Genomic DNA, 144179 nt, shown 5'->3' with positions numbered 1-144179 from the left:
TGTGATGTGAGATCCTCACAGAATGACTCAGCAGAGATAAGAGAATCAGTCGGGTGAAACTTCACTGGTAAGTTTTTGCTGTCGTGTGGGTTGCCACTCGTCAGTCGAGAGACTTTTGCCTTTGACAGTCTATGCATTCATTGCCACTTTTGCTGCTGCTGCGGCTACAACGGCAGAACAAACCCCTGTAAAGAAAAAACAAGTACCACACTGTTTTACAGCAACATTGCAAAACCCCTCCTAGCTTCCAGTACCAACCCTGCAGGGGTTGGCTAGAGTGCGGTAGGGGCTCGCTGTGTTTGGGATACGTGCTAGGAGACGCTCTAGTATTATTCTTTTTTTAAAAACAGAGAAAAAAACATAGCCCAAAACATGTCCAAAGAAGAGCAGAGAAGATGGAAAAAACAGCAGCTGGGGAAATCAGCTCAGAGAGGAAAACAAGTGCTACAGTGCCCACAATGTACCAGCACGATGTTTCCACTCTGAGTGGTTTACAGTAACCCAGCTGAAATTTCTGTTGGAGAAGGGCTCTTGCTGCCCCTTCCAGCCTGGTGTTACGCAAAGGCAAGCGGCTAAGCCAGCCTAGCACAAACAAAGGCCCCAATCCTGCCATCCGCTCTATGCAGGCAGCCTCTCACACCTGTGCAGCGCTCCAGGGAAGTCAATGAGACTCGATGTGGCCATAAGATTCTCCCAGCATGGGTGGAGCGGCACGATCCGAGCCGGACAATGAACAGAAGCGGCCAGAGAAGATCCCCTCTGATCCTGCACGGATGTCTTCATTCTGCACCGCTGTTGCACACTGCATGCCTGTGACTCACACACCAGCAGCAAATGCGCAGGTTGTAGAGGTCTCGGGCCCCAATGACTCACTCACTTTGCCTGACATTGCACTCTTGAGTCTTACTTCTGATTGGGAAAGAAAGCTACTAATCTGATTTCAGACTGGGTCTGAACAGTTCTCTCGTTACAAGAAGTAATTGTCACTGTTCACACATTCTCACCTTCTAATCAACGGTTGTGCATAGGCCTCATCTGCTCTAACTGAACTGACTTTGTTAGCACTTGCCCTCCCCATTGTTATGATTCTTACCCTGGGATGTATATATATATACATCTCCTCTCTGTGGTGTCCACTTCATGCATCTCACAAGGTGGGTTGTAGCACACAAAAGCTTATGCCCGCAGAAATTTGTTAGTCTTTAAGGTGCTACAGGACTCTCATTGTTTTTGCTGTATACAGACTAACACGGCTACTACCCCTCGGGAACTAATCTGATTTGGGGCAAAAGAGGACCATGTTAGGGGACTCTGGTCCTGACCCTCATAACAAGCAGATGTGAATGGGCACAACCAGCCAGCTATGGCGGCCCTCAAGGAGTGGAGGTCAGGCATAGAGCTGTGGGAAATACTTTGGCTGAAATGTTTTTTGTGTATGTAAAAAACACAAATTTGGGTTGATGGCAACATTGAGTGAATTTGCATCCAAGTCACCGAGTTGTTTCGGTCACCAAAAGACCCTGAGGAAATCTGAACTGTTAGTTTCAACATTTTTGCCACAAAACGTTTTGTTTTTTTCAATTGGACATGGCTTGTCATTTGGAAATTTCCTTCACTTTTGTTTAAAAAAAAATGTAACAACATTTTTAAAAAGCTCAAAATTGAAGCAAACTGTTTTATTTCAGGGCAAACTAAATGTTCCTTTTGATGCTACACTAATGTTTGGGTTTTTTTGAACTGCTAGAGAACCAAAAACCGGTTGTTCACACAGCACTAGTCAGGTGGTGGTGCCATTAAATGGCCATCTGCTGGAGTCTATTTAAGGTACAGACTGCTGCCTACTGTGGTTCTGTGACACAGTTGAGCCTCGTAGCTCTCAGCAGAGCTAACAACACGTTGTTCCTGTTCACTCCATCTTTTTGTATTTATTTATTTTTTTGCAAAAAAGGAAGTAATTGCTTTCAAAAAATGAAAATGCAATTGGCATGACACTCTCCTTCTCCCCATCAGAAATGCAAACAGCTGGCTGCTCATTTGTACTGCATAGATAGAGCAAGGCAACCGAACATGAATGCCTTCGTGGGCACTGAAAGGGCTCATCTTTGGCAGTAACACAGCGGGAGATGGGCTATAGCAGAAAGTGTGAACAGAACCATTAGAGCCACAAAACTTTGCCGGGCAAGAAGGGAGCTAGCTTCAGGACCCTTGTGTGGCAGGTTCCGATTGTTGGCACGTGCTCGGAGGAAGCAGCACAGAAAGATTGGCCGTTTCTATTCTGCCACTGGCTTTAGACTAGAACTCCTTTGAACATCCACCTCTAGTTGCAGAGTAGAATTGTATTGACAGGCTCTCTTACCAGCTTTGCCTATTATTTCAGTGGTGTGTGCTCACGCAGTATGACATTGACTCCACTACAGAAGAAGCAAAGCTATTGTTAGCTCTCAGCCACACTTATTTATAACCTATGGTACTCAGCAGTGTTTCCTCCACCACCAGAAGAAAATGCATCTCTCAAAGACTGTGAAATTGGGGGAGAGACACTCTTCATTTCGGGCCTCGGGGCTGGTCTCCAGAACGCCACACACACTACCACTGAAATAGGTGAATTGCTTTTCATTCACAGTCTTGGTTGCTATGTATCATGTGTGGACGCTCATATCTATAGTTAGCCTCTTAAACGTATATGTAAGATCCCAGGTAAGCCTCCAGGTTTTCAGAAGTGCTCAGCCCCCCTTCCTCTCAGAATATATTTCCATAGTGCCAGTCTCCTCAACTTTTCCCTGCCCTTGAAAACTTGGGCCTAGGTAAGTGATTAATGCAGGGAGTTGGGAACTGGGAAGAGGTGTCTACTTTCCAGCCAAGCCTAGCAAAAGTGTCACTACACTGCTGCGAACCCCACGGCACCCTTAAAGCTAATCTGCAAGCTGTACACCAGGAGGGCAAAATGCCACCTCATCATCTCAGGGAGACCCGCTGGGAGGGGATATCTTTTATTGGACCACCTTCTCTTGGTGAGAAAGACACGCTTCCGAGCTGACAGAGAGCTCTTCTTAAAAGGTATCACCTCACCCACCTCGTCTCTCTGCTATCCGTTGAGCGACTCGGCTACAACAACACTGCATTCTTTGTGATCTGAGTAGGTGATCTAGAAATGTGGAATTTTAAAAATACCTTTTATCTTCCTCAGGCAGACACCCGTTCAGTAAAGCACTTCACATATATTTTAAAAAGGATGGGCCAGGAAACCATAGACTCATTAGCCTGATGCCAGCCCCAGGGAAAAATAATAGAATGATTAATCCAGGACTTTGTCAACAAAGAATTAGAGGTTAATTATAATTAATGCCAATCAGCATGGTTTCACTGAAAGTATGTCTTGTCAAGCCTCTTAGTCTTTTTATTGACAGGATTACAGGTTTGGTTAATAAAGGCAATCGTGTGGATACAGTATTCTTGGATCTCTCCAAAGTATTTGACTGACCCTCACATGACATTTTGATTACAAATCTGGCATTATATGGACCCCACACAGCACTGATTAGACGGACTGCACACTAGCTCACCGGCAGATCTCACAATACCGTTCTTAATGTGGAAATATGAATGAGCAGGGCTGTTTTGAGCAGGGTCCCCCAAGGCTTGGTTGTTTGTTTCCAATGCTCTTTAATACTTTTATCAATGATCTAGACAAGGATATGAAATCTGTGCTGGTAAAGTTTGCAGATGAAGATTGGTGGAGTCGTAAATAATGAGGTCGGGTTACTGTCACAGAATGATCTGAACTGCCTAGTAAAATGGTAACAATCCAACAAAATTCACTTTAATATGGTCAAATGCAAGGTAATACCCCGGGGAATCTAGAACGCAGGTGATACCTACAGGAGGGGACACGGTCTTGGGAAGCAGAGGCTCAGGGAAGGATTTACGGGCTCATTTGTAGACAAACGTCTCAACATCAGCTCTCTGTACAATGCTATGGCAAGAAGGGCTGATACAATCTTGGATGCATACAAAGGGGAACACCAAGCAGTAGAAGTAGGGAAGTGATCTTGCCTCGGCACACAGCATTGCTAAGACTGCTACTAGAATAGTGTGTCCATTTCTGGACGGGCGTCTGTGCTTCGTGAAGGATGTGCAGATGCTGAAGAGAATTCTAAAGAAGGCCACAGAAACGATCCCAGGGCCAGAAGACAAGCCTTAAGGAGCTCAGTCTATACAGTTCATTGAAGAAGAGGTTGAGAGTGACTTGATCACTGTGTCTAGTTATTAGCACATGGAAAAGAGAGCTGCTAAGAGGCAGCTTTTCAGCTTTGCTGACAGAGACATAAGATCCAGTGGCTGAAGTTGGATAAATTCAACCTTAAAACGTGACACAATTTCCTAGCTGTGCGGGTAATAAAACCATGGAACGGTTGACCAGGAGAAGTGGTGAACTCACCATGGCTCAGAGTCTTTTAAGAAGAGATTCGATCTCTCTCTCTAAAAGATACGCATTAGTCCAGTTTATGAAGAAAAGTCTATGGTGTGTGCAGGGGTGGGGGCTTGGATGGATCAGACTGGATGACATGGTGGTCCCTTCTGGCATGGGAATACATGACGGCCCCTGTTCATTTCCCCTCCCCATCCTCCCCTCATGGGCTAGGAGGAAAACCAGATGCTCTGTCTTGACTTCCGCATGCTTTTTATACCTGCTGCTCTGCATTAAGACAATGACAATAATAAAATCTTCCTGTCCCCTAAAGCATGCGGATATTTCCCCCCCAGTGTGCAGCTGGCCTGTGTGACAGGGTGTACGTACCCAGCAGTGGTCCAAAAAGCGTTAATTCCAAACTATGGGCAGAGTCCCACCCTGCTGGGCATACTCCAACTGCTGCTTCAGTATAAAAGGGAGCAGCCCGGCTCCTTCTAGGCTGGATACTGAGGAGGAAGGATGTGTGGTGGTGGATCTGGCTGGAGATGCTGAGAATGGGGCAGGAACCCTGGCACCCACGGCCGCCCGAGGGGAGTCGGAGCCCCAGGGAACCACCCTTGCGGAGGAACCCAGAGACCCTGATGACACACAGGCCAACACTTCAGGAGACAGGGTAGGAAGTGGCCCGGAGGGCTAGCAGAGGGCACAAGAGACGTCAGCATGTTGCAGCAGGATCTCTGTCAACTCAGTGGCATTCACTGGTCACTGACTGGGCCCTGAGTCAGAGCTTGGTGGAGCAGAGAGGGTCCAGGCCCCCCTACCCTGGCTGTCACCTTCCCCCAGGAGGTGGCCATATTGACTCCGGCCAATAGGCCACACAGCCCTACAGACATTGATTCTGGCCTTTAGGGTGTGCTGCCCTGAAGGCAGGGGCTGATGTATTGACTCTGGCCACTAGACCATCCCATCCCAAGGACTGGGACAGTCCTACAAACTCGACAGAGAGCCCTGCCCCCACCCCAAGGGGTCTCGGGGTATACGTAGCCTGCAATAGCCCAATATATTTGGCGGGTAGTTTTTGCCTTCCTCTGAAGCATCTGAGATTCTCTGCAGGTGGAGATGGCACCTTGGGTTTGGTGGGACAGAGGATCCTCTTTTTTAGATAGCTGGTGGGTGAGTTTTGCTCACACGCTCCGGGACGAACTACTCACCAGATTAGGAGTGAGGAAGGAATATTCTTCCAGGTCCCATGGGCAGGGAGTGGGACCTTGCAGGGGGGGTGGGTGAGATTTGCCTTCCTCATGCTGCATTGATCAGTTATGGGGATCATTTGGCCGTAGCTCACCTGATTTGTTCCCTGCCATTGCAGAGGTCTGGGGCAGTGGTGGCTCCTTGATCTCTCCTGTTCTCTTCCTGTGGCATGCAACCGTTTCTTCTCTTGAGAACTGACATGCTTTTGTCTAGCCCATGCTGCTGGCCTCAATGAGGGGTAACTGAACGGCGTCTAGTAGACAGGAGATCAGACGAGATGATTTAAGGGTCACTTCTGGCTTTAAATGCTATGAAAAAACATCCCGATTCAGCAAAACACAAGCCCGTGCCTTGGTCCTCATGGCATCAATAAGATCCAAGCACATGCTTAAATGTTGCTAAATTGGGACTTAAAAGCCTTCCGAACTGGTGTGAAATCACTCTCTGGGGAGCTCTCGAAAGGCACAAAAAAGACAGCAGAACTCCCAACTCCCCCAGAAAGTCAGTGGCCAGGGTCATCTGCATCCACTTTGCCCTTGGAAATATTTCCCTGCCTTCAAGTTCAAAGCTTGTCTGATCTGCAGGTTGCCCATCACTCTGCGGCCACAAGGCCTCCTGGACGTTCTGGGACTTGTGACCTGACCCTGTCGGCGTGACCATGCAGCGTGCACCAGCTCACGCTGCACAGGGGACACCGATTTGAAGAGCACCCTGTGCTGGTCACACCACGGGGAAGACACCGTTCTGAAGGGCAGGGGGGTGAGGACAACCCAGCACGGGTGCACTTCAAAACGATACTGGACAAACCTGTCCCGTTTTGTCTCTGTACCAGACTAGGGACAAACCCTTTAAAAGCAGGACTGTCCAGCTTAAAAACAGAAGAATGGCCTGTCTAATTACTAACCTTGTGTATTACATCTGCCTGGGCTTGGTTGGGGAAATGGACTGGAGAAAACAAGCAGCTTTGTAAGAAAGCTGAGAACAGAGCATCTGTGACATCATTTAGAGTATGCTTGTGAGACTTGCAATTTTTCCTGCTCACATGAATTAAAGGCGTGAAAGGGTTGGTATAATGTGTGGTTATTGAGAAACTAAAGCCAGACCTTTTTAAACAAAACTCCCAGGCTCAGGAGTACCCATAGACTGTAAAAGCAACATCTAAAATAATCCATACACCAGAGCAGACCCTTCCAGGGGAATGAAACCACTTCCACACCCCATCATACACAGGGTCAGTCTGTACTGGGTTGTTCCCTTGTACAATCTGTTAGAGGGTGATTAATGTCATTCTGCTCAAGTGTTGCCAGCTCTCACTGTTGTCATGAGTCTCGCAGTCTTTGGTGGTTTTTTTCCTCAAAGCCCCAGCTCCTGGAGTCCTCTGATTACTTGAGAATATCAGGTTTCATTTTAAAAAAAATGTCTCAGCCTACTGGTTGACAATAAGAATCCTGAAAGCTTAGGAAAATCCAGAAGGCCAACAGAAAGAAGTACAGCTCTCCAGCCGGAAAAGGGAGTTGATGATACTGATGGTTTAAATGTGGAACCTGTCCTCTTGGAGTCAGTCACCCCAGTGCCAGGGCTTTGGATTCTTCTGTTTGAGAGCAAACAATCTTGTGCAGCTCTTCTGGAGGGGGTTGTTTTCACCCTGGGAGGAGAGTGGCTCAATAGCGGAGAGCAGTATTTTCTCATGCAGCGTTATTGTAATGAATAACTGAATCCCCAAATGCTGGGGATTGACCCTATTCAAAGCAGCCTAAACCCAGCAGCAGTTTTAATAACTGCTGGTGGTTTCCCAGGCCTGGAAAAAGAAATAGTGTTCCAAAGTTTGTCCCCCACTCCTCTGGCTGGCTAGCTCTCTGGGGTTCCTCTGTTTATCATTCTGGATATGAATTCAGTCTCTGCAGCCAGTCGTCAGAAGGTCAATGAAATCAGACTCTGCTTAGGAAAGAAAACCCTACGTTCTGAAATGAATTCAGTTTATCTGACCTTAAAAGAAGGTTATAAAATACCAAAATTTGCACATTCTCAAGTGACTCACTCCAATTATATACCAGGGAAGGAAGAAATTATATTACATGGGCCTGGCTGGAAGGAGGCAGAGTAGATGATCCAATCTGAGGCACGGATCCTGGACTGAACTGTGCAGGGGTACTGCCTCTGTACCATTCATTGCAAGATGAGGGCCTTGCTTTTTGACCAGGTTTGCTCAAGAAAGAACAATACAGAAATTAAACCTGGGCTGGCAGGGAACAGTGTCTAAATCCCTGAGCCAGGAGCAGCCAAAGTCTGGCTTGTCTTGTCCCGGTGTTGCCTTTCTGACAACAAACTAAGTTCTGAGACAAGTGCTGCCTTTCTGTTTATATGACATCTATAAAGCATTTAGCACAACCCAATTGCTAAGCATTTCCCTGCGGGAGGTGATAAGTGGCACGCACAGGCTGCTCTGCAAACAGTGTCATGACTTGTTCTCCCTTTCTGGAAACGGGGTGAGTGTTTGTGCAGATGGGGCGGGGCTGTGGCCTTGGGACCATGTGATGCCTGAGCATCTGTGGCAAATCTTGGCCCTAACCCTACAGAACTTGGGACACCGTCCACACAGGGTGCCCGAGCTCCAGATATCGTCCCATGCTTTCTCGCTCCCCAGCGCCCAACTCTCGAGGCAGCCCTGTCAGAGGGCTGAGCTATTCAGCCCCTTCTAAAGAGGTGTGAGGCTGCCCAGAGTGGCAAGCAGTTCTGGGGAATTCCCAGGTGACCGTGTCTGTTTGACATCGCCCTCGCTCCGCAGGAATCCCCCGTGCACAGACAGTGGTTGGCTTGGATTATAGCGCTGGCTGCTCACCTCCCTACTCACTCTGCCCCATCCATTGAGCTGGGCTTTAGTTAGCGCATTCCTCTGTGCTTTTATCGCGGGGCGTCACAAGGCCCAAGTAGGGAAAAAGGGACAGTGAACCCTGCACCAGGCTGCAGCTGGGGGAGACTGAGCTGATGAATCCCTGCTGAGTGGGGAGCTGGGCTAGACTTCTAAGGAGAGAAAGCTTGTTGGGAAGAAGGGGCTGCAGGGAAGAGCTCTGCAGTCACCCTCTAGAGAGGAGGGGTGTGGGTCAGAGACAAGGAGGAGTCCTGAGGAGGAGGCATAGGCCTGGGAATACAAAACTCCGACAAGAACCCAAGAGAGGGTGAGGTAGACAAAGGGAGTGGAGGAAGCTCCAATGGTAACCCAGGCACTGTTACCAAACCTTGTGATAGCTAGGGCTTTTTCTTAAGGCTCCTGGAGTCATGTGATTATGGGAGACAGCTTCCATCTTTTTTTAAGAAAGGTAAATTTCTGGCCCTGCTGATAGCAGAGAAGAGCTTGAATCGTGACTCCTGGAGCTCAGAAACCAGGATGCAAATATAAGAATACAATTTTAGTCATTTAAAAAAAAATCTCATTATTTTAAAGCCACTTTCATAAACTGAGGGCCTGACCTGTTTTTTTTTTTTGTTTTAAACACTGGGGGTTGACCCTGTGCCTTTGCACTGGCTCTAGCCAGACTCCCCCAGCTCCACTGGAGACTGCCCCTCACCACAGCAGCTGCTAGGAGTGTCAGGATGGGTATGAGTGGGAGTGGAGTAGTGATGAGGGCTCCATGAAAACAGCTGTGGCATGGAATATCATTTCTGACTAAGTGCCTCAGGACCACTGGGGACTGGCATCAGACAACCACTTGACCTGGCCAGGCTTTATCCCCTGCCCAAGCCTGTTCCCCCTGAGGTCTGGAGGATCGTACCCTAGATCTCAGGGAGGAGGGGATGAGCAGACATTTCATCTCTGTAGGGCAGCTTTATCTTTGCATCTCCCACAATTAACCTGGTGCTTTAGGACGGGGTGTGGGTTGCATCTGCTGGAGTATTCTAACGGGGAAGTTGCTAAGGACTCTTTTCTAGTGTTCTGTTTGTCTTATCACCCCCTTGGAGGGCTATGTCCCTTCAGATTCTGAAATATTGGCCCCAATAGTAAATCATATTAAAATATCATGTAATTGGAAAAATTAAATCACTCTGGCAGTATCAGTATAGGGGGATTAGACTGAAATAGCCGAGGGTGCAGTGCTTTTTAAGTGTATGGATCAGAATGCAGCAGGGGGCTTTACTGCCTGCAGCTGGAGAGAGGCATATTATTTGGAGTCAAAAATACCACCCAGACCTTTAATGTTACCATTGTCTTCATGAGTGTATTTGCTGATGAGCTGAAAGGAAAACAAAATTGTAGCCATATTTAGAGCTGTGTAAAACCAATAGATAAATATATACACTTGCCTGTTTGCAAAGAGAAACTAAACTAAGAGACAGCAGTCCATTTGGTATAAAGCTAGTCATTTATTTCAGCTAAAATTAATTAGGGACAGAAGCACATAAAATAAATGAGATACCAACATTTGATTTTAATGTCTTTCCACCTTGCTGCAGGCTAAAATTCAATTTGAATTCAGATTTGTTATGTTAAAGTGCAATCTTTCCCCCCATCTCCCAGAGACTCTGCATAATAAAGAGAAAACAGCATCCACAACACCTGCCTAGAATTCCAAAAGTCAGCAACCCTGGGCAGTGTGGGAGAAGCAGTACTGCAGCAAGAGTAATTTATCTTTTCAGTCCTCCTTGCCAATAATATGGGACATCAGTGAAACATTTTTGCAGAGTCAGAAATCTGTGTCTTTTAAACCCTAGACTTCTTGATGAAAAAAACATTGGAAATGCCTAAAAGAAGAAGTGATTATTTTAAAAGTGAGTCGTGAACCAGCAAGTGCACTGGGTAGAAATGGGTGACCTTTTGCATTCATAGAACACAGAAAGGTGTGAAAGTTACCACAGAAACAGATCACGTAAGTGTTTGACAAGCTGCAGCCAAATCTAACGATCCTGCTGGCAACAGAATCGTTAGTCACATGGTGTAAAAATCAACACCCGAAAACACTGCTTCCTTTCCCCATGGATTTTACTAGTTTAATTTATGCAGGTATTGTTACAGCAATCTCATCTGAATTTAGGAATACACGGCATTACCCAGCCCAGGCATCCAAAAGTCATGTCTGACTTGCCCCCTCCCCACAAATCAGGAGATTGGCTTGAATATCTTGACATTAAAAAAAAAGTGGGTCTTTTTATTTGCTTTGGTGTATTTGAGTTTTTAGGTTTCATGTTTTCAAGCTTTTCTTTGCTATCTGAAAGGCTAATAATTGATTTGTTTAATGGATGCAGAGATTCACAGTTACATGACTCCAGGAGCTGGGACTTTAAGAAAAACACCAAATATGACACTTGTGATAAAATGCCACCAGCTGAAAGCATTTTATCACACTATGGCAAGTGATTCCTGACAATGGTAGCTTTGGTACTCCAACTACGGGTTCGCCACAGCAATCCAGTGTGTTTTAAAGTACTTGTGACATTGGCCTCTAGGAGACTCATGAGGAGATTGTAGTTTTACCCTAATTAAGATAAGAATGGGACAGGAAATTTCTAATCTGGTGGGATTATATTCACCAAACCAGCAACAAACTGCTTCTAATTTTCTTACTGGTTTCCAGAAACCAAGAATACAGTTCCATTTAAAAACCATCCAGCCCTCTGGCTTCCACCCACCCAGCCAAATCAAATAGGATGGGGACTAATGAAAATCTTGTCCCTCATAGAAAAAGTTCTACCAATCCCAAGGGACTGGACACATTACACACCAGGTCAATGAATAGTTCAGATTTTACCCAAATACACACAGCCAATTCTTAGTAACTAAACTAACATTTTATTTAAAAAAGAGAGAGTAATGGTTAAAAGTTCATTATACTTACAGATGAGAATAAAGTCCTTAGGTCAGGTTCATAGCAGAGATGGTAGATTGCTTTTGTCAAAGTTCTTTTGGAATCAGTTTCACAGGTTATAGTTCAGCTGATAGTCCATTTGTAGAGTGTTTCAGTTCTCCCAGGAGAATTAGCAGGACAATTCATCTGAAGCCAAAGATCTTAGCCTTATGACTCAAACCTTTCCTGTCATAGCTTAAGCAGGCCTAAGATAAACAGGATCAGGGCCAAAGCTTTATTTATAGTCCTCTAGCAGGCTATGATAGCCACTTGACAGCAAACATCACAGCAGGCATTTCTTGGATCAAGAATAGGTAATCACTTGTGGCTTTGAAGTAACCTCTCTATTTCCTAGGCACACACCGCTAATTAGTGGCTTTGATTAGCATAAGATAATTGCCCTTTCAGAGGTAGCTTACTATAAGCTTTAAAGAGACATAAAAACAATAAAATTATTACATTAAAGTTCCATCTAAATGTTAATATCTTCTTTTGATTTCCAAATTAATGGACAGGAAAAGTAGTTTATCTATCAAGATGTATGTAAACACAGCCAAATAGAGACCTAACAATATAAGTTTACATTTCAAAGCTCTAGCATAGCTGACATGGCTTAGTTAGCAATTTACCAGGAATGGCCCTTATTACCATTTGTATCTTCTTCCAAATGTCTTCAAAGGGTTTGAGTTATTCAGCCTGTTAGTAGGCTTAAGCCTTCCTGGCTCAGTCACACCCTCAAGCCGAAACTGGTGTAGGACGGAGAGCTCCTGAATACACCTCCAGGGCCTCCAAATCTTGCCATGGCATCAGCTACAAGATTCTCGATATCCTTGATATGAGTTATGTTCATATCAAATTCCTGTAAGATCAAACTCCAATGGAGTAGCCTAGAATTGGTACCTTTTGCTTTGTGTAACCACACCACTGGAGCATGATTGCTGAACACTGTAAACTACTTGTTACCAGAAAAGGGTTTAAGTTGCTTTACAGCCCAGACAATTGCATAGCATTCTTTCTCTATAGTAGCATAAATGATTTTCAGCAGGTGTTAGTTTCTTGCTTCAATACGCGAGGGGTGCCTTTTACCCCCTTCCCCGTCTTGCATGAGCACAGCTCCTAAACCAGTATTAGAAGTGTCCTTGCATAGCAAGAATGTTTTTTCAAAATCAAGGCTGACTAATACAGGCTGTTTAGATAAGGCTTCTTTTATTTTTGGAAGCCTTGTTCACAGGCCTCAGTCCACGTCACCTCATCTGGTTTTTCCGTTTTGGTAAGGTCTGTTCTGGGGGCCACAGGTCACTAAACCTGCGATAATAATTGGCCAGCCCAATAAAGGATTGGACCTGCTTCTTTGTGCTAGGGGCAGGCCAGGCTTTCATGGCTTCTACTTTTAAAGGATTAGGGCGTACCACTCCACTGCCCACCCTGTGTCCCAGGTATGATACCTCTGCAGCTCCTAACATGCACTTGGAGACTTTGACAGTTAGGTTGGCTTCTCTTAGCCTTTGTACCACAACTCCCATGTGGTAGAAATGATCTTTCCAGGAATTGCTGAAAATAGCCAAGTCATCTACATAGCAGTGCTCGACAAACTCCGGGCACCATGCTGCCTAGGAATTTAATTTTGGCGCCTAGTATTTCTCCCAGGGAAGGACTGGGTCCCGGGGGGAGCAGCCGCCATGTTCCGGCCAGGGCGCCACTGTGTCCATATGGCAGGCTGGGAGGGGGGAGTGCTGCCGCTGCCGTGCTCCAGCCAGGGCACCTGCCACTGGGCCCACATTGTGGGAGAGGAGCAGGCGGGAAGGGGCGGGGCTGGGAGGGGAAAGCAGCTGCTGCACTCCAGACAGGGTGCCCCGCCGCTGGGCCCACGTTGTCTGGCTCCTGAACTTTTGGGCTGGCTCCTAGCTACAAAGCAAATTTGTCGAGCCTTGCTATATAGGCTCTGGAAGAGGTTTGTAACCCGTGTACAACCTCATTAATTAGTCTCAGAAAGGTGGTGCATTAATTCTTTAATCCAAATCGTAGAACCTTGAATCCATGCCGACCAGAATCCACTATAAAACAGATTTTTCTTGGGCACCAACATCTAAGGAGATCTGCCATACTCTCAAGTTAAATCCAGTTGCTTCTGAGCTTTACACCCCCATTGGTCCAATAAATCCTTTATTTGGGGCATGGGGTATGGCTCAGGCTGCTTTCAGCTTCCTGTAATCCACACAAAACCTCATGGTTTTAGCCTTTTGGGGCACCATTACAATGGGAGAAGCCCAGGTACTGTTTGATTTAGTAATTATCCCCATTTCCAACATACTTTCAACCTTCTCCTGGATCTGCTTTTGCATTTCCCCCTTGGCCCGATATGCTCTGCTAGGTGCTGGGTGGGTCCCCAGGCTTCAGGACAAACTGCTAAGAAATGGGGCAGAGCCACCCCAAACTGGAGGTGGGTCTGCCCCTTTTCTCAGCAATTTGTCCTGCATCTGGTATCATCAACCAAGGCACGGTGACATTTCTCAGTATATATTTAATTCAAATTTTAATATAAAGAGCTATAGAAATGACTGGAAAAAATAAGTTTAGTCACCTTAACATCAGATCAATAATATCGAGCCAAAAACATAGAGTGTGGTTTGTGTTGGGGAAGCCACAATTATTACCATGGTGAATTTCTTTCTTTCTTTTTATTTTCTTATAAACAGGTCTGCACTAATGAGAAGAAAAAATCCCCAAGTTCAGATGTCAGCATGTAGAAGTCTGTTCTGAAAACCTGTCTCCTAGCATTTCCCCTCACAAGTCACAGCTTCCAGCGCATGTGTTATAATGAGAGGGTGCATTCCATCCAGCCCTCTGTGTGCATGCGGAAAGTGAACACTCCTGAGAACACCTCTCCTGGGACTAGCTTGGGCAGGAAGTGGACAGGGTTCAGGTCCCCTCTGCAGGCTAGAGGAGATTTAAAGGTCACCTAACTTGTACCATGTTGCAGTAGTGACAGGATGGTTGGGGCCTAAGACAGCCCTGGCCACACCTTCCTCCTCTGCCTTCCCTGGCCTAGCACTTCCCCTCTGGGCTCCTGTGGAGGTGGCAAAGAGAGCATAGCTGCAGGAGGGTTTCATGTACAGTTACTTGGCCAAGCAATGCTGCGCTGAGCCCAATGTCTTAGCTCCTGCTAGAGCAGTGCATGTGACTGGTTAATTTAAGTCCCTGGCAGGAAGCAGGGGAAGGGGCAATGGGTGGGAGGAGGTTCTAAGCAGATGGTGAGCCATGAAGCAGTGAGAGAAGACCAGCTTTATGGATAGAACTGATTCTCTTTCTCTAACAAAGTTCTCCATTTGTGTTAGCAGAAAATTGCTCTTTGTCATGTGACAATTGTACAACATCACAGCCCAGGGACATGGGTCTCTAGCTACCTTCAAAGGCACTAGGGCTGGGCAAAAAAAGGGGAGGAATTTCCCTCCAAATTGATTCCTGTTTTTTCCATTGAAATTCAAAAATCTGATGACAAACTTCATCAGCAAAATTTTTTGACCGGCTCTGCAAGGCACAAATGAACCATTAATGTCCCAGAACTCCACGAACACTACACCAGGAGGGCCCCAATTGTCCCACAGGATTCACGTCTGTAAGTGATGGGATCAGTGGGTCTCCTTCTCGCTCCTACTATAGTGGAATGCAACCCCATTTTTACACCAGCTGTGCCCCTCTCCCTCACCCCAAAGTATTGTGTAACGAGCAAGAGAGGGGGACATGAACAGAAGGAAGATGTTTATTACAAAGCTGAAATTATGTAAGGTGTTTAGGTATGTCAAAATGTATGCCTACCTTGGAACTTAGCCAAGAAATTTAGAATAATATCCCTGCTCATTTGTAAAGTGGCACCGTTAATTTGCATAGAGTAGACAGGGCCCTCCTTAAATCCAATTGGTAGTACTGCCAGTAGTCCATGAATGTCAAAATACATACTACTGAACAAAAATATTACCTACAGCTTCTCTTTTTCTTTCTTTGTCCTACCACTGAGATTAGATTTATTTCTAAGGGTATATCTACACTATGAGCTAGGGGTGTGATTCCCCTGCTCGTGTACATGTACTTGTGCCAGCTCTCACGAGCTAGCGCTCGTATAAATAGCAGTACAGTCATAGTCGCATGGCTAGTGGCAGTGGAGACACAGCTGAGCTGCGCCAAGTACATTCCCACTACACAGAACTGCCTTTGCTAATTCTTGTAATTGTGAAGTCTGCTCAGTTCTGCCATAAAACTGACACAGCTGCAGCACCGCTAGTTGGGATTTCTCAGCTCTCATTTCCATTCGTTCTCAAAGAGATTTTAGAAATACTTGCTCTGTATTTGAAAACTGCAGTGGATCAGACAAAAGTGAAATGCAGTCTAATGAGCTCTACTTGCAAATCTCATACACAGTATCAACAGGATTTCACTGTGACACACAGCTCATTATTTAAAAAGCAATACTAAAAAACCCCACTCTGCAGCTGCAATCAGTGCTAAGTCATGAGCTTCTGAAGTGATTGACCAGGTCCACCTCAATGTTTAATGTGTTGCATATCACTTATAATTGCTGTGCCTCTAGCGATGGCCAAAGCTGTACAACCCTCACCCCATGCTAATTCATTCAGTATCTTTGATAGGAGCATCACAGATAGCTGGGAATTTCAGCCAAAACTCACAGCATCATGAATCTTAAAATTCAAGATGTCAATTCCAGTCTTGTCTCCTAAAACTTCAATATAGAAGCACTCCTGCTAGGTAAGGTATTCAGTGATGGTGTGATAGACTTATCATTTTAGAGAATCTCCCACTTCAAAATTCATCTCCACTACTGTAGATCCATGTACAGGGCCAGATTGGGATGTCCTTACTTATGCTGAGCAGCATCTTTCCTGATTTCATTGCGAGTACTTGTGGGGAAAGGTGCTCTTCAACATAGCACGGCCTAGCCCATAGAAATGATACATTAGAACATGTTGTAATGCAATTTGACATGTCTTACTGATTTGTGTTACTATCTTTGTTACAATACATAAACATCTGATGCATTGCTTGAATGACCCACCATCCCTAACTAAAATATTCATGGACTGAGGGATGAGGAAGTAGCATTTTCCTTGCATTGGCCACTACAACAGATGACTTGATCACTGTACAGTTTTAAAAATTCGGTGACATGAGAAAACCAGCATGTAGGGTGTCGTGGGACAGATCATTCAACAAGACACTTGTTTAGAGGGGTGCATCTTTTTTGTGAGTCTTTTATGGTTGCTTCAGTGCACATCATGTTGAGTCTAAGGATTTTAATTATCTTAGGCTTGGTCTACACTATAGACTTTTGTTGACCTGTCAGTTTTGCACCAAAACGATGGTGTACACACTGCACACACTGCTTCGTCCCACATGGAGAACTCACATCTCATCTTCCCAGCTGATCATGGCAGCTCCACACACCAAACATTCTCCCGCTTGGAGCTCACCGGAGTTTCTAGATCTGATCGGCATTTGGGGAGAGAAGGCTGTGCAGTCCCAGCTCCGCTCCAGCTGAAGGAGCTATGATGCTATGAATTTCTTATTTAACGCTGGAGAAGGGCTATGAACGGGACACCTGCAATGCTGTGTGAAAATCAAGGAGCTGCGGCAGGGATACCAAAAGGCTAGTGAGTCAAACCATTGCTCTGGTGCAGAGCCACAGACCTGCCACTTCTAAAGGAACCAGAGAACATCCACAGCAGCGAACCCTCATCCACTGCCAAGAGATCTGTGGATTACTCTGTGGGACCAGGGGGCAGTAGACACCAGACTCCACCTGTGTGTTCTCCTTTGTGGATTAGAACAGGGAATCATCACTGAATGGGTGTGTTTGCAATGGGGCCCTGCAGGAATCGGTTCTTGGCCCATTCCATTTAACATTTTTATTAGCGACCTGGGCAAAAACATAAAATCATCACTGATAAAGTTTGCAGAGGACACCAAAAAATGGGGGCGTGACACACAATGAAGAGGACAGGTCACTGATACAGAGCAATCTGGATCACTTGCTAAGCTGGGTTCAAGCAAACGATATGCACTTGAATATTGCTAAATGTAAATGTATACATAGGAACAAAGAATGTAGGCTATACTTACAGAATGAGGGACTCTATCCTGGGAAGTAGTGACTCTGAACAAGTTTTGGGGGTTCTAGTGGATAATCAGCTGAACATGAGATCCTGATATGACATTGTGGGGAAAAGGTTAATGCAATTTTTGGATGCATAAACAGGGCAATCATGAGTAGGAATAGAGAGATTATTTTACCTTTATACTTGGCACTGGGGTAACCGCTAGGGGGAATGCTGTGTTTAGTTCTCGTGTTCGAGAGTCAAGAAAGAGGTTGATAAATTGTGGGAGGTTCAGAGAAGAGCCACAGAAAAGATCAAAGCAGTGTTTCTCAAACTTTTTGTGCTGGCAATCCCATTTGGACTTTAAAAAATTGTGACCTTCCCCACCCCACTAGAAAAAGTTACAACTCCTTACCTTCAGGTTGGTGCAGGACACGAGACTTCAGCCCTGGCAACCCCGTCAAAATGGAGTCATGACCAACTAGGTGTCACAACCCACAGCTTGAGAACCGCTGGATTCAAGAATTGGAAAACATGGTTTGCAATGATAGACACAAGGAGCTCAATCTATTTAGTTGAACAAAAATGTTAAAAGGCAACTTTATCACAGTCTGTAAGTACCTATGTGGGGAACAAAAATTTGATAATGGGCTCTTCAATCTAGCAGACAAAGCAATAACAAGATCTAATGGCTCGTAGTTGAAGCTAGGCAAATTCAGACTGAAAACAAGATGTACATTTTTAATTGAGAATAATTAACCATTGGAACTGCTTGTCAAGGGTTGGGGTGGATTCTCAATCACTGACAATTTTTAAATCAAGAATGGATGCTTTTCTAAAAGATCTACTCTAGGGATTATTTTGGGGAGCTCTGTGGCCTGTAGTATACAGGTCAGATGAGATGATCACAATGGTTCTTTCTGGCCTTGGAATCTATGTATCTATAATGTATTTATAGTCTTATAACTTGGGATTTGTATCCATACAGATTCATTATAGTCTTTTGATGTAATGTATATACTTCAGTAGCTTGGTGATTACTAAAGCAGGTTTTAGGATCACTTATTTATCTCACAACAAGAAATAACTTACCAAATAAACACTATACTGATGCTACTGCAATCTAGCCTGACTGTATTCACTGTCTCTTTCACTGTAACTTGTTCCTGTCTCTGACTGTGAGAGTCAGTGAACTTAATATCTGGACGAATATTAGGATGAACATGATGAGGCACTGCTTGGTGTCCTGCAGGATGTGTGGAACTTCATACCTCCTGCTAAGGCTTTGCCCTCAGAGCACACATAAGGAATATTCTCTTATTGTCCTCATGATCAGGCTTATGAGCGGTATGGGGCATATTAAGCTCCTTTACTATTGGATCAGTCAGAACTGATGGATGGAAAATTCCCAAAGCATTGACATTTACTATATTTGGTTCACTTGGAACCACCGATCTGTTCTTGTTTGGAGCTGGATTTGGTGGTATATTTCCTGGCAGTAATCAATAATTATTTTATATTCAGTATGATATTTAACTGTAAGTAAACCAAAAGACAGATTGCTTGGATATGAGAACTATTGATTGCAGGAGAAGGCACACTCACGAAATAACATTCTGAAGAACAGGATATGATGCTACTTTTCTATATTGCTCTTATGACACTGGGAAAGTGACAAATCACTCTTCTACTCAAGCATGAATAGATAGTATTGAATCAAACTTGCCACATCTTGGGTCAAATTCTACTTGCCTCATTCTCATGAGGAGGGATGTTGAAATCAATGTGAATGCTTGCATAAGACAAGGGGTCTGGTTCTTAATATGTGCTTTATGATTTTAAAAGTCTGGTAGCAATATTTTTTATCTTGCTTAGACATTATGGTGATAGGTATTTATTAATACCTATAAGTATTTGCAGAGTTTCCAGTTTGCTACTCTTAGTGCACAAGGAAAATCAAGAGATCATGCATCACTTCCTTCTGTATGGAAATAAATGTCCACAAAGAGCTAGATTGTGGCTTTGCCACAAGCTCTGAGTAAATGGCAGAGCAGTACCAGATTTTGGCTCACTGAGAATCTCTGGTTTCCCCCTTACTCCAAGGAGAAATTATCTGCAACAGCCCTATACTTGGCACAGATTACTGCCCCCTCCACGCTGGCTTAGCTGAATTGGCTGGTGCACTGAGGGAGAGGCTCTGCCCTCTGCTTGCCCATCTCCACCAACCTGCACAGGAAGGGCAACAGCAGACCTCTGGAAGGTTCTCCTCTACCCTACACTGCTACTGGCATTATGGGTAGCACATGCCGAGGAATAAGGATGCACCTTGTACCCCCTGCTCCCCTGAGCAAGTGTCTAGCCAGGGTCATGCCAGTTTCGTGATTCAATAGGAAAAAGACTTTTCAGGTATTTGAGCAACAGACTTTTAAAAAAGTTATAGTCCACATTCTCAAAGCTGACCTACAGTGACATATGGAGAAGGAATATCATTTGTCACAAGGGAACAAAGGCATATAAGTGTGCAATGAGGCACTGTCTAGCCAAATGAACATAGAGTCTGGTGAGATGAAAATTATTTTCTACCAGGGAAAATAATTTTTTACAGAAGGTATTGTAGCTATTGCCCAGCTAGAGGAACAGTAAGGTCTTCCTCCAAAGACAGCAATTAACCTATTATTTTAGCTGACCATTTGACCTTGTACATTGTAAATGAGAATGTAATTAGTTAATGAGTCACAAAACAGCCAAAACTTTCATTGCCAGCAAACCAAAGCTCTGTTCATTCTGAATCTTGCTGTATGGACATTTTAGTAAAAGAGCCATTGAGGGAACTGATTTAAAAGAGCTATTGTAGTAATATACATATCTGAAACTGAGCTCAGTACAGTTAGCCTTTTGCATTAACATTTGTTGGAAGCATTGTCATGCCGTTTGCCTTTTTCGCTATTTGAACAACAAAAAAAAATTTTTTTTAATATTTTTTTGCCAGGGAGAAAAAAAGAGAGAAAGGGAGAATGAAGAAGCAAAGTTGGCTTAAACTATCACATAAAAATAAGTTTTCCCATCTTCATAAAATCTGCTTTTGTGAAAGTTTAAGTCTAGATATAAATTGATGCGCTATTAGTCAGCAACATTGCTAATACAGTGCATGTACGTATGGATGCAAGTGAGCCGTAACTGAAATGTGTTCTGTGGGGTTGGGGTGGGGGAGGAGAAAGTGTTTCTACAATCAGAAATACTTAAAATTAGTGACCTTTTATCAGAAAATATTTTTTGAGTTTTTATCTGTTGACAAATAAGCACCTGGTCTCTTCTTTTAGAAATGTCTTCCTTTAGTTCAGTTTTTATTTTGCCACGAACGTGCACATCTATTCAGCACAGAACTTCAGAACAGAGCGCATTAAGTCTCTGATCTTGTAGGCACTTGTCCATATGGGTAACTTTAAACATGTGAGTACTCCCACTGACTTTAGCACGAGTAAGTGCTTGTAAGATCAGCAATTTAAACTGTAATGTTCTTAATGAACCCTAAACATAATTATAGGTAAATGAGCTTTAATAAAGTTTAGCGTCTCATTTAACAAAGCTTCCTGTTGAGCTTTATAACAAGTAATATTTTAATTTAAGACTTAAATCTGTTAAATTAAACTGGCTTCAGTTTGCGTCATATATTGCTTGGGGCCTAGGGTGGTAGTTATGCTTTAATTTTGTTTTCTTGACTAAGTAGTTAAATAATAAATACTGTTAAATTGGGAACATCATTAAAAGGAGCTGGTTCTCTCTCCCGCCTTAGCATAGTCAATCCCAGTTAGTTTTATATTGTAGCTATTATGATGGCTGAAATGGTGGAAAATATTAGTATTAAACTAGATAAGGGACATACAGCCTATCTCAGCTCTTATCTTTCCAGATTCAGAAGCAGGTGTACTGGCAATTAAAAGGGGTATCTCAGAAAGCAGGCGTGATCTAATAAACAAAATATTGTTTTTGACAACAGAGTTAGTATGTTAGGGCGTGAATATAGTACTAGAATGGATTCCAGCACATGGTGGGATACCTGACAAAGTGCTGGATAAGGAAACAAAAAATGCTTTAAAAATGGGAAAAAATTGATATAAAGTTTCCTTTGAGTGAGCAGGAATTTAAAAATTTAGTTAAAAAAGTTTTTAAAAAAAGAATTGTGGAATTGTGGACTAAGGAGAAAGGAGGAAGAAGATTCTATGAAGTATGCCACAAAATATGTATGACTCCAAAGTTATGTAAGGATCAGTGAAATGCTCACATTTAGACTGTTAACTGGTCTCTGTGGTTTGAATAATAATTTATATTTACTGAATAGACACAAACAGGGGTTATGTAACACATGTAAGGTTAAAGAAGCAGTTGCTCACTTGATATGATGCAGGACTGTTCCCAGGAAAGAAAGGCTCTTTATGAAGAATGTATATAAGAATGGTCAGACCGGGTCAGACCAATAGTCCATCTAGCCCAGTAGCCTATGCCAGGTGCTTCAGAGGGAATGAATAGCACTAGTAATCAGCAACTGATCAATCCCGTTGGCATTTCCCAACCTCTGGCACATAGTAATCCCTGCCTATCCTGGCTAATATCCATTGATGGAAATGGATCTATTCTCCATGAACTTATCTAGTTCTTTTTGAACCCCATTATAGTTTTGGCCTTCATAACAAGGAGTTCCACATATTGACTGTGCATTGTGTGAAGAAATACTTCCTTGCATTCATTTTAAACCTGCTGCCTATTAATTTCATTTGGTGACACTTAGTTCTTGTGTTATGCGAAGGAGTAAATAACATTTTCTTTTTTACTTTCTCCACACAAGTCATGATTTTATAGACCTCTATCATCTCCTGTCTTAATCATCTCTTTTCCAAGCTGAAAAGTCCCAGTCCTATTAATCTCTCCTCATATGGAAGCTTTTCCATTCCCCTAATCATTTTAGTAGCCCTTTTCCAATTCTAATACAGATCTTTTTGAGATGGATGACCAGATCTGTAGATGCTTTAAGGTGACAGCACGTGCTATGAGGGATTAAATGAGGGTATCGGGAAGGTGAGGTAACATTAAAAAAGCTCTACTACACAAGAGTATACAGCAGAGTAAGACAGTGTAATGCCATAAATGTATAAGGAATATTGTATGTGGTGATTATAGACTCAGTAGATGAGTCTGCTTTGCCATAAAGCATAAGAAGAATCATGTCCAATATATTTATGAAAGAAACAAGGTGGGTGAAGTTTGAGGTAATATCTTTTATTGGGCCAATTTCTGCTGGCAGAAAGGACAAGCTCTTCAGCTTCATAGAGCTCTTCTTCAGGTCTGGAAAAGGAAACAAGACTGTCCAAGCTAAATCTAAGGTGAGACAGATTGTTGAGCATAAGGGTTTCACACATGTTGTTGGACAACCCTTAAAATGAAGTGAGCAATTAACATCTCTTCAGTCATTGGATAATGGAAGGTTAATATTCCGCAGAGTGTATTACAAATTGTTGTAATGGGCCATAAAACCAGTTTCTGGATTACATCCAATGTTTTTTGGTGTCTAGCAGAGTTATGAATTTAAGTTCCCAGGCTCATCTTTTGAAGGGCCGATGTAGGTACAGAAGCTGGTCCAATAAAAGATATTCTCATCCACTTTATTTCTCTCATCTTGGGACCAACACAGCTACAACATTGCAAATAATATATTTATATTTATCAAGTATCAGATTATTTTTGGATAAATACTTATAATTGTTTTTTAAATAAGTTTTATATATGCACTTTAATAGTAAAAGTTTATAACTAGTTTATGGTAAAATTATGTTATGAGAGCTGTTAAAGAGGTTATGAGAGCATTAAAGGCTGTTTTTGTGTGTTTAATTTGTACACTGAATTTTCTGTTTGAAATGAGTCTTGTAATTTTGAAATTACTGGTTAAAGTCTGTATTTATTTTGGGACAGAATGAAGGTCATTTTGTTATAATGAAATAAGATATTATATAGTGCTTTTCACTTGGAGATCTCAAGGCAATGTAAAAAGGTGGGTAAGCATTATTAGTCCAACTTTGCAATTGACATAAAGATTTTAAGTAACTTGACTGGGAGAAATGGTGGTGGAGAGCAGTATTGAGTGCCAGGTCTGTAGATCGTTTATAACCACAATCCACTTAAAAGGCCGATTGATTCCCTTTGAAATTCCCTTCCTCCCCCTGCTCAAAAAAACAAATCCCACTTGCTTTCAAGCATTTAGAGTTACAGCTTATGATGACTAAAGTTTTGCAGAACATTCCCAGTAAGCACCTTCTGAGATCACAAGACTTTAGAATAGACACTTTCCAAACATTTCAAAATGGAGCCAGTGTGTTTGTGTCTTATCTTCCCAAATAAATTGAATTACACCACAACATTTGAAGATAACTAGATTTTTGACACTGAAAATTAGCTCTTGCAAGAGCCAAAGACAGGAATAGGGGGGAAAAAAATAGCATCACTCTGCAAACCAGACTCTATTTCCCATCAGCTCAGGTGTTGCAATCAACTGGATCTCAGAGTTGCTTCTGCTGATGTCAATGATACCATGGGAACAGAACTGAACCTTAAACTATCCGTAACAAAAATTATTAGCTTTGCTTAATTATACATCAGTTTTCTTCATATGTAGCTGATGCGTTAGTCTCTGACGAGCTTTAACAAGCCAATTTTGAGTTACAGGGCGAAAAAATGTTAGAGAAAGGTCAGGTTCAAAAGATTTTTTTTTTTTTTAAATGACCTCTAACTCAGTGGTTTGACAAACTTTCTTTAACCTTTGTAGAAATCTTTCCTTTACCTGGAGAGTAAAGTAGGAAACTGAAGAGGGCCTCATTAACTCTCCTGAACAAGGTGCATATTGCCTTTTCCTCACTGCTGCTCTGATGACCTCTCCAGCACTCCTCCTTTACAGCAGGCACTCCCATAGCAAATACCCTTCTCTTTGTCCATCTCTTGTTTCTCTCACTATTGTTTTATCCTCTTTCCTCTGGATGCATATCTGGAGAAAAAAAAAACCCAATCATTTTCCAGGAATAGTTGAAGAGCATCTAGAAGCCCCTAGGAAAAGCTGAAAATATCGTATCTTACAAACCAGAAAATTATATATCACAGAAGAGCCCAAGGTCCCTGTTGAGGATCATGGCCTTACCATACTGGGTGCCGTATAGACACATGCTTTCATATAAAACATCACAGGTATGTATGGCACTTCACAGGACAGTAAAATACAAATGCCTGCACTGACTAGCCGGCACTGTAAAGCCTGCCCTGTGGCCACAAGGAACTCCCTGCAGGAATGAGGACTTCTCCTCAGAAGTAAGGCGAGTGACAGGAGGTAGGCAGTGAGAGGCCAGACCAGGGTGTCCCACAGGTTCAGGCTGTGAGACTCCTTGTAGCAGGTGCATGGTATCAGGCCCTTTCACGTCATGGAGCCATTTCATTTCTCTACTCCGGGCACTGCAGGTGACTCGGCCTGCGGTCTGGGATCGTACTTGGACACGAAATGGGACCCAGGGAGATTCCCTCAACATGGCGAGGCCAGCACCGATGTCCCTAGTCTACCAAGGCCTCCCTCCGTGAGTCACCCCCCGGGGGGCTCTGGCTGAAGCGGGGGCCAGCGGCCCCCACTCTCCTGGTAGCGGGTGCCTGCCCCGAGCCCCCAGCCCTGGAGTCCCCGAGGTGAGGGGACGAGCCAGGCCCCTGCAGCCCAGCCGGGCCGCGCTCTGCCCACCTGCGGGGAGGCGGTCCCCGGTCCCAGCAGGGAGGGAGGAAGGCCCGGCCAGACTCATGATTTCTGGATATTGAGGGTTGACAAACGGGGGGGGGGGGGGGACACACTCGTGCGCCGCCCCACACGCTGAGTCCCGGCCCGCGCCTCAGGCTCGCCCCGCCTACAGGGCGCGAGCCCAGGGCCCGGCTCGCCTCGCCTCAGGCGCCCTCGCTCCCCGGCCGGCGCAGGCGCAGCAGAGGCGCGCGCGCGCGGCCGCCATCTTGGCGGCGTGCCGTCGGCGGGGGGGGGGCGGGGCGAGGCGAGCGGGTCCGGGAGGGGGGGGGGCTCCGTCCTCCCGGCTCCTACTCGGGACTTTTGAACAAGCTTCGGTCGGGAGCGGGGGCCGCCGGCTCCGGGGCCGAGCCGCCACCCGAGGCCGGGACTGAGCCGAACGGCGCCTTCCTCCGTCCCTCCCTGGAGCGGGGCAGCTCGGCGCCCAGCAGGTGAGGCGAGAGTGGGGGGCGGTTTGGGGTCCGGGGGTCCTGAGGGCGGCCGGGGATGGGGCACTGCGTACCTTGCCGCCGGTGACGGGAGGAGTCCGGGGGGGGTCACCGTGCATGGGGGGGCCGCGTGAGGGGGGGTCGCTGTGTGCGCGCGGCGGGGGGGCCGACTTTGGGGGGGGTCGCTGTGCGCGCGCGGTGGGGGGCGGGGGCCGAGTTGGGGGGGGGGGGGTTGCTGTGCGCGCGCGGCGGCGGGGGGAGCGGGGCAGTTGTGTCTGTGTCTCGCTGGGTCCAGGAGCAGGGCTTGTGTCTCCGCTTCCCCAGCTGGAAGAAGTGCCGTGCTGCTTGGTTCCCCTTCCCAAACACAGACTTCATGGGCATAGGAACAACGTCCCGTCCCGTCCCGTCCCGGCTATCATCCCTCCTGACTCTTCCTGCTGCCTTTCGGTTCCAGTTCCGCGTTCTGTGGTCTGGGGTGGGCTGGCTGCTGGGAGAGTGTCAGGGATCCGTTGCCGGAGGTGCAGAGAAAGTGGAGGGAAATAGACGTGTCTCTGACAGTCCTTGGCTTTGCTGGTCTCCCTCCTCGCTCTGCAGTTAGGCCCCACTCTGTTCGTCCCCCTGGCCGCTCTTCAGGGTTGTTCATCTCTTCGTGAACATGTACAATGCCAACTTGTGAAACTCTCTGAGCTCTTAGCACAGTTCCTTTGCATCCTTTCAGAGAGGCACACAATTCACCTTTTTTGGTTTTCCATGGTAGAGGGGTTTTTTTTTTAGAGTAAGCATTCTGAGTGCTAACAAGATATTGATAACGGCTTTCTGAACTGCAGCAGTCAGCATCAAAAGTATTGTGCTTCAAATAATCTAATGGTGTGAGTTTACATCTGAGCCTCAGTAATTGTCATTTTGCTACTCTGCAAATTTGGTAATCCTCATCAAAAACTTTGATGACTCTCCCCAGTTCTCAAGAGAGATTTCATAGCAAAGCCAGTTCTGTAATCCTGTTTAATATTACTAAAGGTACCACAGTATATTTTAACACGTGAAATTTGGGCCATAATTAAAACTAATGCACACACTTTAAAATAAACATGCCTTTTTTAAAAAAAAGTTTGATCTTTTATTCCCTGATATGCAAAGTTCAGTGAACTGCAGAGGATCTCCAGCACACATGCCGCTGTGCATCCAAAGCAAGAATACTTATAGGGATGCTATCAGGTTGAAATCACTTTCCAACAATAAGCTAACTGTAGTTTTTCCCTGAGTTCCAGACAATTTTGTTTTTACATTTTCTTTTTTAAAAGAAGTTTCTCCTATAGGTCTGTTTAAAAAACAAAACAAAACAAAAAACCCATGTAATCAAAAGGAAAAATACTAAATAGTAGTGACTAAGGCCTAGTTGTGCAGAAAGATCCATGATGTTGTTGAAATCCTGTATTCTCCGAAAATTCTCATGGAACACCAAGTGGGTGCAAAGGGCAGCCACTTGAGATCCCCTCTGTAGGAATGGGTGACTACACTGTGTCAGCAATGATAACTGGCTATACAGGGAGTGCTGTGGCATGTACAAAGTAAAATTATTTTTTCCATAATCTCTTTAAATAGTAGTAATCAGAGATGTGCATATTTTTTTTACCTGTTATTGTAACAAGTAACAAGTTTAAGTTGATGGTATCCCATTAGCAAAATCTCAGGTTCTCTGCTTTATCTTTCTAAATGTAACACAACACCCCTTGGAGGTATTTGGCAGTGGAAATCACATCCAGGACCTTTGGTTCTAAAAGCATGAGGCTATACTAGCTGAGCTAAAAGTCCCTGTTCTGTTGCATCAAAGGTTGTATAGATCTGAACCTCTGTGTGGGACAGCCATATTGATCACGGGCTATATAAACAAATTGGAGAACTAGAAGTTTTTGTTTTAAGAACTGGCTAAATAAAAGAATTGATGGTATTAAGTTTTAAGTATCAGCGCATCTCAGTAGTAGTAATACTTAGTTTTCTCATGGCTCTTCAATAGCATATGGGAATTGACTCGGTTGGGCTCCCTCATTCTAAATTCCAGTGGATAGGTGTCCACATTCATCACGACATCTGACATCCTCATGAGACTCAGCAGAGGTACCAAAGATTGAATAGATGTGGTAAATGAGCTCCCCGCTACCGCAAGGCTGTCTCCCCGCTGAGAATTTTTAGAAAGTATTTCATTATGCTGCACTGGTGGAGGACTGGTTGTAGATGTCTTTACCACTGTTTGAAGTTTTTTAATCTAGTGTTTGTGACGGATTATTATACCTGAAAGATGGAGTATGGACAAATCTCAAAAGATTTGATTGTCTGTGCTAATTAGGCTTCCTCTGTCTCCTTTCTAGGGCAATGTCTTCACTGTAAAAAATGTGTTTACATATTGATAGTTACTTTGATGTAACATGTTAGTGGACAGAAGTCCCTAGCAGCTTTTACCTAAATGTAGTTATTCGAGGTACACCGGTGGTGGTGTGTGTAGATTTGACGATGACTAGCTACAGCCAGATAAAAGCTACTTGTGCCTTGTCTACACTAGGACATTACATTCAGGTAAAAACACACCTATTTCTTGCAGTGAAGACATAGCCTAAAATACCTTCCTTAGGTTGGACTTGTAGCTGAATTCATATTTCATGTACTCTGAGACTGTCTACTCCCGTGTGTGAGACTTGATACAGGCAGTGACAGAGGGTGGGCAAAGGGGCTCCACTGATCTTCAAAGAGCTTTTCATAGGTGGGCTTATTAGAGAACCAAAGAGAGGAAGCAACTGCCTTGTTGCTAAGTGGGAGTGTGTATGGGGGTTGTATTTGAATTTAAGGAAAAAAAGTTGGACCAAAAGTTATATCTGTGCGATGGTCCAAATCGATTTGCCTATTTCTGCTGAAAACAAGGTGGAATGGCATCTCAAAAAGACTTTTCATGCCCATTTCAAGGTGTTGAAATAGCATATCCTAAGGTTGGTTATTATTTGTATTCTCCTAGTTCCTAGGAGTCCTACCCATGGACACGGGCCCCTTTGTGTTAGTGCTCTGTGAACAGAACAGAGGCAGTTCTACCCCCAAAGAATTTACAATCTAAGTATAAAACACAAGACCACAGATGAATACAGATTGGGGAAGTACAAGAAAACCATGAGACAGTATTGATCAGCATGATAGGCTCTGGTCTCAGCACATCTGCTGCCTTCCCTGCCCATTTAAAAAAGCAGATCATGTATATGAAGTCTCTGGAGGGAGTGTAGCAATTGAATTATTGCTTAGAGTTCTTAGAGCTTAGGCTTTTTTTGCTATAAGATCTGCTGTAGTTTAGTATAAACTCAGCTGTAGGAAACAGCATTTTATTTCCTTTCACAGTGACAGCAGTGCTTTGTTGTAACTACTAATGACACAGTACAGTCATATGATTTCTTGTGGCTTTTGTATTAAGTTCTTTGTGAATTTTGCAACAATCATTGGTGTATGTTGTAGTTGTGAAATCTCTGATGAAAAGTAGAGACTTGTAGGGGACACTGGACTGGAGTTACAGAAGCTGAAACTGTTCAATTTTGGGCTTTATGGGGAAAGTCTGAATTTTAAAGACCCATTTTTTCAAAGGACTAATGAGTGAAGGGCCTTGATCAAAATTAACAGAGTATTTTGTTCTTTCAGTGTTCTTGATGTGAAAAATGAACTGCTACTAAAACCAGTTTAACTAGTGCATACCATTTAAAGATTGCATCCCAAGGCTAGGACTTGATCTGCAAAAAAAAGGGGGGGGGGGGGGAGGAAAAGTGAGAGTTTGGTGAATGCTTCTGCATTTGACCAGCTGCAAATTGGCTTTAGAAGAACTGGGAGAAGTGGTGGAATTTTCTGAATGGGCAGGGGGAGAAAAGTAAGGTATGATTTTCACAGACCAGCAAGGCAAGGTACAATAACCTAAATGTTTGGGCAGAGCTGCTCAGATCCCAGTAAAGCTAGAGTATGCATGTGGACTTAAGTCTTCAAAGTAGCCTCTGCGCTGTGAAACTGAGATAATCCTTGAGCGTTTCACTGCTGCCCATAGGATTGAAAGTAGAAGCTGATAAAGTGACTAGGATCTCCATAGTTGCTCTGTTTATGAAAGCTGACTTCTACCTTAGTCTACTGTGAGACTTAGTCCTGAAACCTGGCATTGTAACTCTTTTGTATTATACTAAGCCAGTTTTGATTTGGGTATCTTTTGGCAACCAACCCAGTTTGATTCCTGTTGAAATGGTTAGTTTACCGAAAGTGTCCTTCATTTAGTCCTACAAATACAAACTTATTTTGGTATAACTAGGTTGCTCGGGTGTGTGCAAAATCCACACTCCTGAGCAGCACAGTTCTATTGACTGAACTCTTGGTGTAGATAGCGCTACATTGACAGGGGGTGCGTCTCGCATTGACATAGGTACTGCCTCTTGGGAGGTGGAATACCTATACTGACTGCAGAAGCTCTCCCATTGGCTTAGGTAGCGTCTTCGCTAAGCACTACAGCAGTGCAGCTGCACTGCTGTAAGTGTATACAAGCCCTTGATGTAGTGACACAAGGGACCTTTTTCTATGCAAATGAAAACTATGGTTTTGCTTCAAGTCCTGCATACATTTAATAGGTTAAATAAAGTAGCTTTGAATAAGAAATGGCATGTCTGCTGTCCCTTCAGAGATATGGGAGAGGAGGAGAATATTTAAGTAGCAGCAACTGAAGCAAGAATTAGAGAAAATCAGGGCTCATCCAATACAAATTCAGTGACTTAATTTTGTGTCCGTTTTCAGTTTAATGAGACACTTTGTATCTGCAGCCTAGATATTAGGGAAAGGTGTGCTGTAGAAATGAAGGTTTTGAAATAGTGGGACAAGACAGTCTTGCTCTTGTGCTGAGTAAACTGACTTTCCCTCAGTGCAAAGAGGGAGGTTCCACTTTTCCACTCAGAGTGGAGATCAGGCTTAAATAATTGCAGGAGTCAGTAGCTGACTCTGTTGGAAATGCTGTACCCATGAGGTCTTTAAATAACATCTACAGTGAATAATAGCTTACAAGCCTAGGTGGTGGTATTTTCTTTCCTTCATCCATGAGTTTTGTTCTTTGTCAAAATTAACCTGGACTTTTGGGAATGATGAAAAAGAGCTCTGTATCCCAGAGATAGCCCTAACAATGAGAGTCCTGTAGCCCTGGATGCTGGCATAAGCACAGCAAGAAAGGTGTGAAGTTACAGATATATATATATTTATTTTAAAAGAAAGTGATGAAGACACAGTGAAATTATTGAGGCTGCATTCTTATCAACTCAGTTGGTTGGCCAGTGACACTAATACAGGTGTACTGTTTATATAGCACTGAGGGGTGACATTGAAAGTTAAAAATTCCAAACATGCTTGTTAGGATTGTGTATGTTAGTAATAGTCAAATATCTGCTGCGTTGTGCAAGAGTTACTTTGTTGGTTGTTAAAACAATTTTTGGAATCCTTCACAGTTCTCATAAGAAATTTGCATGAAAGAGCCTAATGGGCATTTTTGGATGAGGAAATGAAAAATGTGCTTATTCAGGTGTTTAGCATGAGCATGCTGATCTTATCTCTTCTGACATTGACATCTTCTCTTATTGACATTTTATAGATGAAAATTCCTTCATGATTTATCGATTCCAGTAAAATGAGTACTTTTGAAGGCATATTGTATTCTTGGCAGACTTATGGAACTAAAGGTGGCAAAATTTTATAAAGGGGCTTTGAATATTTTGTTTTATTGCTGTCAGTGCTGCGATATTCTCAAATTTAGGGCTTTACAGTATGTAAATTATGTAAGAAAATATTTCTCAATGAATAGGTATTTCTACAACAGGTATGTGCACTGCATGCTTTGTACACACTTTTCCTATGCATATAGATGTGGCAATCGGATCCCTCTGCTTTGGTAATTGACCTCCAATCCCTTAATTTACATTTAAATTAACAGCTCCATTTTAGTTTCACTGGCACTGGGAGCAGGTATCATTTAAATGACGATGAATGATTTTTCTTCTTGTGATGTATGAGACATTGCACATGGACCTAGTGATGTACTGAATGTGGAAAAAATACGAATTGAGTTTGGGGTGGTTGACACTAAATGTTAACATTCATGGGGATAGAAGTTAGAATATCTTTTTGTATTCTAGGAAATAGTCAGGTTGAAAACAACAGGTATTGGAAATTTGCTCTGTACACAGGTGTTGGAATGAGATGATAAACACTTTCTGCAATGTTACAAAACTGATTCATGGTGTTTAAATCCTTTCTCCTTCAGGGATTAAATGCTGTTCCTAAAAGAGGACCTTCCCTTTTATCCCATTACAGGTTACTTTGCTTGCTTATCCTTAGTTTGTTGCAAAATCTACTTACTACTTTTTTGTTCTGAAGTCATGCTGTTAATTGGGAAACATTACTTATAGGTTGGGTTCTTCTGGATTCTTAAATACTTGAGATGAGTTAAAACGTGATACTATTTCTGACTTTTTTCAGAAAGTGCTGAGCACCTGCTTTCTGAAAATTAGATTCTTTAAGGTGTCTTAAGTTGGCTAGACAAAAGTGGAAGCACCCAAAATCACTAACCGTGGTCAATGTGTGCCAGTTGTAATGAAAACTAGTCACTTTAGATACTATAATAATATAGTATCAAAGTGGAAAATGCTAATTCATGCATCAAACGGTTGTCTGTGATTAGTGGTGGGTTGATCCACTGTTGGAGTAAGAGGGCGGAGAAATAGTTCTAGCAATGTACTTTTTCCATAACGTGTGCTTGCATACATATGTGGTGGAGGTATTAAAAATGTCTAAACCACATGCGTGTGCGCGCACACACAGATTTAGTGTGATTCACTGAAAAGCTTATATCTCAGAACTGAAGTAATTTAGTAAAATTTAAATTTACTTTCATAAGGTACAGTAAAGCTATGCAACCTTTAATCCATTTAACAGAGCCTTCAGTTTCTACTTCAAGGCATGTGGTATAATACTTTGTAAAATAACGTAATTTCTAGCCAACTATTTTATTAAGTTTGCTCTTGCAAGGAGTAGGCCAGTTGAAATGTTTACTTAAGCAGCCTTATTCCTTTATTTAAGAAAGGTAACTCTATTACTGTTTCCAGAAGCTCCACCTAACCACTTCAGTTATCCATTTCAGTGCTGGTTAATATACTTGAGATGTTGGACAAACCAACCTTTACCTCTGCCTTGTGCCTAAAGTGTAGGGTTGCAACAGAACGTTGCGATGACGTTCCACCCCTGCAATCTGGACTGCTGTATAGCTGTGTCACCCCAATTGCTCACTCCTGGGTCCGACTTACCCTGCTTTGCGATGTGAACCATCCACTCCTGGGTTGGCCCATGCTCGGCCTCCTGTGTGTAATCAGTCCCTCACCTAGCGAAGGAGCGCTCCAGCCATCCACTTATTGGATAGACCCCCAGCAAACACCCCCAGTTCCAGAAGCAACGCCGGGAACTGCCATCTTGCAGGATTCAGTGCTGCACACTGCACGCTCATTTACACCTGTCTATCAGTTTATCAAATAAATTGATATGCCCCAGCTCTGTCACTTCAAGTGAGATCTCTGCACACACTCAATCCACATGCACTATTTTAGATAAAACAAATAAGTTTATTGACTACAGCAAGATTTTAAGTGAATCTAAGTCAGATTATTAATAAATCAAGCAGTTAATCACAATTAACTAAAAGATAACTTGCATTTTAGCCTCAGATTAATATGTCAGTCTGTATGCAGCTTATTACACAGACTGATTGCCATGCCTCTTGCAACCAGGCCTTCCTCCCTGTGGGTAAATTCTCAGTCTTTGGTATTGCTTAGAAGATGGATTCCAGGGGAGAGCCAAGTGACAGACACCTCAGCTTTTAACAGGTTTCCTGAACACGCCGTGGAGTCAGGTGATCGGCCCTGACCAGCAATGGGCATGATTTCTTCCACTTGATCCAAAGTGCTCACAGGTACTTAAGTCAGTCCATTGTTCCTGTATGCGTGCTTCTGCGGGGCCGTGGAAACACCGCGTTGTGTTAGTCTGTATCTGTTCAAACCATGTGAGACACACACTTGGGAGTATGACACAGCAGAGTTTCATATCTGTACATATGTATGAAATTGCAGGAAACATGCTACCATAATAATAATGTTCAGTATGCCCTAAGCATTCCAAAAACACTTGACATGGCATACTTTGCATCGGACAATACACAGTTACACTATAAGGGTGAACATGAATGATACACAAATCACACTATAAGGGTGTACATGGGGTACAGCATTTCACAGTTAATGTTGCAGGAACATCTTCAGTCTTCTCTTCAGTGAATGTTAATTTTCACTGCTATGGTAAATGTGGCAATGAAAAAGCTCTGAATGGGTTAATTTTGATAGGGTGTTGACCCAAAAATTGTATAGTAGTCTTAGGTAACTTTCATGTGAGGAAAACATGGGCTGCGCTATTTCTATGTTTAGGCAAAAAGCATTTAGATTGTCTTGTTGTGTCACACAGGTCCAGTACTTTATGCTGAAATATATTTTTGAATAGGACTGATATAAATCTGTTTTTCATCTGTTTACAAATATATGGGGAATGTAACCATAGATTTAAGGCGAAATATAAATTAGCGTTCAAACGGCTGTTTGTGGTTTCTCTGTGCTTCTGAAAACTGGATCTGTGGTCCTTGAACCTGGATTAATCAAAGCTAGTGACTTGTTCAATTGTGCTGCCTGGAGGAAAGTATTAATGCAGTTTAAATGAGTGGCTGAACTCTGGAATCTGGGGTATTTACACTTTCCTGCTTTTTATAATCTTCCACTCAAGTGAGCATATCCTACCTGATCAATTTTTCTTCAGGTGGACTTGCATTGATAAACTCTGGCCAGTCTCATAATTTAAGCTTGTGTATCTAGTGAAACTTGTTTTTGATTACCATTGGATTCCCTTTCTTGACATTTACAATAGGTCTTTGATGACTGTTAGCAAAATCACCTTTCAGAGACAAGTCCTGTCCTTTCATGTGTAGCAGTGAACAAAAATACATTTTTAGGGCATAATACTTAGCTGTTCCTTGTCCTGAGACGTTGGGTAAGTCCCCAGTTAAAACGCATATAGCAAGTGCAGCTATAATGCTTCAGCATAGACACTACTTCTGTCGACAGGTGGGGTTCTCCCGATGACATAGGAAATCCACCTCCCTGAGAGTTGGTAGCTAGGTTGAGGGAAGAATACTTTTGTTGACCTAGCGCTGTCTGCACAGAGGTTCAGTTGGTATAGTTACATCTCACAGGGGTGTGGATTTTTCATACCGATTAGAGACTTTGCCATACAGGTATACGTTCCTACCGCAGACCAGCCCTAAGTGAAATGGCTGAATTGAAGTGCAAGTTAGAAAACCCCTCATGGTCCTGAGGGGCTGTCTGCCAATCAGGGATCAATGGAGTCCATTGTGCTTCAGCCCCCTTACGTTCTCTGTGTGCCCCATGAAGTTTTAACATGGGGAAGAGGAAACATTATGGGGAGTTAATTTCTTAATTATTGAAACAGATGGCCTTAATTGCTAGTTTTGCTGTAGTGTTTAAAAAAATCATTCCTATTTCTGTTCAAATGGGTGGGGGAAGGCTCCCAGTATTTCTTTGAAACCAGGTTTCTGCATGTTCCATGTTCTGATTTTTTTTCTTAATATTATTGTAAGTTTGTGCACGTTGGCTATTGACAACTTTTTTTAAAGACTGTAAACTCTCAAAACATTGAGGTGTGGATTAGTTTACTAGGAGATTTCATTATCCGGTCTCTACATTGGTTAATCTTTGTGTTTCAGTCTGGCAGTAAACTGTTTTTCCCCTTAGATGATCCTTCTGGTGTAAGCTCTTGCAGGATTTACTTGATGTCTGTAAACCTACAGCATATGTCATTGTGGTTCTGCTGATTTGTCAGGGTCTCATTCTCCTAGATTATTCCTACTTAGTTTAACAAAATAACATAACCTTTCATTTTATGCTGATGTATAATTCATGCTTCCATTAGTTCTAGCATTCAGTTTAAGAGCTTGTGTATTGTTGGATTGGCTGATTTAACATCAGACTGTCCAAAATACAATAACTTAGTTGACCAACATGAGCTGATGTGAGCCTTTTAATGAGTACAGGGAAACCCAAAGACTGTCTCTCCCCACACAGGGTTAAACCTTTTTAAAAAACAAACAAACAATATTTGGGCATTTGCACCCTCCTATTTATTTATTAGTAGTTGTAACAGTCATACAATTCACCTGTTCATCTATGAATAACTTTTTACAAGTTTGTTAAAATTGGCAGCAACTTATTTATTCTAAGTGCAGTTTATAAAGGTCTTCCTCCTAAGAGAACTTGCTATAGATGTCTACACTAATTACTGATTGATAAATTATTTAACGAGAAGGAAACTTGTCCTTTTTCGGCATACATTCTTTCATAGAGTTCTTTATTGCTTTAGTTTCTGATTTGATGGTGCTGTGTTTTCTAAATAGTCTTCCAAATAACTGGGTCACTTGCTTGTATTACAAGCTCAGCAGGAATTTGTCAGAGAACAAGTGGCCCATGAAGAATAGTGTGCTGAGGTCCATCTTTAAAGATTGTGGCTTTCCATCTGTTAACCTATTTGCAAAAAAAGACAACAAGAAGTGCCGCAAATTTTGCTCTTGAGCAGGTCACAGTCCAGTTTCTCTGACTGATGCCTTCCAACTGAACAGGGGGATTGATCAGTGCTAATAAATGCCTTCCCTTCCCCATTCCACTCATCCCTCAGATCATTTTCATGAAGAAAGATAATGCTAAACTGATACTCATTGCATCAGCCTAGATGAGACTGTGTTAATTTTCCAGTATTCAGAGCCCATCAATCCAACTTCCTACACCTTTCCTCTTCCTTCCAAACCTTCTGTCACAACATCACAGTCAGTTGTGGCATCCAGGTCTTGGCAACATGTGCCTCATGACATAGATGCTGTATGGTTAGATCAGGTGGAAAAGAACTGTTCAGAGGCAGTCCAGCAGGTTCTACTTAGTAGTAGGAATCAATCCATGAAATTAACCTATTATGCTTTTCTGTTTGGTCATGGGCTCGGAATTCAGCTGGTACTAGTTCTGAATCAGGACATTTTAGATTACCTGTTAGATCCTAAATCGTTGGGCTTGTGCCTCAACTAATTGAGGGTCCACTCAGCAGCTATCACAGCGTTTCATCCCCTGATCCAAGGGAAGTTGGTATTTTCTAATTCCATAGTTCAAGGGTGGCCAAACTTACTGACGTCCTGAGACTCACCTCGCTGCTGGGCAGAATTCTCTAGCTCCACCACCCTATCGTAGGGCAGAAACTCTGAGCTCCCCACACCAGTTTGGTTGGTGGGGAGGAGCATAGGGGGCTCTGTGAGCTGCATTTTAACTGTAAAAGATCTGCATGTGGCTCATGAGCCATGGTTTGGCCACCCCTGCCATAGTTTTTAATGTTCTGAAAGATGTCGTCTGCCTCATCTCACCTGTAAAAGAAGCAGTTCCCCCGTGGGACCGAAACACTATACTTGTTGCCCTCATTGGCCCTCTATTTGGGCCGCTATCTGCCTGTTCTTTCCCTCCTTTGTCAAGGGATAGCCTTTCTTCTTGTGACCATTAACCTTTCTTGCTGACATTAACTGCAGGCCCTAGTGGCAGGACTTCTATATACTCAGTTATTCAAAGGCAAAGCAGCCTTAGGGCTGCATCCAAAATTTTTGATTGAAGCAATTCCACCATTTCTCCTTTAACTAAACTATATACTTGCCTGTACTTTTTCCTAAACCACACCTGAATGCAGATGAACAGCACCTTCCTATGCTGGATGTAAGACTAAACTTGGCATTCTATCTGGACAAGACTGAACCATTTTGATTATTACCCCAGTTTTTTGTCTCCTATGCTGACTGGATGAGAGGTCAAGTAATTTCAGCACAGACAATTTCCAGATGGATTACTCTTGCATTATGACTGCATATGGCACACCAAATGCTATGCCATCACAAAGACTCTTGGTTCATTCAGCACGGTTCCAGTGGCATTTCGCAGGGATGTTCTCATGCTAGACTACTATTGGTCCTCCAGGCATACCTTTACCAAACACTATGCTATCATGACTGCTTTTAGGTCTGATGCAAACTTTGGAAGAACAGTTCTGCAGTTGCTGTTCAAATAGACTCTGAGCTGCACTTCCTGCAGGTACTGCTTGTGAGTCACCTGAGTACATTACATGTCTGCAACTACTCAAAGAAGAAAGAATGGTTACTTACAATAATATAGCTAAGTGCTCATCTTTGAGATATGGGTTGCAGGCTTGTATTCCATGACCTGCTTTCCGTCCCCTCTTCATCAGTCTTTGGACATGGATTCCAGTGCAAAGGACGAGCGGGGTCGAGGTGTAGATCGCATGTTCCACACCCATGTGTACTGCTTCATAAAGTTCTCCAGGTTTGGTGCTCTGGGCGTGTACACACCTGAATAGAATCCATGTCTGCGTCCACATCTCGAAGAACAACAGTTACAATATAGGTAAACTGTTCCCTCCCTTCCCCACCAATAAAATCTTTTTCAAAGTGACTGCTTCCCAGGATAGTACCTCATCCTGTACTGTGGCCTGCATTCTTTGTTCTTAAATGTATTAATTTACATTTAGTTATATTAAATGCATATTGTTTGCTTGCACCCATCTTACCAAGCAATACAGATTACTGTGCATCAGTGATGTGTTCTCTTCAATCATTCTATGATTACCACTCTCAATTTTTGTCATCTGCAAATTTTATCAGTGATTATTTTATTTTCTTGCAGCTCATTGATTAAAAATGCCAAGTAGCATAGGAGTGATCCCTGTAGGACTCTACTATAAACACTGTTTGATTCCTATTTACAATTAAATTTTGAGACCTATCAGTTAGCTTTTAATCCATATGATGTATGCCATGTTGATTTTTATATCATTCTAATTTTGAATCAAAATGTTGGGTGGTACCAAGTCAAGTGCCTTACAGAAGTCTTTAGTATATTACATCAACACTATTACCTTTTATCAGCCAAACTTCTAATTTAATCAAAAACAGATACCAAGTTAGTTTGGTAGGATCGATTCTCTCCCCCTCCCTTCCCCTCCCCCCCAATAAACCCATGTTGATTGGCACTAATTACATTACACTCCTTTAATTCTTTATTAATTGAGCCCCATATCAGTTGCTTCATTATTTTGCCTGTGATTGAAGTCAGAGTGACAGCCCTATAATTACAACCGTCATCCTAATTTTCCTTTTAAAATATTTGCACTAGATTAGTTTCCTCTTCAGTTAGTTTTAGTTTACTCCAGTCTAATTAGTCATTAGTTTCCTCCAGTCTTCTAGAATTTCCTCTGAGTTCCAAGACTTACCAAAATTAGCATTAATACTGCAGTGAACTCCTCAGACCAGCTCTTATAAAACTCTAGAATGCAAGTTATCCAGACGTGCTGATCTGAAAATGTTTGAGTTTAGTAACTGCTGTTTAACATCCTCCTGAGATACTAATGGAATGGAAAGAATGTTATCATATGGTTAGACTACATAATCTGTTTTTCCCCAAACATAGAACAGAAATATTTATTAATCATTTCTGCCTCTTAGGCTTTATTGATAATTCTACTATTTCCATCTAGTAATGGACCAGTACCATTGTTAAGATTCCTTTTGTTCCTAATATGTTTTAAAACTTCACTTTTTCTTCTTAACTCTCCTGGCTTTAGATTTCTCCTTATGTCCCTCTGCTTCCCTTATCAGTGTTGTGCAATTCTTAGCTTCTGATTTATGTTCATTACTATCAACTCCCCCTTTCTTTCATTGGTTATAGCTGCTCAAGTTTTTTTTAACCAGTATGGCATTCGTCATGGATTGTGGGATTGTGTTGTTTTGGACATCTAGCCTTAATTTGCAATGATCATTTATGTTCTTCAGTTTAAGTTCTTCCTCCCATCTTATTTGACTCATAACTTTTTTCAGCTTTGTTAAATTGGCCCTTTCAAAGCACTGTGTGTATGTGTATCACTGGTCTGGAATCTATTCTGTTTGCACATTATAAATGTGATCAAGTCATGATCACTTGTACGTAAACGGCCATTAGTTTTTAGTTCTGTGATCAGTTCCTTTCTATCAGTGGAAACAAGATCCAATATAGAATCATAGAAGTGTAGGACTCGAAGGGAACTTGAGAGGTCATCTAGTCCAGTCTCCTGCACTCAAGGCAGGACTAAGCATTATCTAGATCATAGTTTCTCAAGCTGTGGTATGCATACCCCTGGGGGTACATGAGACACAGGCAGGGGTACCTGGGGAAAAAGCAGCAGAGTCACAGCTGAAGGGGATGCAGCTGGGCAGCTCCCAGCTGAGAAGCGAGTCCCCCTGCTTCCCGTCCACAGCTCCCAGCTCCCAGGTGGGAGGCGGGCAGCAGCCCTGGTGGTGGGAGCAGTCTCCTGTGTCTCGCAAGCTGTCTTCGCAGCTGGGTGGCAGCCACCTGCGCCCCAGCTCCAAGCTGAGGGACATCCTCCAGCGCCTCGGCTTGAAGACGGGCAGTAGCCACCTGCCCACATCCCTGGGTCCCAGCCGGTGTGGAAGCCTCCTCTGCCCCAGCTCGAATTGGGTGGCAGTCGCCCACCTCCTGGGTTGGCAGCCAGGTGGCAGCCGCCTACAACTTGTCCAGGTGACAGCTCCTCTCCCTGGCTCAAAGCCCAGCGCCCAGAAAACTTGTCAATTTCACTGCTCTAGCTGAGCAGTGAAATTGACAACTGACAGCTCCAGATTTTACCAGTTACCCTCCTTTCCTGTTTCTCTGTCTCTCTCTCACGCCTTCCTCCTCTCAAATCTAAGGCATAAAATGGCGTGGCGCTTTACATTCCCCAGCATCGGCATGCAGCTCAAAGCCTCCTAGCTTTGGCCAACATCACCTCTAGCCCAGGTACATACTTGAGTTGCGCACCCCTGGTGTAAAGGTGGTAACCCTACCCACACTAGATCTGACATTTGTCATATCATGGCCTTATATACTCAGCCCTTCCTCCAACACATGGCTCACATTAGTCTGTAAATATAAAATCCCGTGGAAAATTTGAGTGTTGGGTACTTATTAAAATTTTCAGAAGTTAAGGGGTACTTGCTACTTAAAAGGTTGAGGAACACTGCTCTAGATAATACCTGACAGGTATTTATCTAACCTGCTCTTAAAAATCTCCAGTAACAGAGATTCCACAACCTTTCTAAGTAATTTTTTTTCAGGAAATTTTTCCTAATGTCCAATCTAATCTGCCCTTCGTGCAATTTAAGCCCTTTGCTGCTTGTCCTATCCTCGGAGGTTAACAAGAACAATTTTTCTCCCTCCTCCTTGTAACAACCTTTTATGTATTGGAAAACTGTTTTGTCCCCCTTCAGTCTTCTCTTCTCCAGACTAAACAAACCCAATTTTTTTCAACCTTTCCTCATAGGTCATGTTTTCTAGACCTTCAGTGATCTTTGTTGCTCTTCTCTGGACTTTCTCTAATTTGTGCACATCTTCCCTGAAATGTCGCATCCAGAACAGGACACTACTCCAGTTGAGGCCTACTCAGTGTGGAGTACAGCAGAAGAATGACTTCTTGTGTCTTGCTTACAACACTCCTGCTAATACAGAATGTTTGCATTTTTGCAACCGTGTGACACTTTTGACTCCTATTTAGCTTGTCATCCACTATGACCCCCAGATCCCTTTCCGCAGAACTCCTTCCTAGGCAGTCATTTCCCATTTTTGTATGTGTGCTACTGATTGTTCCTTCCTAAATGTGGAGTACTTTGCATTTGTCCTTATTGAATTTCATCCTATTTACTTCAGACCATTTCTCCAGTTTGTCTGGATCATTTTGAATTTTAATCCTATCTTCCAAAACATTTGCAACTCTTTCCAGCTTGGTATCATCTGCAAACTTTATAATGTACTCTCTATGCCATTATCTAAATCACTGATGAAGTATTGAACAGAACTGGACCCAGACTGATCCCTGTGGGACCCCACTCGATATGCCCTTCCAGCTTGACTGTGGATCTGTGATAACTACTTTCTGGGAATGGTTTTCCAATCCGTTCTACACCCACCTTATACTAGCTCCATCTAGGTTGTATTTTCCTAGGTTGAATTCTCCCATGTTGAATGCAGTACTGCTTGGGTTAGGAAATTGTCTTCTGTAATATTTAGAAGTTCTATGGATGTTTTAGTATTGGCAGCATGAGATCTCCAGCATATGTCACTCAATTTGAAGTTTGACATTTGAATTTAATGACCATGCAGCTTTTTTTCCTACACATCATAGATTTGTAAGGAGCCAGTCATGCTGTTTCCTAGTATGATTTATTTGGTGTCTGCTACAGATTGCCAGACCCCATCGTGTACTTTATCTGTTGAAATAGATCCATAAGTATTCAAGATAATTTTCTTTTGAGTTATCAATGACTTGGAAACAGGTAATGCCACAGTGCCGTTCCCTTATCTGTTTTGCCTATTCAGTCCTTTCCAAATAGCTTATAACCATTGATTTTTAGCATTCCAGTCATAGGAATCTCCACTTCTACCTTGATCCAAAACCAAGCCAACTTCCTCTCCATAATGCCTTGTCAGGCAGCTACTCTTGGGAAGCCTTAGGTGTTACAGGTTTAGGAGGGTTCCCTGCCTCATTCAACCACGGATTACACAGTTGAGTCAAGGGTTTTTGCTCTGCCAGATGTATTTGGAAACAGCTCTGTATAGGCGCAGAAATGCTATTGGAACAACTAGGTGAATGTATTGGAACGAATAAAGCTATCAAGCAACAAACTCCATTCTGTTTAGATTAGCCCTTCTTGTCCATCATAGAGACGTGAACAAACCTTCACATCCAGGTTTGTTTTATAATTGTGGGAATGTCATTCTGATGAATGTCTTGCTTTTGGAGAATGAATTAATGACTTTGTTATGGTGGTGAGGAGAAAAAGAATGTGTTTTTTAGCCGCAACATTTTGTTTATTTTATTCAGTGGACTTCTTCTTTTTGACATAGGAAAACCTGAAGTTCTGTTGAACCAATAGCATGTCCTGATGTACAGCAGCAACAGAAGAAGCAGAGAACAACTTTGTTCTACTAGCAGCGGCAACAAAACTGAGAGCAGGCAAGTTAGACAGACATTATTAAAGTATTTCTTTTTAAATGATGCCATGTTTGGTAATGCCATGTTCTAGGTGTTTTTTAGAACACGAATTAAAAAGTGATGCTCTCACTTTCTTTGTGTGAATCACTTTTAATTAATGTGTCTGATTTGACAGTTCCCATTTAGGCAAGATTCTAGATTATCATTTCTCATGACTCCAACTCCTGAAGAGAAGGGTCCCTTAAAGTTTTTCATGTTTTTTTTTTTTTTCAGTTGGTATAGGCTTTTACTTACATGGTGGTATTGATGTAAAGAGTGTTATTTGTTAACTGTGGCTGAGTGCCTGAAAGAATTGTAGAAATTCCTAAATGTATTTTTTTTTTTTTTTGGTAGGACTGATCTATCAGCTTTGTGGTATATTTAAATCAATGTGCCATTTTATAAGCCTTTTATGTGGAATTATTTTCCACTTCATGCACATGCATAAAACAACTCATTTAACATCTATTAATTCAAATGAAAGACTAGCCTGTTTAATAAGTTTTTTAGCACTATAAAGCTCAGAGTAGCAAATTTCATAAAAGTAATCAGTATAAAGTCCATACAATGGAAACTGCAACAAAAAGTAGCTTTCTCTTCTTTATAATACAAAATAGGAAAGTAAACAAGTTCAGAACTAAAAATGAGTGGTTCAATGGTATTGCATGCTTTGCGATAGTTACTGGTGTATGAATTACAAATCTGTGTTTGTTACAAATGAAAATAGTGTCCTTTATGAAGTAAAACTGCAGTAGTGTGCCCTTGGGCACGATGTATAAATTTAAATTTGGTTATGACTGGACACTGGAATCAATCTCTAGTTACTGTAAAGGTATCTTAAACTTACAGGCTTGAGAATGAAGAGGATTTGATGTTACTGTAAATATTTGGTAAATGATGTGGTACTTTAAAAAAATGTAGCTCATAAAAATTGAGGCCTTTTTTCTCAATTCAGGGTAATGTGCATATTTTTTTCACACACTGTTAATTTTGGTTGTTTCTCCCTTTCACTCCTAAGACAAAAAGTCACAGCTTCCATTTTAGTAAACTGTTCATGGGATAGATAGGCAGGGTCAGGCACAGCTGGTTAAACCATGAGATTAATTTGAAAAATCTTGGGCATGTAGTTTCCCTGCTCACTTGATTAGTTTTTGTAATTCATCTTCATTTCCGCAGCAGGAGCCATAGTCATGCAATATTTGTCTACAGAGAAGTATTTTTTGTTTCCCTTACATTCCTTTATCCCTAAGTGTCAGTAGGAAAAGTTGGTGGAACAAAGAAGGAGAGAATCAGTTGAATGTGAATAATTAGGACAGATCTTGCCCTTCTGTACTAAAATCCGTGGGATCGGGGAGTCTACATGCATTTTTTGATGTCAATCTGTGATTTTCTGCTCCACTCTTTTGTTTGACTGCAGGTGCATGAACAGCACAGGAGATAATTTTGCTTTTCAGAGATGATGTGGAGAGACACTTTGTGAGTAACTGTGTGTTTAAAAACAGAACTTTACTGTGGAGGCACAGAAATGAAATTGAAGCTGAATTTATTTTCCTTATTCCATGTTACATTAGATATGCTTCCCATTTGTAGCAATTGATCATGCTTCACGTTCTCATTAAGCTCAGGAAAAACATGGATTTGAAATGTATCCCTTGAAAAACAAAGAATTTAAGTTGAAGTTTGGATGGTATCTTAAAAAAAGTTAAAGTTGTAGAACTAAAAAATCTTCTTCAAGTGCTTGTTCATGTCGATTCTAAGTAGGTGTGTGCGAGCCGCATGCACAGTCACCAGAAGGTTTTCCCCTCGTGGTATCTGCAGGGTCAGCTCTGTTGCCCCTGGGAGTTGCGCCCTCATGGCGCTGTAAATAGGGCCCTGCTGGCCTCCCTCTTCCCCTGCCGCTTCAGTTCCTTCTTATTACCCATGACAGTTGCAGGAACGTTGCTTTTCTCTTGCTCATCGGCACCAAAAGAGGCTTTATGTGAAAAGACGTGGCATTGCTCTCAATCCCCGGTCCCACGTTTGGGGGGAAAAAAAAAAAAAAGAAGACGGGACGTTTGCTATGCCAAAAACATCTGGGTGTTAAGGTTTGAGCGGAGCGCAATCCACATTGGGCGTTTACCCTATATAAGTAGATAACACATATTATCAGAGGTATTCAAGGTGAAGTGGCCAGTTGACACCAAGATATATCTCACTACCCTAATAGCCCATGTGTGCAAGAGCAAATCCACTTCCTCCTCTTCCCACCCAGAAAAACAAGGACAACTTCTCTCTGGCAATCTCTGGTCAGTATAGACCTTAAATTGCTGGGCTCAATACAGGTTGTACACTCTGCACTACTTTGTTCATTGGCAAAAGCAGGTATCTATTTATATGACATGGAAAAATAAGTGGCTAAGAGACTGTAGTTCTGGTCCAGTATTTTGTAATTTGAATTTCTGAAAACAGTTAAGTGTAATAAAATTGGAGCTTGATTAAATTGTTTAATCAAAAGTAAACTATATTAAAAAATGTCACATCAGCCTGCACACTTTCGAATTACTATGTATCTAGATTGGAGTACAGTGTTCCCTAACCCACATGATGATCTAGTTTTATTTAGCTACAGATAACAAAAATAAATATATTGATCATTCATTTCAATGTGACTTACAAATATTTGTTTCATTTTACTATAGTAATTTTTAAAGCAGGGCTAGCTATAAAAAATGATCTTGGCATAGTAACATTTGGGTCAGTTATTTGTGATGCTAGCATTTGATGCACACAGGTGATAAATGGTCACTATATTGAAACCTTTTAACTACAGAAAGTAGTTGGGTTTCTGTTGCCGGTAATATATGGTTAGGTCAGGTTGTGCTCTGATTTTTAAGATGAGATGTATAGTAACAAAGCTTACAGACATTGACACTCACCATGAAGCGTGTCTGGATTTTCATACAGTAAGACTCTTCTGTCTGAGAGCATGAACAGGTGCTGCAATAGGTAATATCTTTGTGGCTTTCTTTGCAAATTTGTTATGGGTCAAAGTGCATGAGGATAAAATAAATATGGGGCAACTGCGCGTCAGGCTGATTGCTGCTAGGAGTTGAGAGCCAGCATACTTGGATGCTTTTTCTAATTCTGCTACTGATTTGCTGAGTAACCTTGAGTTTAACCTTTTCTGTAGTATCTTCATAAAATAGTGGTGCTGCTTATCTAGTTTTACAAAGTACTTGAGATCTATGAAAGTGGATGATATCTTAATGTGAGTATTACTATTTTATTTTGAGAAAATAAAGTTTCTGGTAAAATCTAAATTGCAAAAAACTGGAAATCTCAAAATATTTCACCAGCAAACTTCAAAGACTGACTGAAATTCTGAAGAAACAAAAATGGGTTTAAAAATGCATATGTTCATACTGTGTTGTGTAGTTACTGCAGTTTGTAATCAATTTTTAAAAAAAAGTTTAAATAAAAATCTGTAGTGGTGGTGATGCATATGTTCTCATTCAGCTGTCTTGTTCAGTTTTTAAATTCACAGCCTTTTTTGAATGATGGCATGAAGCCTAAAGTTGTGCAAAGAAGACAGCTGACATTAAAAATGCTTAAAATTGTGTTCTGCTCTTAGGCTCAGGTTCACTTATTGAGCTTGACATTTGAATTGGGGTTCCTCATTTTCCTTAACATCTGCCCATGTCTAATTAGGAGACTAATTTGTGCAAAAGCAGTATGTACTTTAGCTGTGGCTAACAGTAATAAGTAGATTAAAGGTGTGTGGCAAATTGGACAGGAAAGCTCAAAAGCTTCTCTCTCTCTCAACAGAAGTTGGTCCAATAAAAGATATTACTTCATCCTCCTTGTCCTTCTAATATCCTGGGACCAATATGGCTACAACAACACTGCCATACATAATCTAAGCTATTCAATTTGATCAGTTGAATAATAACTTCTTCTGGCCGTTCCTACATTAGTAACTATCCAAACATGTATTCTCTTAAAATAACTAAGAGCACCTGGCTTATCAATATTGGTTTGTCTGCCACTGTGCAAAATAAAATAACTCAACTTTCAGTTCTCTTGGATTAGCAGAGATAATATGGGTTTTTTTCTCTTAGCCTTTTACCATTTCTCTGGTTTTCATAGAATCGTAGGACTGGAAGGAACCCCGAGGGGTCATCTAGTCCAGTCCCCTGCACTTATGGCAGGGCCAAGCATTATCTAGCATATACCATACAGTATATTTTTTCTAAAGGGGAGCTTTCAGTTAATCATGCCTTTTTTAGTGGGATCCATTTCAGTGTGGTTTCTGCCTAAATATATCTACAATTATTTCATCTGATTAAACTATGTTCATAAGCATAGCTGTTCATAAGCATACTATGTTCATAAGCTGTTGACTTGTAGCTCTTAACTGGTCAAAGCCTATGGTGGGTGAAAAATAAAGACTCTCTGCAGAACATTTAAGATGGGGGTAGGTACCTCAATGTTCTGTAGCATTTTCCCATTAAACTTTTAAAAAACATTTTATATCACATTTATTAGCAGCAGGGCCAACAAAACTCAGCGGAAAATATTGAGTTTAAGATTTTCACACATCTTGCCACCTAAACTTGTTCTACTTTAGAAATCAAGCTGTGTAATATTACTGATCAAAGAGTTCATTAATAAGTCATAAGGACTATAGTTAAATTTATAAATACACACACATGCTTTCAGGGAGATTACATCTAATGAAGACAGACAACTAAATATTGACAAATTTTATAAGTACTTGTGTACAAATACAAGAAGTCTCAATACTAAGATGAGTAAATGAGAGTGCCTGGTATTAAATGAGAATATTGATATATAGTAGGCATCACAGAAATGTGGTGGAATTATGATAATCAATGGGACATGATAATACCAGGGTACAAAATATATAGGAGTGACAGAGTAGGTTGTACTGGTGGGGAAGTGGTACTATATGTGAGAAAGCGCATGGAGTCAAATGTGGTAAAAATCTTAACTGAATAAAGCAATACCATAGAGACACTATGGGCAGAAATTCCATGCTTGAATAATAAGAGTATAGCAGCAGGAATATACTACCAACCACCTGAATAGGATGGTGATGGTGACTGTGAAATGCTCACAGACTAGAAAGGCTAAAAGAGAACCCAATAACGGGGATTTCAGCTATTCCCATACTGACTGGGTGCATGTCAGGATGGAATGCAGGGAGAGGGTTTCTAGACACCATTAATGACTGCTTGGAGCAGCTAGTCCTTGAACCTACAAGGGGAGAGGCAATTCTTGATTTAGTCCCTAAGTGGTGCACAGGATCTGGTCCAAGAGGTGAATATAGCTGAACCACTTAATAATAGCACCCATAATGTAATTAAATTTAACCTCCTTGGAGGGGGGAAAATGCCAAAGAAACACCATACAGTATCTTTTAACTTCAAAAAGGGGAACTACACAATGAGAGAGCTAGTTAAACGGAAATTAAAATGAACGGTCACAAGAGTGAAATGCCTGCCAGCTGCAGAGTAAAAACAGCATTCTTTAAAAATTGGAAGATAAATCCCTGTGAGGAAAACAGAAAGAAACACAAACTCTGGCAAGTCAGGTGTAAAAGTATAATTAGGTAGGTCAAAAAAGAATTGAAGAGCAACTAGTAAAAGACATAAAAACTAACAGCAAATTTTAAAGTACATCAGAACCAGGAAGACTGCCAAAGAACCAGTGGGGCCACTGAAAGATCAAGGTGCTAAAAGAGAACGGAGAGAGGACAAGGCTGTTTACAGAGAATTTAAATGTATTCTTTGCCTCGGTCTTCACTGTAGAGGATGTGAAGGAGATTTCCTTACCTGAGACAGTCTTTTTAGGTGACAGATTTGAGGAACTCTCTCAGTTTGAGATGTCAATAGGGGAGGCTGCAGAACAAATTGATAAATTACACAGTAATAAATCACCAGGCTTAGATGGTATTCATCCAAGAGTTCTGAAGGGACTCGTGTATGAAATTGAAGAAATAATGTCATATGTAACCTAGTACTTAAATCAATTTTTGTATTAGATGACTGGTGGGTAGCTACTGTAACGCTGATTTAAAAAACAAACAAACAAAAACAAAAACCCTCCAGAGGTGATCCTGATAATCACATGGCAGTTACCCTAACTTCAGTACCAGGTAAATTGGTTGAAACTACAGTAAAAATCCAGAATGATCAGACACCATAAATAAACATGATATATTGGGGAAGAGTCAACAAGGCTTTTGTAAAGGGAAATCATTCCTTACCAATCTATTAGAATTCTTTGAAGGTGTCGTCAAACCTGTGGACAAAGGTGATCCAGTGGATATAGTGCACTTGGACTTTCAAAAAGCTTTTGAGAAGCTCTTACCCCAAGGACTCTTTAGGAGTCCTAAGGAAAAGGGTAGATAATAAGAGAATAAATATCATAATGCCACTATATCTGGTGCACCTATGCCTTGAATACTGCTTGCAGTTCTGGTCACCCCATCCCAAAAAAGATATATTAGATTAGGAAAAGTACAGAGAAGGGCAACAAAAATGACTAAGGGTATGAAACCGCTTCCGTATTAGGAAAGATTAAAAAGACTGGGACTGATCAGTTTAGAAAATAAATGACTAAGGGGGGGACTATGATAGAGGTTTAATACAATCATGAATAGGGAAGTGTTATTTACTCCTTCACATAACACACAGAACCATTGGTCACCCAATGAAATTAATAGGTAGCACATATTAAATAACTTTGTGAAAGTGCTTTTTTCACACAATGCACAGTCAACCTGTGGAATGCATTGCTAGGGGATGCCAAAAGTATAACGGAGTTTAAAAAAGAATTAGATAAATTCATGGAGGATATAGGTCCATCAGTGGCTATTAGCTAAGATGGTAAGAGATGTAACCTCATGTTGTGGATATCCCTAGCCTTTGACTGCCAGAAGCTTGGACTGGATCACAAGGGATGGGTCCCTCAATAGTTGCTGTTCATTTACTCTGAAGCATCTGGCACTGGCCACTGTTGGAGGACAGGCTACTGGGCTAGATGGACCATTGGTCTGATCCAGCATTGCCACTCTTATGTTCATGGTGGACCCTGGGTGGTCTGCGTACCCCACTTTAGGAATCACTGGTTTAGATATATTTAATTTTGCCCCAGCAAACATGGGAAAGGCTAGATAACCTCTGTGGTATCTTCCAGCCCCACATTTCTATGATAACTAAAAGTTCTTCGAGTGCTTGCTCACGTCCATTCCCAATTTAGTTGTGTGTGCACGCCACATGCACTGGTGCCGGAAAATTGTTTCCCCTAGTGGTACCTGTAGGAGATGACTCTAGCGCCCCCTGCAGCAGCATGCACGTGTGCCCTTATGTAGGTGCTGTCAGCTCCCCGTCCCTCAGTTCCTTTTCGCCACCAGTGACGGTGCTGGAACGTCTCTTGCCTTCACAAGTTCTCTCGCTAAAACCTAGTGGGTGATTCATTGTTCTAGTGTACATAGCTAATAGTTGGGTTATAGTTAGTACTAGTTTGTTAGTTGTTAGAGTCCCAGGGTCAGGGCATGCCCCGTTTCCCAGGATTTAAATGCTGTGCTTCGTTTAAGAAGCCTATGCCAAGAAGCAATCTGCATCGAAGTTGTTTCAAGTGTCTGGGGGGAAGCGCATGTTCGTGAGAGGTGTAAAATCTGTAAAGGTTTTTGCCCATGGACAAAGAAAGACCAAGATATTCGTCTCAGGTCCATCCTGATGGAGTGGCACTTAGACCGGGGTTGGAGCCCGGCAGATTGGACTCGGCACTGAGCACGATGGCCTCGGCGCACATTGCCCCTTTGGCGCACTCTTCCTCCTCTCGCAACTGTTCACCATCTCCAGTACTGAAAAAGAGGCTGAAGAAGACTCGCACGGAGCGGGGATGCTCTCCTGTGGAGAAGGCTAAGGGGGACCAGGCAAGACCCGTGTTGGGCCACCAATCCTACCTGCCTCAGAAGGTTCCCTCGCTGCTGCGAGCGTCGATCGCAGCACTGGGCCTTCCACCGACTCTGGGTAGTGGTAGAGGCCCTGCAAGTGGCTACTGATGCAGTGGACTCTGAAGCCAAGGTAATGGCCTCGGAGATGTCTATAGGATGGGCATCATGGCTACAATCCTTGGGTCTCCTGTCGGAGGTCTAGCAGTCAGTTCAGGACCTCCCCTTTGATGGCATGGTCCTCTTTGCCAAGCAGATGGACTCCAGGCTGCATGGCATGAAAGACTCAAGGGCAACACTGAGGTCCCTTGGCTTCTATACCCTGTCTTCCTCTAGGAGACACTTCAAGCCTCAGCATCAGCAGTGGTTTTGGGGAGCACTCCAGCAGGGACTCCTATAAGAGGAAAAGCAAAGGATATGAAAGACACCAGGGCCACTCATCATCCACCGGCCCTCAACCAGGCTCTAGCTGCTATAATCGGGGATGAAAGCAGGCCTTTTGAAGGTGCGCCCAAGAGCAACCTCCCAGTTCTGCCCGTGGATCCAGCTGCCCCTTTATTTTCTTCTCGCCTAGCCCGCTTTCTCCCGGCCTGGGCTGCCATAACTTCAGACCGATGGGTGCTCAGCATGGTGGCCATTGGTTATACCCTCCAATTTGCCTCACTCCCGCCTTCTCACCCTCCCTCCCCATCCCTCTTCAGGGACCCCTCTCGCGAGCAACTCCTCAAGCAGCAGGTGCAAGTGCTCTTACAGGTGGGTGCACTGGAAGAATATCCCGAGACTTACAGGGTGAGGTTTTTATTCCCATTATTTCTTGATTCCAAAGGCAAAAGGAGGACTGAGGCCTATACTGGACTTGAGGTGCCTCAACAAGTACCTCAGAAAGCTAAAGTTTCATATGGTTTCCCTAGCCACCATCATTCCCTCTCTTGCTCCAGGCGACTGGCATGCCGCTCTTGATTTTAAAGGATGCCTACTTTCACATAGCAATCTTCCCTGGTCACAGGAGATTTCTATGGTTTATGGTAAGAGACCGCCATTACCTATTTGCGGTGTTCCCCTTTGGCCTCTCAACTGCACTGAGGGTCTTCACAAAGTGCATGTAGGTAGTGGCGGCATACCTCCGAAGGAGAGGAGTGCAGGTGTTCCCTTACCTGGATGATTGGCTCATTGGGGCAGGTCAAGGTCTCTGGTTCAGGCCAGCATCACAATTACCCAAAATGTTTGTTAGCTGCTAAGTCTCCTAATACATGAGCAAAAATCAACATTAGTCGCTGTGCAGAGGATAGAATTCATTGGGGCAATGTTGGACTCGTCCAGGGCCAGAGCATTCCTTCAGAGGAAAGATTCCTGGCAATGACAGATATTAGAACCCGCATTTCATCCCACCTCCTCACGACAGCAAGGGTCTGCCTCAGCCTCCTGGGACACATGGCGGCTTGCACCTATGTGGTTCCCCATGCCAGACTGCACCTCAGACTCCTCCAGGTGTGGTTGGCATCGGAGTATTCTCCAGTCAGGCATCATCTGGAAAGGATACCTACTGTTCCTCTGGAAATACTTACCTCCCTGGTGTGGTGGACAGATCCATGTTGGGTGCTCTCAGGAATGCCCTTTGAAGTGCCCCAGCCATTGGTAACACTGATTTCCAATGCCTTGGACCTGGGATGGGGAGCTCACTTGGTTCCCCTAAAGACCCAGGTATGTGGACCTCAGGGGAACTGCAGCTACACATCAATATCAAGGAGCTCTGGGCAATTTGTCTAGTCTATACGGTTTTCCTGCCACATCTTACCAAGAAAGTGATGCAGATTCTCACGGACAATACGGCCTACAGCGTGCTGTCAGAAGACAGAGTGGGTGGTCCCCTGCCCTATGCAAGGAGGCTGTGAGTGACTTTTGCGTCACTCAGAACATTCACCCTATAGTAGTACATCTCGCAGGAGTCAACAGCTCTTTGGCAGACGGTCTCAGCAGATCCTTCTGCTCTCGGCATGAGTGGTCCCTCCATCCGGAGGTAGTGACCCACATCTTCCAAAGGTGGGGCAATCCCCAAGTGGACCTCTTTGCCACCAGGGCCAACAGGAAATGCCATCGTTTCTGTTCTCGTCAGGGACTCAGTGCAGACTCCATCACAGATGTCTTTCTCCTTTCCTGGTCAGAGGAACCTCTTGTACGCCTTCCCACCAATGCCTTTAATCCACAAAGTCTTCCTGAAAGTGAAGAGAGACAAGGCGCAGGTCATCCAGCATGGGCCCGATAGCATTGGTTTGGGATGCTTCTAGAGCTGGCAGGACCCAGGCAGTGGACCCTCTCGCTGCGACTGGACCTCCAACTGGAAGTGCTTCACCTGCAGGACGGCCCAGCATGGTGTTTCCCTGATTGGAGGTGTTGATCCCAATGATCTTGGAGTATCTGCTCCACTTGAAACAAGGGGGATTGGCCTTCTTGTCAGTCAAGGTTCATGTAGTGGCCATATCTGCTTTTCACCCTTTATTGGAAGATAGAACAGTTTTTTTGCATGAAATGATGGCTAGGTTTCTTTGAACTTGGTCCTCTCCAGATTCACTGGGACACCCTTTGAACCCCTGGCTTCATGCCCCCTTACATACATGTCCTGAAATGTTGACTTCCTGGTGGCTATTACATTCGCCAGGGGAGTTTCTGAGATCAGGGCATTAGCGTCAGAGCCACCCTACATGGTGTTTTATAAGGACAAGGTCTAACATTGCCCGCATTTGGCTTTTGTGCCTAAGGTAGTTTCCCATTTTCACCTTAATCAGGAGATTTTCCTACCTGTCTTTTGCCCCAAATCGCACAGCTCCAATGAAGAGAGGCGCCTGCATTCTCTTGTTGTGAGAAGGGCCCTGGTGTTTTACATCGACAGAACCAAACCCTTTCGTCGTCCTATGCAGCTCTTCATGGTGGTTGCCGACCAGATGAAGGGTTTGCTGGTTTCCTCGCAGCGTATTTCGAAGTGGATCATGGCCTACATCCCAGACTGTTATGAGCAGGCTGGAGTCGCGTCTCCGGTGTCCTTGACAGCCCCCTCAACGAGAGCACAGGCGTCCTCTACGGCCTTGCAAGCGCATGTCCCCATACTGGACATCTGAGGGCAGCTACCTGGTCATCGGTACGTACCTTCACGTCCCACTATGCCTTGACGCAGCAAGCTCGAGATGAAGTTGGCTTTGGTAAAGCGGTGCTTCAAGTGTCACGTACATGAACTCCTGCCCACCACCGGAGACACTGCTGGTGAGTCACCTAAATTGGGAATGGACATGAGCAAGCTCTCAAAGACGAAAGAACAGTTACTTATCTTGTAACTGTGTTCTTCGAGATGTGTTGCTCATGTCCATTCTACACCCGCCTTCCTTCCCCTTAGTCGGAGTTCCCAGCAAGAAGGAACTGAGAGGAAGGGGGAGCTGACGGTGTCTATATGTGGGTGCATGTGCGTGCCGCTGCAGGGGGGCACTAGAGTCAGCTCCTATGGGTACCACTAAAGGAAAAAATTTTCCTGCATGTGGTGCGCGCACACACCTAAATTGGGAATCAACATGAGCAACACATCTCAAAGAACAACAGTTACAAGATAAGTAACTGTTCTCAGATAAGGTTGAGAGAAAAATTGAGGGGAAACAATCTACGAAAAGTTGTTTGTCAGGGATTAATATAGGGTTATGGGTAAATATTAATTAGATTCTAAACTCTTAGAAGCCTATGCTGTGTATATTTTCTGATGTGTTTATAGAGAGTGCAGCAGTCCCCACTTTTGATTTGGGCCTCTCAGCAATACTGCTCATAAAGCAATGTATTACTTCATGAAACCCTTCCTCCAGCCACCCCCTAAACCTGCATACAGTGACTCCATCTGAGTTTTTTGTTTCCTTCGTTTAGAAGGTTAGTTGAGTAATGGTCCCAAAATACCATCATGAAAATCTCTCCATTTAAATGGGAGTGGTTCCATGAGGATTGCTAGTTTTCTGCAATGCTAATTTAAAACACTAGTGTATTCAGAAAGCAATCTGTGCAGTAAAATTGAGTTTAAATTTCATTTAGTCTATAAGTACCTGATTTCTTTGCAAGCAATAAGGGTATTTTAAAAAATAAAATAAAATCAAGATCAGAGATTTCCCACTGGCCCTGGTTATATGTCTGAAGCTTATTGATTTATTTGAGTGAAATAGTAGTCTGAAACAAAAGTTCCATTGTACTTTTTGCATGGAGTCCAACTACAGCTCTGTATTTAGTTGCTGTGTGAAGAAAAGCAGGCAGTTTTCATTTTAAACTTCTATTTTGTATAAATCGTCTTGTAAAATTTGTCCAGAGGAGCAGAATTACTTCATTTATCTGACGTTTGTTGTTGCCATACTATTGCTGTTGTAGAATTCAAGTTATGCAGTCTCATTCTCAGACATGGATTGACTTGAAAGCCAAGATCCTTTAGGGTACAGACGCCTATGTACTTAGACAATGAAATAATCCAATTTTTAGCTCGTCAACCCAGGAGCATGTTGTTCAGGCCAAATGCAAATTCTGTATAGCAGCTGGATTTGTCGAGAGCAATTTCAAGCTTACACTTTGTGCTGCCATGGAATACTGTATGTTGTTTTTTATTTATTAAACAGCTTTTGAGGCTTATTTTGTTATATGTAAAATGTCTTATGTTATTAAATGTAAGGCTGCTACATCTGCCATGAAATAAAGATTTTTGGATTATGGAATGTTCATGATACTGTACTGGATGATTTCAATGCATACATGGAGAGGAGGGGCAGGCAACAAGGGTTACAGAGGTCTGTTGTTCATATTGCTATCTTTTGTTTCCAGTGCCAACTCTTGTCCTTGGTATTAATAATTCAACTTCTGAACTACTTAATGAATCAGATGCTTACATTTGCGTTAACAAAAATGTCTCTTACTGTAAAAGCTAACTTTTAGTGTAATGGTTTATCTATAACTTTATTTAAAATTACATATATAAGCTTAATAATGGTTTTGTATAACATAATTCAGTTCCGTGGACTATTCTAGTAGAGTTAAACAAAATTTTAGCTTCTTATTTCCTGAAATATCACTTACGATCAACATAATATCTGTTAAGCATTATATGTTAAGACAAAATCTGAATTGATTGTGTATGTGTTGAATGCTGAACCTGAATGTACTTTAGTGTGGACTGTGAATTTTTTTGATGATTTTCAGTGAACACCTGACACTTAAATTGTAGATCTTGGCAGCACAGATGGAAACCCTCTTCAGTGTTTTGAATCTTGAGTAGAGAAATTCTCAGAAAACAGTTTCTAAAAATTACATATTTTAATTTCACACTCTCCTCTTACTGAAGGAGAAAGTGGTAGTGAAAAAACTCCAAAGATTATAGCAGCTGGTAAAATTGTTCTGAAAATGTTTGCTTTCCATGTCTCCATAATACTCATTGATAAGTGACCTGACACAGTAAGTATCATAATAAAATGTAGATTTTATATTTGACTTCAGAATATAATACGCTTTCTAAAAGAAAAGGGTCTGAATCTCTATATGCTACTAACATGCTGTCCGAGTGCTCAGCAGTCAACTTACAGTTCTTGTGTTGTTTTTCCTTCTTGGCTGTTGTGGTGTAAAGAATTTGTTTTCAATTATTTGTACAGGATTTTGGAAATATAAAGTGCTGCATTAATAGTTACTATTTGCCTACGTTTGTGATGCTTGCCTGTGGTATGTTCACAGTGCTCTCTTGGTTCTGATAGAAGAAGAAGAAATTAAAAACAAGCTTTTGTAGAAAGTACTTTGATTTTAAATTTAGAAATAGAGTAAAGCCAGTGTTACTAATTAAATGTTCATGGTAATTAAGAGACTTTGAGTTCATCTACTCTTTTAAAGGTAGGGGCAGGCTATAGCAGCTTGAAAAATCTACTAGCTCTGGGCAAGTGGGAATCTTGAATCTTCAAATTCTGCAGAATTAAATCTTTCTTTAAAAAACAAAAAAACAAAAAAACAAAAAAAAAAACTAGTCCTTAAATATGAAAAGTGTACATCAGTGCAGTTCAGCGTTCTTCAACCTGCACAGAGCTCCATTGTTTAGGTATTACAGTAGTGTTTGGAGACTTCAGCTGGCGTTCAGGATTTCACTCTCATGGGCACTGTGCAAACAAAATGAAAAGACTGTTTTTGCCCCAAGGAGTTTACAAACCAGGTATAAGATAAGAGAGAGCACAGCGATGCGGGAGGAGATCATTATAGCTGTAATAAGCAGCAGTAACAGCACACCAGCTGTCAATCCATTAAGTGTCTTGTAAGCAGGCATCACTGCTTAAGTGAGTTAAGGTGGGATGTGAAGGAAAATAATGTAGTGCATTGGTGGATTTTTAACGGGAGCCTCCTCCCTTATATAAGGGGTTGCATGGGAGAAAGCATGACAATGCTTGTTGGACAGTTTGACTAATGGAAAATAAAGGCTGGCATTGCTGGTATGACAGAAGGAGAGCTTAGATGACTCTGTACCATGTAAAAAATGTGGCAGAGCTAAGCCTTAAGGGCCTAAATACAGAATACAAATAGTTCATTCTTCATGTGATGGAAGAGGAGGAGCCAACGGAGGGTTAACATGGGGTGATAATCCAGGAAGATGTTTGCATCAGTGTTTTAATGAATTTGAGGGCTAAGGAAAGCTGGCGTTTGTCCAGACCAGACAGGAGTTTTCAGTAGTCAACACAAGATCAAATTTAGCTGTGTGGATATAGAAGAAAAGGTAGCTTTTGAAGATGTGTGGGAAGAAACAGTATGGCCTAGTCTACGCTAGAAAAGGTTTATTGGTATAACTATACAGGCATAGCTATACCACCAGCAAACCCTTCTAGTGTAGAAACAGTTTATACCAGCAAGAGAGTTTTTTTGCTGGCCCAGTTTATAAGAGTTCCCCAAACAAGTTTTTGACCTGTGAAACCACCTCTGTAGTGAGGGTATAAATATGTTTATAAATATTGGTGGTATAAATATGTTGTAAAAATTACACCCCTAACCAACCTTACTATACTGGCAAAAGATTTACATGTAGGTGTGTAAGATTTGGACGTGACCTTGATACGTATGGATCTAGAGATCTTTTGAATGAGTGCGTCTTGCCACTGTTACTCATGGGGCTTTTGTTACTGTACTTCAAGACCAGATTAATGCAATATGCTTTTCATGGAACTATACTTCAAAACAATGTGTTATCTTAATTCTTGTGGAGAATGGCATTCCACTTGAAAAAAGAAATATTCTGTTCTTAGTATATTAAACTCATTCTCCACAATCTGCATCAACTGCCTGTTGATTTCTGGGTGAAGCTTAAGGTGCTGGTTTTGACCTTTAAAGTCCAGACTGGCGTATGTTGCATCTAACTGAGAGATAGCTGCTTTGCTGTCATAGTACAGAATGAGAAGAGGCACTTGACCTGAAGCCCTGTTGATAAAGGCAAGAAGGGGTTACTGACTGGATGTTCTGTGAGGGCCCCACAGCTTTGGAACATGCTCCTCTGCCCTGCCCAAAGTACTCTGGATCTGTTGACCTTGGGCAATACTTTAAAGCTTATCCTTTTCCCAGGCACTTGAAAATGGTAGGAATTGTAATAGTGAGGGTTAAAATTGTTTGAGGGAAAGAGATTAGTGTTGGGTTCTCTTAAATTGCTGCAATCAGGATGTATTCTTAAATTATGTCCTAATGCACATCCCAGATGTGACAGATATGACAGCATCCTGGACAAAACTTATGAAATTAAGTTCAACATAATTCAATAAAGTTTAATTAATACATTTGGAGTCCATTGTATTGGACTTGCAAATGTTTATATACTACTGTGGGATTGTATGGCGCTTCTTTAGGGGGAAGAAGAATTAATGCAATTTGGGAGATAATGTGAATTTCAAAAGACTGTTGAACAATATAGCAGACACGACTGATCTTTTGGGACAATGTGTGGAGTGGAATTCTAGGAAGTATTGGGGAGGAGAAGCTTGAAAACCCCCCCACCTAGGGATGGGAATGACGATGATGGGGACCTTATGTCTGCTGATCATCTGTTACATGAGGAACGTTCAAAGACCCAATCTGGATTCTCCGGGGACCAACAAAGAGAGGATTTTTGAATAAAATAGTCTGTTTAAGGTGACTCAGGGCCTTTGTTCTGATCCAACAAGCTGATCCGTGGAGGTCCCCAATCCTTAGGAAAGGATTGGAAGGATTGACACCAGCCAGAGCTCTTTTGTAGGTGGTGATAGTGGGTACTCGCTGGTAAATTTATGATCATGCGTGTAGATTTGTTGTTTCATATGTTTTCTCTGAAATGCTTTTACTTTAGGAAGAAAACATCTGCTCAGAAAGAACTGTGCAGTAATTTATAACTGTTTGCAACTGTGCACCATCTCTGAGAAGAGAAAGCAAGCAGGCCTGATTACACAAACTCTTTTGCTGAGAATAACACAATGAATGCAGGGAACTATTCAGCCTGGAAATACCTTGGTTAGGAGGGAGTGAGATGCGAGTCTCTATCCAAGAAAGGCAATGGGTAGGGAGCTGGAAGGCTGAGAGTGAATCCCCTTGCTGAACCACTAGGGGGAAATACAGGAGCAGGTGCCCTGAACTGGGACACCAGGTTATAGGTCGAAGTGATATGGAAGGTGATGCTAGTATCCACAGTGAGTAAAAAGTAGGTCTGAGGAGCTGGCATAAGGATGATAATTGAAGGAGATCACATGGAGACTGTGTAGAAGAAGAAGGGTCCTATGGTGTTACTCTTGAAAGTTGGAACAGAAATGAGGAAGATCTCCTGAGCAAAATGCTGAAGGAGCAATTAGAGATAGCAAGATAGTCATGAAAGCCAAGAGGGAGGACAAGACTTCAAACATAGTATGGATGATGGTATGAAAGGCAACAGAGAGCCAAGGAGTATAAGGTTGGAATACAGGAGTACCGGTCCTGAGGTTTGACTAGGCAGATAGACTTGGTGAGAGCTGTTTAGTGAACCATAGAGCAGTGGTGTTCACCCTTTTTTTCATTTGTGGACCACTAAAACTTTTTGAATGGAGGGGTGGATCTCTTTGGAAATCTTAGACATAATCTGTGGACCCTAGGTTGAAAACCATAGAGGATTAAAGGCAGAAAAAGCAAGTTTTTGATGAGTGATAGAATAGTAAAGAAAGTGGACTGGGTACCAAAGAACTAGACGAGTGCTAGGAGACAAGGCTGTGACTAAAAAAATGCAAATTATTTCTGATCCCAACATGGCTTACATGAAAGTCACAATTTTTCAGAGACGCATGAAGAATTTGGCATTCGTGAAAACTCAAGAAGACATAAAAGTTGAGAATTAGATATAGTTAGATGAGGAGTCGAAAGTAAAATAGTGCTCACCTAGTTTAAACATCTTCTATACATTCAAATTTTGTGAACGAGATGGGGAGAACACCGTTCCAAGAAATGTTTCATAAGGAGGATATGATCTCTACTCAGGATTGGCGATTTATTTCTATTTTGTTATTTAGCTATCTATACTTGTTTGTTTGAGACATTTTAGTTCGTGATTTTGCTTTGTCTAGGTACAGAAAATAATTTCTAAAAGACTTGGACAAAATTTCAAAAATATGTCCAAAAATAAAAAAGGGGCAGTGGTATGATGGCAGTAACCAATGACTCACTGTATTGTGCTGCAATAAATTAATTATATAATGAACCTATTGTTCCTTCTGTGTCTTTCGGTTGTGCTTTTTCTTTTCATTTAAAACAAAAGCCACCTTTTCATAACAAAACAATAGATAGGCTTCGTGAATCTTCAGCAGTGTGACTGCATTTTTAATTAGTTCCATCATGTTAAATACTCTGTAGGGTAGCTGCTCTTTTCTTAAATTACATATTATATTTTATCTCATTTGGTCAACAGGGGAATTACTAACCTTGACGGCATGGATCATTCTGTGCTCAGAGGGGAGATGTCAGCAGTGCTTCATGACAGGTATGTTTTATATAAGTAGCTAAAATCAGGCAGTTACTTCAGTGCTTATTGTCAGGATGGCAGTGATTTTTTTTCTTAACCTTGAAAACCTATTCCTTTTTTCTTTCTGGAAAACTTGAAGGAATCTTGAAAACAAACCAGAACTCCCCCCCTCCTTTCACCCCCGGCGCGTGCGCAAACAAAAGCAAATATTTTGAGAAACGAAAGACACAGCATATATTATACAATTCACTTCATTAATTTATTTGTTCCTCTGACGCAGAGCACATGAGTTTCCAAAATGAAAAGCTTACAGTTCTGTAAGTAAAATGCAAGGGATCCATTTGCGTTTCCTCCCCAGTCTATCTAGTTAAGTCTACCTGTCTTTTGGATCTGCTCTTGCTCTTAGTCACAAACACAATCAGAATATGCTGAAAGACACTTGATTGCTGAGCTGGCTGAGGAGGAATTCTGGTGGTTTTAAAACAAAAAAAAATATGAATTCAACTGCCCTGTTTTGTTTGTTTGTTTGTTGGTTGGTTGGTTGGTTGGTTGGTTGGTTGGTTTTTTAAAGTTCTTCAACTTTCTCCTGATACAATTAACTGTTAATCAGCCTTTCTTGAGAAACACAGATTCAAGGTAGGAATCTAAACACTTCTCTTTGTATACTAGAAGAGAAGAAACTCCAGATGGCTGCATTTCAGCCTTTTTTCTGTTTTGAACTCAGATTATAAACTTTGTATTTGGGATCAATCCTGTTTTATGTAATTGAAATGGTTCTAGAGTCCCTTATGTAAAATCTTAGCAACATAGAACTGGAAAGGACTTTGAGAGGTCATCAAGACAGTCCTCCTGCACTGAGGAAAGACCAAGTAAACCTAGACCATCTCTGAAAGATGTTTATCCAACTTGTTCTTAAATACCTCCAGTGTGGGGATTCTACAACTTCCCTTAGAAGCCTGTTCCAGAACATAACTAATCTTGTGATAAGAAAGCTTTTCCTAATATTTAACCTAAATCTCCCTTGCCACAGGTTAAGCCTATTAATCCTACCTTCAATAGACATGGAGAACAATTGATCATCCTCTTTTTATAACAGCTCTTAACATATTTGAAAATTTATCAGGTTCTCCTTCAGTCTTCTTTTCTCAAAAGGAAATGTACCCAGTTTTTTTAAAACATTTCCTCATAGGTCAGATTTTCTAAACCTTTCATCATTTTGATGCTCTCCTCTGGACCTCTTCAGTTTGTCCACATCTTTCCTAAAGTGTGGTGCCTGGAATTGGACATGGTACTCCAGCTTGAGGTCCCACTAATGCTGAGAAGAGCGGGACAACTACCTCCCATGTCTTACATTTGACAATCCTGTTAATACACCATAGAATAGCCTTTTTCACAGCTACATCAAATTGTTTGCTCATATTCAATTTGTGATCCACTATAACCCCAGTTCCTTTTCAGCAGCATTACCACCTAGCCAGTTAGTCTCCATTTTGTAGTTGTGCATTTGACTTTTCCTTCCTAAGTGAAGTACTTTACACTTGTCTTTATTGAATTTAATCTTGTTGATTTCAGACCAAGTTGCTAAGATCATTTTGAATACTAATCCTGTTCTCCAAAAAGCTTGCAACCCCTCTGAGCTTGGTGTCATTCACAAGTTTTATAAGCATAATCTCTACTCCATTATCCAAGTCATTAGTGAAAATATTGAATAGTAATGAACCCAGGACAGACACCTGCAGGAACCCATGAGATACACCCTTCTAGTTCGACAGCCAGCCATTGATAACTACTCTTTGATTACGGTCTTTCAACCAGTTGTGCACCCACTTTATAGTAATTTCATCTAGACTACATTTGCCTACTTTGAGGGACTGTCAAAAACCTTACTAAAATCAAAATACCTCATGTCAACTGTTTTCCCCTCCCATCCACTAGCCCAATAACTCTGTCGAAGGAAGTTAGGTTAGTATGGCATGATTTGTTTTTCACCAAATCCATGTTGGCTATTTCTTATAAACCTATTATCCTCCATGTGCTTATGAATTGATTTTTTTAAAAATTTGTTCCAGTATATTTCCACATATCTTTTCATGTTAGGCTGGCTGGTCTGTAATTCTCCAGGTTCTTTTTGTTCCCTTTTTTAAAGATAGATATGATGTTTGCCCTTCTCCAGTCCTCTGAGACCTCACACATCCTCATAAGTTCTTAAAGATAATTGCTAATGGTTTTGAGATTGCTTCAGCTAGTTCCTTAAAATGTATGCTGTGTTTTGATTAGTCCTCCACATTCATTACAAATGTCAATATACTTACTGTAGTTGGGTGCAGTGTAGAGAGAAATCTTTCACTGAGTGTCATTAAGAAGCTAGGATGTGAGTATACCTTTCATTAATCTTACCATGAAGCTCCTGGTAGCTGAAGAAGAAATTTCAAACTCAAGTGTTACTAATTCATGAACAAATTTTAAATAGGGTGCAAAATACTCATACGTCTGTCTTCAGTAATCTGGGTATTAAAGGTACATGTAAGAAAGGACATGAATAGATTGTTCAGATTGTTATAGTGGCTTCATCCCATTCCAGTATTAGTGGAAATAATCAGATAGTTGTTGGTAAGTGGGGGACTACTTCTCTACTGCAGCTGGGTGCCCGATAGGCACGGGGCTTGGGTGGGCTGCTGCACCTGGCCGGCAAAGAGCTTGGAGCGGCTTGATCGGACCTCAATATTACAGGAACCTCATGGACCCCTTGTAATCTTTGGTGCCCTCCCAAGGGTGTTGCGGACCCCAGGTTGGGAACCATTCTAGTAGAGGGATATTTAACTGAAGACTGGATGTACCAATCGTACAACTACAGCTTTAGCCTTTTTATTCATTCTTTTCTCATCACTCCTCTTGCTTTTCTAAAAACAAAACTGTGTTTTCAGGTACTGACTATATTTAGAATTGCATTATCCTTCATATATTAATGCTTCGTTTACCTAGATTACTTACAGTTCAGTATGCTATGTTCTCGATTTCCTACAGAGAACGGTGGGGAATTTTTTTTAGTTGTTTCTAAATGTTCCAGTCTTCTCTGTGTATGTGCATAATAGTATTTCCTTTCAGTTTTCCTCGACTTAAAGAAGTTGACACAACTCACCACGCAAAGAGAACTTAGTATGCTTACAGGAATTACAGATGCCTCCTGTTTATATACAAACATAATTCTCTGTTTTAAAATCCCTCTGTGCTGTTGTTTCTAATAAACTGCAACTGTCACTCCTCAAAAAGGGGGATAAGAAGTATTTAAACTAGCTGTGGTTCTGGGAGCCACCACAGGATCCTAATAACATCTGTCTTCCATTGGTGGGGAAGGGAAGGGAGTTGGAGGAAATCTGTTAAATATACTTGGAAAGCCTTACTTGGAAAGATCACCAAAAGACCATGTATCCTATGCATGTATGTAGTAATCTAAATGGAGCCAAGATTTATAGCTTAAAGCGGGTACAATTCACCCTCAGAAATGCTTAAAATTGTTTGTCTGAGGTACATAATTAGAACAAGGGCATTTATTACATGATAGCCAGGTGAACTGTAATGTAGAGAATGTGTTTTTACAGTATACATAGCTATGGTTTTTTCTTGATATCTGTATTTCAGCCACCTGTCTGGATGGAAAACTTCTATCACAAGAACTATTGTGTCTCTTTCCTCAGACTTTTTAATAACAATATATACAGGTCATTCGTTCAAACTGAAGCCTTAACTCAAAATGTGAAGCAAAAAGAAAATCAATATAGTGATCTGATTTAGGATTTATACATCTTCTTTTATATCCCAAGTTAGCAGGCAAAGCTTCTTTAACTACATTTAATTGAAAGAATCAGTCCTTCAGCCAAAACTCTCTCAAAGGTTGGGACTTCCCAGATTGAATGTCTGTTTTACATGAAGCCCCAGATGATTTTATTGCCAATAAAATCAGTCCTGACAACGCCTGTGTTGGATCCTGAGCTAGTCTGAAAATCTCAGAAGGTTCTTTTTCCAAGGCTGGCCAGCCAGACTGATACTGTTTCCATCTTAATGGCATTTTGTGTTGTACATGATTATATTTAAAAAGTGTGAATTGTTATGTACAGTGCTGTTTTGGTAGCTAAGGTATGTGCATAATATATCATGTATACTATTGTCCATATTTTTGCATGAAAGAAGGTGCAGACCTGCACATTGTCATCAGCCTTGCATCCTCTCCAGTACTCAAAAGCTGACTTTGTTCCAGTTTGATTTAGTTGTAGCTAAACTTCCTGGTTAGCAGCTGTGGAAACCTTTCTGTTGGGATTGGGCAACACTCTGTACGCAATGCTAGTGTGCAGTACACATTGTGACTCCCAGAGACCACTGCACACAGCATGTGAAATTTTCATTATTCAGTATTTGTTGGCTGTGTCAATATCAACATTTTCATGCATATTTTAAGAATGAAAAGTAAGATTAAAACTAAATTGTCATGTTTGACTTCATCATTGATTTTCTGGATCTAGATCAGCCTCTTTTTTCCCCATTGGTAATCCTTGCTTTGAGTAATAGGGGTACCAGTCTCCTGCGTGATCAAATAGGGTAATCAGGAGGGCTTTAAACTAGTCACGAAGTGGGAGGCATTCATGGTAGTAACACTCATATATGTACCCCAGTCTCAGGATATCTTGCGTATAACATATCTAAGCACTATGGGGTGTGTAGGGAAGACATTTTTTAAATTTGTCCGAATACTAATGCTAGGAAATTAGGTAATAAACAAGATGAGTTGGAGATGCTTTTGTATGAGAAGAAATATGATACGGGTGCAATCCAGACCAGTGAGGGGTTGCGTCACCCCTCCTCTGCAATCTGCGATGCCTCACAGTGCTTTGCTGTTGTAGCTCCCACCCAGGGCTTCTCACAAACAAATATAGGGAAATTTGGGTGGAATTTAATGGCCTGTGGCATACAGGAGGTCGTCATATATGATCTCTTCTGGCCTTAAACTCTATGAAATACCGTTTTCTCAGGGAAGACTAGTGCACATCCTAATTTCTCAAAAATAGTTTTGGCTATTTGGAAAGATCCTTCTATTTGTGGAACCATGTGGTTTTGTCAGTTTTGCTCATATTTACATATTAGGTACACAGTTTCTGTTTTAAAAACAGAAATATTATGGCAAATAATTGAACTTATAAATTTGGCACTGCAGAGGTATGGTTGTCTAATCACATGCAGTTTGTTGTTAGCTTTTCCTTTTGTTCTCCTATCCTGACTTTCTTGTTGAACCCACATAAATTTTCATTACTTGTAATTGTTTGTATGTATTTACCATGTATTTACCAGCGAAAAATCACTTAATATTGCAGATAAAAATGTACAGTTGATTATGTAGACCATGTCAGTTCAGCTTGTTCTTGTCTGCTGAACACACTGCAGCTTTAATTTAAGTATTCTATAATTCAATGCAGTCACTATAGTAATGATCACCTTTAATTTATATTTTACTCTTTTTTTAATATAACAGCAGTTTAAATGCTTTGTGATGCAAAAAACTTCTTGATCTGAAATTTAAATTGAACTTTTTTCACAGGAAGAACATATAACATTCTTTTTTACATTTGTTTTATCCACGTGAATTACTTAACCCTCATCTCCCCACACTCAATTTGTTCAATATCCTATTTTTCGTAAAATTAATTTTTGAATACAGGCTGCATTAGTTCTTGTGGAATGTAAGTTCAGAAAGATACAGCACTCTTACAGTCTTGGTGCCTGCATTTAAGATGCTTCCTATTATGCCAAAAAAGAATAGTTCTAATGTGCAGCTTAGTCTGTAGTGCATTTAGGCGTTATGTACATTTTATGAGCTTCAGTTACTGCTTTAGCTAGCAGTTGATTATCTAAGTGAGTACTTCCGAAATACATGCTGTATCTTTTTGATACAGTGTAAAAAGGAACATGCTATTCTTAAATCTTCCTGTAATCTGTTTGAGAATGCCATCTGTTGATAAACCTGAGAACAAAATGCTTTTTTATTATGCCTAGAAAACAGTCTTTTGAAGTTAGCTTTTAACCATGACTTACATTTTGATGTAAAGGTGAGGATGGAACAGTTACATTGATACTGATCTATTAGGAATATCCTCTTCTGTAAATGGATCTGTTGCATTCTTTCTCCCATTCCTGGCTACAATCCCGTGTTCTAATTTTCAAAAGCAAGATAACTGTCTGTGTGGTGTAAATTAAACTACAGACTTTCTCTAAAAGCTAATAAGAGGGATTTCCATTTAAGTTGCTCCTTTAAAAAAACAAAAAAACAAAAAAAAAAAACCTTGTACTTGCACCATATGGAGTACATTGAAGAATATTTTTCTTCCTCTATGCCTGTGTTCTAAGAATAACCTATTGAATCTATTGTTTTTAGACATTTGGGAGATGTTCTGGGATTTTGTTAGTAGTTCATTTGAATGCATAGTAGGGCCCACTTTAGGATTAGAAGGCGACTGTTTAGAGTGGTGGAGACAACAGAATCTAAAATATGTGAATCTGTGCTGAAAATATAAGACTGTGTTTCTAAAGTAAGAAATGTTCCTTCATTGTGCAAATGGACAATTAGGCTTTGTCAATATGATGTCTCTCAGATTAACTCTGACTTGTAGTGAGATACAGTGCAAACTACAGAGGAGGGGAGGCCAAACCTTGGCCTGTGAGTCGCATGTGGCTGTTTGACAGCTCAGGGGTGGCTTCTGGAGCCACATTCCCCTGCCTCCCTCCATTCTCTGCCTAGCAGCTTGGGAGGGGTGTCTTGCAGCTTCTGCCCTGTGATGGGGAGGGGGATCTCGGGGCTTCCCCCTGTGGGAGGCACCTGCTGGGGTTTGGGGCTTCAGTGGAAGCCCCGAGTCCTGGCAGGTGCCTTCTGCAGGGCGGAAGCCCTGAGATCCCTGTCCCTAGCACATGGCAGAAACCCTAAGCCCTGTCAGGTGCCTCCCATGGGGTGAAGCCCCAAAACCCTCCTCCTCATCACAAAACAGAACACTTATGATCAGGATGGAGACCCACAAGGCCTCTAGCTCTCGTTGTAATTAGCTATGAAACAGGAAGTAGTTTAATATTTTTTAAAATGCATGTGTAAAGGTTGTGCATGTCTTGCTTCTCTCGAACTTCTCAGGGTTATCTTATGTGGCTCTGAGGGTCAGTAAGTTTGGCCACCCCTGCTGTAGAGGAAAGGTGTTACTTATTTTTGTATTTGTAGCTAGTGTAGATATCTGAACACTTTGCAGGAATGTCTTACCCTGGACGAAGGAAATTGAAGCGACTCCTAAAGTACTGTTGTGTATGATTACATTTTTCTTTTCATAAGATGTAGCACAGAAGATCCTGCAAGGAGAGTGTGCACACCAGTCTGAGGACAGGGACTGGGAGAAAGCAATCTCAGGTGTGTGATATTGTCATGGAGATTGTACATCTCCTTCATACCCTAGAGAACAACAATCCTGTAAATAGATTGAATGTAAAATACTGTGAATTCTCAGAGGCTTGGAGGTCATACATATGATTTTAATTGCAGCATGTAATGCTGCATTGTGGCTGTTACAAGTAACAATGCTCTACATTTAGAAACCTAATTTCTATTTGAACATAATGTTGCTACCGAAGCATTTCTTTTGGTGTTATTTATACTATTCCAATTGTCTTAGTTTCAGTGTTTTATGTATTTTTATGCCTGGCCTGGCCTGGCCAGAACGCTCCTCAAACCTCCATGGATACACTGTCAATCTCACTCCATCTACATATCTTACTTTAAAAGAAAAATTTTAGCTTCTATCTCCATCACTTTGGACCTTCTGTTTCATTGCTTTGCTTCAGGGTGCCTGTTGCAGCCTGAGGTCTATTAGCAGCAAATCTGGAAAGGAAGTGCATATAAGATGAGTGTATTAAACCTCATATGCTCTGCTTGCCTCTCCTGTATTAACTTTTATCTCAGAGATCGCCTGGAGGTAATACAGAAACAGGTTGACAGGTTCCTCAGTACCCCTTTTGGACAAAGATAGCAGAATAGCAACCCTGTTACTTAAATTTCTCTGTATGGACAGAGATATGAGTGGAATGAAGTAGACCAACACAGGAAGTGAAATGGAGAGTTATTGGTCTGCCTTCGTAAAACTCCCCTTCTCTGCTTGTCCTATCTCATTGTGGCTTCTGGCTGGGTTCCTGTTCACCCCCGCAGCTCTAGTACGTCCATGTCTTGGTTTCCCTCATCTGACAGGACCAGCATGACTGGCCAGCAAGGAGTCCCAGCCATGTTTCAGTGCATTTAATAAGAGCTGGGCCCCGGTAGTAGATTGTGATAACTTGCTCTGACTTCACTTGCTGGCTTTGCCTTGGCACAGTAGCGCGCAACCTCACTGATTGTATGTGTTGCAGTATACTGAAAAGTCTCTTCAGTGCAGATGTGTTAGGGGTAAGTTACCAAGCGTTGACTAGTGAGGTTCTCCTGTTCGGTTATGAGAACAGGCCATCACCTACATTGGTTTAATTTGAAGCTAGACTAAATATCCATCTACTGTGGATGGCTTAGGGGTAATGATATTCATGCTGGCAGAGAACTGGAAGAACCTCATTCTTCTTCGTATGAATCTAGAGAACTATTAGGTTAGAATATGATGGCATGGAGAACTTTGCGGAGGGGGAGTTTGTCACTTGATGAATTAATGCTGTTAAAAGAACTGAACATGTATGTGTAAACAAAACAAACAGACAAAACCCCACAACTCTCCCCTCAAAAACTGGAGAACCAAATTCAGATTTAAAATTACAAATACACTTTGAAACCTACTCCTGTCCAAGTCAGTTCAAGCTGGTTGGGTTCTGTGTTCTTCCTACATTAGATTGATATCATTGTAACCTAAAAGACTATCAGATTAATTTCTGCACAGCTTTGTGATGGCGGTGTAGTCTCTCTTGTGGTAGAAACAAACTAGAGTAGCTGAATTCCAGTTTTTGCAGGTTCTGGTTACTTTTCATTAAAGTATCTGATCTGGTTGTTGTGATACTGGAACAGTGCATTAATTACTTATGATCGCTAAACTTGATTATTTTAGCAGTTTGTTTGTTTCTGCTCACCTTTAAGTGAGGTTTTGAAGAATTCTTTTTCCTCAGTGCATTAGATTTTTCTGCTTGAATCAGTTACTGCTACTGTTCATAAATGCAAAAAAGCTCATTCTAGGATCCAGTAATTTTATCAGTGCTTTTTGCCAGCAGTTGTTTTCTATGCAGGATGATCTTGATAATCTAAGTGAATTAGAAATATAAACATATCTTTCTCTCTTTCTGTGCTTTGCCTCCACTCATTATATTCTTTGTATTCCCTCTTGTGTTATGATTCACTAAACAAACTCACACATATTGATTATAGAAATGATCTTTTCCTGATAATGCTTATGTTTAAATGACAATAGGTCCAGTAGCTTATTTTAGTTACCTAGTTAAGGAATTCATTTTCTTTTCACTCATCTTACAGTCAGGTTCCTAAAACCATACCTACCAGTCTGATTAAATAAGGATTATAATCTTGGCTAGAAAATCATTTAATTTCTCTTTTCTTTTGTGTGCTCGCCTCTCCACATTTAGTTCCCCAGTTCTTTGTATAGGATTATATGTCTCCTTCTTCGTAACTAGTACAGGGCATAAATTTATCTCAAGATGGTGACTGAATGTTTATGACTAAGTAATTTCAGAGCCTCTTGTCCTGGGATGCAGAGTTGGTTGTTGCTTCATTCTCAAGTGTGGTTCTTCACTGAAAAATGACTGTAAATCTGCCATTGTTGTATTACATTTTTCTCAGTTTTTATATCTGTGATCAGTTTACAAGTAAGATTTTTTTTATATATAAAAATGACTGCTAGCACTTCAAATTCAGCCTGAAATCTGACAGTTGAGCTGGACTCATTCTATACTGTATCAGTAATTAAAATTTTGTTGGTCTAATTCTGTCCTCAGTTACACCAATCCAACTGTGTAGGTTACAGTGTGAGTAGCACAGGTATATCTGGCTCTGTAAAAACAAATCTGATGCACAAGGAATAGAATCCTTCTCTCTTCCAGAATTATGTTGACTCTGGAATGTTAACACAGATAAAAAGCAGCAGAGGCTTATTTTAGTTAGCACATAAGATTGGACACATACAGTAAGCATATGTTTTTAAACACGTGTATTTAAATACTGGTGGAAATAGGCTGTGGTTTGAGGATGAATTGACAGAAGCCAGTGTGCTGCCTATGCTGTTGTGCTGTGTTGTAGTGTCAACTGACCTCGCAGATGTATGGTTATTTGTGTTATAATTTTGAAATGCATCCGAGGGTCACCCTGTCCCAAAAACCATCAACCAAGTTTAGTAATGGGCTGTCACAATGGTAGTATAATCCACTCAGCAGGTGAGAATTGGAGGGTTGTTTCATCATGATATAAAGCAAAACGAAAAATGAATTTTATTTAAACCGGAAAAAATTGAATTTAATTCTGCTTACCTACAATGACATTAAATAGATGAAGAATATATATCTATATAATAAACTTAGAACGATTTGAAAACACACACACACAAACACACGCACACTCTATAACTTACTATTAAGTGTACTCAACTAAATATAACCCTCTGAGGCAATGTCTACACTACCGACCTTAGAGCAGCACAGCTGTACCGCTGTAAGGTCTGTGTACCTGCTGTATGCCAATGGGAGAGAGCTCTCTCGCCAGCATAGTTAAACCACTCCAATGAGTGGCAGTAGCTACTTCATCAGGAGAGAGTCTCTCACCGACATAATGCTGTCCACATTGGTGCTTTTGTTGGTGAAATTTGTCAGTCTGAGGGGAGTTTTCTTCCACACACTTGACCAACGAAAGTGCTAGTGTAGACAAAGCCTGAATAAAGAGAGAGATCTATATTTCTGTATGCATAGGCTATTCTCTGTTTGTTAATATTTTAGTTCAAGGTTCCCCTTTCCCCTAATATCTCACTGTATGCTGTCTAATGCTCAAGTCAGTCTTTGAGCTGCAAATGACTGTTATGACTTCCTGAAGAGATGGACTTGACTCCAGTCATGCTTGCTTGTGGGCCAGACCAGACCCATCAGAGCTGAAGAACTACATCAATCAGTGACATTAGACTAGCGGAACAGATGTTCAGGAACATGCCATCAAACGTGGATTGTCATGACCAGCCAGCTCTAAGCTAAAGGGACTTTTGTGCACGTTGGTCTGTCCTGCTCAACCTCAGTCTCTCCACATACTCTTGGTTTTTCTCAGTTCTGGTTTCCTTTTGTCCCTCTGACTCCCTTTGTCCTGTTTCAGTGTATTCAAAGACTCTCTGTTTCTCTCCCCTCTGTCCCTCAACTGTCCCTGTGACTCCGCTTTCCTCTGAGGACAGGGCCATTTCCTGTCACTTTCTCAGAGGGAGGGGCTACCTCATCTCCATAGAAAAGTGACAGCTCATTCACCCTGAACACACCCTAAATCATACGTCTTCATACAGGGTTGAAAGGTTCCAGAGGAGTATCCGTGTTAGTCTGTATACAGCAAAAACAAGAGTCCTGTAGCACTTTAAAGACTAACAAATTTAATTTCGGCAGGCATAAGCTTTCGTGGGCTGTAACCCACTTCGACAGATGTAAGGAATAGAAATCAAATAGTAGGTGTGTATATATATATATACACCTATCCAAGACTAAGGAACAACAATGGGGAAGTGGTTGAGGCTTATTCATAACCATTGATTAGGAGGTGAGAATGTGTGAACAGTGACAATTACTTCTTGTAATGAGAGAACCATTCCAAGTCCCTTTACCATATTTACATTAGGCAGAGAAGAGTAAATACAAGGCATTTCTAAATGCATTCTAAAAGAGCTTTCAAAGTTTGTTTCTTTGCCTATCTCTGATATGTATTCACAGTAATTGTGTATTAAATCTATATGTAAATGTTTAGAGGCCATGGGGTGGAGGGTTATATTACTAGTGCTTACAGACTCTCAGGGCAAATATTCTTTTTTTATTCTACGTCACTAAGGTGTGGGGACTGTCTGTTTGTTTTAGTTGTACAGTACCAAACATATTGCTGCTTAGCAATGTTCTGTGTGTAGTTGATTATGGCCCTCATAGACTAATGCTGTATCCTGTAGCTTGGAATAGAGTATGTCTGGCTCAGCTGTGAGATTTCATGGATGTCATCACCATCAGGCAGATCCTGGACAGAATACCAAATAGCACTTCTGCCCTCCTTTCATGCTTCTTGTGAATGCAATGTGAAGAAAGACTGGAATCACTTGAAGGCTGAAGCCTTTGAAGCCTCCCAGAATATAGACTCATAGAAGTGTTGAATATATCTGAACTTAAGCTTGTCTCTACTGAGTCATTCATTGCCTAAACGTTGAAATTTAGCCTGGCAGTCCCTAATGAGTAGTAGACACTTTGCTGAATTTGGGAAAAAAAAAAAAAGGCAATCATCCAATCATTATGAATGTCTGAAAGTACATAGCTGTACATGCACAGTGCAGTGACTTGGCAGTAGATGATTTGTCACGAGGCTTGATTACTGTGACACTCTCTTAACAGGGCTTGCAGCAGGGCATTTCTGCTGACTACAGCTTGATCTGTATGCTCCCTGATCTTGAGTGACAGTGGTCATATGATGCCTGTCCTGAATTATAAAGACAAGGTGGGTGAGGTAATATCCTTTAACGGATCAGTTTCTGTTGGTGAGAGAGACAAGCTTACACAGCATTCTGCTTCAGGTCTGGGAAAAGTACTGAGAGTGTCACAGTTAAATATAAGGTGGAACAGATTGTTTAATATGTGTTTCAAGGGATTGTTCAAAGTAGAATGGCCTGTTAACACCTCTCCACCCTGGGGATGGTTGGGGGGGGGGGGGGGAATATGGGAGGGAGGATTATGGGTTATAGATTTGTTGTAATAAGCCGTAAATCTCTATTCAGTCCATGATTTTTAGTATCTAGCAAAGGTATGCGTTCAAACTCCCAGGTTCGTCTTTTGACACTGTTGTGTGTAGGTTTCCTTTGAAGATGAGGACTAAGAGGTCAGATACAGAGTGATACTTTTCACTTTGTAAAAAAGTATTCACCCACAGCCACAGGTGATAGTGTTTGTCTTTTATCATTTTTCTGTGTGAGTTCATTTGAGAACATAGTGATTGTCTGCTTTCACCCACTTAGTTGTTGTTCAGTGCCCTAAATACCTCAATGAGGTACACCACATGTTGTGATAGACATGTGCAGGACCCGTGGATTGCGAAAGGTGTGTTATGGGGGATGTTGATCATCACAGCAGTGCAGATATGTCCACAGCTTTTGAATCTGTTGTTCTGGCAGTTTTGGTGCTGCTTTGAGTTGGTATGTCCTGCTTTGTGGGACGCTTACTTTTGATGAGGAGCTTAGAGAGGTTGGGGCATTGTTTGAAGGCCAGAGAAGGGGATCAAGAAAGATTCTTTCAAGATGTTGTACCCATAGAGTATGGGTAGTAATTGTTTGATACCCCATAAGGGCTCCAATGGGGGTTGGCAGGTGACAACTAGAGATGTGATGTTAGAGGAGGGTTTATTTCTATATTGAATCAGGTTCTCTGGGGTATTTTGGGTGGCCCATTCCATGATGCAGTCTGCTTCTCTGCTGGAGTGACTTTGTTTGATGAAGTCAATTTTAAGTGTGTTAAGTTGTATGTCCTGGAGTCTTTCCTCAAAGCACATTCTGTGGTACCTGAATCCCTGGCTGTAGACAACAGATTTCTTGGTGTGTTTGGGATGGTTTACTGCATCTGTGCAGTTAGGTGTGGAGATCCATGGGCTCCCTGTATAGAGTTGATTGAAGGATTCCATTGTTGAAGCCGATAGTGATGTCCAGGAAGTTGATGCTAATGTGGCAGTGTTCTAGAGAGTGCTTAAGGGATGGCTGGTTGAAGTTGTTGTAGAAATCTGAGGGAGTATGTCATCTGTCCTGAGGATGAAATATAATTTGTTCCGGGGTGCATTTGTCCAGAAATTTTTCAAGGTGACCCATTAAGGAGGTTGGCATACTGGGGAGCTATCTTAGTACTCATCGCTGTTTCCATGGTTTGGACAAAGGGTGTGTGTGTGTGTGTGTGTGTGTGTGTGTGTGTGTGTGTGTGTGTGTGTGTGTGTGTGTTTGTTGAATGTAAAGTTGTCATGGATGAGGATGAAATGAATGAGTTTGTTCATCTTTGGGGTGGATATCAGAGGGTTGGCCACTATACTGTAAATATTCGAGGCAGGAAGCTAAACTGCCATTATGAGGGATGTTGGTGTCTAGGGAGGTTATATCCATGGTGGCAAGGATGGTGTTCTGATGGAAGCTGTTGTGGAGTTTTTAGAGGAAGTCTGTTGTGTCCTGGAAGAAGCTGCCCTTTTGTGTGGTGAGTGGTTTGAGCATGATTTCTATGAGTCCTGTTATTCCTTCAGTAAGAGTGCTGTGACTGGATATGATGGTTCTGCCTGGGTTTCCCTGTTTGTGTCTTGGGAATCATATAGGAGGTCCCTGGGGTATAAGAGATGAGGTTGTAGAGTTTTTCTTGAAGTTGTTTGGGGAAGGATTTCATGATACCCTTAAATTCCTGAGTAAACTGATGACTGTGGGGTCGTCTTTGAATTCTTCATGATAGGTGGTGTCAGAGAGTTGTCAGTTGACCTCCTTAACATAGTCATCGCAGTTGAGGACAGTGATAGTGCCCTCTTTGTCTGCTAGTTTGATCACTATTTGGTAGTTGGATTTCAATATGTGTTAACTACTTATGCTAAACAATGTGTTCTCCCTTGTATTTAGCTGTGAGACTCTGAGTATATTTCCCAGAGATCTGAAGAAGAGCTCTGCGTAAGCTTAAAAGCGTGTCTCTCTCACCAGTGTAAGCTGATCCAGTAAAAAATATTACTTTGTCCACCTTCTTTCTAGTATCCTGGGACTAACACAGCTACAGTAACACTCTGCATTCTGTGAATTATAACATTGGCTTCCTTTTGGGTGCTTAGCTGTGCAACCTTAATGTTGCATTATTTTATACTCAAAAACATTACAATGAAATAAAATCTATTATTGCAGCACTGTTTTTGAAAATGCTTGTGCCCCCAAATTAGGTGTTTTGCAATTGCAACTTGCTTCTTTTGTCCATATTACTTCTTGCATGTTGTGAAAACTTTTCTTCCTTCATTGTGTGTGCAAAGTGGCAGTTACAATTGATCTACAAACAGAACACTGCATTTTCTGGCCTGTGTGTGAACAAATCTCAACCATAAGATTGCCTTAGCATTAACAGTTCGTGCTTTCAGTTTCTTGGAAAACCTAGCAGATAATAAACATGTGATATCAGTAACTGAATGTGCAATTGATTGGTGATGGTGGTGGGGGGAACCCACAGATTTATTAGAATGTGTAGAAATCAATGTTGGGATGTATCATATTTATTCCCTAGAAAAGCTGAGCATTACAGATTTTATCTCAATGTCCTTGTGTTGCTCCTGTCCCCATAGCATGCATGCCTAACCATGGCCAACCACTTGTCTACATTAAGCAATCTAATAGATTAACAAAACAGATTTTAATGCGATCTAGCTATATTTGTCTAATGTTGATTTGACATACAATGATGAACATAATGAACATAAAAACTCATGTGGATAGAAACAACCAGTTTACCTAAGGTCAAAATATGATGCGGAGACAGAATGGGAAAAGTTGTATTCTAAGCTATCTTTAAGGCCTTGTCTACACCGGAAAGGTTTGTTGACGGTAGTTACATCAGTGATCAAAAAGCGCTAGAACTACAGCACTTGCACTCGCCCATTCAGCATTCATTGTGTCACCAAAGCATGTCCACACTTGGTACTCTAGCATTGACAGTGAGAGCAGTGCACTTCGGGCAGCTATCTCACTGCATAACTCACAACCTTGTGTCACTAGGAGTTGTGGGATGGTGGAGAGGATTGCAGTGCATCATGGATGTGGCTCAACGTCCCGTGATGCATTTATTTCCATCCTGTCATTCCTTGCATTCCCTGCTGTGTTTTGCGGAATTTTTCAACAGCCCCCCATTTCCTGAGTGCCCGCCATCTCTATCTAAAAGAATGGATCCTGCACTGCTCTCCACTGTTGCTGTCAGCATTCTGAATACATTGCGGCTGGTCACACAGTATATCCTGAGCTCCCAATCGGAACAGGAATCCGAGCTGCATGATCTGCTGTGTGCCATACAAATGAACAGCACCACATTACTGTTTGCATTCACGGAACGTCTGCACACAGTAGACTGCTGCTTTTGGGCATGTGAAACAAGCACTAGTGGTGGGATTGCATCATAGAAGCTGATATCTCACTCCTGAGAGTAAACAGGGATGCTAGGGCACATTTCCTCCCTGCAAGCAGCTTCAAACTGGGTCCCTATGCCACTCGCCTGTGCACTGCTTTGGTCCTTGTACAAGTGATTGCCGATTGGGGCGGGAAAGTGTCCTACAATGGGGGAGAAATAAAGCCACTCTGGCGAGGAATCTGAGGCAGAGGATTGGCAAGTACCTCCAGGAAAGTTTCCTAGAGATCTCACCGGAGGATACCTGTGAAATCTCGATGTGCATTAACATGCTTCTCAACTGTGTTGTCTAGCTGCGCAAGGGAATGGGAAGCACATGGCAACATAGCTACTCTTGTGCATTTCTGTCCTGTGAACTACCTCTATAATTTGCCAAAGCAAAGGATCCCTGTGGCTCCTGTTCAGCAGCAGCTCCGAAAAACACCAGAGCTCCCTTCTCCTATAACTTGCACACCAGAGCTGCAGGGCTGGGACTGGCTGGAACCCTCCGTGGTCGCAAAGAGATCCTGACTCCCCACATCACCAAATGACCCACTCCCTGGCTCCGGTTTCTTATCCAACTCCACCTCCTCATCAATGACTTCATCAGGGTCAAGTCGGTATCCGCTGCCCCTGGGCACGTGAAGGTATCCTAGGTGTCTTGGGGATGGAGGTGGGGTTGCCACTGAGGATGGCTTCCAGCTCCTTATAGAAGCGGCAGGTCTTTGGCTCTGCACCAGAGTGACAGTTTGCCTCCCTGGCCTTCTGGTAGCCCTGCCGCAGGTCCTTGATTTTTCGCTCCACACTCATTGTGTCCCATACATAGTCCTCCTTCGCCATGGCACAAGAAATCCGGCTGTAGGTATCAAAGTTGCTTCGGCTAGAGTGGAGCTTGAACGTCATGGCTGAGTCTCCCCAAATGACGATAAGATCCAGAAGCTCTAGTGAGTTCCAAGCAGGAGAGCGTTTGGTATGTGGAACTGCCGTGGCCAGCTGGAAATAAGAAATGGGAGCTCTCTACATTGACTAAACAGGAAGTGGAATTTCAAAAATTCCTGAGACTTTAAAGGGGGAATGGCGGGTGGCTGCAGAGCATCAATTCCAAACTGATAGCCACAGCGGTCAGGGTGGGTATTATGGGACACTTCTGGAGGCAATTTACCATGACATAACGAACCACAGTGTCTAGCCTGATGCTTTGTCGATTTAAGTTGGGTGAAAAAAGCGCTACAACTCTCATCGAGATGGTTTTATTTTGTTGAAAAAATGGCATTTTTGTTTGCCAGGAGGGTGGGGTGGGATGGTGGTGTTTGCAGTGTGTACACCAGCACTGTTTTGTCCAAACTTTGGTCGACAAAACAGTCTAGTGTAGACCAGGCCTAAGATGTAGGAATTGCTGAAGTTTATGCTAAAATTATTATTAATGAAAATATCAGTGTTGACATAGATGTTGTCTGGCTTCAGGTAACAATTGTTGGAAAGAATGGAGGCAGTTCATACCTCTTAAACTCTGTGTGTGGTCTTGCTGAAAACTCAGCACTATGTTCCTTATTTGACAGATTGTCTGTGGAATACAATGGGAAGAAACATTTTAAACTGAAACTGTAGCTTTCTGCAGAAACAGAAAAAACAACTTGCACAGCTACAGATGTTAGACATGGAAAGATATTTACAATTTCCCTTACACATAGTTTAGCATTTCCATAGTTTCTAGAATAGTGTTAATGATGCTTGTGTAAGGTGTTCTAAGGATATGAGATTGTGACCTTGGACTCTTGACTGCATCTGCTACAATCTACCACTGTTGTTCCTCAAATTTAATTGAGTCAATATGAGAGCATATTAAGAGCACTTAGCACTTTTCATTGGGAAAACTCTTTACAAAGGTGAGCATTATTGTCTCCACTTAACAATGGGGGAAACAAACACAGGGAAGTTAAGAAGTTTGTACAGGGCTAAAGTGGTGAGTCACTTGTAACGCCTGGCATAGAACCTAGCTGTGATTCCCAGTGGGCAAAACTTTACAATCAAATTCTTGGGTGAGGATTAGTCACCTCTTCCCACTGCATTCTGCTTGATATTTCCCTTGGCTATTGGACTAACGTTAGTTAACCGTTACCTTTGTACTAAAATCCTGTATGAAAAAGGTGTCACTTTAATTGAAACCTGTTAATAAAGGTAACAGCTGACTGTAAAATATTACATAAGCCTCAATTCCACAATTTTCTTAAAATAAAAACAGAAGCATCAAGACAGCTAACCACTGGTAAAATCAGAGAGCATGTGCTGTCTTCCCACCTGAATACTTATTATGGTTTAACTACACAGTCAAATGTACCTGGGATTGTGCAGGAACAAATATAAACTGCATGAAAATATAGTTGGTGAGCTTGCTCAAATCTACAAAAGAAAAAACTAATTTGGTTATACCATTTCCCAGTAAGCTCCTATTTTAAAATTTGAGCTGACATTGTATTGTAGTTTCCTCATTGACATGAGGACTTGTGAAAATGTGTTAGCTATGCTGAGGCAAGGTGGGTGAGGTAATATCTTTTATTGGACCAACTTCTGTCAGATACGCTGTTTAGTTCAGTTCACATAGTCACCAGAGGGTGGCATAACTGATTTTTGTAAAAGACTCTTAAAGAGTGAACAAGAGTTTATAGGACAGAAAATACATTGGATACTAGCATTCAAGTTTCAAATGTTTAAAGTTTAGATCTATAGGAAGTTAGATCAGTTTAGCCTTGATAATCTCTCCCTTAAATTTAAAGATACATACATTCTGTTCACTTCTGAAGTGATTACGCTATAATAAAACTTAAATTTTTATAATTAATATTATTTATTTATAATTAATATTTGTATAATTTATTTGCATTTTTGTTTGAATCATAAGATGAAAGGAAGGGCATTCTTGTCACAAGCATAGGGAATTGGGAGACCTAGATTGTCTCCTGGATTCTTCTACATACTTCCTCTCTTACCTCAAGCAAATAATTTAAACACTTCTCATTTTCCAAATTGTAAAAGGAGACCAGTACTTGCCTACCTTACAGGTGAGTTCAGGTTCTTAAAGCTGTTCATGTGAAAGGTGGTCTGCAAGTACAAATTAGTAGTAATATGGTAATTTGGAAACTATATTTTACAACATAGTAAATCTTTGAATATGTATGAATGAAAGTTAAATTTAGAATATTCAAGTTATCTGGATATTTAGGCATAGTTGTGCCTAAATGTTAAGAAAGAAGATTATGATATAGACAATTGAAAACTATGTATATAAAGAAGATTAATAATCATTAAAAATGAAAATAATTTTTTCATTGAGGTAGCATACATTTCATAAGGCCAAAATAAGTTAATATTTTCTGCAAAATAACAGAATAGTTAACATCTCCAGCATCAAATATTTCAGCGACATTTCTAAATTTTATGTACAATAATCAGTATTTTAAATAACTTCAGAATACTTAAAAAATTTAAAAACCAGTGTAGATTAGTAGCATAGGTAATAGCATATGGAAAGTAAATGTATATGCATATGCAAGTTTCTATTAATTATGTTAGATAAATAATCCCTAATGGGCAGTAAAAGTTCCTAGGAGTGTACTCACCATCTGTTGTTTATCCTGTTCATTGTACAAATGTTCCCCACCACTGTTCTAAGCCTTCATGGTTTCTTTGCAAAATAAGCATAGGTTTGGCCTCAAGGCCTTGAAAGATAGAAAAATTAGAGTGAATTTCATGGGTGCAGGTGTTTTCAAAGGCTATCTAAGTTTGACTAACACGTCTAGGATAAGTGCCAACTGGCTGGTGCTTATATCAGAATCTTTATTTCAGCTACTACAGAAGTTAGACATAAAAGGAGGGAATTGCTAAGCATAGACAAAAACTCTGGTAGCATTGGTGAGCGTACAGTGAAATATAAAGTGATATACCTAAATAAAACATGGATACTTAATATCTCTGGATTCCACTCTGTGTTATGGCTTTCAGTAATGATTCCACAGTTGAGTGAATTGAGATTAGAGTGGGGATTTAACTCCTTTGTGTTTGGGGGAAACATGCACCAATCAGCATGAAAGATAGAGCACTGAATCTTGTAGCAAAATCTCATTTTTCAGAAAAGTTAGAAGTAAATCCATACTAAAACTAACAATTGCATGTTGCTGCAAAACTAAATATGTAAAGCCCAAGAAACTTTGCAAAGAACATTTGATAGTTTTCACGAGTTATCTAAGTATGGCTTATCTTAGTGAAAGCTTTGTGTAAATTGTAACCTCTGGTAAAATTTCCAAAAGCACTTATGTCACTTTTGAAAATGGGCTTTAGGCTCATATGTCATTTAGGGGATGTTAATTTTACCCCTTAGTTAAACAGTAATCTCAATCAGACAATGCCAGGTCTTTTTCCTGGTTTTGCAAATGCAAATACCTTTGTCTTTAATATTTACTGAATTACTGAATTAATTTTCTTTTTGTGTTCAGGGCTTTTTTTGACATTTGATAATCAATAAATCCATGAGAACATGAGTACAGGTAAAATTACATGTTTCAGGATAAACTGAGCTATTTTATTTCTGTTCTGAAGACATACTTTTTTTCATGTGCAAAAAATATACTGTGAAATTTGCTAGATTCTTTTTACTGAGAAGTAAACTAGTTAGTCAGTTTTATACAAATGAAACTTTTATTGGACCAACTTCTGTTGGTGAGAGAGAGAAGCTCAAAATCTTGTAAAAGATACTACCTCATCCACCTTCTCTGTCAGTCATAGAATGGACAGCCAAAATCCGGGCAGATAGTTTCTTCAGTCATCTTTAGAAAGTCACATAAAGTACTGTGTAGTTGTCATGTTACTATCGGTTTCCTAAATGCTATATCCCAAGATTGTTATCACATTGGCTGCAGCCACTCTGGCTTTATCTAGTGAGAAGAAGTTGAGATTAGGTTGTAGTTAGTTAATGCATGTTCTCCCCAGGATGACCTTGACTAGTTAAATTGAGGTGTTAGGCCTGGTCTGTTCTTAAAATGTTGGTTGATATAGTTATGGCACTTCGGGATGAAAAATCCACACCCCTGAGCAACGTTGCTATTCCAACTGAAGACCTGGTTTAGATTCTTCTGTTGACCTAATTGCTCTAATTCATATCTAATTTCTGTTTAAGACTGGCTGAAAACAAATAAGATAAATTGATGATAAATTTTCCTCTTAAATACTGTATTACAATTTGACTTCCTTTTTAAAAATAAGATGAACAGGGGAGTTAAAACTAACAGATGCAGTACACTATCCCATTTCTAACTGACCAACAGTCACCTCTGTCCCCCTATAAATTATTGAAGTGTTTAATAGTTTGGAATCATTCTAGAATACAGGGTGAATATGTTGAGGCAAGCTTTAGTAAATAGAATTGCATAAGAGCTACAGAAGGGATATTAAATTATGCTTCCTGTTACCGAGTGGTTCAGCTAGATTCACCTGTTGCACCAGATTGTATGCTCTGCTTAGGACTAAATTAAGAAATGCTTCTCCCCTTGTGGGTTCCAGGACTAGCTGCTCCAAGAAGCAGCCATTAATGATATATAGAAACTTTATCTCTGAGGTACCATTTACCCAATCAATGTGGGGATAGTTGAAATCCCCCATTATTACTGAGTTTTCAATTTTTATAGCCTCTCTGATCTTCCGGTGCATTTCAGAATCACCATCACGGTCAGGTGGTCGGTAGTATATTCCTACTCTATGTTCTTGTTGTTCAAGCATGGAATTCTTGTATCCATAGAGATTCTATGGCACAGTTTGATTCATTTAAGATTTTTACTGTGTTTGACTCTATGCCTTCTTTCACATATAGTGCCACTACCCCACCAGCGCGACCTACTCTGTCATTCCTATGTATTTTGTACTCTGGTATTGCCATGACCCATCGAGGATCATCGTTCCACCAAGTTTCTGTAATGCATGTTTATATCATTTAAGATGAGGCACACAAGTTCAACCATCTTAGTATTTAGACTTCTAGCATTTGTACATAAGCACTTATAATATTTGTCACTTTTTAAATGTCTGCCATTATGTGATGTGATTGAATGGGATTCTTTTTCATTTGACTCCACCCTACCTGTGCTTCTATCTGCTCCTCTTTACTAGGATATAGAGAATCCCCGTTAATAGATCCTCCCCTAAGGGATGCCTAATTCTGAACCGTGTGTTCCTTCTTCCCCCGCCCCTTAGTTTAAAAACTCCTCTCCAGCCTTTTTAATTTTATATGCCAGCAGTCTGGTTCTGTTTTGGATTAGGTGGAGCTGATCCTTCCTGTATAGGCTCCTTCTTTCCCCAACATTTCCACAGTTCCTAATAAACCTAAATTCCTCCTGTGAACACCGTTAGTCTTATCCATACATTGAGACCCTAGCACATCTGCCTATTTAACTGGCCCTGCACATGGAACTGGAAACATTTCAGAGAATGTTACCATGGAGGTCCTGGACTTCAAACTCTTACCTAGCAGCCTAAATTTGGCCTCCAGGACCTTTCTACTACCTTTCCCTATGTCATTGATACCTACGTTTGCCACAACCATTGGCTCCTCATATTTGAGAGGAGTATGTTGTTAAGTTTGAAGTTTAAGTTTAAGCTTGCTAGAAACTTTGCTAAAAATCTTGGTCATAATTGTGGGAAGTATTTCTTTTAACCTGATTAAAATTAGGTATGTGAAAGTGGAGAGTCCAAAATCAGATCTTGTTTTTGAGCATCATGCCAAAACAAAACTCAAGTAATAGCAAGAGAGTTAAGAAAATAAGACGTACTTTGATGGTTCAGCAAAATGCTCTCTCAACAGGAAATACTTGTTGGGGGAATATTTACAAAAATAACATCTCTAATCTTTATGCATAGTTACAAAATATAATCTGTATTAATACCTTCAGTATGCTTGTTCATATAATTCTTCCAAATGTTGACTCTCTTCCAAAATATGCTCTACCATTTTTTTCACCATTTCGTTTGGGTACATGACTTGAAAAATGATTTTGCTTGTTTTAAAAAGTTGTATCTTTGACTGTCTTGTATTAAATAGATTTTTACAATCAAGGTGTTGCTGCCTGCAGCATGTTCAGAAATTCCTGGAGCTATCAAAGAAAATGTAAAACTTTTGCCTTATTAACATGCCATTACAACTGAATTATATTTAATGATGATGAGTTATATATGTAACACATCTAATGCTGCAGCTTATTAGTTAACTTGGTTAGTTTCCAAACAGCCCTTATCTCAGTTTAGTGAGTTGAATGCTATATATTTTGCTAGTTTGAAACCCAGGTGAGAAAAATCTCTAAATAATCTTCTTTTCCAATGGGGTGTGCATTTGTATTGGGAGGGAAGAAGTGGGGAGAAGAATGACTTTACTCTTTGAAGAAAGATTTCCTTGTCAGATAAAGGGGATCCACTTTATATAAGTGTCTGCAAAATTGCTTTCTCTAACCTGGTGCATTCTAGACCGACAAGGTGGAGGAGGTAATATCTTTTATTGGAGCAACTTCTATTGGTGAAGGAGACAAGGCCCAATGAAAGATTAAATTACCTCCTCCACCTTGTGTGTCGTGTCCTGGGACCAACATGGTTACAACAACGGTACATGATGCATCCTAAGTTGTTACTGCAGCAAATTCTTCAGCAATTTTCTAGATTCTGTGGGAAAACTGTTGAAAGCATGGGTCAAAAGCTGCAATGTTTTGTTATTAAACGTGATGCATGCCCTGAATGGAAGCCTGACTGATGCATCACTTTTAATATTTAAGGATTTTGTTTTTTAGAAGTAGCTCTGCTTATGATGCAATAGAGATAGAAGCTTGTCCCATAATAGCGTTTTGACAGCACTAGGAGTAGGCTACAAATCACATTTGTATTACTTTCCTCACTCCCACCCTGTTCTTCTCCACTCTTGATTGTTCCTCTTTGTTTTGTTTTGTTTTGTTTTGTTTTTATTTAGGGCAACCAAGCATCTGTAAAAGTATTAATCACCTTTCAAAGTAACTTTTGTAGACTTATTTCTGTTCAGTTCCTGAAGAGTGTATGTCAGTGATCTGTAGAAGCACTACTGCTTTTATAATATGTTGGCATTTACATTGTGTCTTTGAGGGATTATTTATTTATTTTGTAAAAATTCTTTTCTGGATAACTTGTGCAGTGGTTCAAAATAGCTTTGCATAATTCTCAGTAAAAGCTCCTTTGCTTTTTATTTCTTCTCTCATTCAGTTTAAAAAAAAAATCCTGCTAAATGAAAGATTATCATAGAATCATAGAATATTAGAGTTGGAAGGGACCTCAGGAGGTCATCTAGTCCAACCCCCTGCTCCGAGCAGGACTAACCTTAGCTAAATCATCCCAGCCAGGGCTTTGTCAAGCTGCAGCTTAAAAACCTCTAAGGATGGAGAGTCCATCGCCTCCCTAGGTAACCCATTCCAGTGCTTCACCACCCACCTAGTGAAAAACTTTTTCCTAATATCCAACCTTCACCTCCCCCACTGCAACTTGAGATCATTGCTCCTAGTTCTGTCATCTACTACCATTGAGAACAGCCTAGCTCCGTCCTCCCTGGAACCATCTTTCAGGTAGTTAAAGGCTGCTGTCAAATACCCCCTCATTCTTCTCTTCTGCAGACTAAACAAACCTAGTTCCCTCAGCCTCTCCTCCTAAGTCTTGTGCTCCAGCCCCCTAATCATTTTTGTTGCCCTCCGCTGGACTCTCTCCAACTTGTCCACTCCTTTTTGTAATGTGGGGCCCAAAACTGGACACAATACTCAAAATGCGGTCTCACCAATGTCAAATAGAGGGGAATAATCACTTCCCTCCATCTGCTGGCAATGCTGCTGCTAATGCAGCCCAATATGCCATTAGCCTTCTTGGCAACCAGGGCACACTGCTGACTCATATCCAGCTTCTTATCCACTGTAACCCCCAGGTCCTTTTCTGCAGAACTGCTGCCTAGCTCGTCGGTCCCCAGTCTGTAGCTGTGCATGGGATTCTTCCATCCTAAGTGGAGGACTTGTCCTTGTTGAACCTCATCAGATTTCTTTTGGCCCAGTCCTCCAATTTGTCTAGGTCCCTCTATATCCTAGCCCTACCTTCCAGGGTATCTACCACTCCCCCTAGCTTAGTGTCATCTGCAAAGTTGCTGAGCGTGCAATCTACCCCATCCTCCAGATCATTAATGAAGATGTTGAACAAAACTGGCCCCAGGACCGATCCCTGGGGCACCCTGCTTGTGACTGGCTGCCAGCTAGACATGGAGCCATTGATCACTACCCGTTGAGCCCGATGATCTAGCCAGTTCTCTGTCCATTTTATAGTCCATTCATCCAACCCATACTTCTTTAACTTGCTGATAAGAATACTATGGGAGACTGTATCAAAAGCTTTGCTAAAGTCAAGGTATATCATGTGCACCGCTTTCCCCACATCCACAGAGCCAGTCACCTCATCATAGAAGGCAATCAGATTGTTCGTTCCTAATGTAAAGCAGAGGCTTGTTGATAAGCTGAAGTTTTAAGAGAAGAACTGCCTAGTTCACATGTCCACGCTTTCCATAATACTTTATATGCTTCTTATGGAATCATTGCACTGAGAATACACACATTTCCAATGGCTTCAATAGGACTCTAGTTTATGCTGTAATTCCCAGGCACAACAACAGGAGTTAATTTGCCTTATATAGAATTGAACAATATTAACACTTCCAGTTGTATAGCCTAAAAAAATCTTGTTTGTTCTCTGACTGTAATATAATAAAGCATTGTCAAGATAGTGGACCATTTGTTCTTCAGAAAATAAGAGTAGGTGCAGTTGGATGGGTCTGGGGAAAACACTGTGAGTGGGGTGAGGAGATGATGGTTAAGGAAAATGTTATACTAACATTTTGTAAAGCTTTTAGGGATCCTGAATAAAAGTATTGTGTAACATTGGTTGGTCTCTTTCAGTTTCTAGGTTTGTGTCTTGAGACCTAAATTTAAAATGATGGTTGTGAAGTGACGATCACATTTGAGTTTCATATCTTTTGAGCTTTAGTTCTACTTCATTTTTTGTTGATTAAAATAGCTTTTCATGATAGTTCATGTCAGTTCAGCATGTAAAACACACATTACCAATTTTTTTACATTTGAAGTTGGTTTCTAAATTTAGTTTAGAGCAAGGGTGGTGGGTTTTTTAGTTCTTTTGACTCTGATGTTCTAACAGGTTTAGAATGGAAAACGGGGTTTGAAGTGCACGCTTTTTTTTAGAACAAAGAAAATGGGTGGAAAAACCAGAAAAACAAGTAATTCTGAAGTTATGTTCACAGAAGTAACTCTAGCATTGACTGATATTAGTTTGTTTTCGTTGATTTTGTCGTATCTACCATTTTTTATTATAGATGCATTGCCCCTTGCCCCCACATTAAGAAGTAGCTCAATACTTTAGCATTTTATTTTCATGATTTAAAATATTTGATCTTTGATTGTTATCCAGATCTCTAGATTATTATAATGGTAGGCATACATCACACAACCACCATACAATTAGACATTGTTAGTGCCCTGTAGTCAGATGAGGCCTAGGACTAGAATTTTGGATCTAGGGATTTTGGATTTGGATTTTGGATTGGGATTTGGATTTTGGATCTAGGGATTATGCAGGTCATGCTGAAAGTAGTTGAAAGAACTGTGGGGAAGCTTTCAAATTGCATACCTATACTATGCCTATTTCTAGCTAGTGCATTGGTGGACTCTGACTGTCTCAAATTCTGGATAGGGCACTCACAAGTTAACACACTTGTTTGTGTGAAAACAGCAAATCTTTAAGAGGAAGAGAAAATTATGGGCCCAAACGATATTTTAAATTTAGTTACCACAGAGATATTAAACTACAACAGGTCTGGTTAACTAAACAAGGTTTTTTTTAAAAAACAAAACAAAAAACTTCTATTTGTTGCTCTTAAACTGTTAATCCCGAGGGCAAATTAATTGGCAGTATGAAAGTCCAGTGGGCTACCAAAAGGGAACTTTAACTCCACATAATATTCTGTAAAACTCTTGTGGGGAATAAGTATTTTTGGGCCAGTATTTTCTCATGTCACTGCCTCTTTCTGATGTCTCCTCATTTCATTTTCTCCTGCTCTTTTTTTTTTTTTTTTTTTTTGAAGACCTGTTAATGGAAACTTTGTGGAAAATTTTTGAAAAATGTTGTTTAGAAGCTATTTACTGTAAGTCTCACATTGCTGTGGAGTCTGTGCCAGGCAGCAAGCAGGGAGTTGGTAAAAGCAAACTTAGAGTGAATTGGAAAAAGTGGCTGAGGCATAAGAAAGTGTAGCCAGTACATTTGATGAAACACTGTGAGCTTCTGGCATGTTGAGCTGCACAACGGAAAACAGGAGGATATCCCACAGGAAAAGGAGGCAAGTCTTGAGGGAAGTAACGTTTGCCACACGATCCAATTTCAAAATCAAGGAAAATCAGTAGAAAAAACAAGACAGCATTAACTTGTGACTGGCAGTCCTACATAAACTGTTGCTGACTCCTAGAGAGAGGCCATAAGACAGTCCAACAACCCACTTACATGTGTGCTGTCGTTCTGATTCTGGCATTTTTGGTTTAATGGTGCCATCTGTACATATCTCCTCTTATAATGGGCCTGTTAAAAGAAAGCATTGCTTGTTCACCAGTAAGTATCTGTAGTTTGATCCTCCATAAAATGGCAGGTTATGATTATGCCTTACATTAGATGAAATTATTTGCTCCTCCTGGGTTGTGCTATGGTATGTTTTTGGCCGCTTTCCGTGTTGCTTATGACTTTACATATGTTTTTTCCTGCAGCAATTGTTGATAGGGTCCCAATTAATTACTTTCAGTATCTTTTTCCTAACTTACCTTGTGGCTGTTTGCATCAAAATAGGATCTTAGAGCCAGTTTTTACTTCTGCTTCTTTCTCACCTAGTTAACATTTGAATATAGCACAAAAGGTGTGCAAATAATTCAGATAATAAATAGAACAGCTGTAAGTGAGCATAAGCAGCAGGTGCAGATGAAATCTTGAAAACAAATGGTGGTTCAAGAGAGAGACAGGAAATACATGTAATAAGTGGAATAGAGTCTAAAGAAAATGTTGTTTTTCAGTTTTCTGTATAGTGGTTAAGAGTCTCTGATCTCTCCAGTTTGAAGAACAGTGGAGCTCCAGTTTGGTGCCCATCTGTGATTATTTACAGAACCTGCCTAGGAATAATTCCCATTACTAATTTGAAGGTTGTTGGAGGTGTGGTGTGGTGTCAAGCGGGGGAAAAAAGTGAACTCTGTGGGCAGAGTGCGTCCCAGGAGATCAAGCTGCTTATTTCCCCTGTGCTTAAATCTGTGATTGAACCAATGTATTTGTCTTGACAGCATCATTAAAATGGCAAAACAACATACTGAGTACTCTGACACCTCACTGGCAGTTTATATAACGTGTGTCCCTATTCCTTGCAACCTTTTTCCTTGGAAAATGAAATGAAAGTGTAACTCTTTTGAGGAGTGTATGCCTTCACTTGGTTTGCTGTATGCAAGCAGGTGGGTAAAGTTATGCACTTTGCTGAAGGTCAGTTCCGCTTTGCTGCTGAAAACTGCTCATTTCGAGCTGCACCTAGAACTGCTGCTTCAACCAAGTCCACGTTGTTGTTGTTTTCAATTTAGTTAAATATCAGCAGTGTGTTGAACATGAAGAGAAGAAGAGTTCAGGTAGAGGATGGAATTGGTATGTGTTTTATAAAACTAGTACTAATCAGCACTATTATAATCATATTATTACCTTTTAATGTACAATAATGGATTAGTCAAAGATACTTCCAAATTAAACAAACAAACCCCCAGTATAGTTAATCAAGTTCCTAGGTGGGTCTGTTTGCTGGCTTGCATGAGAGGGCTAAGAGATGAGTGACTAATCGATTCTTGCTCTTTGGCAATAGAGAATTCCTGCTCTTTTGGTCTCATCACAGCCACTGTAATCACAAATATTAGTTCAGGTACAAGGGACTGGCTGAATTGCTCATGTGTATATTTATACTGGCTGAGCCAAAGTGTGACACACATGATATCTTGAGAACATTGTTTTTTGGTTTGGTTTTTTAAATTAGTTTTTTTATTGGCCTTATTATCTTCTGTTAATCCATAAACAGAAAATGTTTAGTCGTCTTGTTCCTAGGTATTGCAAGACTAGTCAACCTTTCTACATTCAGACAGTAAATTCATTGTATACGTTGAGCATGAGGTGGGACTGAAGAACGTTGTGTTGTGTTTTAAGGCTTTATATGCTGATTTTCATTATTCTTGCGATGCAATTAAAAAAAAATCTAGTTTCTTCCATGTGGTTGTGTGTTAGCAAATATCCAATGGCTTTTTTCTAATTTAAAAGAACATTAAAACATGGATTCGGGTAGGGCAAGATCTAATCTGTCTAGTCATATGTATGCAAATCAGATTTTTGTGTGCATTGCTGGTAATGCACACACTAGTCTGTGTGCATGCAAGTAAATACCTATGGTCTTAGAAAAAAAATAGGGCCCTTTTTTGTTACCCTTGTCTTATGCTGATAGAGTCCCATTAGCTAAAAATGGATCCTTGCAGTTTACAAGACTTTAGTTTTTTCTATAGCATTACAGAACATAAACCTCCTACTTCCATTTTCAGCAAGTACATCTGTATAGCTTTATTCTTTGCCAGTTTCAAACTCTCACCAGTATTAATAGTTTTTTTTCAAAGTACTAAGAGATTAGCTCAATTGCTTGCCAAATAAGTACAAGCTGTTTTTGAGTTAGAATAATTAAATTAACTCTCCAAACTGCTTTTGCTTAGGTCCTGTGTTTGTGCTACTGTAACTTTAAACTGTCCAGTACCATTTGGGGAAAACTTGTTAAAGACATGTAGTGCTAAGTTGTAGTTTAGAACAAATTTTTAGAGCAGTTATAAATTTATAGATTTGTAAAGGACAGGTTAACAGCCCTTTTACAGTGGTGCTTCCAGGCAATGCTAGTGTGTTTTTAGAAATGTAAAGAAAAGCCTCACAGGAATTATAGTAATAAATGTAAACACTAGCACTGTTATCTGTCCTTTCCCAGTATATCTGAAGAGGCTGTTACTGTTCTCGGACAGAATAAAGCCATGCTGGTAACTAGCTTGGCATAATAGCGTGATGCCACATGTAGAAGAGACTATTTTGAAGTCTGTAAGTCAATATTCTAAACATATTGGTTTAGCCTATCCTGCCAATACACTAGCATTGGTTTTAAATAAGGTGTAATGTAAAGGTATTTTTAGAACAAACATTAAACAATGATATCAGTGAAATAAGATTGATCTGTTTTTGTGCGTTCTCTAGATACATAAACTTCTTCTGCAAAATAATTTTCATACCGTGCCTAAATTTCTGTTTTTAGCAGCTCATCTTTTAAGCATCCTTGTCAGTCATCAGCCCCTGGAGGGCACCAAACAGACCACAGAGCTGCAGAGTGGTCCCTGATGGACACCTGCATGACCGGCTGCTTCATCAGTATTTCAGGCAATTTGTGAGCTGTTGGGGGGCTGGGGGGATGAGGGGGGCCACTGAATTACACTGTTGATAGTGTCCCTACAAGGACTGCTATTAACAGCATGCTATTCTGTGCTTCTCTACTGCAGAAGACAGAGTGATATTCGTGTTCCCACAGCATGTTGTAAAATGCATGAGATTTTGCTCATCCTCCTTGGAAATAAGAATAGGAAAATGAGAGCAACCTGAACCAGAAGCTATTAGAAGAGCATGCAGAAATCAGCAGCAATTTATACTTATTCTTACAGCTTGCCTCCCTAACTATGGATTAGAAGGACTGGCATTTTTGCAATGGGCTTTTTCTATAATGGCATTCTTGTATTGTCTGGCCAGAGCTTGCACAAGAGGAAAACAGGCTGCTGAATTTAGTCACTGATCTCTATTAGCCGTGGCCTAGGGCTATGCTGAGATTCATATCCCATTTGTATTGTTGCAGCTCAAAAGAAGAATGTTCAGAGGATGACAAGTGTATTCTGAGTAGGTATGTTGTTTCATTTTCATATGAAACCCATTTTTTTTTTCCTGCTACCATTGGTCAGAAATCAGGTTAATAGGAACAGAATGAAGCACCGTGCTGCAAGCACAGTACTGCAGTGTCCCTGTTAAGGTAGAACAATAGCATTACAATAGCTCTTTAAAAAAAATCGTAGATGGTTTAATTAAATAAAGCTGCATTGTGCTGGTTTGCATGATGCAGTCTTTTTTTTTAAACATATACTGCAGTCAACGCTTCCCTAACGAGTGGCACTATTGTTGAGTTAGAATGATAGAATCATCAGATTGCTTTAGGGGACAGCAGGATTTAAAAGGAGATGCCTCGCAGCCCTATTTTACAGATTGGAAGCATCGGTTTAAGGGCATTGGCAGAATCGCTTGCTTGTTCTTAGCAGCAGCCACTGCTGTGTCAGTAGTGTGTGGAATGGAAGTCCTAGTTGGTAGTCTGTTATGGAAACGCTGTTTACTGTTATTGTAGTACCGTGGTGACAACATGCCATTGAAATGGAAAACGAGCTCTCCTGCTATCTGGAAATTCCCAGTTCCTGTGCTTAAAACATCCAGGTCATCGCCACTTTCTCCAGCATACATGTAAGTGAGAGAAATGAGGATAATAAGGTGGGATTTCTTTCATGAGACTACCATGTGGCAAAATACCCTGTTATACATTTAATGACATTGGCACTCAGAATTTTACCTTATTTTTTCTTTCTACATATATATATATAGTCTCAAATGTTACCTTTTTATTGTTTTCATGATGGATGTTGTCAAGTCTTTCCTTTGTTGAAATTCAGAGAAACTGTGCAGATTTAATCATATTTAGAAATATTTTTAAATTTTCATTTGAAAAGTTCATGTTATCAGTGATTTGTAATACAGATCAATACGTCTAAGCATCTAGGCAGGCTTTTTATTTTGTGGCATATATTCTAAAAATAAATAACTCCCTGATTGTTACTAAGACATTGAATATACAATCACCTGCTATATTGTAATGCACTGTTGTGTGTATTTTAGTTTTGGGATGGTACATCTTGACTTAGTCTTGTGTTTATCCTTTACAGTTGTACTCTTTAAGAATTTAACAACTTACATATTTAAAAAAGTACCTGAAATAAAAGCATGAGGGTTTAAAACATTTTTTATTTTGTATAGTTTTGACATCTAAATGTGTATGCGTTTGTTTAGGCAGTTTGTCCACATACAGTAGGTTCCAAATAAAAGTGCATGTATTTTAATAGATACGTAAAATGTATATACCTGAATTTGTCTTGGCAACTCTTAGTAAAAGCTTAGACTTCAGCTTCTGATTATTACTGTAAGTTTTGTATTAGTTTATACAAGTGGCTTGTTTTGCTTGAGCAATGTGAAATAAAGCTAAATCTTGATTGAGTGCCCTGATTTTCCTTTTTTTTAAAAGTACTGTTATGGCTTTTTTCTTTAAATCAGGATGATTATTAAGAAGAAACAACTTAAGTACATTTGATATTGCATACAACATAACGTATGTAGAAAATCAATGGAATAAAAGTTGCTTTTAGTAGTAATCCTTAGTATAATAGCTACAGTATTAATGCTTTTGTGACTTATACATGTGTAAAATAAGAGATGTCATTACTCAATCTTGTTATACTTAGTTTTTGCTTTATCTCCTGTGAGGACACAATGTGACACATAGATGCATACGGGTTTCATAAATATTTTTATGTTGAGGGGTCAGTAATTATTTGTCAGTAGGGATGAGGCAATATGAGGCACCTCCTATACATAATCCCTGTTGGTTTTGTTGTGAAAAAGCTAATGTTTAAGAAGCTAACATTCTCAGTTGTGATCTACAATATATATGCTCTTTATTTAAATTTTGTTTTCATAAATGCAATGCAGATCTTTTTCTTAGGCGAACAAGTTAACTACAGAAAGTATCAAGGAATTTCCACTAAATGGGGGATGTGAACTTATATAGTAAAGTATAAGACAAGGTCAAATATAAAAACAGTAGTATGTCAGAAAAGAGTTTGAGGCCTTTAAATCATTTGGGGGAAACAATGACTAGAGTATTGTCAGGCAGACATTTTTTGTAGATTTTTAAAATCACAGGATTTAATCAAGTGAAGATTTAAAAAAAACTCCATTCCATTCTTGTCTCTCTACAGCCCATCCAGAGAGAGGTAATTTATTTTACACCATCTCTAAATTGTTCCTTTGTTTTCTATACGCTCCAGCATCTTTGATTTGGATATATTATTGACTTATAGTGATGTATTCAATCTATGGGGAGCAGTTCAGTGGTCACATGTTAACTATCTTATGTTAGGTACCTTTGCAGCATGTGAAATAAATGAACAGCTGCTTTAATTAAAAAAAAAATTAAGTAGTGCTACAGTAGGCACTGATTAGTGTCTAAGCAGACACATTTCTTCATTGTTACATACAATCCTGGTATTAGCTGGACTCTTAAATGTAATACTGAAATTATACATACATACCAAATAAGAAGAATTACAAATGGATCCAATTTGATTAGGCAATATGTATTAAATGCCATAAATAGCTTTCTGAGCTGGTTTGAAGAGCAAAATAGATGATAGAAACTCACCACTTCCATTGCAAAAATTACAATAGATTTGCTAACACTATAATGTAGTATGGTTTTCATTTCCATACATGCGTTTTTTCTTCTACATGAAGTATTGCATGCATGTGTTTAAAAAAGCAAACCACATATCCACTACTGACCTCAGACATGACTATTTTTATTGTTTCTACAATTTCTTAATACTTTGGAGGATCTGGAATATTTGCACAGCTAAGTAGTATTAGAAAACCAATGACAGGAATTAAACTTAATATTGACATATAAATAGTGAGATAATACAAGTTTACACTAACGTCATAAATATACTGGCTATACTAGTACGTTTTTTTTTTAATTTCTCTACTTGGTGAGCTGCAGTTGCTCATATTTCAGTTCTAGAACCGTTAACCTTGGCTTTCCATATTTAATCATATTTGCTGTTCTAGCCACTAGATTATCATTCAGAAACAAGAGTAGGAGTCAGGATTTAGCCTAGGTTTTATTCTGGTCCATCTGCTTGTGTTATGGGCAAGACACTCTGTGCCTCAGTTTCCTTTAGTAAAATGGGTTTACTACATCTTACCCATCTTGTACCTGAATATTGAGTCTAATGTTTGAGCACTCTGAGCTTCTTCGATGAAAGTTGCCATGTAGGTACAAAGTATCCTTGTTAAATATTTATTACTTCCCAGAATGGCCCTGTAAATTCTGCGTCTGGGTCAATTTACAGAAGATTAATTTCTTATTTAAAGTTTGCTTGTAGTGAAAGGCAACAGAAGAATTGTGTAGAGATCAATTTAAAAGAAAGCCCTCTGCTGGAAGAAATCTGTGCAGTTGCTATGTGAAACAAGCTATTTGTTTCACCTGAGTTGATAACTTTATGGACTGTAGAACTCTGGGCTTTTCAGGGAGACTGGTGTTCTGACTGGCCCTCAGACTGATTCGGAGGTTAGATTATATTTCCTTGGCAGTGGGAATGAGAGAGAGCGCCACTTTTTCATAACCCCTACCTGCTGAATAGTGGTAACTGTGCATTGCCCTACTAGTTAAAGCACAATGAGTGCAATGATTTGTATAAACATTTCTAGATCATATCGTACCTGCAAGAGGTAACTGTTTAAAACTGTGGCAAGCAGGGAAAAATTCCCTTTGGGTGGAGGGATAGGTTTTCACTCATGAGCTTTGTTTGAATTGGTGCTATATAATTTGAGTTTTTTCAGTGGTTTGGTGACCATTTGGCATTCCTAGTTAGGGTTGGGTAAGATGAGAACTGGGATGTTCGCACATGAAAAATATTTTTAAGTATCATGCAGTTTTTCTTCATAAATACACAAATTATAAATGTACAGAGAATCGGAGTGTGTGTGTTCAAAAACTACCTTTCACTTTCATCCCTTTAATCTTCTTACCTTAGCACCAAAGCTGATATCAATTCCTGTTTTAAAATCTGAGGGTTAGAACTATTAAAATAAGTAAGTAATCTCATTGGCAGAATGTACATTCGTATTTCAGTTGTTATATGCTGACTGCTGTTGGCTGTACTCATCAGTTAATATTAGTGTGGTAGTGTGTGCAGTTTACCAGTAGGAGTATCCTAGAAAAAGGACAGGCAAAGTGAGACTCCTCTATTTATGCTAGGGTTTTGTTGCTGGGGCCCCACTGGGGGTCTAAGCAGACTCAACTCTGCCCCCAGTACGTTAAATAAACAGAGCCGCCCCCCCCCCAATTCTGAATGGCTAGGTGTTTGTCCCTGAAACTTGTTCCTCTGTTTCTAGGGTAATCTGCCCTGGACCTGACCCTGCTGGCACCAAGGCACCAAACATGAATCATTCAAATTGCTGTCTGAGTATATCATCATTCCTAAACTACCCCTGATTGATGAGTAGTCTTGAGTATCTCCATTGATGATACCACAGCTTCCCAAGGCAGCTTGCTTCATTGCTTAACAGTTTCTATATTGAGTCTACTTAAAATACGGCCAAAATGTTGTTAAAATGAGGATAATAAATTTTAAAAATTACATAGGTGTCTCCCCTGGTGACTCCTCTCTTTTCTAGGACCAGGTAAATCACTCTTCTTTCTCTTCCTGAAGAGCTGGCTGTCTCCACTCCTTGCTGTAGCCTATGTGCCAGCTACCTTCTTTGTGTGTGCACATACTCTAGCTCCCTTGTCACCTTCTTCCACCATGCCATCTGGCTTTCTGCTGACAGTTGCTCTCCTATCACCATTTGTGGGCAGCAGATTTTCTTGTATGTTGTATGCAACAACTTTTTTTTTTTTAAACTTTTATTGCTTTCCTGTGGAAGTGCCAGAAAGAGTGAAATAATTGCCAGGTTTGTTTTACACAGCATATGACTATTACTGTAGTTCAATATAGTGTTACCATTGGTATCACTTCATTGATTCTTATTCAGCTGGGCAATCCACTATGTAAACTAGAAAGCCTTCTCTGTGGTACTAATGCTTAACTACTATTTGTCGTTTGTAGATCTCTTTACTGTTCCTTTTTTCACTTCCTTTCGTTGTACACCACTTTAAAAAACCGTAATTCTATTGACTTATTCTAGTTGTTAAATGATAAAGATTACACTGCACTTATTTTTCCGCAATCAGTTATGAGTTTTCTTAGCATATTTACAACTCAATTCTCTGAGTCTCTTATGAAAATTTCAGTAGAATTGCATGTCTTCCCTTTTCCTCTCATAAGTATTATCGGGGTCAGAAAAGAGAAGAGGAGCAACGAAAGTGAGCATTCAGCTGAGAGTTCCAGAGTATAAAAAGCAAAGTCCGTAGCACCTACAGTTGGGACATTTAAAGGTCATTCCAGTTCTGCAGTTATTACCCACTTAAAGCATTTCTCCGACATATTTATTATCTCTAATATTTCTCTCTCTGTATTAACCTGACAAAACTCAGTAAATGATAGTGTTGTCTGGAAATGGTAGCAGTGTTTGGAACAATTATCTGGTTCTCATTATCTCTAAAATCACAATAGACTATAATAGTTTATTTGCTGTACACTGAAGGATAGCAGGCAAAGGAGGAGTTGGGCCTCTTGGGAATGAAAGACTTCTTTCCTGCTCTCTTTTGTAGGTTTTGAGAGGTGGCCAAAGTTGGTAGCCCAACTGCAAGTATTGCCTTCTCCTCCTTTTCCTCTCTGTGGCTTGTGGTTGGCCACCCTTGTAAGGATTTTGGAACTCTCTAGCCCTCTGTTCTCTCTCATGCCAAGCTTTTCTGGAGCCTTTCCCTATGGTAGTGTCAGCAGAAAGTGGTACTCTGCTTTATGCTGCCTGGTTACCTCTTTACTTCTGCTCTAAGAACATCAGAGCAATACGTCTTGCCTCAGTTAGGAGGGTAGAAGCTGGAAATAGAAAAAAATATATAAATTGTTTCTTAATTTAACACACAAATGGATTTTATTTTTGTCCTTTTCAATTTAGGTTTTTTTAGGCGAACTACACTTTCAAGGCTGCAGTACTAGCTCACCCACACATACAGTATTTATACATTGCTCTTTTGTGACCCTTGCACGTTCCACAAGCAATTACTACTTTTATAATAGAAACTGGGATCTTCAAAAGTAGTTAGGCACCCAAATCCTGTTCAAAATCAATGGGATTTCTGCATCTAACTCTTAGATAACTTTGAAAATTCCAGCCAAAGAAGTTAAGCTATAGAGTTCATCTGTTTTGAGTTTGAGATAACTAATAACTATTCAGAATGCTGCTGATCACTGAGACATATCTTAGGAGAACAGTGTACTCCAGGGCTATTTGTTCTTGTATAATGAAGGAGGAGGTAGAAATTGCACTTCAGTAACTTGATAAACAAAGGGTCGAGATGATTTCACCTCTGAACATGCAACTTCTGTTGAAATCTATGGAATTTGTGTGTGTAACTGTTAAGATTATGAAGCCTCTATATTTGATAATAGAAGTTAATGTTTCCTTTTAATTGGTCAGCCAGAACTGTGTGTATGACACCTACAAATGAATAGCTTGTGGTTGGACACTTCCTCAGAAAAGCGTTCTGTGTAGAAATGTGTGCTTTAGTTATCATTGAAGTATCAGAGGTCACCTAACTGATCTCTGCTAGTGTTATGCTTTCATCCATCTTAACTCTGGATATTTCACAGCAGAGGAGGGTACAGAGTATAGAACCCTATTGTATTATGAGTCAGCACCTGCATGTTCTAAAAGAAAAGATGAAAGTTTCAAGTGCTTGTTTGCTAAATATTGCAGTTGATCTGTTAAAAGTTGAGTTACACATGCTCTGTCTGCACTCTTCCATGTCATAAAATTAGTTCCCCCTCCTCTCATCTCAGATGAAATCACATTTGTACCTGCAAAAGCCTGTATTTTTTTGTACTAATTGATAAGTTTTTCATTATAAATAGGTATTGGCAAATCACAATGCAGGCTATTTTAAGTTTAGATGCTACAGAGTTGTGTGTTACAAAACAGTAGTTAAGTAATACTAAATAAAGGACAAGCCTTCACTATTTTGGAAGAGGTCAAGAGGAACAATAACTAATACATTTAATCTAGTAATTTTTTTTGCCTGATTAAAGTGCTTCCTTAAATTACACAGAGGAACGATGCAGAAGTGTGTATTTTTAAAAAAACTGATGAATCATGCATTATGTAACTAGATTAATCTGTATAGTTTATTACAGCAATATTAAATTCCCTAACATCAAAATGATAAAATATTCACTTTACAGTGCTGCCTCTATCCCTTTTCAGCTTACTCAGCTCTTGTGTGGCCATTTCATTTATTGGAGAATTCCTAAATTTTTTAGTCATGAAGTTAGAACATTTATTCTTAATGGGAAGACATTAAGGTACTTAATATTTAAAAATCACTTTTAGCAGTCTTAGGACAAGCATTACTGTATTTTCTAATAATACATGAAAGCATCATTATATTTAAATCAGCCTCTTCATTAATTTAATAGTTTCATTAGTTAAAAATATGCTTGGCTACACACACACATACCAGATTTTTGGTCCGATCATAAAATAGTAAAGATTTGTCTTGTGATAGGATCATCTTAATATAAAATTGAAATTTAGCTCTTTGCTGGCTGATAAATATCAGGGTGCTAGCACATGCCAAGAGTAATTTCGGAAACTGCCACTTACTAGTGACTGGAACACTTGCTGTCATGATTCATTGGAGAATAATTTGAGGGGAAAAAATAAGGTTACAATTCATTAAAAAACAAGCTGCTGAGCTACACAAAGTTATCAATATATATTATCTGGGCTATGTTGCCTTGATACATTTGTAATGTATTTGGTCAAATGTTATGTTTTAAAAATAACTCATGAAAATTTGTACTCTGCTATGAAGAAAATTATGCTAGAGAAAATTTAGGCCAATATTTTGTGTCAAAAGAAGAATACATTATACTGTAAACATTTTAAAACAAATTGGATTTATTTATATAAATTTACAGATTCACAAAATTATTAATTCTCAGTTGTCTTGCTGATATGGGATTAGAATAAATCCAACTTCATACTGAGAGCAATGCAAAAGGAAATAATTATTTTATTGTGGTTTGGATAATAAGTGATAAATAATATAGTCAACAAGAAACAAACCCTAGTACTTCCTACTAAATTTTTTAATGGTATGCCGTGTGTTGCATGTGCTTACTAGATGGACCAAGATCTATAAATCAAATGAAGAGTTTCAGTTCAAAATATTATACATGCTGTCTTTTAAAATTTGTTAACTGAACATTAAGATTACAAAGTCAACCACTCCAGCTAAGAAATTCCAGTTCTGGTGCCCAGCGCCATAATAGCCATGGGGTTTGCAGTTCCAGGAGAGCCTTACTCATCCTGGGAAGAACCATCTGCTTGGTTGCCCTTGGGGAGGGTGGATGCATACACAATCTGGTTGTCACATAAGAGCTGTGTGGGACTGTGCTCTCTAGAGATGGAATATTTGGAGCACTTAACTTTCAAATTGTAATAAGTTTGCATGTGCTCAGAGACTTATCTTCAGATAATGGAAAATAAATTTTCACATGGATGGCAAGCATTAATCAAACAACATGCTGTACTTCAGTGGGGAAAACACTCATAATTTTCCATGCACACTTCCAAATATATGTACAGAATATCTTTTGCTATTTAGGGGCATAAAGTCGTGCCAATCATTTTCATTCTTAAATCTGAGATGCTGATCAGTCAATACACAGGATTAACTAGCTCACCAGATTGCAATAAGTAGCTGAGTTTTCTGTTCAGACCAGATAATTGTATCATGGATGCGACAATAATATATTTTTAGCCTGGTATTTTCTGTGTTATGAAAGGAAGGTATTTTGAAACTTCCTGAAACAATTTAATAAGAATTGTTAGCATTTAGTAAGCATTTCATGAACAACCTGTGTTTTGCCTTTGTGTACTCCATACCTGTAATTCAGACTTTTGCTGTATTATTTAGCCCTATCAAATTTGTTCATGAAATAAGGTAAAAAGGCTGTTGATGCAAATACATTACATTGGATATTGTAATTAGCTGGTTTAGTGTAAGGTCATCCTATATTGTACAAAATTATTGTACAGTACTTGGAATTCAAAACAATTTTGCTCCTGTTGCAGTCTTAAAGCACTGGTGTATGGAGCTATCCATAACATAGTTGGATCAGTTAGGCTGCTGTGTGGTAGAAAAGACAGAGAAAATGCAAATAAGAAGGAACCATGATGCAAGGATTGGATGATAAAAAAAAATAGGAAGAGTAAAAGGCTATGTAGTACAGAAGAGAGAAGATTCAGGGAAGGGTGATGGGACCTATGATATATCTACAAATATTTTCTAGGAAACAGTATAAACAAAGATTTATCTCTATCATTTGAGACTGAATAGAGGAATACCCTGAATATTTGGGTGGAGGAGCATAAAATACACATTAGGAGAGTTCTCTATTAGTAAGAGCTGTTGGATAATGGAATTGATGAAGGACAGTGACAAAGATACCTTCACTGAAAATACTCCTGAACAGGTTATGTACAGTATTAGTTGTTAAATAATGTAGCTGGCAGTCGTGCAAAGCACATGATGGGTGTTAGGAAGGAACTTCACCAGTTGGTGGGGTATTTTATAATTGTCCACTAAATAGCTTCCTGCATCTTTCCCTCAAGCCCATGGTACTGGCTTCTGAGACAGGTTAATGAAATAGGGGGCCCACTGGTCTGATTTGGTATGGCAGTTCCTATATTCATTTCATCTCTAACTCAGCATTAATTTGCCCATAAAGCTATACTAAAAAACTGTGCCCAATGTTTCCCAGACTCTCTTTTTTGATTAAAGTAGTGTTAACACCCATGTCTGTATCAACTTGTTGTGAATTATCATTGTATATTATTGTAGTTGCTGTAGCTCTGCCTTTATCAGCCTTTTTTATCCTGATTAAAAATGCTTCCGCTGCACTTTTTATTTAATGACTTATTGATCAGAACAATAGTGCTAATTAGAAAATGAATTTCTTTTTTGCAAGCATGCCTAATTGTGATATACTGTACTTACTATAAAGCACCAATCAATATATTTACATTAATTATTACCCAATTAATTATAATGCTTGGCAAACCACATTAATGAATGTAAGTAATATGGCTTTGGAAACATTGCCTATACTAGACAGATGTACTTATTTTTTGCATTCATTAGAAATTAGATATTTGATTACCTTCTATTCAGTACTTTTAAAGTACATTCACCTCCCCACCCCAAAAAAACCCCAAAACATCTGTCCAGTATTTTTTTTTTAATGTTACTAATTGGTAGACACGTCTGGTCTATTAAGTGTGTTATGAGAGATTTCACTCAATTTAATAAAATCACTAGAAATGACATGTCATAAGTATTCTAATGGTGCTCATTCTGTAATATGGTAACCTGTTAAATATAGAATTCTGACTGTGTTCCAATATAATGTGTCTTTAAACAAAAGCCAATTGTTGTAATGATTATTGCTTTGTTTCTGATATTTACATGTCAAGGATTTGTAAACCTGTTTAATACTTAATTAATAAATAAAAGTATTCAATCAGGTATAAGGTTGAATTAGTCATATGTTCCCAAGAATGAGTAGTAAAGAATCACTTTTATGAACATTTGATTTACCGGCCTAAAAGTGCAAGTTAAATTAAATTTTGAATAAATCTGAATTGTTTGCAGGCTTTTTTTTTTTTTTTTTTTTTTAAATTAAGTATTTCATGCCTTATGTGATATCTGTTTCCCCCCCACCCCCCAATCCCCCATCCTGCATACTGATAGGGTAACTGAAAATACGTAGGGAATACTGCATTTTCACTTTGTCTTGCAGAGATGAATTTTTATGTTAGCGTACACGTAGTTTACACAATGTCAGTAACAAAATGAGAACTCATTTTGGAAGGCCTTATTTTGTAGTGGCTGTGTCAAAAGACTCTGGAGTCAGGAAACCAGAGCCATATTTCCAATTCCTACCACTGACTTGCTGCATGACCTTAGGCAAGTTGTTTAAATTCCTCTAAACATCACTTTCACTGCTTCAATAATGGAGAGAAAACTTACCCTTTACAAAGCATTTTGAGATCTGTGCATGAAAGACGCTTAGTGCTCAGTATCTTTTTTTTTTTTTTTTTTTTTTTTTTTAAATTGATGGTGATATTAAATAGAAGTTAAGCGCCAACTTCTTAAACTTAACTTGACTATCTGGGAGATAGGACAATCTTGTTGCTTTTAATTTGAAAATACGAAATGTTGAATGGGATACAATTTTGGTCTAATGAACTTGACTTATTTGGCAAGCAGTAAAATCAAATCTTACAGTTGCTTGCTTTTGTTTCCTTAAGATAGATCTAGATATCCAAGAGCTTACTCAGTTTCAGCTAGTAGGTCACTAAATTTTATAGTGCAAATGTTAAGGATCCTGTAGTGCTGGCTTAACTATAGTATAAAAGGTAATACCTATTAATCCATTCTGCATCACAAATTTTTAAATTTGCAAATAGAGCCAGTTGCAATTAAATGGTTCTAGTTTACAGATGTTGGCATGAGGTACTATCTTGTTAAATACATAAATCTAATTTTATTGTAAAATGACAGAACTCGGTATGTACTTGCTGCTGTTTGTTATATCTCTGTCAGTGCCCAGTAAGAGCCCATATTTTTATGGATTTCTAAACAGTATGGGGAAAAAAAGTAATCTTCCAGGTGAAGATTATTGCACTTCTTGGTTGAAGTTCTTGTGACAAAATTTGATTTTCTAATGTCCCAGTGGTACAGGTCCACCTGTGGTAGCAATGATCGAAGTACTCATAGAGATGTCCACTAGTGTTTTAATCTCCCTCTTATCAAACCTGCTCAAAATAGATCTGGGTGTCATGATGGTTAAAATGTTGATGCTCACCAGTAGCCTAACTACAATAGCACTTTTATCATTACTTCTCCCAGTCAAAAGCTTAAGGAGACAAACGTCTAGTGTAGGCAAGGCATTTACCTTTAGTTTAAACATTTAAGGTTCATGCTACGTATATATGAATATTGTATGAAATTGTGTGATGTATTGTGGCTGAAATCTTAAAAGCCAACTGGAAATTTTGGCAAGTAAGTGGGTTTACTTGTTTTTCTTGCTATTGTATATTAACTATGAGGCACACATCTTAGTTTTCCTTGGAGTTAGAAAAAAGCCTTTTAAAAGTTACAGCTTCAGTAGTTATCTGAGCTGATACTTTTATTAAGTATTCTTTCAGAGAAGTACCCATTCAATGTAATTTTAAAAGGATCTTTGTAATAATTCTTTCCCCCACAACAACACAAATCTTTTTAAAAAGAAAATCACATTAGACCGTATACTTGATATGAGTACATTCAGACTTAAAAAGAAACAGCCAGAGCAAATTAACCAAAAACATTCAAGTCATGCACTAGAAACTGCTTCACTTAGCCTCTTGCTAAATGTTGTTTTGACTGTTGTTTTCTAAAGACACAGTCTGGAGAGTAACTTTCTGATTACAAAATACAGTGTAAAACATTGATTTGTATTTTAAAGAAAAGTTCCAATGAGATTTAAAACAATGTAACTATTTTAATTGTAATCAAAGTGTACCATAGTGCATGCTAAAATATATTCACATTTATTACTTGTTCAGATTTATGTGTATTATAGTTGAATTCAAGCTTCTGAAGCATACCCTTGTTTCTTTACTGTTTGTTACTGTTGTGTCTGTGTACATAAAATCATACTGTTTCAAACCCATGTGCATTGTTGAGTGATCAAAATGGTTTATTTTGAATTTCTGTTTTTAAAACTGGTGCTAAAAAATACCAACGGGTTTGAACATACAAAATATCAGAAAATTTCTTAAGTTTCAGAAACTGCTTTTACTAGACAACTTTAAATGTGTGTATTGAGAAAAATTATTTGTTAAAAGGTAATTCACATTTTAAATTAGACTTCCTCAATAAAAGTGCAGTGTGGAAATGTGGGGCTCAAAGTTGAATTATCTTCTGGCAATGATTTTTAAAGTGATTTCTGAAACTAGTTTGGAGGCCAATGTTTATACCTGCATGTTACAATGCGGATGAGATTTTTATTTCTATATGAGATCTGAAGTAATTGTATCAAATTGGTTATGTGTTATGAATGCTTTACTCAAATACACAGTTTCTCTTATAGATAATTTAAATTCCATATATGGGGCGATAACACATTTGCTAATATAGTCTATTGAACCATGCCAATATGCATGTTGATAACTTAACAACATTCAGTAAATCATAAAATACTGTAACTGATTAATATTGATTATCTTCTAAAGACCTAGCACCCAGGTGATTAAAAACTATTTGTAAAATTTCTATCATGTTAGGGCATCAAAGCCTCATATACATGTCTTTGTTTATTATTTAAATATAAATAAAATTAGTAGCATTTACATAAATATAAGATCTAGACATCCCACAAAGTTTAAATGCAGTTTACATCACAAGATGAAAGTAGTAAGCCAGCAACATTGCAGGGGCAATTGAAAATATTACCATTTTGTAAATTTGCTCCACCATTAGATTTGGACAATAATTATTTGGAATTAAAAACCCTTATGCAAAGATGTCTTGAGCCTTTTGTATTAACAAATTGTGGTGTCTTTCCAATATTTTGATACTGGAGTAAGACTGCAATAACCAATAAAATGAAATTATTTAACTTTAAGAACACACTTTGCAATAATAACCTACAAATGGCATGTGTTAATCTGATGACGTAGTAAGACACTTAATTGTGAAATTAAAAAATGAGAAAAGGCATCTTTAAATAATTGTAAATACAAATACAGATGTATTTGTAGGGAAGTATCTTTTAAAAAATTATTTAAAGAAAATGGAATTTACTGCTTTTTTTTTTTTTTTTTTTTTTTTTAAAGGACCACTTATATCAAAACCCTTGCTGGTCTACTTAATCCAAAATCTAAAACAAAGTGATGAATTTTTAAAATCATGGAATGTTACATTCATAACCTATGTCCTCTTACATAAACCTGATGAGCAATAAGGATCCAGTACAACTCAACAAAACAACCTCACGTTGATGTTGGCTTGGAGCCCGAATCACTATGGGTTGAATATTTATCAACAATTAATTTAAACCACTGTGTGCTTAAGCTTGCTTTTTTTCCCCCCTCTTAGATCTCTAGTGGAAGAGGAAGATCCTCACATGAAAGTATCTCTTGGTAGCAGCGATATGGGCGTGTCTGCCCATCTACAGTCTTCAAAGACAGGCACCACAAGATTTTTCACCAGCAACACTCATAGTTCTGTGGTATTACAGGTAATCTAACACAGTATGTTGTAATATTTATACCTGTCTTACCTGAAGATTGTCAAGACTTTGAATAGTATCTGCACCTAAGAAATTTCTCAAACCTGGAATAGTACCCCAAAGACGTTATTAAACATTTATTTGTGTCATGTTGCTCATACCCTTGTTGAATAGGCAGCATGGTTTTGTGTTCTTTTTCTCTGAGAACTCATGTTGTCTTTAAAAATCAGATTTTTTTTCAAGTTAAATGTTCAAAACACATCAACAATTTGAAAAACCTGACCTTTCCCTCTAATTATAGACTTGTTCACTATTAACTTCAAATAGTTAAATAAGGCTTACAAAAGTGAGGGATCGCTGTCTCATTTTTTAATATACCCAAGCAACTTTTTCAGGTGAAATGCCTCTTCTGGCCTCTTTTGTGTGAACTCTATGTTAAAGATGTCATAAGGAGGCTTAACTCTTCCTTTCTTCGTACCCTTAAAACATGTATCAGTTGGCAATTTCGTTACTTGATCTATCAGTATACTGTGCTAGAGTCTGAATACTTCCCACAAACAGTCTTAGCAACCATCTGCAGTTTCTACGCGGTTTGGAAGCCACGGTATTTGACCTACGTATGAAATCGGTATTAAGAAGCTTGCACTTTCTACACGTAGAAAGACTGTTACATTAACCTCTGAAGCTCATCAGTATGCCAACTCTCACTTATTTTTTAATAAATATGCACCTGTCTTGTACAGACCAACCATGAAATAGCCTTCAGTTTATCTTATCTGTAATGTTCAGCCAGGGAAAAATTATCTTCATTTAATTCACAGCTATCAAATCAAGCAATTTTCATGTTTTTACAGTGATAGTATATGTTATACATACAGTGGTATCTGATGCATAGAAGTAGATGGCTTTGTTAATTTTTGTCATAGGTGCACACCCTTCAAGAGAACCACACAAACCCCCTGTAGATAAACCTCCTAACCACATATTAGCATATACTTGCCCCTTTCAGTATGATCTTTAAAACTGAAGTATAAACATTTAAGTTAACTAAAGTGGGTATACAAACTGAAGAGGAAGAAAATGTTAGAGGGTGATTCTACTCTGAAAAGTGACTGTAAAAATGACACTTCCACCCCCTATGTTTATTCAGGATCATATTAGTTGACTTCAGTGACAAAAATAAAATTATAGCGCTGCTTTCGTCTGTGAGCACTACAGAGCTAAGTGGGAGCTAAACTGTTTAATCCTGTACATACCAGATTTGGTTAATATATTTTAATCTGTTAATCTGGTAAATGTGTAAATGAAGATGCATAGGTGTAAATGAAGACCTCATTTGAGGTACAGAACCTTTATCACTGGTGATGATGCACAAAATGGAGAGAACTCAGCTGCAGGGCCTAGCAGGTAGGGACAAACATCTTTTTACTTTTAAACTAGGCACATGTGAAATGGAAAAAATTGAGACAAACTTGGAATTCCATAGTGCTGTTTTTGAAGAGTAATTTTTCAAAGTAGAACTGAGGAACCAGGACAGCCTGTAGGGGAGTATGTCATTTTAAGGAGAATTTATAGGTTATGATGAAACCAGGTTAAAGCAGAATTGCACTTTAAACCTCTCACCCTGTTGTACCTAGGTGGTGTCATCTTATTTTTGATCTGAGACCCTCCACAAGCTCAGGAAAACATCGTGGAGCTTTATCATTCACTTTGAATTTTCTGATGTGGTTTACCATTATAATTAAAGTGAACTTAAGTAGTGGCCTTAACTTGTCAGTTTCCTATACTTACTATCTAAAGCAAACAAATCTTGACATGTAAGATTATTTTATTGCAAATATTTATTTGGTTATGTAAACTAATTGGCACGTTTACCATTACATTTGCTAATTACTTTATAGAACTATAAATTATTAAACCTGAAGAAGAGTAAATTAATTTATATCTTTTATTCGTTTCCAAAGCCTGTTGATAGCGATAGCTAACCATGTATAACTTGAAACATTTTTTCATTACTAGCAGATTTCTATTTATACCACTGCAGCACAGAGACATAATTACAGATAAGATAATTACACCCCAGTTGTCCCAGCCATTGAAATGTGGGACTTTGAATCCTGGAAGCATTTGGGGTCAGTGAGACTGGGAGTTCCAAGTTATAGCATATGAAGGCTAGCCATGACAGAGGTGTATGTTTGCATGGGTCAGATGCTATCATTTAAGAGAGCTGAAGTTTTCTAAAACCTACTAGATAAAGGGTCAAATATGTCCTGAATTGCTACTAGCTCAACCAGGGAGATGGTCCTTCATCTCCACCCTCTGCCCTACTGCACAAACCATCCAATCTAAACTCTTATTTTCATTCCCTGTAGTTACAATAGCTGTGTCATGACTCACCAGAAAAACCAGAAAGCCTGTAGCTCTGACTTTTTAGGATCTTAGTACAGTATTTTCATATAGTTCTCTAACTACATTTTGAGCCATACACTTTTTTCTTTGTTCAGAATAAGTTTGTAATGTATACCAAACCTGTGCAGATATTAGTTTTTAAGAAGAGAAGAGTTTTTTAATTAAATCAGCTCTTCTCTACAGTAACCATCAGTAAGAAGTAAAGTTTATACATATACTAAAAGGTGTAGATGGATTAAACAAAATGTAGCTGTTGGGCAATTCCTGATATATTCTCTGTTACATCTATTTCCATCAGGGGAAATGGTCTGGTTGGAACTCTATATTATCTTCTATTGGTGATAATTTTCTAAAAGTGGTCTTCTGGCCCACCCTGAACGAATTCTTTTTTCTGTTGAATCAACCAATCTAAGGCACTGTAGTATGCTGTCAGTGCTATTGCTCCCCTCTGGCAGATAAAAATGTAATCCTCTCATACGCTCTTGAGGCTGTAAAATATTATAAATTTCAGAAAATACTTCCTCTTTGTTCTAGTTTCTGCCTGAATTGTATAGGCATCACTAGAATTCTTTCAAACCCTATGGACTCCAAGCTACAACCTATGCGGTTCTTTGCTTCTTCCTGCTAGGACTTTGCGTAGAAGTGCAGTGTGTTTTCTTGTACAGGATGAGGATTCCCTAAAGAATTACATCCTATTTTTTCTAGGACTTGCTGCCAATATAATTGAAGTGGATCAGAATGGGTTTTCAGACAAAAACAAGTAAAGCTTTTTTTGTTGTTTTAGTTTGGGGTGAAAGCCTCAACAGTGTCTCAGTTTATAACTACTGGCCCTTTACTTGGCATTCCTTCACCTCCAAATCTCGGGGCAGGTCAAATTTTTTAATCCACCCCTCCCCCCCCCAGGTCCTCATAGGGTTTATAGTGCACCTCTTACCTCTCTGGGAACGATCACGGAGTCTCTTTTCTTTATACTTGGAAATGGCCTCTCCCTGGAGCCTTTGCAAAGCTGGAGTTGACCTTATAGAAAGACTTCCCTCAAGGCAGAACTAAGGTTACTGTCATGGGTAAACCTTCCCACAGGATAGTATATATTCAGGCTACAAGGATCCCCATGGGTGTATAGTAGATTCTGTGCTTAAAAGTGCTTTGACAGAAGCAAAAAAAGGTGGCACGTTCCTATCTGTTCAATTCATAGTTTATTAGAAATTACTGCAGCAGAGATATTTTTGCTTCATCTTTCAGCATGGCAGCTAGTATAGCAGCAAATACCACTATTTGGAAACCCTGGCAGATAGACATATTAAACAGAGCTCATTGCCTTCAGATTCTAATTTTAAAAGAATAATTTTTCTCCAGAGTCTTAAAACTTATTCTTGCAAAATAAGTTGGAGGATTGATAGGGTGCTTCCTTTTTTGCAAGGACTAGTTTCAGAAGGCCAGGTAAAAGTGCACCAGGTGAGGGTTATTTGATTACTGAAATGCTTCATTGTGGTATTTGGCTAAAAGTTAATGGATGGATTCATTTATATAATTGTATTACATCATTGTCAAAATGTCATTAGTTTTTTTTGCCAATGATCTAAACTTAAGTTAGGTGCAAAATTTGTCCTGTCCATAGATCACTGTCTGGATTGCCTGGATGTGATCGGAAGTACAGCAGAGAAGATGGGAAGGCTCCCACATTTCCGTGCAATACAAAGGCTCAACATAGGGAAATTCACTGCTCTCTGTGTCAGTGTATGTCTACACTACAATTAAAAACTCATGGTTGGCCTGTGCCTGCTGGCTCAGGCTGTGGGGCTGTTTAATTGCGGTGTAGATGTCCGGGTGTGAGGTGAGAGGGTTCCAGAGCTTGGGCTGCAGCTGAGCAGTAACGTCCACACCACAGTTAAGTAGCCCCACAGCCTGAACCCCACAAGCCAAGTCATTTGACACAGGCTAGCCAGGGGTGTCTAATTGCAGTGGTAACCAGGTTTGGAGGACAGTGACTAGCCACTTTGGTTTTCATTGTAGCTGTAAATTTGGGTTCAAAACGGGGTTGTCTTCATATCTTGGGCTATGGTGTTGCTGAGTTGGGTTCAGAATAAGGCTCTGTCAATATGTTGCATATTGGAAGGATGTTATGAAGAATTACACTGAATTTAGCTATGCCAATATTTATGCCTTTCCTCTGGTTCTTTTCTGAACAAATTTGAGTTTTCATCTCTATTTTTGTTCATCACAACTTTAAAGTCCAAGTTTTCTTTTTAAAAATAAACATAATAATTAAAAAAATTCTGGAATTTGGAGCTGAGACTCTCCAGTGTTAAATCTGTAAGGTTATTTACATCCTTCCCTCCCCGCCCCCGGCCTTATCAGTATTGATGGATTATGTGGCATATATCATAGAATCATAGAAGATTAGGGTTGGAAGGGACCTCATGACTAAATGAAATTGAAGTAAGTCCTTGCCATGGTCTTGTAATGCATGAAAGGGACCATTATTCCAATTGATCTTTAAATATTCCCAAAATAGGCTGTCACCCCTATATGCAAACTTTTCTTTGAGGTGCCATTGTTATCTGAGACCCAGGTAGTTGTGCTTTGCCCCTCAGGTTTTTCTCATGTGGTTTCCTTCTCCAGAGAAATCTAACACAAGATGAGCCTTCTGGGAGGTATTACATAGTTAAAATTGATAATAAAAATGAAAAAGGTTGTAATGAAGTGACGTCCTTCCTTTAACTCCCAATATCATTCAGCCTTCCAGGTTGCTGAGTGCTTGCAAGGACTAGTATGGAACATAAATGTATCCTGCACATGTGTTTTGGACCCATATGTTTTTCTGAGAAGTGATTCTGATCCAAATGGGCAAATGTCAATTCCTACCTGAAACCATTTACTTGAGAATAAGTAGGCAAAAAATATGCCCTTCCTGAACAAATCTATCTTTGTTTTATTATTAAGAGCATTTACTCAGTCAAACTGTACATTACACTCCTCCATTGCTCATAGGGACTAATTGAATTGTTCTATTTGATTTAAGTTTTTTGAATGATTTGGTTATACTTTGAAGTCTGAGCACATGAGATGGTTATGGGATGGAAGACCGCTACTCATACTTCAGTTTCAAGCAATTGTCAAGGAGTGTAGACATCTAAAAGTAAATAACTTTCCTTAAAGAAAGCCACACAAACTTTTAATTTCCGCTTCAAGATGACTGAGCAGTTCAAGTTGTGATCTTGTTGTAGGGTTTTGACCAGCTGCGAATAGAAGGCTTACTTTGTGATGTGACGCTAGTACCAGGCGATGGTGATGAAGTATTTCCCGTTCACAGAGCTATGATGGCATCAGCTAGTGATTACTTCAAGGCTATGTTCACAGGTAGTGCTTTTGTTCCTGTAATATATGCAATTATACTCTCTCTTAATTTGGACACTGAGCTGTTTTAAGCATGTCTTCGGTGTCAGATATTCTAATAAATGTCTAATATACATACTAGATCATGCACTTTCTTCCACATAACATTACTATCATAATTATAAAAATGAAAACCTTTTCATTTAATTGAAATTAAAGTTCAAATGAATTAACTTTTTAATTCTGTAAAAATACTTATATTATTAGGGTGAACTCTCTGAAGTACCCATCTTAATTTATCTAAAATTCTTTCTTAGGTGGAATGAAGGAACAAGATTTAATGTGCATTAAACTTCACGGTGTTAACAAAATAGGTCTAAAGAAGATTATTGATTTCATTTATACTGCAAAACTTTCTCTTAACATGGACAACCTTCAGGACACTCTAGAAGCTGCCAGCTTTTTGCAGATTTTGCCTGTTTTGGACTTCTGTAAAGTGTTTCTTATATCTGGGGTAAGGTGTTTTGATTTGATACTAGTTTCAGGTTCTGGCTTTTTTAAAAAAGCACAGTGATTGTGTAATATCCATAGGCAAGGATTTAATCATGACACTGGATAACTTGCGTTCACATGCAGTAAGTTCCTCTAGCTCCAAAGGAACCATAAAATTGTATCTTATTTACTGTGCATAACTCTAGTAATACTAAGCTTTTGATTTAAATATCATGCTGAATTAAAAATGTAAGAATTTGTTAGAATTTCTAATTTTACTGCGTGAACTAGAAAATTTTATTCCAATAAACAAGTCACAATTCATCAGTTCATTACTGGATTTCTCTCACTGATGCTCATTTTTTAAATATCATAGCATAAGAAAGTTAGTTTATGAATTAACAGTAACTTATTCATTATTATACAGTGAATTATTTGTCATTATCTTTATACTTACGTGTTTTTGTATATAATGCTTATGGAGGGATATGAAGCACATAATTACAGTGTTTGTCACTGAAATCTTTACAATTTTACAATAATGTTCTTTCAACGAAGTGTTAGTGTACCCAATTCCGGGACTAAGTAGAATATGCTGCAGTAATGTTAATTACTTGAGAAGGTAATTATGAAGATTTGAGTGGTGACCACTGTATTTTTCTGCAGTCCACTACAAAAAAAATTTAACTTTATTTTTTAGTATATATTCAAGGTAAGTGTTTACTATTGAAATCATTGTGATGAAAGTTTTGTAAGGGACAGAATTCTATTCTCTCTCCATTAGCTAAGGCATATTTAAAAGGTAGAGCTTGAATCAGAGGATCATTTTTATAGTTTTTTTAAAATATAAAGTGCAGACCATAAATATATGCTCTGTAGATATAGTGCTTAGCAAAGTTATCCCCCAGTTCTTATTTGATTGGGAGTTGCCATAAGTAAGATTAACACAATAGATCTTACGTTTTCATTACTGATGGACAAGGGTTTTTTTTAAATAAAATCACAATATCACAAGATTGGGGAGATGTGTGCAAATATACACAATTATAGATCTGGAAAGACTTAACTTCTGAATCTCTTGAGGTTTTCCCATCACTTAGTTGTAACCTGAGAGAGAGCATAAAAGGGTTTATCTGCATTTGAAGTAACAATTTAAAAACTCACACATTTTTACAACACTACTTAGTGTCCAGTCTATGTAGACAATAGTGTTTAAAACCGAAGGAAGGGGAGGGATACTAGGATTGACCATGACCAGTGACCACAGTCTTAAATACTTTTCCTCAGTGTAGCAGTATGTTAGGTGGAAAAATAAGGTGTCTTGGAAAACCCATTGGCCATGTCCATACCAGAAGAAAAAGTTTGTTTTGAACACTTGTTAACTCACACACATTAACATGTTTAAAAACCCTAATGTGGGTAAGACAGGTTGTAGCTTTCATATGCAGCTGGTTAAGATAGACCCTAAGTTACCTGCTAGGGTTTTACCTCAACTAATATGTTAAAACTATACCCTGTCTATGGTAGGATTTTACCATGTTAGCTAACGTGTTGGGAACAAACCTCTTTTACTAGCAAGTACAAGACCATTGAAAGCAAAATGACGGAAGCTGACATTTCCTTGTCTAGTGAGATCACATCAGTTGCAATCAGCAAAGGTTCTCAGGCTAACAACTTTCTGGCTTAAAAGAAAGAAGGCTGCAGGCAAAATGTTCTTTCTGGGGGGTTCTCATCTCTGGAATTTACTTCCCCATCCTTGACCCAACAGTTTTTGGACTTTTTATTTAAATGATTTGTTAAATAATTCTGTGCCTGAACTCAAGACATCTCTTATACAGGAGTAGTTGAATGGGGGAGTTGGGATGATAGTTTGAGAGTCTTTATTTTTTGTTTGGTGGACAAGATTTTCTGAGCATATTATTTTATAGCCTTATGTACAGATGATTGAGGGCTTATTTTGTTACTTTCTCTGGGTCTTTCGATTCTGGTTGTGGTCTTGTTAAGAACCTTTTAATTATATAAGCGCACATATCTTTTGTTCTTAATTTTTGTACAACATGTATAACTCAGATAGCTACTTTGCTACCGTTAGATAGGTAATACCTACAAAGCCAAAGGCTGACTTCCACAGGTTCCTTCATAGTGCATCTCAGTAGATGTTAGCTTTTGAAACATTAGTCACGAGACTGACAGAAATAGGTTCTAGAGAAATCTAGCTAGAATAATTGATCATATAATTAGATAGTAGTAAACTCAGTAAAATAAGCAAGCAATTTAAATGAGCATCATTTTTTGTGAAGCTGTAGGGCAGAGTAGTGCAAATTTTGACTGCATATTAGACAAAATGGTAATAGAGAACGTCAGAATTAAATTGAGGCTCTCTTCTAAGGCGTGACATGGTGTCAGTGTTGCAAATATGATTTCATCAAGTGACTGGTAACCAAAGACGAGTGTTTTTGGAGGGCAGCAGTCAGTGCATTCGTGAACAAGAGTCCATTATTATTGTTTTACAAAAGTCTTAAGCACTTGCACTTGATTTTTAACCATATATTTTAAGTGTAGTCTGGTTAATTTGTTCTTTCACACTTCAGTGTTATCAGCTTTAAACATACAAGGAAAGCCCCAAGCAGAATTACCAACGCAACATCTTGCAAAAACTTACTGGAATAGTAGAGGCCTCTCCTCTATGATGTGGGGACTGTGGAAAACATTTTGTTACTCAGGAATCTTGAAAATCTAATGCTTATTTGGATTCCATTTCTCACCTCCCTCTCCCCCCATTTCATAGATGTTCATTACTTTCTATCAGGATTTATAAGCATATACTCAGCATCATGCATCAGATACTGCTTTCAGTTACTTGCTAAACTTTCACAACCTTGCTGAAAGACACTAGTGACTCAGTCTGTCCTTTTGCATGTGACAACAGAGATTTTTGACAAATATTGGCTTGTGGAATTTATACACAAGAAACTGATTAACTCTAACTTTAGAGTATTTATTTTGTTGTACATGAATATGAGAACATACAGATTTTCTGTACTTTAGTTTGTAAATATGTTTGAAACCATTTTCAAGCACTCTTTTAGCATAACTCAGCAGCATTGAATATGTTACCGAATGTGGTGCCAATCATGCTATTAATTGTAATATAGCCTATGTAGCATCGTAGACTGTTACATGGTTCATGGTTGTTTCTTAGTGTGGACTGGGAAATCGGTTAGCATATGAACCAGGATCTCTGAAGCAGGCGAGGAGAGCCTATGGGGAGAAGATAGTGGACTCACTCATTCCTTCAAATGAGGCAGACATCACAAAAGAGGGGAGATTCCATTAACTCCTCTCATCATCTTGCTTTGTCCTCATTGCTTTGACCCCCATCCTTCTGTAGTATGGATGGTGACAACCTGTGAGGCTTTTCCCTTTTCTGCCCTTCCTTTCCTGCTTTGTCTTCAGGAGTGGCTGGCTGGCCTGCTCTATCCTACAGGTGATGTTTGGTGCAAAAGATTACACTTGGGGGAATTCTGCATCGTGCACGTGCAGAATTCATGTTTCCTGTAGATTTCTTTGCTTCCCCACAGAAAAATGACTTTCTGATGGGAAAGCAAAGGGAAACTGCAAGAATGGTCAGGTGTCCCTCCTCAACAGTGCGAGCACGTCGTTTTGGATGCCCAGAGCAGCCAATGGAGAGGTAAATCACTGTGGGGGGAGTGGTGGGCAGGGCTGAAGATGGCCCCATCACCCTGTCAGCAGTTTACATTCCAGGGAATCAAAATGTGCCAGCAGACACTTTGCTAGTGACCGTGAGTGGGAGTTACATGACTGTGTGATTAACAGTGTTATTTTTTCTGGGAACCCTTTTAAGAGACCTGTTCTCCTGAAAGGCAAACAGGAAGTGCAACATACACTGTTTCAGAGCAGCCCTAGCCCTTCTTCCATGATCAGACCAGCTGAATTATGCCTTCCCTCCCTTACCTCACCTACCTTGGATCTTATGCAAGATTTGTCATAACAGTCATCCATTTTCCCCCAAATGGCCCAGACGGTTTTGGTTCCTGAGTCTCCTACCCATGTTGCTTCAGTCGCATATCAACAGTCAGCCTTTTTCCAATCTCCTGACCCAGGAGAAGAACAAAATCAAACACCGAAACCACTCACTTCAGGCTATGGTTTTAGGATGGGTGTTGACTCTTGAATGTTCACACTCTGAAGCCGTACAAAGCATCCTTACTGATAGCATTTTCCAGTGGAATCCTTTCTACTATGTAGCCAAGTGGAGGCATTTTGCTATCTAGCCACAATAAGTATATCCCCATAAGCTGCGGATAGTCCACTTGTTCTGAACTGTCTTCTTTCCCTCAAAACAGCAGATCTTTCTATCAACTCTTTATGGGTCCACTTGGCAGCAGTCAGTGTATAGAACCCACCTTCACAAGATTACTCAATTTTCACTTACCTGCTGACCAACTGATTCTGGGAAGGTCTAATCAGAACCTTTCCTCCTCTGAGAGAATCTACTTCTCAATGGGACCTAAACAATGGTCTTTTAGGTGCTCACTAAGCCTCCCTTCGAGTCACTGGCTTCTTGTTCCATGTTTCTCTTATCCATGAAGGTCGCATTCCTGGTAGCCATCCCCTCAGGCAGGGGGGTGGTGAGTTCAGAGCTCTGATGGTGGATCTTCCTTTCTCTGTATTCCATAGTGACAAGGTCTCACTGGTGCTCATATCCCAAATTCACCCCAGCAGTAGTTTGTTTCACCTGAACCAGTCAATTCACATACCTTTGTTCTTCTCAAAGCGCACACATCTACAGAAAAGAGGAGGCTTCGTTCTCTCAATGCGCAGTGAGCATTCGCTTTTTACATGAAAAGAACAAAACCATTCCAAAATTCTCCTAGACTGCTTATCAGCATAGTGGAGTGTGAGGTCAAGCTGTGTCTTTTCAAAGACTCTCTATGCCATAGATTACTTAATGACTTTTAAATGATGGAGGTCTTAAGAAGCTACTTAAGAGCGTACCCTCCCATGGCAACTAGAATGCTTGGTGAGGAAACCCGAAGCTGTACAAAGCATAATGAGCATGTGGGGTGGTTTGGTGGGAGTGTGGGATCCAGCTGTTGTGCAGTTGCTGACGAAGCTGCACACTAAAATACCTGGGTTCCTGAGCCTGGTAGCTCAGTGAGAAGTGCCCTTCTGAATTGCCTTCTGGATCCACCTGGCTCTAAGTTCTGTGGGGGTGAAGGAGGGTCAGTCCAACTTCTGAGCTAGCCTGAACCCCCATTTTGTGAAAAAGACATCTAAGTTCTGAGCTTCCTCTATATGGAAGCCTAGGCAAAAACAGGGAGGAAAAGAGATCTCAAAATCTTGCTTCCAAGTTCAGTGCTGAGGAATTAAGGTTTTCTGCGCAGGCTGCATCTGCAGAGTCGTTATCCTCAGAACCCTCATTTGTGTTCTATTGCTCCTTTTCCAATTTTCCGATTTCCTATAGTCACTAAGTTTTTCATTAGGTTTTGGGGATTGCTATCATCAATTACTTTTTTCTTTGATTCCCTCGTTTTACTTGCAGTAATTTTTTCTGGAGCTCTCTACCATCCATTCACTTTTCCAAGCCATGAAACTTGGAAAAGAAGAGCTTCGTGTTACTTTAGAGGAAAAAGGTGTTAAATTCTCTGCTTTTTACTGCTCTTCTCAATAATAACACAGTGCAGCTCTCTAGCTGGTTGCTCCCTTGATTTGATCCTTTTAACTGAAAGTTTAGCTTGTGCGGTTTTTGTTTGTTTGTTGGTTTTTTGTGTGAATTAAAGGAACTGTTTTGATGTGTAGGCAAAAACATGCAAATTAAAGAATGTTTACTTGGAATGAACTCTCCCTCAGCTCTTTCTGGTAGAGTTGCTAATGTTTATCCAATTATAGCCTTTATCTGTCTGAGTACAAAATGTTGTTGTTGTTGTTGTTCAAATATTTCATAAGCTTCTTTGTAAGAGAGATCTTACATTTTGCGTAAGTCATAAAGTTTTGCCATTCACTTCAATGGGGAGCACTATAGGGGCCAGTAATGGTGGTTGATATTCCACTGACTGTTAATGAACATCATAATGTTTATTTTGAGGTTCCATACAATAGAAGCAGCTTCTGTATCTACCATAGGTGCTATAGCATAAGCCATCAAAAATTAAAAGGAACTTAAATTACTGTGTAAACGAAATTCCATAAAGTACATTGCGTTGTATCTAAGCAGTATTTAGAGAATATTGTATCTGTGTACTATATCTTGTCCAATTTTTTAATATTTCAGTGAGAGTGATTATTGGACACCCTGCTGTTTGTCATGTTTTTTTTCAGCTGAAAATTGAAAGTATATTTTATATATTTAAAAAAAAAGAGTAATAACTGTAAATTAAACTAGAATTAGTCTATACAATTATAATGTAGCCTCATAGTTGTCTCAATGCACAGTGAAACCAACCAAAAATTACTGTTTTGGCTAGCAGAAAAACATTTTCTTTAAAAATCTACCTAACATTTTAATCAAAATTGAAATTAATAAGGAAAAATTTAATTTATTATCAAGACAAGCATAGAACAGTGTCCAATCCCATTAATGCACCTTGGGAATAACTGCGATCATGATGCTCAAAATGATTATGCACAATAAAGTATCTAAATAGATTAGATTTAGACCAGGTAATCAATTAAACTGCTAAACCATTTAAATTTAAATAGTAAGTATTTTACAGAATATGTTTGTGATGGTCTATTTTGAGATCTGCAGGTAATGCTTAGCAGAGTATCGTACAAACAGTAGCAACATACAAAATGGATGATGAATGAGTCAAACAAGAATTGTAAAATTCCACAACTAAAGGTTGCAAGAGCATGTAAGGTACATTTGAGTACTTGCACTGCATTATGGATATTAATTAAATCAAACATAGAAACAACACTTAAACATTCTAGTTTCAAAACAGATTTATTAACTGCAAAACCTACATGTCAAAACTTTCCAACAGTCATTCACTCTATAACCTGTCTGACAGTTTCAGTGCAACTTGAACTCCCTGAATACCTATCTGTACCTCTTTTGCCCTGCCTTTGATTTAAAGCAAGTATTTCCTGGACCACTGCAGTCTGTCATAACACCATTTTTTGCTTGCCTATCCTCCTTTGGAAATGATCTTGCATCTTTCTATTTGCATGCAAGTTTTCTCATTGGATAGCTGGGCTTTAACAAGTTGCTTGAAATATAAGTAACTCTTGTCTTAGTTACAAGTTAATTGAGTTGTGGAACACCATAAATTGGCTGCTTATTAAGACAGATGAGTATGGTTCTCTCATTTGTTTTGTTTCATTTTCATTACATAACTTGAAATAGGTTTATAAATGAGACTGCTCCCAGTTACATTAATGTTAAATTAATATGGTGTGTGTAGTTCCCTTCAATTTGCCACTAATTATGAGAAAATATATAGAAATTGGCTTGATACTGACAGACTTTAAAGGAAAAATAAAATAAAAATATTTGTGAAATTTCATAGAATAGTTGATTACTAGCTAATTAATTATCTAGCTTTTGATATAAACAGTTTTATACTTCCTTTCAAAAAACTCCGAAACAATTTTAATCCAAGTATATGATGTATAGGCATTTTACTATATAAATCTAGTTAGTCTGCTACATGTTAATTTTCTAGTTTAAAAAAACCAATTGGTTTTACAGGAGATAAATAATGGCGTATGGAACGTTTCACCTCTCACTTGTTTGAGGGCATTGCAGGCCGTCTGTGAATTAAGATTATCATCTGATGGCTATCTAGTGGCCTATGTAAAATGAGTTACTGTTTTTAGGCCCAGTCCCTAGTGAAGAAAAACCATCATCACCACTGCAGTTTGGCTGATTTGTGAAGTGGTCAAATGTTGTGGGGCAATGCCACACTCAGGAATGACATGCAGGTTGGTAAGGCCCCATGTGGTGAACTCAAACAAATACTGGAAGGGTAGCATATGTTTCCAACTTAAAACTTTTTACTATTTCCCAGGACACAATCTTTGAAAAAACCCGTGTTCTGTGTTTCCAAATGGGCATTGCAGTACTACCTGGCCCAATCATTCAACAATCATGAGTTGAATATCAAATATGCTTGGGTTCTTTTTCTTTGCTTTCTGGTTTCTGAGCCTTTAGGCAACACTCAGGTGATGTTGTCAAGCTTTTTCCCCTGACATAAAGATAGAAACTTAAGTTTCTTTTAAAAAAAAAAAAAAAAAAAAAAAAAAAAAGAAAAGAAAGGTGACACTATCGTGACTCTTGGAGCAGGGGCTTTAAGGAAAAAACAAATTATAGTGAGATTCACCTCACAGGGTTCTTGAATCTGGGCTCCAGCCTGAGCCTGGAAGTCTATACAGCAATTAAACACCTCCGCAGCCCAAGCTATATGAACCTAAATCAACTGGCATGGGCCAGCCACGAGTGTCCAGTGTCTGTGTACGCTAAGTCTTTCTACTCATGCTCATTATTGAAACTAAGCTTTAAAATTAACGGTTTTTTAGGTTACTTATGATTAGGCTTGGAAGAATTCAATTTTTATTTTTGATAATTTTGACAGATATCAACGTTTGTTTTAAAGTATTTTTTAGATTTTTATTTAAATATTCCCAGTTGCACAAAACTATGCGGAGGTCAGGCAGCGGGGGGGTCAGACAATCATTTAATGACAGTAGACAGCAGAGATTCAAAAAGTTAAAGCTTTATAACTGTTAAAACATAATTTGTCTACATCACATGTCAAAATATACAAAATAAATATCCTTAAATAAAACCCTAATAATTTTTTACTGCATTTTTCTTACTTTGCCTATCTGCAAATTTTGCTTTTTGTTGGAAATGTTTTTGGTCAGTTTGTGTGGGTGTGGTTGTTGGCGTGTAGATGTCGGTGTAGTAAAATCAACGTATATCAATATGTACCCATAAAAATCTAACCCTTTAGAGTTTGGTGTTATGGTGCACAAGTAATCTTTTCTATAAAGAACATACCTAAGGAATTAAAAATTCAGAGTAAAGATTAACTCTATGAAATGTGTAACCTTGGAGAGATAGGCAGTGTTTCCTTCAAACACTTTCTGATTTTGCTATTATTAACTTTGATGAGGAAACTTTGAACTTTGGACATTTCTGTAATTTAGGAGAGGTTAACCTGTCTAATCGCTAAATACTTAACTATTATTTTCCCGCTCTTGTTTTGTATAAGATTACCATCATGTATGTACAAGTGAATGTTTCTTAGGGAACGTCTTGCATCGTAAAAAAATTATGCAATGTGGGTACTGTTTTTGGAGTGTGAGTTAGGTGTAGAGGAGAGTAGTCACAGAATAGTATGGTTCATTTTGTAGTCAAAAAATTAATATGGAGGGTCCTCGTGTAGCTGTTCTGAGCATAGGAATGTGTTAGGAATTTGAGATCAAACCCCAGTTCACGTGATTCACTTTGACTGAGCTATGCATATCTCCTCTTATAACACTTTCCCCATTCCAAACTTACAAGGATGTTTGCAGACCACTTTGAAGATAAACCTTTTTATTGCTATGTGTCATCATTTTATGATAGCAGATCTGACTTATAATTAATGTATGCCATCTGTTCTCCACTAGTCTCATTTATTTCTTCAAAACAACAAATATCTTACTGGGTCTCTTCTTACAATCATGAATATACACATCTGACTGAATATTAATTTGCTCATATGCGTAAATCACCGTGAGTATTGCAAAATGATGCGAATCTTGCTGTTTCCATAGTATTCATTAAATTGTGTATCATCTTAATGTGGCTAAATAAACAGAAAATTAGGGAAAAAAGTGTTTTAATTCCTCTTTCTATTCACTTGATAGGTTTCTTTAGACAATTGTGTTGAGGTTGGGCGGATTGCCAATACGTACAATCTCACAGAAGTGGATAAATACGTTAATAATTTCATCCTGAAGAACTTCCCCGCGTTATTAAGTACTGGTGAGTTTGTGAAACTCCCCTTTGAACGTCTTGCCTTCGTGCTTTCAAGTAATAGCCTTAAGCACTGCACGGAACTCGAACTCTTCAAGGCTGCTTGTCGCTGGCTCCGGTACGAGGAGCCTCGAATGGAATATGCTGCAAAACTAATGAAGAACATCAGGTTTCCGCTAATGACACCACAGGATCTTATTAATTATGTACAAACAGTGGATTTCATGAGAACTGACAATACATGTGTGAATTTGCTTTTGGAAGCCAGCAATTACCAAATGATGCCGTACATGCAGCCAGTCATGCAGTCAGAGAGAACTGCCATTCGATCAGACAGTACTCACTTAGTAACTTTGGGGGGAGTGTTAAGGCAGCAACTGGTTGTCAGCAAAGAATTACGGATGTATGATGAAAAGGCACATGAATGGAAATCATTAGCTCCCATGGATGCGCCAAGATACCAGCATGGCATTGCTGTGATTGGAAACTTCCTTTATGTAGTTGGTGGACAGAGCAATTATGACACGAAAGGGAAAACAGCAGTTGACACAGTCTTCAGATTTGATCCTCGCTATAATAAGTGGATGCAAGTTGCATCTTTAAATGAAAAGCGTACCTTCTTCCACCTAAGTGCCCTCAAAGGACATTTGTATGCAGTTGGTGGTCGAAATGCAGCGGGTGAACTAGGTAAGTGTGTTTTTATTTTGAATGTATATGAATTTTTTTCTTTTCAAGTCTTAAAATTACGCTGTTATGCGAAAAGGGGGAGAAAAACAAGTAACTTAATTTGTTTTCAAATTATTTCTTTCCAGCAGCATCTATAGAGATTAATTTGGACACTATCAGTGAATTTTAGGTACACTTTTGTGAAGAAAGTTCAAAGTACACTTACCTTGTAGAATAAAGTGACACATTGCTGTCTGATTTACATATGTAATATCCAGTGTTTTCATCTCTAGCCATCAAACTATTTTTTAAAAAAATGCTCACTGCCATTACTTTAAATGCTTGTGGATGCTTATACTGGGTTTTGCACAGTTCCTTTGGAAGGAACTGTACATGTGACCTAAAGAAATGTTTGCATGCAAATAGATTAACCTTTTCTAGTTCTGCCCCCATATAACAGTTGCTTTTCAAACCCCTCATGATTTAGTAATCTTGTATATCATGTAGCCAAAATAATTTAACACATTTTTATTTAGATAAGGATATGGCTTGTTCTTGAGGGAAACCAGTGCAGTTGCTTGCAAATGGTGTGACTTTCTTATAGTAGTTGTAATAGTCAGTTTTGGAATATCAGTTTTACACGTTTGTTGCTTAAAGGCAGGATGATAATTTATCCGTGAGACTAACACTGTTTTGAAATACTCCACTTGTTTGTTACTTGCTGTTTCCCATATCTCTGTACCTCATGGCTATGTCTTAGACCCTGTCTACACTTACCTCTGAGATTCGGCAGCAGTCGATGGGAGTTACGCAAGCTATGCAAAAAACAATACAGTTGCATCATTTCAGACTGTCCCACGTGTGCCTTTCAAAGTACTTATTCCTTTAATTCTGTCAAAAAGATACATTAATATTCTGGGCTGTTTTATGTGGTATATATGTGGTCAAAAGTCCCTCTGTTCCAATATAACAAAACTTGATGGGGTCACTCAAGCTTTTGATGGCAAAGGAAACCTTATCAACCTATTTATAATGTACCAGATTAGGTACGAAATTACCTTCAAGAGATGCTCTCTCATGTATGCTATGCCCTATATCTATTTTAAAAAGACTGTCATTTTACTAGGGGTTTTTGATAGGATTTTTTTTTAAAGAGTTGGTCCTTTTTTTTTACATCTTTTAAATACTATGTGCTATAATTTTTTCTAAAATATTTTTTCAGATGCCTTATATGAGTCTTGTTATCTAGGGAGAAATTGACACTCATCTAAAAAAAAGTGTGTTGGAATTGGAAAAGGTCCAGAAAAGGGCAACAAAAATTATTAGGGGTATGGAAAAGCTTCCATATGAGGAGAGATTAATAAGACTAAGACTTTTCAGCTTGGAAAAAGAGATGACTAAGGGGGGAGATATGATAGAGGTCTATAAAATCATGACTGGTGTGGAGAAAGTAAATAAGTGTTATTTACCCCTTCTCATAACATAAGAGCTAAATTAGCTCACAAATTATACAGTAGACTCTCAGAATTACGAACGCCTCGGGAATGTTTGTAATGCTAAAGAGAACTTAAGGTTGTTCTTTCAAAAGTTTACAACTGAACATTTACTTAATACAGCTTTGAAACTTTACTATGCGAAAGAAAAATGCTGCTTTTAACCATCTTAATTTAAATTAAGCAAACACAGAAACAGTTCCTTTACCATGTCAAATTTTTTTAGACTTTCCCTTTATTTTTTAGTAGTTTACATTTAACACTATACTGTATTAGCTTTTTTTCTTTGTATTTGCTGCTATCTGATTGTGTATTTCTGGTTTCAAATGAGGTGTGTGTTTGACTGGTCAGTTGGTAACTCTGGGGTTCATAACTCTGAGGTTCTACTGTACCTGTAATTCAAGTGCAGAGCTTGTTGTGAAAGAAATGGAAGTAGGATGGATTTTGTCTTTTTCTGTTGCACAGCAATGACTTGGGCTATGGAGTTGTCAGATCTCTCAAATAATGCAGAGTTCAGCTGGCCAGTGCTTGGATGGGAAGCATCCAAGGAAAATCCAGGGTGCAACTGGAAACAGGGACTCGTCTGAGTACTTGAGTACTTTCCTTCTGAGTTCCTGCTGAATCAGTTGTTCAGCTCACTGTTCAGGGTATCGTGTTTTTGGAAGTGTCATCAATCTTCAGGTATTAATTAATTTTTTTCTTGCTGCACTCTGTGCTTAGCCTATGGGTGTGGGTGGAGTGAGAATGAGATCCCTTTTCGCTAGATTCCCCTTGCTAAAGTGCAATTTGGAATTACTTTCAAATGCGGAATTACTTCTATAGCTATATCTTGTCCTTGAAAATTGTCCCTTAGGATTTTTTCTGACAGTTGAAAAGAACGTGTGTGCTAGTTTAAAAAAATATAGTCCTCTTATAGTCCTTGTGTCATGGTACTGAAGTATTCAGTCATAGAACAGAATCCTGTAAGCACTGCAACTGTCATACCTTTTAGAATACCAAGATTCTCACCCTTTCAAGTTCATATGCTGATGGTTTGAGGTGACAGACTTTAAAACTATCACTGTTTCATCAAACCAGTTTGGGATTTTCAGTACTTGTTTTAAGAATGAATAAAAGCAAGTCCTGAACTAGTGTAATGTTTAATCTCTGAAAACTGAAGGCATTTGTAGTCCTTGTGTATGAAATGTGGTGATTCGATCTCTGAAAATAGAGTTTACTAACAAGAGAACCATACTACGATCCTTGAACTGATGATTTAAAATAAGGGAGTTTAATTTGCCTTCAAGACAATAGCAGCTTTAACATTATAGGTTGCTGCACTATGAATTGTAGTCAAACGATATTATACATAAATGTAGCTCCCTTTTAAGCTGCTATTCTGAATATCTCATTCACATCCATTTTCCAGGGCCATCTCTGTGCCTTTCATAAGTCCCCTAAATCTGGAACTCCCTTTCTGACCCGATCCTGTTTCCAAATACCTCCTCTAAATTCTTCACCAAGGAAACTTAGTGTGGTTTCTTTTTAAATGATAGTACTATTCTCAGATGCATGCATTACTTTCACAAGCAACCACATGTTTGTATTTTTGCCATTGTCCTCTTACAATTTGACTACTCCTTTACTCAGCAGGGCAGCTTGATTTATATCAGTGATTAAATTCAGCAGCAGGAAATGTTGATATCAATAATCAATTTTAATCTTGTTTTTCATTTGTGCTTTTTAGCTATTTTCCTAGAGAGAGGTTGATTCCCATTGTTCGGTTTAATTTGGTATTATTTTTTGCTAGCCAGGAGGATACGCTACATCTATACACATTTATGTAAACATTGTATAACTTAATATATACTTACTCAAATTCTTACTTTTTAGTTTTTATTAGAAGTAATTTACTTTTTTATTAGAAAATAGTAAATTATGCATTTCTTATTTACTAGATTAATTTTTTTACTTGTGATTTGTGTCAAGCTGCATAATGGAAATTGGAATTCAATTAAAATGCACAAAAATAATTTTAAAGAAGTTTATTAGTTAAATAAAATTATCTTAAATGTGCTATATACAAAGGGGAAAAGTGAGTTTATAAAAACATGTTTTGCCTTTAAAACTAGTTTGTTTATTAAACAAGGAAAATATTTTCAATAATTAGTGAATTGATGTGATTGTTTATGGTCACCATGTCGTTCAAGATTTTAGAACTAATAGATCTCATCCTCTGTCACCTTATTTTTATTGAAAGAGTGTAAGAGGAAAACAAGCTTTCCTGATTTTTTTTACCTCCCATTTGGTTCTCAACTCTGAATGCTGATCATTTAACTGAACTAGTTCAATAAACTGAAATGAAGCAAATATTTTCTCTGTACCTGCAGGAGAGGCTGCTGCTGTCGTCAAAAGCTGGTTTATTGCTTCAGCAGATCCTGATTTCAGGTGCTTAACCAGTGACTTCCACCAGTTCAGTTGTTTGAAGATTCTTTAAAACTTCAGCAGCAAACGTTCTTCTTGAATATTATTAAGTTTAGGCCTTAACATAGCTGGTCATAGTTTTAATTTTAAATACATTTTCCTTTTAAAAATAAACCTATTTAAACAACTTTAAAAGAAATTTTAAATCACTGATTTTTATCTACCTTGGTCTGCAGTCCTGCAAACAAAATTGCATGAAAGAGCTCTCCTACCACACAGAGCTGCCTTTAGATCAGGCCCTACCCAGTTTTCTTTGCAGGCCTTGATCCTGGAAGCAATTTGGGTTAGACCTCTATCTGTTTTTGTGAAGTGCCATGCACTTCTGTGGTGTTGTATGAGTAGTAAAGAGAAATCACTGCAAAAGGTGGTATTACATACCAAATCAAGAATTCATGTGTCGGGTGACCTTTCAGGAGATCTTTGGGTGGCATAGTGGGCTTGTAATGCAGTCAGAAAAAAACCAAGCTGGTCTGTATCCATATATGCATGGGTGGGATGCTTTTAAAGAAATGTGACTGCCACAGGTCCTTCCAATTCCCTAATGCGTTCATCCTCTTGGATATGTTTAAAGTTTGTTCCATGTCAATTTTCACCAGACATTGGAGAGGTTGTATGAGAAGGAGGAATAGAAAAGCAGATAACTAATTTTATTTTCACTTTTTATGAGCACACCACTATGTATACAGAGCAAGATAAATGAAAGCTACGACAAGCTAAGCAGCAACTGTACTGAATGCAAATCAGGGGAAACAATTGGACAAGAGTTTTTTCTTCTGCACCTGTGGGACAGAAATCTTATAGGATATTCAGGGATGTCTTTAACTACACAGAGTATCAGAACATACCTCTGAAACTTTCTTATATAAATCACATATTTTTCACTGGTGTATTGTCTATTTATGAATGTATTAATTTCACCACTACTGCACTTAAAATCAAATGACCATACCTAATTCAAGGACTCTTGTTTTTGTTGTTTTTGAACAGCCACAGTGGAGTGTTACAATCCAAGAATGAATGAATGGAGCTATGTTGCAAAAATGAATGAGCCCCACTACGGCCATGCTGGAACTGTCTATGGGGGATTAATGTATATTTCAGGTAAATCGTTCTTATAAGTTTATGAACCAAATCCACTGCACATGAGGCATATTGGCTAGATATTTTTTCTTACTCAAAGGTTCTGAGCCCAACTTGCTTGTTGAAAGAAATGTGACTTTTTATACATTTTAATAAAACCCTTAAAAATAAAATTAAGAAAACAGATCACCAAAGCTTAACCTACTATTAATTGTTAAACTAAACTAACAGTAAAGCACTATAACTGTCAAATCCAGGGCAAATCAAGCATCGGTCTATCAATATGGTTGTAATTCCCATCTAAAGAATTTTGACCAAAGGCAATAAAATCTATAATTGCTTAATACTAAAACCAAATTATTATCGACCCACAATCTCAAAGCCAATTATAAAGCTTCCTTCTTGGATTTCGGTGTGAAGGCTAATCCTTCCCACCCATCTCTCCTCCCCCAGAGATTATATAATACAGACTTGAACAGACAGTTCATGATAAGCAGTCATTTAACAACTTGTATTTTCCTGAAACTACTGGTGACAATCTCAAGTCTTTCAGGATTTTTAAACATAGACCACACAACATGCTCTGAGTATCTCTGAGACTTTAGAGCTGTTTATACCTGGAAAAATGTTCTTTCAGGGTCCCTCCTTGTCTGAACTTCATGAGTGCTCACATAGGTACACATCCACACCTTCACGTCCACACTCTAAAAATAAAAAGGCTAAATAGGCTGGGATGTCTTCCAGTTAATAAAAACATGACAGACAGACAAAAAGGAAAAATAATATGTAAAATAACAATGCCTTTACAAACTCTTCAGCTCTCACAGAGTCTGATAGAGTAAAAGCTAGAATTGTAGTCAAGGAACCAGATGGTGGTGATGTGCTGGCACAGCAATGCTTGCTTGTGGACTTCCTCCTTCAGGTACAGGCAAAGACTAGAGAAGGCTGTAATAGCCTGGTAATTGATGTGACTTCCTTTCTCCAAGATGATCAATCTTGGGGATTTTGGTAGGTCAATCTTCTCTCAGGTGATTCGTAACCTGAAAAGGCAAGGCTTCTGAGTCTTACCCTTGATTCTTAGTTTGTTAACTTTGATTACTCAGCCTTGGACTACCTACATTGGAACCATGTAGCTTAGTCCAATCAGGAACAAATTTGGTCATCTGTATCAAGCGTCAATATAGAAAAGACCTACTTAAATCAGCCATTTTAAAAATAGTCAGTGTTTTGCATACCAGAGAGAGACTTAGTCTCTCATCTCCATCCCACCCCCCAAATGTAAAAAAGATCTTGGTACATGATGAGACCATTTTTTAGGAAGCTGGCATGAAAGACCTTAAGATGTTATTAAATCACCAGTTTGCAATAAGTTCAATATAAAATCCTATAAATGTAGCTTATTGGAAAAAATCCTAGTAACAAAACTAGTTGCTCCATAATCATTTATCAGCAAAATTTGAAATAAATCCAAATTTATTATCAGTTTCATCATCTTCAGTTTCTTTTTTCCTCTTTCTTTTTGACCTTCCCATTGTAGAACTAGGCTATTGGTCAAACAGCTTATCTTTTGATCTCTTCATTTTGATAGAGAAAAATTACTTTCTTATCAAAATGAAACCCATTTGAAATATAAAACTCTACATTTTATATAAGGTCTATATTCCCAAATTCCCTAGCTAAACCAGGATATCTTCAATTATCTGAAACTCAAAAAAGAGTCCTACAAAAAGTGGAAACTAGGTCAAATTACAAAGGATGACAATAAACAACACAGGTATATAGGGACAAAATTAGAAAGGCCAAGGTACAAAATGAGATTAAAGTAGCTAGAGACATAAAGATAGTGGAGCAAATAGTTAAGCAATCAGTTTGCAAACACATAGAAGATAATAAGGTGATAAGTAACAATCAGCATGGATTTGTCAAGAACAAATCATGGCAGACCAATCTAATAGCTTTCTTTGACAGGGTAACAAGCCTTGTGGATGGGGGGAGACTGTAGATGTGGTATATCTTGGCTTTCTTAAGACTTTTGATATTGTCTCGCAAGACCTTCTTATAAACAAACTAGGGAAATACAACCTAGATAGAGCTATTATAAGGTGGGTACATAACTGGTTGGAAAACCCTTCCCAGAGAGTTCACAGTCAAGCTGGAAGGGCATATCAAGTGGTTCTGCATGGACCATTTTTGGGTCCGGTTGTGTTAAATTTCTTCATCAATGATTTAGATAATGGCATAGAGGGTACACTTATAAAGTTTACAGATGGTACCAAGCTTGGAGGGGTTGCAAGTGCTTTGGAAGATAAGATTAAAATTCAAAATGATCTGCACAAACTGGAGAAATGGTCTGAAATAAATAGAATGAAATTCAGTAAGGATAAATGCAAAGTGCTCCAATTAGAAAGGAACAGTCAGTTGCACACATACAAAATGGGAAATGACTGCCTAGGAAGGAATATTGCAGGAAGGGATCTGGGGATCATACTGGATCACAAGCTAAATATGAGTCAGTAGCATCACACTTGCAAAAAAAGCAAACATCTTTCTGGGATGTATTAGCAGGAGTGTTGTAAGCAAGAAACGAGAAGTATTTCTTCTGCTCTACTCCCTGCTGATTAGGCCTCATCTGGAGTATCGTGTCCAGTTCTGGGTGCCACATTTCAGGAAAGAGGTGGACAAATTGGAGAAAGTCCAGAGAAGAGCAACAAAAATGATTAAAGGTCTAGAAAATACAGTCTATGAGGGAAGATTGAAAAAATTAGGTTTGTTTAGTCTGGAGAAGAGAGAACTGAGAGGGGACATAAGTTTTCCAGTTCATAAAAGGTTGTTACAAAGAGGAGACAGAAAAATTGGTCTCGTTAACCTCTGCGGATAGGGCAAGAGGCAATGCTTAAATTGCAGCAAGGGTGGTTTAGGTTGCACATTAGGAAAATCTTCCAAACTGTTGGTAGTTAAGCACTGTAATAAATTGCCTAGGGAGGTCGTGGCATCTCTGTCACTGGAGATTTTTAAGAGCAGGTTGGACAGACACTGGTCATGTATGGTCTAAGCATTACTTCTGCCTTGAGGGGACTGGACTAGAAGACCTCCAGTCCTATGATTCTGTGAAATAAGCTATTCCTCTCACAGAAGTGATTTAACTCCCTGTTGCTCATTTACTTTATGGAGCATTTGTTCTTGGAGTCATTGATAGGGACTGTCACTGAATGGAGGGAGCAAAAGCTTGCTATCAAGACACATTCCTGTAACTTTACTGACATTGATAAGCCTCTCTAATGGTGGTTAAAGAAAAAGAACTATGTTAACGAACAGCTATGTCTAAGGAAGCTTGAGGTTAGTCACTCAGGATCACTGGCCTACTTTCAAACTAAATTTTACAAACTTGTGTAAATGTCCCATTTACGCTTTCCTTTGTTGGAAGCAATCAAGTTGCCACTGAAATCTACGCTGTATGAGAGGATATCAGAGTTGCCCTTTAACATCAGCTAAAGTGGCAGTAGTGACACTACACTAAAGTGAGTACGTGCTGCTTGGAAATGGGTCAGATGGGAACAAAACTCTTTCCCCAGGGAGCACTATTCATTTCGTTCAAAGCCACCAGTGCTGATTCCTCAGCTGATGTCAGAGTACCTCTGGTATCCTCTTGACTGTAGATTTCAGAACTAGCTTACTCACACTTGGCCAATTGCCTGCCACTAGAGAGCAGGTAAAAGGGATACTAATTTCCACTTGTAAACAGTAGTCTGTCAGCTTGGGACCATGATCAGAGAGCATGTGTTCACTTTTCTCAGAATTGTTGCTGCTGCTTTAATTTCAGCTCTTGAAATAAATGAAAGTGCGGGAAAGTTTGATAAATCAGAAAGTGTAAAATGGGAAAGGAATGTAACTTTTCTCTCTCCTGAAAGATTCATATAAACAATGGAGAATTAGTTGAAGAGCCAAATTGTCTCTCTTAAATTCACAAGTAGAGGGGGACCTTTGCACATGTATATCTCACCCGCTCAGTTCAGAGGGAAAGCTCAGCTGTCTCTTAGGTACAGTATCCTCCTCTCTGCAGGGCCCTGCAGAATCTTCTTCATATCGTCCAAGTTCTGTGTGGGGAAAGAGTTATCTATATCCTGTCCATTCCTCACTGGTGATGTGTAATGAGGAATGGACAGGATATAGATAGAGCCATGGGAGATGCACGTTGTCCCCAGCACCATATATGGCTACATGGAGCTTATTCAGAAAAGAGAATACAACCTGGGGATATGTTATCTTGTTGATTGGGCAGCTGTATCTGGGGAGTGTCCCTACTAATGAAGATGCCATGTTGTGGAGGTGTGTGCGCTCCACAAAAATGGTCCTGGTCTCTCATATCTATATCCTTGGGGATCTTCTGGAATTAGTTGAATTACTGTTACTCTTTTGCCATGACCTGTTTGCTCCAAGTCCAATATTACTTTGCTTTATTTGTTTTTCGTTAGGCGGAATTACCCATGATACTTTCCAAAAAGAACTTATGTGCTTTGACCCCGACACAGACAAATGGACTCAGAAAGCTCCAATGACGACAGTCAGAGGTCTACACTGCATGTGTACTGTTGGAGACAAGCTTTATGTTATTGGCGGAAATCACTTTAGAGGAACAAGTGATTATGATGATGTTCTAAGCTGTGAATATTATTCACCCACCCTCGACCAGTGGACTCCAATTGCTGCTATGTTACGTGGGCAGAGTGATGTTGGGGTTGCTGTCTTCGAAAATAAAATCTATGTTGTTGGAGGGTACTCTTGGAATAATCGTTGTATGGTGGAAATAGTCCAGAAATATGACCCGGAAAAGGATGAGTGGCATAAGGTCTTTGACCTCCCGGAATCACTTGGTGGCATTCGAGCCTGCACTCTTACGGTTTTCCCGCCAGAAGACAACACAGGGTCACCTTGTAGAGAGTCACCTCTTTCGGCACCTTAAAAGAATCCTTTGACTTATGGTGTTGTGGTAATACCTTTGCACTGCATCATGGAGTGTCTCATATTCCTTCAGTAGTATCTGTTAGGCATAGCCTACAGCTATTGGTACAGTTACTGAGGGGAAAAAAGACTTTGACATTACTTGTGCTGTTTGTTTGGCCTAGAATGTTTATCGAGTGGTTAACAGAGAATAAGGAAAAATGTATTCACCAGAGCCAAATGTTTAGCAAGTGAGAAACAGGATACTGTCTATAAAATGTATGAATTAGGTACGTTTTTAATGTTGTGTATTGGATGTGAGGTACCTTACAACTTACATTAGGAAGCCCAATAAGTCAAATTGGAAGGGGTTGTAGTGAACATGTAATTATGTTCACTAAACTTTATATTTGAAAGTCTTTCTTCCTTTTATCTTTGATTACAGATTTTAAAGGGAGGCAGCCTGCACCAGTGTGAATTATGACAAAAGGTTGCCAGCAGGCCTGAGCTACCTCCCTCTTTTCACAGAGTATTTTTGACATATCTCTTTACCTGCCAGGCTGTGTGGGTGCTTTGAGAGCATATGGAGTTTCTTAGGCAGACAGGAGAAATCAAATAATAATAATTTAAAAAATATTAATATTATACAACAGGCGGACCCTGTGTAGGCCAGGGGTTTTTTAATGACATATGTTGAGGGGTTTTTCCCTGGTTCAATTAAATGACACTTCAAACAGAAGGTTTAAAATGTTTGGGTTTTTAAATTTTTGGTCCCTTCTCCCGCCTAAATCAGCTTCCACTTGTAAGGAAGCATCAGCTATTAATAAATGGGAATTCAGTACAGTTGTATGACCTATTGTGTGCCTGTACTGAATTATGTAGATAAGGGCTAGAAATGTTAATTCAAGCCACTAAATTTGACCAAATTGTTCCTTCAGATCAAATTTAATCATCTTTTCTCCTTTGCTGTTGAGATAACTTACATATTAATGTCCTCTGTGTAGCCTCAGTTAATAAGGTTATTTAGCACAAAGTGCAGCTTCAGCAGGAGAGCTGCTTTTTGCTCAGTGAACTCAGACTACCATGTTTTACCTTCTTTTGTTCAATAAAACTTTTAACTGCAATTATTCAGCCTAAGATACCTCATTAATGTTACTTGAGTTCTTCTTCTGCCTCACTGTTGCCAGGATACACATTGCGTATATCTGTGTGGGTAGATTAATTTGCTAGGAAACCAATGCACAAGTGGTCTCAAATGGGTACTTTGACCTACTTTCAAGAAACTATTTCGGCCATACTTGTCTGTTGTAATTTTAACAATGGAAAATGTGGAAATAATGTCTGAAAAATTGTGCATAGAGTGAGTTAATGTTTAAAGGTTCAGCAGGACAAATATACTATACTATAATCTTTATTGGTTCCAACATAGTAATTTGCTTCTGAATATGTTTTTTAGAAGTTCTAGTTTTAAATCAAATTAAATTAAAATGCAGGGCAAATAATCACAAATATTAGTCAGTTATGATTATCTAAACCCAGAGGCCTCATTATTATTTTGGGCTTTCCAACATAACAATCACAAGAATTTGTATTAATTGCTAGCTTTTGCAGGTGTCTGGAGATGGATGTTTATATTATTTAACTTATTTTATTATGGTATCTATTACGAGTTACAGTATAAATCTTAGTAGCATGCTCTCAGTATAAGTGTTCTTTTCCACATGTTTTGCCACTATAACAATATTAGGTTTGAACCCTGAATCTTCTAACGGCTAATGTTTGGTTTTCTCTGATGGAATTTAATTGGCCAAGTATCCTTCACTCATTCAAAGGTACTTTTATCACAGGTTTCATATTTTAATATTATTTTGCTTAAAAGCAAAGCGGTTCTTCCTAAAAATATTTCTAACTTTGAGCTAGTTATGTTTAGTTACCACAGGTGTGCCTGTATGAGAATGAAAGGTTGAATGCTCTTGGGAAATATTTAACCTATCCAAGATCAAATGAGTATAGATATAAGATATTTTGTTCCACTCATAGGAAATAGAAGATGAGAAAATATTGCTCTCACTAATGCAGGTATTTAACATACACTTTACCTATTTTTAGCTTAAATGCCAACCCTAGTGAATTGTGAAGTGAGTAAAAAAAACCCAGAGGCCTGTATCATGTTTACTTTATTTATCAGCTAGAAAGGAAATTCTCCCCCTAGAAAGAGAAACAGAAGCTCATCTTGGATGATTCAAATATGTCTTTGGTTTCTGAATCCTTACAATCCACTTCTTGAAAGTGTATCTTAGCCTTGTTGCTTTGCACTCTGAAGATGCTGATGGTGGAAAGACCCTTTGGATGATCTTTTCCAGAAGATTAGAAGAAGGAAGTCCAGCAGCTTCCCTGCCTGAGAGCAGCCACGTAACTGGAACACGGCAACTTTTTCAGCTTTAGGGATTCTCTTTAATGACAAAATGTTAGTTATAATCCTTAAATGCGACGTGCTTGTTTTGAATTTTCTGCACCAATGCTGGATGTATATGGGATAATGGATTAGATTTTTCCTTAAATAAAATGCTTCTCCTTTTGAATTTTTTCCTGTTGTTTTTATGGCTAAAGAATTCCACCACACAATGAAATAATTTCAGATTAGGTCATCAAGATTTAAGAGTAAATCTCAATGGCATCAGCAGATTGTTTTTCTTTTATAGTGCACTGTTGAATAACTTGATACTGACAACATCTTTCTTCACCATAGCCTGACAAAACCTCAATCTCTGAATCTAGAATTATGGGAATTACTTCTAGGAGAAGAATATTAACCCTCCACTTTTAACAAGGTTGCTTTTATGAAGAGATTGTGAGCCATTATGGCATTAAATGCTAACAGTTCACAGATGATGCTCCACTCCTTTACATCAGTTGTTAATAGTAACCTCTTCTGGTTGTCGCAGTACTGAAGTGAGAACAGTAGCTGAATGCAGAGTTGACCCTTACCCTGAGCAAGATGCAAGGGATGTTAAGGGGACAGCTGGAAGAGCAATGGCAATCTCCACTGTTCAAGGGCCAAAGATGTCTGCCTTTAACTGCCATTAAGGCAGTTTATAATCTCAGGATCCATCAGCTCTCCTGTCTTGGTTCTCAAACAGCATTCCTGGCAGCTGTTGCTTTTGTCCATTTACAACTGGTCTGGAGACTGTCCCTATCCTCTCAGATGCCACCTGTTTGACTTTCAGGCTTGACTACAGAAATGCACTACACTCGGGAAGACAAGAGCCTTGAAATAAATCCAGCTGTTTCAAGTTGCTGCAGCATGCCCACAACATAAGGCAACAGGAGCAGATCACCTACAGTGTTCCTGAGTTACTCATGTTCCCCATCAAATACCATATTAAAGGCAATATTCTGGCCCTAATCGTTAAAGCCATTGATAGGTGGTGCCAAGCTGTCTCAGCAGATATCTCTGTGACATGGCTTTTCCCAGTAATGGTGTTCCTTAGGAGTGATGGAACTGTCAGCTGCAAGGCTGAAACTTATGACAGCTGGAGACAGAACTTTCATTGGTTGGCTCAAAAGAGTTGCCTTTTTCAGGAAATTAGTGGCCATGAATCTCCCTGCTATTGCAGGACAAAATGCAAGCATCTTCTCTTAGTCAAAGCTTTTCCAAAGTAATATCAATATAAAATCTCCTATCTCATCTGGGAAATGGAGGAGGAAGCTCCAAAGATCAGCATTGATTTGATTGATGGGTTGGATGTTGCATTGTAGCAGCCCCAGTAAATAATTGTGGCACTATTGGGCTGGCACTGTTCTCACACGTGATGAAAATCTCTTCCACAAAGTGTACAATGTGACTGCGTGATAGACCTATAGACTTTCGTGAAGCGATACAATACCATGTTGATGAGTGCAATATAAATGCCTCGGTACGAAGATGCCAGACATAAATTTGGTAGGAGTGATCCTGTGTGGAGAGTATCCAGCGCAGTGTACTTGCAAAAAGATATTGATCTTGGAGAACGTCATTAAATGGACAGGTTCTGTTTATGAATACTGCTATGGTAGTTTATGCTAAAAGACAAAGCGTAATGAGAAGTAGTTCCATGATTTCAAAAAAATTCAATTGATTTTCCTCCTCGCTATCCATAATTGCTAACAACCGATTTATCATCAGGAGCTCTGCATAGCTGTCTGCATTCCTGTACTTGTTGACCGTAACAGGTGATCCTATTGGTGCTTTTCTCTCGGTAGCGGAAGATCAAGAAGGGTTATACCTTCTTCCTCCACTCCTAATCAGGAATGACAACTAGGATGTAAAAATTTGTTTAAGAATCTGTTTAAATGTCAAAAAATAGAATGTTTAAATGGCTAAACACGCAAGGGGGGAAGCCACACTGGTCTCGGCGTCTCCCCCCCATCCCCAAAGGCAATGTTTAAACTAATTAGTAAACAGTAAGACGGCTGCTTACTGTTTAAATGCTGAAGCCTTTCTAGTAACATGCCTTTTGGTATTCAGATCATGATCCTCACACTCACTAAACTTGGTGGTTGACAACTTCAGGCAGCGCTGATTATTTGTCGCACAGACCAGCAGGCCATCAAGTTTCATATCCTGGAGTAGACAGGATATGGCCAGTATCAAATACTTGCGGAAGACACAAAAGTCCCCATGTGTTAATTGAACTGTGCAGTAATACTTATTGTTAACAGGGAGAAGGGAAATGTCTTCCTGAACCCCATTGGTGACCACCTTATGCATCCTTTATGAAGACACTTAGTTTTGGTAATCTTACTCTAACTAGCATCTTTGACATGCTACTTCTGCTGTTGTGTGCCTTTAAACATTTTTTTACTGACCCAATGTGTATCACTAATATTTTGTGGCAGCAACAGATCAGTGGGTTGTTTGCTACATTCTATTAGATTTTATATTTGTGTTTTAACTAGTAATACCTTCTTACTCTGATGGAAAAGGATTGCTTAACTTGTGTATTAATTTTCTCAAGGTTCTTCTTTCCCAACTGAATAGTTCTGTCTCTTAAGAAATGTCCATTGTCCCAAATCATTCAGGATTACGTTTGTTGCTTTAGATAAATTGTGTTCTTCTTCGAGTGCTTGCTCATGTCCATTCCTAATTTAGGAGCGTGTGCGCGCCACATGCACCACTGCCGGAAAACTTTTTCCCCTAGTGGTACCCATACAAGCTGGCTCTAGCGCCCCCTGCAGCGGTGTGCACATGCACCCACATATAGGTGCTGCTGCCTTGCCCTTCCTTCTCCCTTCCTTCTTGCTGCCAGTGATGGTGGTGGAACATCTCTTGCCTTCGCAAGTTTTTTCACATAACCTAGTGGTTTGTTTGCTGTTCTAGTGTACGTAGTTAATCATTTTGTTATAGTTAGTTCTTTAGTCATTAGAGTCCCAGGATCAGGGCCCTGGGCTTTAAACCCTGCATTTTGTGTAAGAAGCCTATGCTGAGGAGCGACCCGCATCAAAATTGCCTAAAGTGTCTGAGGGATGCGCACGTCTGTGAGAGATGCAAAAACTGTAAAGGTTTTTGCCCATGGACTAAGAAAGACCAAGATATTCATCTCAGGGTCATCCTGATGGAATCGGCACTTAGACTGGTGTTGGAACCCGATGACCTTGGTGCACAGTGCCGTTCTGGCACCCTCTTGTTCCCCTTGGCACCGAATCACCCGCCCTGGTACTGAAGAAGAGGTCTAAGAAGACATGCACTGAGTGGGGCTGCTCACTGGTGGATAACACCAAGGGAGACATGGCGAGACCCCCATCGGGCTGCCAGTCTTCCCCACGTCAGACAGGTCCCTCGCCACTGCAAGCATTGACCCCGGCATCGGGGCCCTCACCAATTCTGGGGAGCGGTAGAAACCCTCACCGCCTGGTGGTGCCATCCTCTCCAGAGGCCTTTCAGGCAATGAGGGACCTCCTGGCATTGCCTCTGCCACCGATGCCAAGGGACGGCAGGCTGCCACACCAAGATTCGGCACCAGCACTGGTGGGCAACCTGTCGCGGGGCAGGTCGGCTAACAGTTCTGCTCAGCAGTCCCCATCACCGAGGCACCTTTCACTACAGGCAGTCTCTGGAGTCGAGATCTCACACTCCGGTTCATGACAGCGACAGACCGGGTTCTCGCTACCGGCCTCTGGAGGGCGAATATCAGGCAGAGCACCGTTATGGGACCTTGGAGCAACACAGGTTGCTGGACTCACAGCACGTTTCCCTGGCACCTCAACCCCACTCGCCTCTCCGTACAAGAAGTCAAAGGACAAGAGTTGGTCCTGTTATGCCCATCGTTCGGGCTCTCCGTGCTGCTCACCAGTGCCGGTGCATCGAGAAGCTCCAGGCGGCATCGTGAAATATTCAGTCGCTGTAGGGGGCGCTAGAGCCGGCTTGTATGGGTACCACTAGGGGGAAAAGTTTTCCGGAACCAATGCATGTGGTGCGCGCACACATCTAAATTGGGAATGGACAAGAGCAACAGTTACAAGGTAAGTAACTGTTCTTTTTTCTTGTACTGTTTTTACAGTTTATAAAGTTTTTTGAAAATGCATGCTCACTAATTGTCTTGTTGTAGCCCCTCCTTCTCATCTTCTGACTAAATAAGCATTCCCTATTCCACCATTGTCAGCTCTTAGTTCCAGCCTAATGACTGATTTCATATGATAAAAATTTTGGAAAGTTAATGAATCTAATCATACCACAACTTCCACACACTTGGAAGTCAGCGATGTGTAAAACAAGTAATCTTGATTCAACATGGAGTGTTTCTTGAAAAGCAGATATTTGCTTATCTTATTGCTGGAAAAATACTGCGTCTTATACTCCACTGGCTGGCACCTTGCATAAACAAAGAGTCTGGGGGCATGCCTCCCAGCCTGGGTAGAAAGACACACTCTGGCTGTGCTTCAGCTAGTGTGTTAAAAATAGCAGTGTGAATTTCTGCGGCACTGGGTGGTGACACGGGCTGGCCACCCAATTTATGGACCCTGGTAGGCTTATACTTTGGTGCCTAGCCCAGCCTAAGCAGCCCTGCTATTTTTAGCACACTAGCTCAAGCAGAACTGGGACATGTCTGTACCCAATCTGAGAAGCTTGCTGTCAATCTGCAGTGTAGATCTGGAATGGAGATTGCCCTTTTATTAGCAGTATGGCTGATCTTGGCTGCTATGGTTCTTGACCTGGGGGGAGGGGGATGATCACGTTGAACCTATTGCTGCCTTTTGTTTTTCAGATTTCAGCTATGAAATGGGTAATGTCTTTTTTCCTATCTTGTTTGGACTGGGATTTGCAACACGTCCTTTCTGGTCCACACATTGCCAGAGTGTTCATCTGTTTACAGACGTCAAAGACTGGTTTCTGCCATGTGTTCTAGTGAAGGTTCCATTGGCTAAGCTCTCAAAAGCACTGAATTCAAGCTGTGAAGCGAAGATCTTATTTGATAAAGGGTCCTTGCAGGATGTGTGTTGTAGATACAAGTGGTGCTTAAGACACTCCAGATGCATTCCTCTTCAGTCAACAGATAGATGATGATGACTATCATGGCCAAGATGTTCACAAGCAGCTAGTGATTTTGGATGCCCAACTTGAGATGCCTTAAAGGAGCTTGACTTTTCAGAGGAAGATGTTCACTTGCACGTGATAAAAATCAGGCCTCTTAAAGGTGTCTCAAGCTGGGCACCCAAAATCACTAGTTACTTCTGAAAAATCTTGACCAATGAGTGTATAGTGGAAAAGATGCCTCCTTAAGATGAGGTTATTTAAACTATCCAGTGGGCATGCAATAACCGAGCAGGTTTGTTACTTAGTTTGAAGTGATGTTTAGCTAACTTAATGTCATTACGTCAGTTCACATTTTGAAGCGGATAGAGAGGGTTATTATAGTTACCTTCAAAATCCCAGTGTGAAAGCTTACTACAAAATAAGGTTTACATGATCTTATCTGCCTATATCGATCTACTATTACGGTTACTGTAGTAATGTATTTATCTCCACAGCCTGGGGGAAGGGAAGTAGTAGTATCCCTGTTTGACAGATACCCAAGTCACTTAGTCTGCATTTTCTAAAGTCACCCATGAAGTCTATGGCAGAGCAGAGAATTGAACCCTGGTCTCCCAAGTCCAAGTTGGCATCCTTACTACTGCACCATACTTCCTGCTTTATATGGGACTGATAAGTTGTAGTCTGTAGTCTGATTAATAAATAACTCAAAACAAATAACTCCGTAACTGCAATGCAAGTCTAGTCATCTTACACTTTCAACGTGTTATATAATACAAATCTCTCAATGATTTTATTTTGAATCATCCCTTTAGGACACAAATGACATGAGTTAAGGACCCAGAGCTTCAATGTCTCTTCCCTCAATATCTGTAACCCTTGGGCGTGGCAGGGAACAATCTTTGGGTTGTATTCTACGTGGCATGACATGGTACTGGAAACCCGAGTCCAAATGGAAATCAAGGTTTTCGTGCATTGCACACCCTTGCCTGCTCCAGCAGAAGTTTACCTCTCAAATGTACAGCTGTCTTGGAAACAACAAGCCAGTGTGAGACACAAGGATCACCCCCCTTCCATCGCCCTCTCTCACTCTCACGTGCACACACACACATGGTAGTTCTTGGCCCATATATTTTTACAGCCGCAGCTGCATCTCCAGTGGCATTCAGTGCAGCTTCAGGAAGCTCATTTAACCATTACTGCAGTCTGTTCCGATGGGCTGTTTACGGACAGGAGCAGTTTCCTCTGGGGCTCTTGTGAATTTCTAGTCAATCAAGTTACCCATCTCATTGCTTCCAATGATTATTCAAATACTGCATTTCATTTATTTGGGTTTTTAAGTGAAATATTTTTCTTGTGTTCTGCCATTTTAATTTCTATGCATAAGATATATAGCAACCGGTTACTATGGCCATGGCGCTGTCTGAATATCTAAAATTTGTATTTCTGATGCAGTACTTTGCTCCGGTTTGGAGTCTGTTGTAGAAGGCAGGACCTTTGCAATTACCAGTGGAGCATCAGAGGAGGTTGTGTCTCACTGCTGTCAAATCTTTTTGTAGGGGAGGAGTCAAATGCGATAAATCTCTTCAGAAAGCAGCACTTCTCATCTGGTTGCTGCTTCCTGGAATAGCATTGCTCCCCTCTGCATGAAAGCTTGAAAAAAGCAGGGTTTGTGTTTGGTCATCCTGCCATCTTGGTTGCTCAACCTCAGGCTCAAAACAGAGGAAAACAAGCTCCTTCAAGTGCTTGCTCATGTCCATTCCAATGTAGGTGTGTGCTCACGCCAAGCACCACCACTGGAAAGTTTTCCCTCGGGGGGTATCCATCAGGTCGGCTCTGGTGCCCCTTAGAGCTGTGCTTTCATAGTGATGGTATAAAGGGCCCTGCTGCCAGCTCAGTTCCTTCTTACCCAGGACAGTCGCTGGAACTTCAGCTCATCCTTGCACTCCCCACAGTGGACTTAGTTCTATTTTTGTACATAGTTATTTGTAGTGGTTAAGTTTCAGTTATTTAGTTAGCAAGTTAGTTAGATTAGCAGACCCTGCTTAGTAGGGTTAGCTCTTCCCTGGCACCACAGCATGTCTCAGTCTTTGGGGTTTAAGTCGTGTGGATCATGCCATAAGCCTATCCCTGTTAGTGACCCCCTTTCCAGCTACCTCAAGTATCTGGGGGAGTCCCACATGCAGGAGCGTTTCAGGATCTGCCGCGTGTTCAGCCCCTGTACTAAGAAGAACAGGGACATCAGACCCAAGTTCGTCCTCATGGAGGCAGCACCTCGTCCTCCCTCACAGCCAATCTGTGCTGACTTGACATTGAGTACTTCGGCTTCAGTAAGAAGCGCCTGGCGTCTCTGAGAGATGCAGCACTGTTCTGCTTCTCCAGTGCCGAGCAAGGACTCTTCTACTTTCTGGGACTCCTGGGCACTGACAGTCATCCCTGGTGCCGAAGAAGACCACTTCTGCACGGGGTTCTCGGCACCACTCTCCGTCACTGGTGTTGAGGAAGAAGCAGAAGAAAACTGACCGTGGGCAATCCCCAACCCTAAGGACAGAGACACTGGCAGAGTGCGATCTGTGCCAGGCCACTCAGAGACACCAGTGGTCCACATGGTATCATTGACTCCGGGCCCGGGAAGGGCATTGTTGAATCAAGCACCTTTGGACTCTCCACCAAGAGAGAGCCATCAGAGCGTAACTACCCTGGTAACAGGCGTTTGAGGCAGCGATGGAGGAATTGTCACTCCCAGTACCACCATCCCCCACCATTCGGGAGCTGTCAGCAGCGGCACCAGAGACGAGAGCCACCACGGCACCAAGACCACAAGGTGCCGTCAAAAGAGACACCTTTTTTGATGGCACAGCACTGGTCTCCCCTCTCCCAGTACTGCTCACCAGCACCGGTCAGCACCGCGCCACCCAGTTCACAAAGA

General features: G+C 39.9%; 1 protein-coding gene across 7 annotated transcripts; it reads left to right on the top strand.

The window, feature by feature from the left end:
- The first annotated feature begins 25712 nt into the window (after nt 1–25712).
- On the top strand, nt 25713–136322 carry KLHL13 (kelch like family member 13). Of its 7 annotated transcripts, none has more exons than XM_067548001.1 (10): nt 25827–25850; nt 42965–43073; nt 44509–44567; nt 60971–61042; nt 106740–106881; nt 112509–112641; nt 112935–113131; nt 122992–123787; nt 128710–128823; nt 133275–136322. In XM_067548001.1, the coding sequence occupies exons 3-10, from the start codon at nt 44548–44550 to the stop codon at nt 133760–133762; spliced, it is 1962 nt and encodes a 653-aa protein (XP_067404102.1). In that variant the 5' UTR covers nt 25827–25850; nt 42965–43073; nt 44509–44547; the 3' UTR covers nt 133763–136322. The 7 variants fall into 7 exon arrangements, with proteins under 7 accessions (XP_067404098.1, XP_067404102.1, XP_067404099.1 ...); XM_067547998.1 differs by lacking the exons at nt 25827–25850; nt 44509–44567 and adding exons at nt 92412–92456; nt 92949–93061 and having other exon boundaries at nt 43052–43073; XM_067547999.1 differs by lacking the exons at nt 25827–25850; nt 42965–43073 and adding exons at nt 92412–92456; nt 92949–93061 and having other exon boundaries at nt 44550–44567.
- The last annotated feature ends 7857 nt before the right edge of the window (nt 136323–144179 follow it).

Source organism: Emydura macquarii, unplaced genomic scaffold, assembly GCF_026122565.2.
Source record: "Emydura macquarii macquarii isolate MOO-44397 ecotype Brisbane River unplaced genomic scaffold, CSIRO-AGI_Emac_v2 contig_1253, whole genome shotgun sequence".
Lineage (NCBI taxonomy): Eukaryota > Metazoa > Chordata > Testudines > Chelidae > Emydura > Emydura macquarii.
The sequence above is the reverse complement of the archived record's forward strand: the minus strand, read 5'-3'. Positions and strand labels throughout refer to the sequence as shown.

Coding starts and splice junctions, on each gene's coding strand:
- KLHL13 (XM_067547997.1), top strand. CDS start 43,003: ATGTACAGCAGCAACAGAAGAAGCAGAGAACAACTTTGTTCTACTAGC. Junction 61,043..106,739: donor TCAGCAGTGCTTCATGACAG/GTATGTTTTATA, acceptor CCCCCCTCTTAG/ATCTCTAGTGGAAGAGGAAG. Junction 112,642..112,934: donor CTTCAAGGCTATGTTCACAG/GTAGTGCTTTTG, acceptor ATTCTTTCTTAG/GTGGAATGAAGGAACAAGAT.